A 136,045-nucleotide genomic window follows, 5' to 3' on the forward strand; every position below is an offset into this window, starting at 1 on the left:
AGCAATAGCCTGTAACATTTTGAGAATCCCTTGTAGAACCCCGACCAACAACTCAAAAGAAGGTTGGTTGATCATCTGACTGGAGTTGGGGTTTATGTTAGATAGTCTATGACTCTTGGGACAGCATCACAAGCCCAGATGGCAGATTTCATTTAGACAGTATATTCATGTTTATACACCAATTTATGTGCATTATAGGTATTTTTAGGTAAATAGTTAATAGTATGACTTTCCAAACATCTTTACTCTTACTTTACCCTCCTTCTTCTGTCTTTATTTCCCTCCACCTTCCTAAGGAAGAGAGAGCTCTCTGTTTTCCCCATTTCCCACTCCTTTGAATTTTGAGTTCTTTGTGTATTCTGAATATTAATCCTCGATCAGATTTTAGATTACAAGGATTCTCCTCCACTCTGTAGACTTTCTCTTCACTCCATTGAATATTGTCTTTGATATATAGATTTATTCTAGATTTATGAAGTTTCATTTTTTCACTTGTTGGCCTTAATTTCCAAATGACTGGAGTCCTTTTCTGCGCCTGTCTTTTGTAGGGCGCTGCCTATGTTTTCCTCTAGCAGTTTCCGTGATCTAGTTTTCCCTCATCGAGGTCTTTGATACATTTGGAGATGAATTTTGTGCAGGGTGCTAGATATGGGTCTAATCCATTCTTCTACATGAGGACAGCTGGTTTTCCCAGCACTCTTTGTTGTAGGAGCTGTCTTTCCTCCAGGATTCATTTTTGGCAGCTTTGACAAATATCAGACGCACTCACGTCTGGGCCTTCTGTTCTGTTCATCGGTTATGTGCTGACTTTTGTGACAGTGCCACCCTGTTTGTTCTGTCACAGCTCCGTAATCGAACTTGAGGTTTGGAGTTGGAACCCTTCCGGCATTGTTCTTTTTACTGAGGATTCCTTTGGCTACCTGGTGGCTTTTGTGCTTCCATATGAATTTCAGGATTTCTTATTCTGTTTCTGGGAAGAATGTCATCTGTGAATTGCTTCTGATAAAACAGCCCTTTTCACAATATTAATTCTTGCAATCCATGAGCTTGGAAAGTCTTTTCATCTTCTAGTGTCTTCCTCCATCTGTATTTTTCAGTGATTTAAAGCTTCCATTGTAGAGGTCTTTCACGTCCTTGTTAAATTTTATTCACACATGACACACACACACACACAGACACACACAGACACACACACACACACACACACACACACACACACACAACACACACACACTACTCTGTTATTGTGAATGGTATTGTTTCCACGATGTTTTCAATTTGCTTGCTTTTGATACATAGAAAGGCTACTACGTTTTATAAGTTCATTTTTTTTTTTAATCTTGCCACTTTGCTGAAGGTCTTGATCACTTCTACAAGTTTTCTGGTTTGAACTTTTTTGGATCTCTTATCTATAACATATTATCTGAAAAAATAAATTATTTTACTTCTTTCCTGCTTGGATCCCTTTAATTTCCTTCTCTTGTCTGACTGCTGTAGCCAAAGCCCACCGAGTACATTGAAAGGGAGTGGACTAGTGGATAGCCCATTCACTCCTGACTTTAACGGAATTGCTCTGAGCTTTTTAACACTTAGCATGATGCTGGCTGTGGTTTTGTCATGTACTTTTATGTTGAGGTGTGTTGTCTCCATCCTATTCACTCTAGGAATTTTATCATGGAGGAATGTTGCATGTATTGAGATGATCATGTGCTTTTTTTAATTAACTATTTTATTTTTTATTGCTTTTATTGAACTATACATTTTTCTCTGCTCCCCTCTCTCCTTCTACTCTCTCCTATGACTCCCACACTCTCAATTTACTCAGGAGATCTTGTATTTTTCTCCTTCCTATGTAAATTTATGTATGTCTCCCTTAGGGTCTTCTTTATTGACTAAGTTTTCCGGGGTTGTGGACTGTAGGCTGATTGATTATGTGATTTTTTTATCTTTAAATTTGCTTTTATTATTTATTACATCAATTGACTTATATATTTTGAACTATCTCTGCAGCTCCAGGAACAAGCCAACTCAATTGTGGTGGATGATCTTTCTCATATATGCCCATATTCAGTTTGTAAGCATTTTACAAAGAACTTCGCATGTGTTTATCAGGGATATTGGCCGGTAGTTTTCTTTGTTGTTGTTGTATTTTTCTCCAGTTTGATATTAAAGTACTACGGACTTTGTAGAAGGAGTTTAGAAGTGTTCATTCTGATTCTATGCCATTTGTATAATTTAAAGAGTATTGTTATAATTCTCCTTTGGAGGTTTGGAAGAATTTTTATATGAGTCCATCAGGCCTGGGCTTTTTTTTTTTTTATGTTTGTCACTGTTTCTATCTCCTTATTGAATGAAAATGAGGTCATGACTGCTCCTAGGTATAGTTAAAGGGAAGGGTTTCATTGTAGATGTAAAGGAAGAGTACAGCTAGGGGTGTCTGGGAAAGTTCAGATTGAACTGGACCATGATAGGAGGGGTGTGTGTGTGTGTGTGTGTGTGTGTGTGTGTGTGTGTGTGTGTGAAGGGAGGGGGGAATCAGAAGTGGGTGGGTTGGGTAAGAGATGAAGAGGAGAGAGAGAGAAGGAGAGAGGGCAAGATGGAGCCATGAACCAAGATGCCAAGAGAAAAACCAGAAGCCAAGAGAAGTAGACCAAGAAAATTCTCAGCCAAAATGGCTGAGTCACATAGAAACAGAAGTTGGGGGAAGGGAAGCCCAGTCCCTGGGCTGAAGAGGTTTGGGGGAGGGATGGGGTAAGAAGTTCTGGAAGGAGCCACAGGTACTGAGAGAGACTTGCTCCTTTGAGCCCCAACACTTAACTGTTGTAAGTCTGTTTAAGTTGTTCATCTCTTCTTGGTTTAACTTTGTGTTTTGGGGGAATCTAGAAATTTGTGCATTTCTTTTAGGCTTTCTAACTTAATGGAAGATAGATTTGTAACAATATCTTCCTATACTGTTCTGAAATTTTTTGGTGTCTGCTGTAATGTCTCCTGGTGTATCTCTGATTGGTTTTTTGTTTGTTTGTTTGTATTTTGTTTTTTTATATTCCTCTTAGTTTGGGTGTACTGGGCTAAGAGTTATCAGTGTTGTTTATGTTTTTAGAGAGCCAGCTCTTAGATTGGTTGATTCTTTGTTTTTATTTGATTAATTTCTGTTCTGATTTTATTATTTATTTTCATCTACTGGATTTAGAAATGGTTTGCTTTGTTTTTCCAAATCCTTGAGTTTCATCATCAAGTAATTTATTTGTGCTCTTTCTGATTTTTTAATGTAGGCTCTAGAGGTATAAACTTCCCTCTTGAAACTGCTTTTAACGTGTACCAGATCTTGTATTCCTTTAATTTTTGTAGGAAATTCTTATTTCTTATTTATAGTTTCTAAGGATCTTGAAAACTTTTAAATAATTAAATAAAATTTTTAAAAGAATCATTTTAATTTTCTAAGTGTGTGTGTGTGTGTGTGTGTGTGTGTGTGTGAGAGAGAGAGAGAGAGAGAGAGAGAGAGAGAGAGAGAGAGAGAGAGAGAGAGAGGAGGTATGTGCATGTATGTTAGGGTGTATGCAGAAGCCAGAAGCAGGTATTAGGTCCTTTGGAGTGGGAGTTACAGGTGATGGACTGCCTGATTTGGGTGCTGGGCTATGAACTCTGACCCCCGGTAAGAGTAGGAAGTCCTCTCAAGACGGAGTCTTTCCCAGCCACCCCTTAAAAATGACTTGTCAATTTATTTTTTAACATACACAAAAACATAGAAGTCATACATTTTGGGGGCATACTGTGTGACTTCTTTTTGTATATGCGTCACTTTTTCATGGTGGAAACACTGAATGTCCTTTCTTCCTGTTATTTGGGAAGATGGACCACATCGTCAGGGTGCAGTCACCTGCGGTGCAGCGGCATATCGGAACCTCCTCCTAACTGCAGCTCAGGACCCATGGAGCTCCCTCTCTCCAGTCTCTTCTCTCTGGCACTTCTGAGCTTCGAACACACACCATTTCCACTGAGCTCCCACCGCCTCCTCCTCCTCCTCCTCCTCATCTTCTTCTGTCTTTGAGACAGGATCTCGCCATGTAGCCCAGGCTGCCCTCAAAGTCCTGATGATTTTCCTGACCCAGTGCTGGGACTATAGCCAAGTGTCATTACATTTGGCTAGGAGTTTGTGTTCTTTCCGTATTTGTGTAGTAATTCTCTGTCAGAGGAATAGCTGGCAGAGATTTTCTCCCATTCCTCAGGAGCGCTTCCTTTGCTGTGTACAAGCTTTTTCCTTTAATGCATTCTTGCTTGTCAAATTTTGTATTTATTTTCTGAACTATTGAACCCTAATACAGAAAAAAATCTATGTATGCCTATGTCTTAGAGCTCATTCCATGTGTTTCCTTCCAGAAATTTCTAAATTTCAATCAAGTCTTTTTTTTTTTTGACAAGATTTTTCTGTAGCTTTGGACAGCTTTGGACCCTGTCCTGGAACTAGCTCTTGTAAACCAGGCTGGCCTCGAATTCAGAGATCCACCGGCCTCTGCCTCCCATGTGCTGGAATTAAAGGCGTGTGCCACCACTTCCCGGCTAAATTTCAACTCTTAATTAAGACCTTTGATTCATTTTCAGTTTGTTTGTTTCTTTTTTCAGTATGAGATGCAGAAATCTCATTTCACTAGTTTCTACATGTGAATATCTGGTTTTATTCTTTCCTTTTTTAAAAATATAGTTCACAGTATTCTAGTCTCCTTCTGAGGATTTCTAGAGTCATTATTTCCATTTTGGACTGAGGTAGAAGTGTATGTGGGGATACATATTTTGGGAAGGAAACTGTGCAATGGAAGATCACAGAAAATAAAGGCCAGTTAATAATGACAGACGGGATCAGGTCCGAGCCAGCAACTTCTGCAGGACCAGGACCAAGCCAGAAACCTCCATGGGAGCAGGCCTAACCCAGCAAACTCCGTGAGCAGACCTGAACCAGGGACAGCCACAGGAGCAGGCCCAACCTCCATTGGAGCAGGACCAAGCCAGCAACCTCTACCATATACTAAGAAACAAAGCAAACCTCAGTAGACACACACAGAGACACAAAAAATTGATATAACCCCCTGTATCTTATTGGATCACAATGGCTTAAAATTAGAATTCAACACCAACACAAATTTCAGAAAACCCACAGACACATGGAAATTCAACAATACTCCCCTGAATCACCAATGGGTCAAAGAAGAAATAAATAAACAAATTAAAGACTTCCTAAAATTCAATGAAAATGACCACATGACATACCCAAATTTATGGAACACAATGAAAGCACTGTTAAGAGGAAAGTTCATATCACTTAATGCCTATATAAACAAGCTGGAAAAAAAATCCCACACTGATGAGTTAACAGAACACATGAAAACTCTAAAACGAAAAGAAGCAAACTCACCCAGGAAGACTAGCCGGCAGGAAATAAACAAATTGAGAGCTGAAATCAACAAAAGAGAAACAAAGAAATAGTACAAAGAATCAACTAGACAAAGAGTTGATTCTTTGAGAAAATCAACAAACTAGACAAAGCTTTATCTAAACTAAACCAAAAGCCAGAGAGAGAATATCCAAATGAACAAAATAAGAAACTCAAAGGGGGACATAACAACATAAATGGAGGAAATCCAGAGAATCATTAGGTCATACTTTGAAAACCTGTACCCCACAAAATTGGAAAATTTAAAGGAAATGGACATTTTTCTGTATAAATATCATGTACTAAAATTAAATCAAGGCCAGATGAGTAAATTAAACAGACATAATGTTATTCTTTGCTGTCACTTTAAGAGCTAACCACGCCCACTTCCAGCCACTTCTGACCTCGTTGCCATCTTGGCTCTCTCTTTCCTGTCCATCTCTTGCCGTGTGTACACATGTTTTCCCTCTCTCTCTATGTTTGTCTATGTCTCCCTTTCTTTAAGTAATAAATGTTTAGTTTTATGTATAGCCTTATGTTCATTTACTCTGCCATCCACTGCATCCAGCTGCCTGACTCTGCCGCTCGCCCGGGGACCCTGACTCCCCCAGCTGCATGGCGCTGCCACCCTGGAGATCTTGCAGGGACCCACAGCCACTAGCAGCTGCTCCGCGAGCCGCCCAGGACATCCCATCAGCATAATATTTTTAAAAAGAACAATACATATAAACTAAAGAAAGCAGCTAAGGAAACAGTCATCAAACGTCTACCAACCATAAAAACCCCAGGAACAAATGGTTTTAGCGCAGAATTCTACATGATTTTCAAAGAAGAACTGATACCAATACTCCTCAAATTGTTCCACACAATAGAAAGAGGAGGAACATTGACAAACTTTTTTTTTTTTTTTTTTTTTTTTTTTTTTTTTTTTTTTTTTTTACGAAACTACAATTACCATGATACCCAAACCACACAAAGACATTACTAAGACAGTGAATTGCAGACCAATCTCCCTCATGGACACTGATGCAAAAAATACTCAATAAAATACTGGAAACCAAATCCAAGAACACATCAGAAAAAGCATCCACATAACCAAGTTGGCTTCATCCCAGAGCTTGCAGGGATGGTTTAACATATGAAAATCTGTCCATGCACTCTACCATATAAGCAAACTGGAAAAAAAAAAAACCCACATTATCATCCCATTAGTTGCTGAAAAACCTTTGACAAAATCCAACACCCCTTCATGATAAAGGTCTCGGAGAGAGCAGGGATACAAGGGATATGCCTCTGAAACCTTTGTTTTGCTTGATAAAAATAATTCTTTACTGGGGAATGTGTATCTCGGTATGGTTTTGCTTTGCATCTTCTGGGTGCTCAGTGATCCTGTGTGTTTCTCATGCATCTGCAGGTCGCATATATAAATGACTGGGAGTTGTCCAGCTTTGCAGAGTCCTGCAGGCCATCTGGGAGCACAGACAATGCCTCGGGTTGGAGGCATCTTGTTATGTTCTGGCTCAACAACCAGGATTCAGGCAGAGCCAAAGCAGGGAGGGGCTGATGGTGAAGCTTAAGCAATGCCAGGAAGGTAAGGAGTAGTGTTGCCCTTTGCCCGTCTCCAGCTGCACATCTGTGTCTCCTTGGACACAGCACACCAGGGTGAGATCAGGGAGCTGCGGAACCAGGTGCTAGCCTGGGCCTGCCTTTTGCTTAGCCTTGTTTCCTGAATCAGTCTGAGAGGAGGCTAGGTTTCTTTTGCCCTGCCCCTGGATCTCTGACTCCTTCCCCCAGCACTCCCTGCCCAGGAATGTCTGCAACTTGAGACTCTGTAAGCCTATAGTCCAATAGGAGAGCAGAACCGAGTCCCACCTCCTCTGGCCTAGCCTAGGAAGGTTCAGAAAACTTAAACTACCAAGACCCAGGCTGCTCTGGAGACCACCCAGCACCATGCCTGCTACACTGGGTTACTGGGACATCCGTGGGGTGAGTGCAAGAGCTACTTCTGGGTGGGACACAGACTTGGGGTGGGAAGCAGCTAGGGCTGACTTCTAGGAGATCGAGGGGGCTCAGAACTTGCTAGGAAGCTTTGCATATCAGGGGAAACACAGGAGAGCTTGTGCTTATGAGGCCTGTGTGTGAGCTTGTGGGGAGACTGAAGGTGTATGGGGGAGGCTCACCAAGGTGGCTAAAGAAGATTGTCAGAGTTCCCCTGTCTGTGACCTGTCATATGTCACCTTTCCAGCTGGCTCACGCCATCCGCCTGCTCTTGGAGTACACAGACACAAGCTATGAGGAGAAGAGATACACCATGGGAGACGGTGATTATATGCTGGTGCTCACATCGGGGCTCCCCTGCTCATTGGTGTCCAGCAACACTATTCTGACTCCCTGTGGCTCAGCTCTACAGGGTTTCTCAAGTTGGATTTAAGGCCTGTCCCTTCTAGAAACCTCCTTGAATTTGGTGTTTCAGTGGAGGGCTGGGTTACCCTCTACAGCAATTGGATGACGTTCTCCTCTAGGGCTTGTTTAAGCGTTTTGTAAATCTCAGTGTTTTTGTAAACCCACAGTCCTTACAAGCATCCTATACCCTTGGGGTGTGCAAAAGTGGGTCAGACTGCAGATCTCCTTCTTGCGGTGGTGTGGGTGGGTGGGTGGTCTCATGTCTGACTCCTTGGAATGGTCCCAAGAGAAGGACTCTGGGTCACTGGGGTGCTTCCTTTTCATATATTGTCACTGCAGCTCCCGACTTTGACCGAAGCCAGTGGCTGAATGAGAAGTTCAAGCTGGGCCTGGACTTTCCCAATGTAGGTGCAGGGAAGGGAGGTTTGGGGAAGGTGTGGCATCCTCACCTCTTTTCCTTGCCTGGCTGAGGGGGTTTGGGGTCAGAGCTTCAGCTCTCCTGCTCCCATTCCTGGTGGCTGCGCAGTGTGTCTGTGATGGGCTGTGTCCCCGCTCTTCCACTCAGTGTGCACTGTGTTCATTGGTGGCTTCCTGTGCCAGGCACCCTGAGTGCCAGGCTCCTATCTCAGGGAAGTGATGATAAGACCCCGTATCCCATCTGACTGCCCCTGCTTGTCTTTACAGCTGCCCTACTTATTTGATGGATCCCATAAGATCACCCAGAGCAATGCCATCCTGCGCTACCTTGCCCGCAAGCACAACCTGTGTGAGTGGGGCTGGTTGAAGGGAGGGGACAGAAGCCATCCTCTTGGCTTGCCTGGGGCGGGATGCTGAGGGTGACTCTGTGCTGCGTGTGCTGCAGGTGGGGAGACAGAAGAGGAGAGGATTCGGATGGACATTTTGGAGAACCAGGCTATGGATACCCGCATACAGTTGGCTATGGTTTGCTACAGCCCAGACTTTGTGAGTTCCACCGTGTCTGAGTCAGAACTCACCCTGTACTTTTGCGCTGGAATCCACTCTGGTCCAGTTAGCACCCAGAGCCTCTCAGTGCAACTCACTGTCTGGTGTTTGAAACTGCCGACAGAGGAACCCCACCACTGCCAAGTGAAAACCCCCCTTAAGATCCAGACCAGCCCCTGACAGTACAGACAGAGCTCAGACTGCTCCAGTTTCAGCTACTGGTTCTGTCAGGAGCCTTGTCCTGCAGTTACCTTAAAGCGTTGCTACTTCTACAGCACAGACCCTCACAGTATGAGACTAGGAAACGGGCTGGTAGGGACCACTCTTCCTGAATGGCCTCCCTGAGCTGTGTTCTTGATACCCGCAGAGATAAACAGGTCTTCCCAGTAGACAACTCAGTAGGCCAAAGGCCTTTGATCCTTTTCCTGCTTCCTTTTGTCCTCTCAAATACATCTCATCTCTTTGGAAACGGTACCAAAGTATTCCCTCAACCCACACCCGAGCAGGTGTGACTTGTTTGTTTCTGCCTCCTGTGAGTTCCAAACCAAGTGCCCACAGCTGTCTTGGGTCTGATGCACAGTGGTTCTGACAAGGGTGGTAGAGATGAGGGTGGGGGGTGGAGTGGGGGCAGAGTTTTGTGTCCTGTTTGGCTGTTACCTAGCAGCAGGACTCTAATCATCCGGATGCTGTAAGTAAATGCCTGGACATCAACCCAGACTGAATCTCATGAAAGTCACGGCTCCTCTGCCTGCCGGGGACTGCACAGCCCTGGGAGGCCCGTCACGGCCAGGGAGCTTGTCTCTGGGGTGGTGACAGTTGTTTTCTGTTTCAGGAGAAACAGAAGCCAGAGTACTTAAAGGGTCTCCCTGAGAAGATGAAGCTCTACTCTGAGTTCCTGGGCAAGCGACTTTGGTTTGCAGGGGACAAGGTAAAGGGAAGAAGTGGGGAAGGAGGAGTTGCTGTTCTTCCCAGGCATCAAATTACAGCACACTCACCCTTGGCTTCCTGCAGATTACCTATGTGGATTTCCTTGTTTATGATATCCTGGACCAGCACCGTATATTTGAGCCCAAATGTCTGGATGCCTTCCCAAACCTGAAGGACTTCATGGCCCGCTTTGAGGTGATGCTCTGATCCTTCATCCCATTGGATGTCCTGTTTTCCTGCTCCCTTTCCAGGATGCCTTTTGTCTTGGTTAGGGTTTCTATTGCACTGTGACCATGGCAACTCTAATAAGGAAATCATTTCATTTGGTGGTGACTTATACTTTTAGAGGTTTAGTCCATTCTCATCATGGCGGGGGTCGTAGTGGTTGGGAGTATGGCGGCCTTCAGACAGACATAGTGTTGGAGAAGTCGCTGAGATCTCTACATCTTGATCTGACACACTGCCTCCCACAACACCACCCCTACTTCAAAACGCCACATCTCCCAATAGTGCCACTCCCTTTCGGGGCCTTTTTTCCCCCCAAACCACTACTTTCCGATCCCTGGCCTGCAAAGGCTAGTAGCCATATCATAATGCAAAAATGCATTCAGTCCAACTTGAAAAGCCCCCATAGTCTATCACAGTCTCAAACTTATTTAAAAGTCTAAAGTTCAAAGTCTCTTCTGAGATTCATACAATCTCTTAACTACAGCCCCCAGGAAAATCAAAACCAGAAAGCAAATCACACTTCCAGTGTATAATAAAGCAAGAGTGTTTGTGTAATCAGAGGGTGACAAGGGATTTCCTGCTTAGGGAGCGAGCCACGAGAGCTGGAATGGAAGGTGCAGGGAAGATGCAGAGGTCCTCCTGTTCAGACAGGGTTACAGACCGCTGTCTTTCCAGCCCTGTGAGCTGGAGGGAAGCACTTGGCCTCTGTGTGTGTCGGCCTCCCTGCTGTTGAAGGCAGAGCAGCCGCTGTTCTGCAGGATTTTGTGGAGCTCCCTCTATTCCTACCCCACAATTGCAGATGGAAGCACAGCTGACAGCGGTGTTCTGTGCTCCGTTTCTCCTTCATGGCTGGAAGTCAAAGCTTTCCCTTACCAGCGCTAGGCACCTGGGCAGCTCGTGCTATGTTTGGGTTTTTAGAGTAAAACCTGTGCACCCAGTGGGGCCACAGATTCTGAATTTCTGCCTTCTCCTCCCCTATAGGGCCTGAAGAAGATATCTGACTACATGAAAAGCAGCCGTTTCCTCTCCAAACCAATCTTTGCAAAGATGGCCTTTTGGAACCCATAGGACAACAAAGCCCAGAACTGGGGACCTGCTGGCTCTGGCTGCGTGTTCCTGCCAAGTGTTGTTTTCTTCTTCCTTCTCCCGATTCCTCCATTTTTTCTTACAAGCCTGTCCTTCAGTCAAGCCTCTGAATCCTTCTACTTCCCATTTCTTCATCGGTCTCCTGCTCCTATTTCTTTGCCCTACCCTGCATCCAGCCCTTCCTCCTTGCTGCTTGGAGGAATGTTACCAGACCCTAGAATCCCCAGTAAGGCCTGAGAGATCAGATCTTCCTGTGTGCTGGCCCTGGTCCTCAGAGTGAGCAACTGAGCCCTGTCTCATCCCCAGTAAAGTCTGAATGACATTTGTTCTGTGTCTTGTTTTGCTGGCTGTGACTCTCATAATCAACTGTGTTGGCATTTTGGGTGGTCTCTGCTTTGTTGCCTTTAGGAGGGCCTGGAGAAAGAAATATAGGGACTCTGGGAAATTTAAAGTCCTTGAAGTTCCATTTCCCCTTGTTCCCCAATCTGGTACTCCCGTGGAAGAAACCTTCGTTTCCAGTTCACTCCTCGGAGTGCAGTGCCTCAGTCGTCCATGCATAGCTTGTGTCTGCTTCAGAGAGACTCTGCTGATGGGAGGGGCTGAGCAGGCCAGCCCTGGCTCATTAGCTTCTGATGTGCTCATCAGTTCTTCTAAGCTGAACACACAAACCTCGTTTGTGTTCTCAACATTCCTGTCCATAAGCATCCCCTACTGCCTGCAACTGTTGTAGGAGTCTTTCCCTCAACCCAAGCCGAAGGGAACTGAAGAATTACTCTTTTTCTCCCTCTCCATCTCTTTTTCATTGTTTTTTTCAAGATGTATTTATTTGTATTTTATGTGTATGAACACCACATGGGTACCCGGTGCCTGCAGATGCCGGAAGAGGCCTTCGGACTCCTGGAGCTGGACTTACAGATGTGCACGTGGTCGCTGGGGCAGAACCGCTCAATGAGCAGTGTACTCTTAACCTCTGACCCATGTCTCCAGCCTCTGGCTGTCCAGGGTTGTGGTCCAGGATCTCATGTCACCCACACTGACTGGGTTCTCACTCACTGTGTGGCTGAGATGCCTCATAATTCTCCATTTTCTACCTCCTAAATACTGGGATTACAGGTGTGTACCACAATGCCAACTTTTGATTGTTCATCTTTGATATGCATGGCCAGGCTTGGCACATGGTTGATGAATGGAAAATTTGGAATTTGAATCAATTATCTCCAGAGAAGTTGGCCTGGCCATGCAACCAGCGGAAGGGCTTAGAGCTCTGGACAGAAACACCTTACCCAGAGGCATCACAGCAGCATGGCCCTGCAATGGTGCTGGAGTCCCCGTCAGAGCTCTCTCGGCTCAGCAGGCTCATTAAGAGGCTGCAGCGGCCCGTGGAAGAGCTCGGCTGGGGAGGGGCCAGACTAAGGTGCTGGGCCCCAGTGCCACAGCAGACGGTCAGAAAGCTGTGGGCAATCTGCATCAAGTCACCCATGAAGGACTTGGGCACATTGCAGGAGCACGTCCTGAGCAGGTTCCTATGCCAGTGGCTGCATCATAGGTCCTGGTCTTTGTCAGGCAGTACCCATGACCTCCCTGTACCAGGTAGCACCTCTGGATGAGAGCCCTGGGGGGGTGGTGCCTTCATACACACTGCCTGCTGCAGTTAAGAGACCAGTAAGCACAGGATTGCAGGAAGAAAGGAGGAATCAAAAGATAAAGGTCGTAAGATAAAAGTTGATAGAAGTGAAATGTTTGTGAGGCTGCTGGCCAATATTACTTGAGTCAGCATTTGTTAAATTATAACTAAAAGACAAAGAAGATAAACCAGAAAGGACGGAATGAGGTCAGGAGTGGCTCTGATAATGTTAAGTAGAGAGAGTAAAATTACTACACTGCACTAAAGTGTTCACGGACCTAGAACAGAGGTGGGCAAACGCTCCGCAAGGGGGGCCAGTATGTAGGCCCTGCAGGCCATATTCTCTCCATGGTAACACATGGAAGTCTGAGTTATGGAGTCCTTGCAGACCAAGAGAAGTCCAAATCATGATGAAGACATGGCTAACAAAGAGAATTGCAAATGAAAGCAGTTTTTTGAATATTAAGATCAAAATTAGGAAATTAAAGCCTCAGGTATAAGTACTGTCAGGCATGGCCTTGAAACTCAGCAAAAAAAAAAAAAAAGTCAATGACTTTGGGCAGTGGAGGCACAGGCCTTTAATTCCAGTGCTTGGGAGGTGGAGAGTTTGAGGCCAACCTGGTCTATAAAGTGAGTTCCGGAGCTGTTACACAGAGAAACTCTGTTTTAAAAAAACAAAACAAAACAAACAAACAAACAAAAAACCCCAATGATTTGACATGACCAGAGTCCATCTGAAGTCCTAACACTTTGGAATATTTGTAGCATTCAGTGTCTACGGGTCATGCAGGAAAGACTGGCAGTCCTTGGATTCCCCCTGAGTCGGGCTGCAACCACATGCTGTTCTTACCCTGCCATGGCTCCTGCTCCTCGCTCCTATGTGCTAGTGGAGAAGGACTCAGCTGAAACAGACCCCAGTCTGCAAAAACCAGTTAATTTTCCGTATGCCAGTTCTGTGGGAAACATCCAGAAGGCCGAACGGCCCAGCTCCATAACATTACTCAGTTATTAAACTCTTTCGGACTATAGCCTGGCTACCTCACAGGATGGCGGCCACCCGTATAAGCTTAGCTGGGGTGAAGTGCTGAGGGTGTGTCACTGTGTAGCTTGTATATGGGCGAAAGAACAGATACATTTGGGCATTGGAAAATCAACTACAGCCAACTGCACTCAGGTGGCCAGAACCTGCTACCCAGCCTTTCTGAATCACCATGATCCTGACCTGGGGTGAACCAGGTTGGATCAGGGCCAGGACTCTTGGGTCCCTATGAACCCAGACCTGTTTCCCTTTTGATCTCATGTAGGTACTTGCAATCCAGGTCATTCCCCATGTTGGTGCCACTGTCCTTCCAAACCCCAACTGTATCAAGTGAACACTCTTATCAGGGCCCACCCACCTCAAGACAGTGTCTGTTCTTCCCGAGTGGACCTTCAGTTCCCAGAGCGCTAAGTCTGTCCTGAACCCTCTCTACCTCTGACCTTGGCCTGTGCCAAGGGCTCTCTTGTTGAGTGGGTTCACACTCTCTGAATTTCCAAATTGGACCGGATCAGTCATTGAAAACAAGAATTCTAGAATGGACGTCACGGAATCCTGGATTATAAAGATTATGTAAGCATTTCTGAATCCTGTGAGAATGTTTCCTGGTTTAGTAGAGTCAGCAAATTATCCTAAGAAGCAGTTCTGCCTTGCAGTCTAGTATGCGGGTGCAATGCCTGTCTCAGGGTGGAGAGGAACACTGTTGATCTCCTTCCATCTTTTAAGCCTCAGTTACTCCTCAGTTTTATAGAAATCTCCCCAGATACTTATTCCACCCTTCTGAAATCTTACTCGGTAAGGCTCTTGACCTTTTTTGTAAATTGATTTTTATTGAGCTCTACATTTTTATCTGCTTTCTTCCCTGCCTCTGCCCTCCCCTTCAACCCTCCTCCAAGGTTCCCATGCTGTCATATCTGTCTTTCTCTACCTCCCATGTAGATTATATCCATGTGTGTCTCTCTTAGGGTCCTCACTGTTGTCTAGGTTTTCTGGGATTGTGATTTGTAGGCTGATTTTCTTTGCTTTATGTTTAAAAACCACTTATGAGTGAGTGCATACGATAATTGTCTTTTGGAGTCTGGGTTACCTCACACAAAAGGATGTTTTCTAGCTCCATCCATTTTGCCTGAAAATTTCAAGATGTTGTTATTTTTTTCTGCTGTGTAGTGCTCCATTGTGTAAATGTAACATTTACATTTTCCTTATCCATTCTTCAGTCGAGGGGCATTTAAGTTGTTTCCAGGTTCTGGTTATGATGAACAATGCTGCTATGAACATAGTTGAGCACATGTCCTTATGGCACGGTTGAGCATCCTTTGGATGTATACCTAAAAGGTATTACTGGGTCTTGAGGAAGGTTGTTTCCTAATTTTCTGAGAAATTGCCACACTGATATCCACAGGGGTTGTACCAGTTTGCACTCCCATCAGCGATGCAGAAGTGTTCCCTTTTCCCCACAACCCCTCCAGAATAAGTTGTCATCAGTGTTCTTGATCTTGGCCATTCTTACAGGTGTAAGATGGAATCTCAGAGTTGTTTTGATTTGCATCTCTCTGATGACTAAGGATGTTGAGCATTTCCTTAAGTGTCTTTCAGTCATTATAGATTCCTCTGTTGAGAGTTTTCTGTTTAGGTCTGTACCCCATTTTTTTTATTGGATTCTTTTGATGACCGATTTCTTGAGTTCTTTGTATATTTTGGAGACCAGACCTCTGTCTGATGTGGGGTTGGTGAAGATTTTTTTTTTCCCATTCTGTAGTCTGTCGTTTGTCTTGTTGACCATGTCCTTTGCTTTACAGAAGCTTTTCAGTTTCAGGAAGTGCCATTTATTAATTGTTTCTCTCAGTGTCTGTGCTACTGGTCATCTATTTAGAAAGTGGTCTCCTGTAAGGCTCTTGATCTTTGAGGAGCAATTTTAGTTCCTTGCTTTTTAAGTCTGTCCCTGGCTGGATGCAGTCATGTGTTCACAGCCTCGTGAGTTCAACCCTCAGGAGAGAGTTTGTATCAGTGGGAACACACTCAGGAGCCATAGGTTGTTGATATTGTTCCTGCTCTTTTCCTGTCTTCAGATTTAAAAATTAAACCAAATGATTTTTTAATGTATGTTTATGTGTTTCTTTGCATGCGTGCGTACATACATGAGGACGGGTTGTCCTCATCCTCAGTGGCCAGATCTCCTGGAGCTGGAGTTACAGGTGCTTGAAAGCCATCCCATGTGAGCAATGGGAACCAAACTCTGGTCCTCTGCAAGAGCAGAGGGTGACTTAACTGCTGAGCCCTCTTTTCAGCCATGTTCTTGTTGAGACTACGTATCATAGCGTATTCCACATGATCTGATTGAAAGAGGCCAGAGAAAAGCCCCAAGTCACATCAGAATGACAGCAGACTCTTCAGCTGAAACTTTGAAAAGCAGGAGGTCTGGCAGACACATGACAGGTTCTGGAACACAGCAAATGAGTGTTGGCGTTACAGATGCACCGCCAGGGCAGGCTGTCAGAGCTGTATTCCTGACGGATTTCCCATCACTTCTGTAGGCATGAGCTTCATTAGGAGTCCAATCAATGCTAATACATTATCTTGTAGCCTCTCCTGTAACCCAAGCCCAGTTTCAGGAAGATGGTTGCCCATCTAGCCAACTTGGGGACGCCACAGCCCCGAAAGGACATCCTCTCTGCTGGGGAGCTTGTGAATGAGAATGACAGCTGTGTTTCAGCCTCAGGAGAAACAGAGACCAGAGTACCTGAAGGCTCTCACAGAAAATTGAAGATGTTACAGATCCTGGGGATTGGCCATGGTGTCCCAGGCACAAGGCAAAAGGACGGGAGCTGCTTCTGCTGCCATGCCTTCCCTGAAAAGATGCATGAACCAAAATAATCTTCAAGTCTTCCGCAATGTGATTCAGTGGACAAAGGCACTTGCTGGCAACCTGATGACCTGAGGCCAATCCCCAGGACTCCTGCAAGTCTTTTCTGACTGCCATGACACACCAGGCATGTCCTCCTCCTACAAATAAACAGACAAAGTAATGCAACATGTTTTCAAAACCCTCTCCTCTCATGCATTCTCTGTATCAGGTGTTTTTGTCACAATGATTAGGGAATTGACTAATACATGTTCTTGGACACAGATGGTCTTCAGAGAGCCCTATCCAGTCAGAGTTCCACTGGGAATCACTGGCCTCCCACACTGTGGTTGGTGCTGGGTCTGAGCACTACCCAGGTGTCCTTTCTCACGGAATCCATCTTGAACATTCTGTGGAGTAGTAGTTTTTTTTTCTCTCTCTCATCCTGTTAGAGTGTGAATTTGAATTGTCGTTCAAGGGCTCATATACTGAATAAAGGCATGGCCCTCGATGTAATAGTGTTCAGGGTGGGGCCTTCGGGAATTGATTGTAATATGAATCTAGGACCCATCAATGAAGTCATATAGTTGTGGAATTACTATAAGACTATTGAGAGGAAAACCCAAGGGGGGCCCTAACAGAAGGGAGTAGGTATGAAGGGTGGGTAGGCCTGAGAGGTATATTACAACCTTCCCCTCTCGTTGCTTTTTGGTACAATCTGGTGAGTAGCTTTTCTCCAGCACCTACTCTTTGCCGTAAATGTTGTTCCCCATCAGGAAGCCAAAAGCTTATGGACTGAAACCTCTGAGACCATGAAGTAGAATAAATATTAATTCACTAAGGCTGATTTTTTTTTGCTACTTTGTCTCTGTTAGAAGTATAACAGACACGTGCTAACATGGACATTCTCTTGTACAGTGATTCTCTGGACAATCTCTGTTGAGATGTCCTCATCCAGGCAGGCGGTGGTGGTGCACACCTTTCATCCCAACACTCTGGAGGTAAAGGCAAGCGTATCTCTATGAGTTCGAGGCCAGTCTGATTTACAAAACTAGTTGTAAGACAGCTAGGGCTGTTACACAGAGAAACCCTGACTCGAAAGAAAAAAAAATATGTCTTCATAATGGGACTGAGGTAAGTAGAGAAAGAGAGAGAGAGAGAGAGACAGAGAGACAGAGAGACAGGGAGATCACAGACTCTGATGTACATCTAGTACCTACTGGGTGCTGGGAGCCTAGCCTGGTTCTCACTCACAGACAACCATGGGTCACTAAGAATCTACTTTCAGATACCCACACAATCTACTTTAGTAGCGATTTTGGAGGTGTTAGGAAAACAAGTATTTCAGCCTGGAGTCTGTTTTCCTGCCGTACGCACTTCAAGTTACATACTTTCTCAGCTTGTTCTCACCTGTGCTGGTTCTGATCCAGGCCTTGGGGATCGTGCAGGAGCTGGCATGGCTGTGGTGAGAGAAAGAGGAGCGAGGCGGGAGTGGCAGGTGAGGGTTGCTTCTGGATTTTTGAGGACAGGTGGTGTGGGATTTCCCTCTCCATGCTGTGAATGTGTTTTATTACCATTGGTTAATAAAGAATTTTTTTGGCCTATGGCAGGGCAGAATATAGTCAGGATGGAAAAGATAGAGAGAGAGTAGACAGAGTCAAGGAGATGCCCTGTAGCTGCCGAAGCACACAGATGCCAGAACCTTACTGGTAAACTATGAGTCTTGTGGTAATACACAGAATAATAGAAGTGGGTTAATTTAAGATGTAAGAGTTAGTTCATAAGAAGCTTATGCTATTGGCCAAACAGTTTTTCAATTAATTTAGTTTCTGTGTGATTATTTTGGGTCTGGGCAGTCAGGAAATGAACAAGCAACCTCCACCTCCAAATTGATGCACTAACATGGACAACTACATCCACATAAAACCTGAGAGAGCTTGGGAAGTAATTCTAGATATAAAAGAACAGAGTTAAGCTTGGCTTTTTGGCAGGAGTATTTTCTTGGGTGGGCTCCAATTGAAAAAGAAAAAAAAAAAGCAGAAGCATGATTTTTTTTAGAGAAGGCTTCCTGACTCAGCGGTAGCAAAAAAAGCTGCGGGTTTGTGTTAGGTGCAAAAACAGCTCTGGCTTCTTCAGGAGGCCAAGCCCTTAAATGGGGTCTGTGAGCAGTGTGTTACAAATTGTTTAGTGGTGACACAGACCCACTGCAACCATGGAGCTGGGGCAATGTGCATGGTTCTCAGAGGCAGAGAACACTTCTCCTCCATGTTGGGCTGGGCGTAGCCAACAGGGAGGGTCACAGAGTTAGTCCTAGTCGAAGTGCTCCTGGACAGAAAAGGATCACAGATCAGCAACAGGAGAGATTCAGACATAAAAGACCCCTAAAGGAGACACAGTGCATTCAAAAACTGTATGTAGGTTTGGGAGAGAGAGAAAAAGAATATAAACAGTTATTTTTTAAAAAAGTAAATGGTTTTAAAAATAAAACAAAGACTTTAAAGAGACAGAGTACAGACAATCATAGATTAAAAGATTAAAGAAAAATAAGCCACGTAAAGATGGAATATACACAGAGAGTCTGGATTATGTATACTATTGTGTTTTCTTTAACCTTTTTGATTTTGAATGAGCTAAGTACAGAGAGACATTTCACTGTACAAGTTGCTAAGCTAAACCAACACATGTATTTTAAAGGTATCTTGACTTCAAAATTTGAGTCTAAGGATATGTTGCTTTGGAAAAGAGGTTCTGCTTTTGTTTCCACAGAGGATGAGAACCTGTGGATTCCTTCCAGATTAATGTGGTTTGATGGATCAAGACTACCTGAAAGGTCACTGTGAACACCCCAAAATACTTTGTCCAACAAAAATCAGGAAGCAGTTTGGAGAAAACTATGCCCAAATTCCCCAAATGATTGTTTATAAATTCTTGTTTACATTTAAAGGGGGATATGCTATAGAGATGAATACTTTACATTGGTATGGATCTTGGTTTATTGATAAAAATTTAAGGTCACTTTTTAATATGCATATTTTGGCTCTTTATTATGGTATTGTGTTTGTGCAGCTCATTAAAAATGTAATGTATAATTAAGAAATATAAGTTAATAGATAGCAATCCATAATTGTCAAATTTGTAGTCATGTTAGTTAGGTTTTCACGATGTACAAAGATATATTTCAGATGGATAGGTATATTTCAGACCCTTCAGAGACTTACAGAATATGCCATTTAAAATGTTTTAAGAACTTAGGACTTTTTATGACAATGAGACACATCTACTCCTGGCAGCACCAATCTACTTCAAGAGGGTGATGGGCTTCAAAGAGACTCCTTATGGAATTGGTTAGCCGTTTGGGCAAGAAACTGTTCTTGCCTGGACTGCTTGATGGTATGCTGTATGAACTGAACATTCAGGACCCACAGAGAAATGACTGCTGAACTTGCCTAAAGGTGAGACGGTCCTTTAGGGTTCCTGCTTCATGAAAGAGTCTGTAGACATTCTGCAGGACACAGATGAAAGTGACTGACAAACTGCCAATATATGTGGAACTATCTTTGAAATTTTCTGTTCCATGATACTATGGGCCTGTAGGCTAAAGATGGATGCCCCAATGTTACAGAAGAACTTTGGGTGGCTATTCAGGTGACAGGATGTCTCTGTCAATTCTAGAGTTTTGGAAGTTGCTTACAATGCAATTCCTGTTAACTTGGGTAATTTTATCCTTCTGGAGTCTTTGATGGAGTTGAAGAATAGATAGTTATAGTTTTCCTTAGTTATGATGAAAGATAAAGTAGATATAAATATTATAACTGTAATTTTTGCTTGATACCTGTCTTGTTATATATTATTTTACTATGTTAAAGTTAAAACTTCATTTGTATTTAGACAGAAAAGGGGAAGTGATGTGGGATTCCCCTCTGCATGCTATGAATGTGTTTTATTATCATTGGTTTTAAAGAAGCTTCTTTGGCTTATAGCAGGACAGAATATAGCCAGGCTGAAAAAAATATATAGAGAGAGTAGGCAGAGTCAAGGAGACTCCATGGAGCTGCCTAAGAAGACAGATGCCAGAAAATTACAAGTAAACCACGAGCCTTGTGGTAATTCACAGAATAATAGAAATGGGTTAATTTAAGATGTAAGAGTTAGTTCATAAGAAGCTATTGGCCAAGCAGTATTTCAATTAATATAGTTTCTGTGTGATTATTTCAGGTATGGGTGGCCAGGAGACGAACAAGCAGCCTCCGCCTACAGGTATAAAGTCATGGATAGCTTTGAACTTTTGAAAGTATATGACCCTTTCTGTCCTTTAGAAGGTCAGTGGCATGTGTGGGTGTTGTCCAACCTGGTCCCTTATCAGGCCTAGAGATGAGGTCAGTTTTGGCACTGTGAGAATGACGTAACCCACCAAGGGGAGGAATTTGGACTTTTTCTGCTCTCAGGGGCTTGATTACAACCTTAACGAGGCTTTCTTTCTGGACCCTTTTCCCAGTGTTTTATTTCATCCTGAATTTAGTGGGTCTTTGAGTAAGACCTCTTCCATTCTGCACTGAGCTATCAGACTCCTTTGTCCTGCTGGGAATTTAGTTTGTGTGCAAACCTAGGCTAAGAGCCTAGCTGGGAAGCAGGACCATGTCTATGAACATAGAGAGGGGTGGAGTCCCCTGCAGCAGGGCGGGAGGCATGGGTTCAGGAACCTCACAGAAGCCAACCACAAGACCAGTCTGACCTAGGGCCTGCCCTAGTGACTAGCTATATGAAGAGGAGGTTGCTTAAGCATTTTCAATCTCAGGTTCCCTCTGAACAAGTATCATGGTTGAACAAATTGGTCAGGATTGCTGAGTGTATGTCCAAGTCTGTGTTGTGATACTTGGAGTGTACAAAGCACCATGCACAGGGTCCAATCTCCCTTTTGCAGCTCAGCTGTTTGGTCCATATGCTGTTCTCTTCCCTCATCCCCCATCTTTGTCTGTGTCATATATGCCATGTATGAGCACGGAAGCAATTATGGCCAAGGCACCGTATTCTTTCTCTGTGATGCTTGGGTGGGAATTCAGACTCCAAAGGAACAGTCATTTACAGGCATCATCACTGTACTGCCTTCCAGGTGTACACTTATGCCAGACCTGAGCGCAGTTCATGACAATTGGTGGAACTTCCTAGCTTTGGGAGGTTTTGAAATTCCATCCAACTAGTTCCTGAAAGCCAAATATCTTCCGATCCACTAATTACTGTGCATTATCAATTCATTTGGGTCTTAATATTTCAATTCACTCTTTGTGGTATTTGCATAAGACCTGGTTCATTATGGCATAATGTGTATATGTGGAAAAAATGGATTCCTAGTTTTAAAATCATTTATACAGATTTGCAAGTCTCTGTTCTTTCTCTCAACTCTTATGAGCTTAAAATTTCCATCTCCTCCCATTTGAAACAGGGCCTCATGTCTCAGGGCCTTAAACTCATTCCATAGCTCACTTTGGACTATTGGTCTTCCAGTCTCCCTTCTGAGAGCTGAGATTAGGTGAGCTCACATACGCTTGGTGTAGGGGGTGTTGGAATGGATCCCAGGGTTCTGTGTGTGCAAGGCCACGCTCTCCCAAGTGAGCCACGTTGCTAGGGCCTCTGGAATTTCCTGAGTTTATCAAGTCAGAGGCTGTCAGAAAGTTTCCATGAGGCAGAGACCACTTCATTTGTTTCTTGGTACTCAATTCCCCTGTAGTCTTTAAAAATTCTGAAGCTAGTGTATGTAGAATTCTGTGAGTTTGCGTTGACAATGTTAGCATGCCACCTATTAGGGCTCGAAGGAATTATGGGCTTCATTTCAGATGTCACTCTACAGGTTACAAGGCAAATTCTCTCCAATATATTTAGCTTTTTCATGCACAGTGTCCTTTAAGTCACCTGAACTGGCTGAGCTGTGAACTTGTGACTGAGCTCAGAGACAACCAGAGGACCAGTGGTCAACACCAGGATTAAACTCTGCAGCACAGTACTGGCTTCAGACATGTTTCCATGTCCCTCATCTCCACTGCTCCCTGTGGCCCCTCAGAGCCCTCTCTCATCCAATGGGTCACGTGATGATCTTAACTTAGGACCCTGCACTGAGGGCTTCCTGTCCCAGCCCCGTCCTTCTTCCACAGAGCTGTTCTGTCCTCTGAAGGGCTCTAGGGCTCTGACCTCCCTTCCATTTCCTCTGAGCTCTTGTCCTGGCCAGCAAGGGTTTCTTCTCCTATCATCCACCCACCTCTCCAGCCACCTTAGTGTATGGAAATATGCTGACGCGCCTCACACTTGCGAAATACTTCCCTGCAATTCCCACTGAACTTGTGGTCTTTGGTAGCTAAGTTACAGTCCACATGAAGGACCTTCTTACCCATGGGGCCTCTGTGGTAGAGACTCAATTTTAATAATGGAGGAATAATGCTTAATAAAGGAGGAAGCAAGCTGGATGTGCACAATGGCACAATTTCTGCTCCATGTAAAATTGTTTTAATGCTCATTGAATGTTTTTAATGGCTTTTAAAGTAATCATTTTAGTCGACCTCAGCACTTAAAACTCATTTTTCTTCCAGATAAATCCAAAAAGTTAAATTTTCTAAGCTCAATGCGCACAATAACATTTAAAATAGCAAATCATTAAAGATCTAATCCATAGGAGCTCAGGAAGCAGGCAGTCACGTGCGTGTGTGAATAGTACTGTCTTTCTCTGGACAGTCTTGACACTGGGCATTGTCCTTACAGCCTCAGGTTATTTTCTGAGCCTGGGTATCGCAGGAACCTGAAGTGGGCAGCTGGACATGTTCTAATGTTAAAGCAGCATTTGCCACAGGCACTGCCAGCTCCAGGGACGTGGTCTCTGAGCCTGCATCCTCACTGAGACCCGCAAAGCCTGTGACTCCTCTAATTTCACAGACTGAAGCCAGCCTCTGCCTGTCCCCTGTGCCTTCACTGCACACCCACCCTCCCGAGGGCAAACCTTTGTGGATGTGTTGGCTTCAGATCCTGGACCTAGTAAAGGGTGACTTAATCCCAAAATGCACTTTGTGCAGAGCAATGGCCTTGTCCTTTGACTTGCAAACCCATTTTAATCTCCACTTCCGTCATTTGTTTTTCATTGTTTCTGATAAGTTTCTGTAAACAAGATGATGTCACCCTCTGGTCCACTAAAAGCAAGCCTCTTGATTTTGAAAGAGTCTCTCGCCTTCAAGGGAGAAAGCAGACAGGTGGAACCCTGCTGTTGGTCGGACATTGCCCTTATGAAGGTTACCCCAGGACCCTTACTTACCCCAGGGTAACTTGAAAGGCCATTTGAGCTACCCTGTCCTATCCAGACACTCATGTGTCAGGAGCCTGGGCAAGGTCCAGAATCTGGGATCCGCACAGATGAGGGTCTAGCTTTGAACTTCTAGTGTCCTGTGCAGAGTGTTCCAGGCTCCTGAGTGGACAGCATTCTGTTGTCCCTTGAAAGCAAGTTTCTTGGAACACATGCTCTCCCACTCCATCACCCCCACCCGTGAGCTCTTTGCTCCCTTGCACTGTGATAATCGCCCGGAAATTGTCAGCCAGCGACCCTGCAGCATGATGGGATTATCTCAGAGTTCTTGTGCCGTCAGTGTCTGGTTCCTGGATTTACTCACAAATAAGACCAAAGATACTATTTTTTTATGGTCACTAACTTGCTGAGCATATGACTGAGTCCCCATTTTTCTTAAAGAAAATACTGAGACTAGCTGTTTTCTGATTGTCCCTGCCCTGGGGTCCTTCCTATGTTGTGGGCTGTCTTACGACTTTAGGTGGATCATAGAGCTGTGGTGGATGGAAAGTCTGGCCGCTGACAAACCCCCTGTTCTGGGCGCAGCAAACGGGGCGGGTGCTGGATTGAACTTTGAAGTTAGGGGCTACTCGCTTTATCTCTTATTGAGAGTTGAACCTTCCTGAATGACAGATTTCCACAGTCTAGGAGTGAAAGCCAAGTTCTTCAAGGAAAGAAAGCACTGTTAGCTTTTGGGGCACCAGGGGTCGGTGGCAGAGAAGGCACTAAAAGAGATTGGAGGACCTTCCCCTCCCCATCAGAATTCTGGGCCTGAGACAGCGTGGTCTCTTTCTCCTGCCTCTCCCAGGGTGGGGGTGTGGCCCTTTGGCTTCGGGTTCAGAGTCCCTGCGGAAGCTTAGAGTTAAAGGGTTAAAGGCTGGGCCTGAGTGGGGTTAGGGCATGGAGGGCGGGACCGTTTACAAGGCCCCTCCCACCTTTCCCTTAGTCCTTTAAAGTTCCCTGCTCAACGTTTCTGTAGCCAGTCTGAGAAGACCAGGGCCACAGCACCATGCCTATGACACTGGGTTACTGGAATGTCCGCGGAGTGAGAGCGGGATCCTCCTGAGGGGTGGGACTAGGACTTGGGCGGGAAGTTCAGAGACACCAGGGCTGTTTTCTTAGCAGAGGGATACTCCACTTGGCTCTCTGGAGCTCACAGACTGGCGAAGCTGCACATGCGAGGCTGTGCAGGTGTGAGTGTGTGTGTGTGTGTGTGTGTGTGTGTGTGTGTGTGTATACACACCGCGGGGTGCCTGTGTTTGCGGAGTGTGGGAGGACTCATTTGAGAAGATGGAGTCACACAGCAAGGTCCCCATTATTTCTCACCTCTGTCTCTGGTCTCTTCCAGCTGACACACCCCATCCGCCTGCTCCTGGAATACACAGACTCAAGCTATGAGGAGAAGAGATACGTCATGGGGGACGGTAATGACATCTTCCTGGACAGTCACCTGCTTTCTTCCCTCTTGCCCAGTGATGCTCAGCAGTCCATGCCTAGCCCCTTATTCCACAGGCCTGCAGCCCTCCTACATATAGTTGCAGCTACAGCCTGCTTTTTCCAGAAGCCTCTTGAGGGTGCAACTTGGTTTTTTAAACATTGGGAATGGCCTGGTGTGTTGAAACTCGCCTTTAGTTTCAGCACTAGGGAGGCAGAAGCAGGTGGATCTCTGTGTGGTCGAGGTCGGTCAGGCCTACAGAGTGAGTTCCAGGACAGGCAGAGTTACATAGTTGATAGACCTTGTCTCAAACAACAACAAGAAGGAGAACAAAGACACTGGGAATGAAGTTCCTGATCCACTGGGTTCACTGCTGGGGTTCTTTTGGGTCCAGGCTCCCTTATTACCAATTGTTTATACCTCTGTCCTCCGACTTGGATGGTGACTTAGTGTTGAGAGGTTACAGACCCCTCAGAGTCTCTTACTCCTGACTCCTTGGTGGGTAGTCCCAGAGGAAGAGTTAGATCCTGGGCTGACTTCTTGTTACATCCTCTTGTTTACAGCTCCCAACTTTGACAGAAGCCAGTGGCTGAGTGAGAAATTCAATCTGGGACTGGACATTCCCAATGTAGGTGCAGGGAAGGGGAGGTTTGGGGAAGCCGCGATGTCCCTGCCTCAGCTCCTTGGCTGCCTGAGGACATTTGGGTTCCGTGTGTCAGCTCTCCTGTTCCCATTCCAGGGTTCCACAGAGTTTCTGTGATGTTCTGTGTCCTGGCTCTTCCATTCAGCGTGCATTGTGCTCTCACGGAGGGTTTCCCATGGCAGACACACTGAGTGCCAGGCTCCATGTCTGTCCTCACCCAGGGAGGGGTTTAGGGTTCCCATATCCCATCTGACCATCCCTGGTTACTCCTTCAGCTGCCCTACTTAATTGACGGGTCCCACAAGATCACCCAGAGCAACGCCATCCTGCGCTACCTTGGCCGCAAGCACAACCTGTGTGAGTGGGGCTGGCTGCAGGGTGGGGCATGGGGGACAATCTCCTTGTCTTGGCTGGTGCGAGATGCTGAGGGTGAGTCTGTGCTGTGTGTGCTGCAGGTGGGGAGACAGAGCAGGAGAGGATTCGTGTGGACACTTTGGAGAACCAGGTCATGGACACCCGCATCCATCTCATGATAGTCTGCTGCAACCCTGACTTTGTGAGTTGCCCGTGGTGGAGCAGACAGGGTTGGCAGCAGGACTTAAAGGCTTGCATTCAGATCTGCAGCCTCCTCCTTCAGTGAACGAACTGTTACTGATTCTCCAAGCTCTCCTCTCTTACCAGCAGAATGACCCTCATAACCCAGCGAGATAGCACACCGACACTGTGAAACTATCACTACTAGAGTAACCTGTAAGATATGGTTGAGAGTCTATAGCGTGAACTTTCTGACCCTCGACATTTCCTGTGTCGTTAAAATCCCTGATATTTCTGTCGTTTGAGCACTTCCACGTGCCATCTAACCTAGTGTTCCCAGTAACAAGTCCTCTTAAAACACAGACTCAGAGGATAAAAATAAGGGCCTGGGAGGTGGCTCGGAGGGTCAAAGTCTTCGATGTGTAAGCCTGAGGACTTGATAATGGATCTCCAGTACCCACATTAAAATCAAATAGACCCTGACCGGGCAGTGGTGGCGCACGCCTTTAATCCCAGCACTCAGGAGGCAGAGGCCGGCAGATCTTTGTGAGTTCAAGGCCAGCCTGGTCTACAAGAGCTAGTTCCAGGACAGGCTCCAAAGCCGCAGAAGGAACCCTGTCTCGAAAAACCAAACCAAACCAAACCAAAACAAACCAAAACAAAACAAAAAAACCCACAAATAGACCTGAGCACGACAGCACGGTCTTATAATTATAGCACCTTGAGAAAGGAAACAGGAGGATTTCTGGGTTTGCTGGCCAATGAACACAGCCCGTCTGTGAGTTCCAGGTTCAGTGAATAACAGTCCTGTAGGCAGAGACCATTTGTTTGTCTTCTTCCCTACACTGTCCCCAAAGCATAATGTGGAGAGTGATTGAGACAGACACTGGAGAAGAACCTTTAGCTTCCACAGATGCACAAACACACACACACACACACACACACACACACACACACACACACACACCCCTCCTACAAACACATTGTGAAGACAGGGTGCACAAACTTGGAAGTGTGACATGTGCAATGGTTTCCCACTAGTCTTTCCAAGAGTCCTGTCTTTGGCATCAGTCATGGTCAGGACATCCTCCTAGGAGGCAGCTCAGGGCCAGTCCGAGGACCTTTGCTGTTCTTCTTGCCAATATTAGTGACTGCTCAAATCTGGTGCATGCTCTGCCAATGTATGATCTGCTCTCGTGCGCCCCCACAAATCCGAGTATAACCGTCTTCTCCTGGGATCTATAAATCCTTTGTTCCCGTGACTCCACTGGATCTCTCGGGCCAGAGCATCCACGATACTTAGGAAGTCCCGGATGTGACTCCCAGCACCTGGGTACCAGTGGGGACAGATTGAGGGACAGCGTAGCATTCCTGCCTATTATCCCATCACCTCTAACAAATGACCTCTGCTACTAATAAAATGGGAATGATACTCGTAAGCCTAGGTCTTCAAAGCCAGCAGCTTCTCTGCTGGGAGCCTGTGGCTAAGGGTGGTCACAGATATTCTCTGCCTCAGGAGAAGCAGAAGCCAGAGTTCTTGAAGGCCATCCCCGACAAGATGAAAATCTACTCTGAGTTCCTGGGCAAGCGGCCATGGTTTGCAGGGGACAAGGTAAAGAGAGGGAGGTGGAAAGAGGAACTGCTGTTCTTCCCAGATTGTCAGATGCCAGCCACTCACCCTCAGCTTCCTGCAGATCACCTATGTGGATTTCCTCGCCTATGATATTCTTGACCAGTACCGTTTATTTGAGCCCACATGCCTGGATGCCTTCCCCAACCTGAAGGACTTCTTGGCCCGCTTTGAGGTGATGCCCTTTCCTGCTTCCTTCGAGTGGCCTCCTTCCTCTCTTTCTCAATACTTTTTTTAACCCAAGACTAAAGGAAAGCAAGTAGGAGGGTTTTTTTGGGAGGGGGCTTTCTTTACAGACCTAGATGGGGCAAAATTTACCATTTCAAAATCCCCAAAGGTGTTGGTGGGGAGGACATACAAATGTCACAACCCCGGGACAGAATCAGTAGAGAATTGTAGAAACCCAGACTGTGAGATGAGTGTGATACTCCCCATAGCTGCTGATCCCGGTCTGGAGTGAGTGTACCAGACTTCAGTCTTGAGTCGTCTACAATGGGGAGTCTGAGGTCTTGATCCAAGGATTTTTCTCCCTGCAATCTGTTGACCTTGTTCATTTCCCACCAAGGAAGGATACACTTTCCCATTTAATTCTCATCAGCTTTGTGCTGGCCCAGGTTGGGTGCCCTAGGGAAATGTCCAACTGCTGGCACAGCTCTAGGGTGGGTGTGTGGAGAAACACAGCGCCCCTTAGCCCAGCCTGTGCCTAGTTGGCTGTGGATCTCTTTACACCCTCTGCAATTGCTCCAGCTTGGTCGGGATGACTTATATAGCACAACATACAGTCACATGAAGTAGTTCCTGTGTTGCGGGTACAGATGAGGGCAGCCAGGGTGCAGGGAGATTGTCCTTAGGAACCAGCTGAAGAATTGTCAGTTCTGCTCTCAGGAAATCATTTAGAATGACACGCAGCCTTTCTTTGCTGGTTGTTCTCTTGATGTCCCCTTTCATTCAGGATTTGTCAAGTCCCTGGGTTCCACCTGTCTTCCTGGTTCTTTTCTTCCTGTTGCATCCCTCCTGTGTGTGTAAATAGTGCAAGCTAGAAAGTGCTTTCCAGTGGAATGTCTGTTGGGGGAAGGGGGAGGTCGTGCGGGAGACTGGCAGCCACAGAGTCAGGCTAACTCTAGCCCTGTCTTGGGGAGCCCTGTCTTAGTGAGAAGGGCAAGTTGGTTAACCTCGCTGGACCTCTGATTGCTTGTCACGGTGTTTCCTGAGCCTGTATTGTAACCTTTAGTGGGTATAAAGCACCTTCATAGGGTCTAGTCTTTCTTGTACTATAGGAATTGAAGAGTTCTCTTGCCAGGTCTAGGAGTTAAACTGACTGTGCTGTGTGTGCTCCAGGGCTTGAGCTTTTGAGAAATGCTCTTCCTGCTGGGGCTGCTCAGCCCAGTGAGGCTGCAGATCCGAGCTCCTGCTGTGCTTTCTTCCCATTCTGCAGGGCCTGAAGAACATCTCTGCCTACATGAAGAGTAGCCGCTTCCTCCCAAGACCTGTGTTTACTAAGATGGCCCAGTGGGGTACCGATTAGATCCCTGCCAGCCCCTGCCATGCTGGCACACACAAGGAGGATCTGTCCATACTGGGATCCTCCAGGTCCTGGGACAGCTGGCCTTCTGCACCGTGCCTCGCTGTTCCCGTTTCTTTCTCCTCTCCACAAGGCTTTGTCAGCCCCTGCTTCCTAATCAGGCCTGTCCTAGTCAAGTCCCTGTGATGTCATTCTCTCTGCTTCCTTTCACCAAGGCCCCTTCTTCATTTGTGCCCCAATAAACCACACAGTTCTCGTCTGTGGTTTGATGTCTCCGCTTAACACAGTTCCCTAGAATTACCTTACAGATCACTACTGTTTCAGGTTCCCCAGTGGTGGGGCTCCTCCAGGTCTGTCTCATCTCCAATAAAGTCTGAAACACACTTGCTCTGTGTTGTGTCTTTTTCTTTTCTTTTTTCTTTTTTCTTTCTTTTTGGACTTGCCAAGTGTCACAGCTGCTTCCAAGAGTCTGAGCTCTGAGCCTGTAGTGCCCGCCTCTGAGGAGTCTAATGAGACTGGAGGAAATTTGAACCATCTTGCTTCTAATCCAAGACCCTCACAGCGGGGCCAAAGCGCTCTAGAGGATAGAGTATGTTTGTCTGGACTCTCATTCGCTGCAACGAGTACTGGGATTCTGAACTGTGAAAATGAGTGAATGGGGCTTAATGAATGATGATGTGGCAGGTGGGAGTGGCCAGGAGGGACTTTGGATGGTCTCCCTACCTCCACATCCGTGGCTGTGTCAATAGTAGGTTTTTTTCTTTTACTGGGTCTTTGATATCCTCTCTCCACGAGGCAGAGATCCCTTAATTGGTCTACTGGTACCCATTTCTCCTTTGTCTTTAAAAATCCAGAAGCTAGTGTAGCAAGAATTTTGTGAATTTGCGTTGACAATGTTAGAATGTCACCCATGTGGCTGGCTTCCCTAATTTCACAGACTGAAGCCAGCCTCTGCCTGTCCCCTGCGCCCTCACTACACTCTGCACCCTCCAGAGGGCAAACCTTCATGGATGTGTTGGCTTCATATCCTGTGGACCTAGTAAAGGGTGACCTTAATCCCAAAATGCACTTTCTTTGGAGCAATGGCCTTGTCCTTTGTCTTGCAAACCCATTTTAATCTCCACTTCTGTCATTTGTTTTTTATTGTTTCTGATAAGTTTCTGTAAATAAGGTGATGTCACCCTCTGGTCCACTAAAAGCAAGCCTCTTGATTTTGAAAGAGTCTCTCGCCTTCAAGGGAGAAAGCAGACAGGTGGGACCCTGCTGTTGGTAGGACATTGTCCTTATGAAGGTTACCCCAGGACCCTTACTTACCCCAGGGTAACTTGAAAGGTCATTTGAGCTACCCTGTCATATCTCATGTATCAGGAGCCTGGTCAAGGTCCAGAATCCAGGGATCTGCACAGATGAGGGTCTAGCTTTGAACTTCTAGTGTCCTGTGCAGAGTGTTCCAGGCTCCTGTGTGGAGAGCATCCTGTTGTCCCTTGACAGCAAGCTTCTTGGAACACATGCTCTCCCATTCCATCACCCCCCCCGCCTGTGAGCTCTTTGCTCCTTTGCACTGGGCTGGTTCTGTTAACTGGTTACTGTCCATGGCTGTGACTCCCCTCAGATTTCTGACTCTCTGTGTTTGGTTCTTGAATTTGGATTCATAAACACAGTCAAAACACTGGTTAATGTTGATGACCAGGAGGGCTGGATTCCCAAATCTCCTAAAGGAAGACAGAGAGACGTTTACTCTTCTTTTGTCCCTGCCCTGGGGTGGTTTCCAGGTCACTAACCGTTCCTGTCACTGGAGTCTGTGTGCACAATTGGGAGCGGTGCAACCAACCGGCAGAGCCCTTTCTTCAAGGATACGTGTTAGATTAAGGTTTCAAGTTGGGGGCGCGTCTTTTTCTCCTTAAGCTGAGAGTCGAACCTCCCAGAATGATAGATTCCCACAGTCTGAGTTAGAAAATCTAGCTCTGCGAAGCAAAGGAAAACATCCTTGTTTTTTAGCTATCTGGCCAGTTTCCAGGGAAAGTGCCAGTTTTCCGAGCATCCAGCAGGTGGCGATGGCGGCAGTTGCTAAGAGGGTTTGGAGAGGAACAGATTTTGCTTTCAGGGTGCACAGGACAGAATCTTGGGGCAGAGGCTGCTGAGGCTCTCAATCCCTCCTCTCTCAGAGAGGGTGTGGCCCTCTTGCCTTCTGAGTCTAGATCTGTAGCTCTGATTACGCAAGGGAAGAAGGGGAGTGCCTAACTGGGATTGGTGCAGAGTGGGGCGGGACCCGGTGATTTGTCGTCCTCAGTCTCCCTGTGAGTCTGCATAAAGTCACAGCTTGTCCGAAGACCCACGTCTACCATACTGAAGACAGTTTGAGAAGGCTACCACCAGCACTATGCCTATGATCCTGGGATACTGGAATGTCCGCGGTGTAAGAGAGGAGACTGGGATGTGAAGCAGGAAGTTCATAACAGCGGGGTCTTTCTAGCAGAGAGGTGCTCCTCGGTACTCTCCTCCTCCCCTAGAATCTTCTGCCAGTAGCTCTTGGCGCTCAGGAGTTTATGGGAGTCTGTGTGTGTGTGGCGGCGGTGGTGGTGGTGGTGCAGGCACGCGTAGGTATGCACGTTGCATGGTGGCTGTATTTGTGCAATGTGTGGTCTCAATTAGAGAAGACGAAGTCATACAGCAAGGTCCCCACTATTTCTCACCTCTGTTTCTGATCTCTCTCAGCTGACACACCCCATCCGCCTGCTCCTGGAATACACAGACTCAAGCTATGAGGAGAAGAGATACACCATGGGGGACGGTAATGACACCTTCCTGGTCAGTCACCTGCTTCCCTTTGCCCAGTGATGCCCATTAGCTCATGCCTTATTCCTCAGACCTGCAGCCCTCCTACCGTTGAAGCTAGAGACTGCTGCTTACAGGAACTTATTTGGGGATGCAGTTTGGTTTTCCAGTACAGAACCCTGAGAATGGAACTCCTGGTCCATCTGTTTTCATATTTAGGCCGGGTGCAGTATTGGGGTCCTATTAGGTCCAGGCTCCTCTTATTACCAGTTGTTTGTTTCCCTCTCCTCCATCTTGGGCAGTGACTCTGTGGGGGGTTGCGGATTCCCCTGCCTCAGGGGTTCTTGCTCCTGGTCCAATACCAGGAGTAGGGTGGGCACTGGGCTGACTGCTTTTCTCATCCTCTTGTCTACAGCTCCCGACTTTGACCGAAGCCAGTGGCTGAATGAGAAGTTCAAGCTGGGCCTGGACTTTCCCAATGTAGGTGCAGGGAAGGGGAGGTTTGGGGAAGGCGTGGCGTCCTCACCTCTTCTCCTTGTCTGGCTGAGGGGGTTTGGGGTCAGAGCTTCAGCTCTCCTGCTCCGGTTCCTGGTGGCTGCGCAGTGTGTCTGTGATGGGCTGTGTCCCGGCTGTTCCATTCAGTATGCACTGTGCTCGTGGAGGGTTTCCCATGTCAGACACACTGAGTGCCAAGCCCCCTGTCTGTCCTCACCCAGAGAAGGAATGCAGGGTCCTCATATCCCATCTGACTGTCCCTGCTTGTCTTTCTAGCTGCCCTACTTAATTGACGGGCCCCACAAGATCACTCAGAGCAACGCCATCCTGCGCTACATTGCCCGCAAGCACAACCTGTGTGAGTGGGGCTGGCTACAGGGTGGGGCATGGGGGACAATCTCCTTGTCTGGACTGGGGTGAGAGGCTAAGGGTGACTCTGTACTGTGTGTGCTGCAGGCGGGGAGACAGAGCAGGAGAGAATTCGTGCCGACATTGTGGAGAACCAGGTCATGGACACCCGCATGCAGCTCGTCATGCTTTGTTACAGCCCTGACTTTGTGAGTTGCCCGTGGTGGAGCAGACAGGGTTGGCAGCAGGACTTAAAGGCTTGCATTCAGATCTGCAGCCTCCTCCTTCAGTGAATGAACTGTTACTGATTCTCCAAGCTCTCCTCTCTTACCAGCAGAATGACCCTCATAACCCAGCGAGAGAGCACACCGACACTGTGAAACTATCACTACTAGAGTAACCTGTAAGATATGGTTGAGATTCTGCAGGTGAACAGTGGATCTAAGTCCATTATGTAGTTGTAAATCTCTGCCGTGTCTGTCCTTCTGCCGATTCCATGTGTCATCTTACCCAGTGTTCGTAAGAGTCTTCAGGATAAAGTTGGAGGATATGAGGATGCCCTGGTGGTTAAAAGTACTTGCTGTGAGGGCTTTAGTATAGATCCTTAGCACCACAAAAAGTCTGTGTTTGACAGCATATTCTTATAATCATAGTGTTCTGGGAGAGAAACAGGAGGGGCCTGCTGGCCAATGAATCCAGCCAGTCTGTGAGTTCTAGATTCAATGAGAGGCCCTGTCTCAAAAAAAGAAGGTGGATAGTGATTGGGAAAGACCCTTAACATCAATAAGTCCCCTGCCCCCAACAAGCAGCAGTGATTCACCAAATGATGCAAGTAGGTCATATATGCACAGTGGTCTCACACATCTCCCCATCGTTGTGCCTTAGGTATCAATAGAAGTCAGGACATCTTCCTAATAGGCCACTCAGGGTCAGCCAGAGGACCGCTTAGCCTTCTTCCTTTCAGTATTGGTCACTCCTCGACACCGATGCAAGCTCCTCACACGTGTGAGCTGTTCTCATGGCCTCCCAAACCCCAACCTAGTATAACTGCCTCCTCTTTATGGCCTTTGTATCTGTGGTTCCACTGGATCTCTGAGCCAGGACATGCAAGATCGTCAGGATGCCCTGGGTGTCACTCACAGCACCTGGTTTGGTCTTCAGATTTCAGGGACAGTGAAATTCCTGTCTGACTCCCCATCACCTCTGACGTGAATTCTGCCCCCAATAAAATAGTGGTGTGTTAACTGGAAGCCCAGGCACAGACCCGACCCTTTGTTGGGAAGGTGGCTCTTCTCTTGCACAGTTCTGGGAGCCCAAGCTCCCTGCTGGGAGCCTAAGCCTAAAGGTGGTGATGGTTGTTTTCTGTCTCAGGAGAAGCAGAAGCCAGAGTTCTTGAAGACCATCCCCGAGAAGATGAAGCTCTACTCGGAGTTTCTAGGCAAGCGGCCGTGGTTTGCAGGGGACAAGGTAAAGAGAAGGAGATGGGGGTAAGGAGTCACCATCCTTCCCAGGCTACCAGATCCTATCTCACTGACCCTCAATTCCTGCAGATCACCTATGTGGATTTCCTCGCTTATGATATTCTTGACCAGTACCGCTTATTTGAGCCCAAATGTCTGGATGCCTTCCCCAACCTGAAGGACTTCTTGGCCCGTTTTGAGGTGATGTCCTGATCATGCTTCCTTTGAGCAGTCTTCTTCCTCTCTTCCACAATGCTTTTCTATTTCTGAGGCAAAAGGACAATAACTAGGGCTTTTTTGAGCTTTCTTTACAGACCTATTTGGGGCAACATTTATCACTTCAAAATCCCCAAATGCTGATGAGATTCTGAGTCCCACCGGACAGATGAGGGATCTGACTCTGTAGAGGGTATTCATTTGTTCATGGTCTCAGTACCAGCAGACACTGTACTGGGCTCCATATCTCTTTCTGGGTCAGCATTCGGTCACTATCCCTGTTCTGTGTCAAAAGAAAAAGCTTCAGCCCTGCTCACTCCCACCCATGCAGACTCAGTTTCCTGTTTAGGATCCTTGGCAGGGCAGAGCATGTCAATAGTACGTGGTTCTTGGCATTAGGAAAGTGAGACATGCAGGACTGAGGTGACACACCACCTGTGAGAGAGTTCAGACCTCATCTGCAGACCACTGAGAGCCCAGGGTCGCAGTTGGTGCCTCACTGAGTGGACACGTGTGTGCCCACCCTGTTGGGGACATTTATCGTGAGGGTGAGCTACTGCTGCTGCATTCTGGTTTCCTCCCTTCCAATCTCCTTCACATCACAGGTCCTGTCTGAAATGGGGTCAAATTCTTTCTCTCCACTGTTATTCTCTGACAGCCTCCTCCATATGAGGTTCATGCTGGGCCTCAGAGGGCATGCAAAATACCTCCATCTGGGGACCGAGTAGGCAGAGAGCTGTAGGAAGCCAGGCTGTGAGATGCTCGCGATACTCCCCAGGGCTGCTGAACCCAGCTTGAACCACACCTACGTCAGACTTGAGTCGTTCAGACATCTGGGAATTGGAGACATTGATCCAAGGATTTTGTTTAACCTGCAATCTGTTGACCTTGCCCGTTCCTTATCAAGGGATGTACTTTCTCAGTTAACTTTTTCTCCTTCCCCTGAGCAGAGGGCTGAACGCAGGGCCTTGCTAGGCAAATGCCCTACCACTGAGCTAAATCTCCAATCTCTCTCAGCCAGCTCTCATAAGCTTTGGTTCTGGTCCAGGCTGGGTACCCTTGGGAACTGTGCAATAGTTGGCATGGCTCTAGGGCGGGCGAGTGGAAAAACACAAGGCCCCTTGGCCCAGCTTGTGTCTATTTGGTTGTGGATCTCTTTACACCCCCTGGAATTGTCTGTGTATTCTCCAGCTTGGAGTATGGTTTACAGCACATTATACAGTCACACGGGGTGGTCCCTGTATTAGCAGGGGAGATGAGGACATTCAGGGTGCAGTAACACTGTACTGGGCACCAGATAGAGAGCTGTTAATTCTGCTCTCAGGACGCTGATTAGAATGCAGTTCAGCTTTCTCTGTGGGCTGTCATCTTGATGTTCCTTTTCTTGCATGATTTGCTGAAATCACTGGGTGCTTGGCTGTCTTCCTAAATACATACAGTCAAGTTTTTCAGTTCTTTTATCCTGTAGATCCCTCCCCCGTGTGCAAATAGAGGTTAAAAAGAGTGACCACAGGAGTAGGATCATGTTCATGCAGAGATTGGGACAGGGTCTCCTCTGGAGGGCAGCTGAGTAGAGAGGGGAGAGAGAGGGAGGAGGGAGGGAAGGAGGGAAGTAGAGGATGAGGAGGAGGAGAGAGAGAGAGACAAAGAGAGAGAGACACAGAGACCAACAGAGACAGAGCAAGGGAGAAAGCAAGCAAGAGAGCAAGAGAGAGCACATAGGAGAGTTTTGTGGGGCAGCTTGAATCCAGCCCTGTTTCACTAGCTGTGTGAGCTAAGAAGCTGCTCACCCTCTCTGGACCTCAGGTTCCTCCCTGATAACTGATCTTGCAGGATTGATGGGTGGGTTTTCTGAACCTACACTGTAATTTTTAGTGGTTATAAAACAGCTTACACAGGATCCAGTCTCCCCTTTAATAGGGGCTATGAAAGAGCCCTTTTGCCAGGGCTGGGAGCTAAGCAGTCTGCAGGGTGTTGCAGCCTGAGGCCAAAACAAAGGTTGCTCCTGGCTTGGGACTGCTCCTCTCAGTGGGCTGCAGACTGAGCTCCTGCTGTGTCCTTCCCATTCTGCAGGGCCTGAAGAAGATCTCTGCCTACATGAAGACCAGTCGCTTCCTCCCAACACCTATATTCTCAAAAATGGCGCACTGGTGTAACAAGTAGACCCCCGCTATGCTGACTGTTATAAGGGGGACCTGTCTATGCTAGGGGTCCTCCAGGCCCCGGAGACAGCTGTCCTTCTGCACTGCTGCCTCCCTGTTCCCACTTCCTTCTCCTTCCCAAACCCTTCTCCGGCTTTGTCTCCTCAGTTCTTAACCTAGTCAAGCCCATGCAGTCTTCATCTCCCTGCTTCCTTTAGTCAACGCCCCGTCTTCATTTGTGCCCCAACCAACCACACAGTCCTCTTCTGTGATTTGATGTCTGCCCTGCGCTCTGCTCCCTAGAATTACCCTACAGGTCAATACTGTTTCAAGTTCCCGGTGGCGGGGCTTGTCTCATCTCCAATAAAGTCTGAAACACACTTGCTCTGTGTTGTATTTTTTTTCTTTTTTTCTTTTTGGACTTGCCAAGTGTCACAGCTGCTTCCAAGAGTCTGAGCTCTGTGCCTGTAGTGCCCGCCTCTGAGGAGTCTAATGAGACTGGAGGAAATTTAAACCATCTTGCTTCTAATCCAAGACTCTCACAGCGGGGCCAAAGCGCTCTAGAGGATAGAGTATGTTTGTCTGGACTCTCATTCGCTGCAACGTATACTGGGACTCTGAACTGTGAAAATGAGTGAATGGGGCTTAATGAATGATGATGTGGCAGGTGAGAGTGGCCAGGAGGGACTTTGGATGGTCTCCCTACCTCCACATCCGTGGCTGTGTCAATATTAGGTTTCTAGGATATTGCTTTTACTGGGTCTTTGATATCCTCTTCTGTCTTGCAGCTCCACTGGCATGGGGACCTTCATTCTTGTTTACCCCTTTCTGTTTGTGGAAAGGGGATTGAATTTACCCTTATTCTCTGTAAATTTACTGCCAGTGAATCTCCTGGGCAGTGCGGTTTCCTGTGTCTCTATTTAACATTGTGCTATTCAGACAGTTCTTGGAGAGCTGTGATGAGTCTGTGACCATCAAACCCTAGTTTTCTGCGGACACAATACAGTTGGCTACTATTGCGTCCAGGGTTTTACTACAATGGAATGGTTGATTCCTAAGGCCTGCATGGCTCTGGGATAGACCTGACTGGGGCAACTGGAAATGAAGAAAGACTGGAACAAGTCCAGAAAGAATCGGGATCGGTAGCCATGTACTCCGATGGAAATGCAATAGCCACCCAGAAATTCAGCATGTACGGCTGAACAAGAAGGTGGGTTTATCATTTACAGATGAACTAGGACTCATGCCAGCTTATCTCTTTAATGTCTGGAGAGGAGCAGTCTCCATCCAACATAGTCACCATGGAGGAAGAAGCTGTAGTTGGTACTTCTGCACATACTGGCAGCATCTGTCCTTGGGCCACCAGAAGGCCTTGTCTTTCTTCTGAGCCTGACCTGGTGAAGGCCTTGTCATTCTCATGGGTCTGAGGCATTGTGGTTCTTGATATAGATATGTCCATATCAGCAATATACATTCACTCAGACTTCATCTGCTCTTCAAAGTTGATATTTTATGTGTCAAATGAACTGCGCTGAGAGCTCCCAGGAAGTGTGTAAAATGTATGCTGGTGTGGCCTTGGTGATATTTCTAGGAGTGATGCACTTTTGACACAGTAGACTGAGTAAGGAGGATCACTCTCATCGCTGTGGTTAGGTAGCACTCATGGGCACAGGGCTTAGGTGGAATCAAAGCTAGGGGATGTGTGAGTTCATTCTGTCACACTCAGGCATCCCTGGCCTAGTCATGTGCATTCTTTTCTCAGGCTCTACCTGGTGCTTTCCCAGTGCTTCCTGTCCAGTCAAGACCAATTCCACCATGGGCTTTGCGGGGTCTCCTGCAGTCATCGGAAGCTGGGATGCAAACTTGTTTTTTGAAGGCATCTCCCATCTCATACAGCTGTTTCCAAACCTTCATTGCTGTGCCTGCCTGCTTCCTTGTACACTAACTCAAAGAGTATCACTCACTCCCCATTTTCCATTCTTCCCTCCTGGAAGCTGCTGACATCTACTGCTTTCCTGACCTGCTATTTTTCTCTCTAATTATTATTAATTAAGGTTCCTTTCGAGTCCATTTTCATTTATTTGCTTATTTTAGTTTTCAGACCTATAATTCAGGCTGGCCTCAAATTGTTATAACAATTGATCTCCTGATCCTCCTGCTTCTACCTTCCAAGAACCATTATTACAGAGTTACACAATTATTCCCTGATGTGGGATTCCCCTCTGTCTGCTGTGAATACCATTGGTGCAGTATTGTAAATAATATCGTTTCTGTGTGATTATTTTGGGTCAGGGATGTTGGGAAACAAACAAGCAGCCTCCATCTACATATTGGCACACCAGTGTGGGGCTGACTACATCCACATAAAACCTGAGAAAGCTTAGAAAGGAATTCTAGACACAAAAGAACAGAATTAATCATGGTTTCTTGGTAGCCGACATTTTTGTTTTATTCAGATGGACTCTCATGGCTGGCAGTGAGCAGGGGTGCTGCAGCTCCTTTAAGAGAGTTCTTCCTGATTCAGCATTAGCAGAAAAAAAAACCCATGCAGCGTCCACACAGCAAATTCCTGGTTCATGCTAGTTGCATGAACAGTTCTGGCTCTTTCAGGAGGCTCAGCACCTAAATGGGGTTTGTGAGCAGCATGGTACTAGTTGCTTAATAGTGACATAGACCTGCTGCAACCCTGGAGCTGTGGCAGCATGCATGGCTTTCAGAGGCAGTGAATATGCCTCTACCATGCTGGACTGGGCAGAGCCAACAGGCAGGATCATGGAGTTGGTCCTAGCCATGACCACTTAGCATTTAAAAATAAAAAAGTGCTCCTGGTAAAAAAAATAAAGATATGCAATAAAGACTGATTCGGACAGAAATAAACCTCAAAATGGGTCATGTAGGTTTAGGAAAGAGAAGAAAAAGAGTATATAGAGTTATAAAAAGAAGTAAATGGTTTAAAAAAATAAAACAAAGACTTTAAAGAGACAGAGTAGACAGTCATAGATTAAAGGCGCAAATAAAAAATAAGCTACATAAAGATGGAATATGCACAGAGAGTCTGGTTATGTATACTATTGTGTTTTCTTTAAAGTTTTTGGCTGTGAAGGAGCTAAGTACAGAGAGACAGTTCATTGTACAGGCTGCTAAGCTAAACCAACTTATACATTTTAAAGGTATCTTGACTTCAAAATTTGGGTCTAAGGCTATGTTGCTTTGGAAAAGAGGTTCTACTTTTATTTTCACAGATGATGAGAACCTGTGGATTTCTTCCAGACTAATGTGGTTTGATGGGACAAGACCACCCAAAAGATCACCATGAACACCCAAAATTACTTTGCCTACCAAAAAGCAGGAAGCAGTTTCAATTCCCCAAATGATTGTTTATAAATTCTTGTTTACATTTAAAGGGTGATATGCTATAGAGATGAATACTTTGCATTGGTATGGATCTTGGTCTTGGATACAAATTTAAGGTCAATTTTGTTATTTCTGTTCTTGATTAAGGTGTTATGGTTGTGCAACTCATCTAAAAGTATAATGTATAATTAAGAAAAACAAGTTAACAGATAATTATCTATAGTAGTTAAGCTTATAACCATAATAGTTAGGTTTTCTAGATATATAGAGATATATTTCAGTTGGCTAGGTATTCTTCAAACCTTTCAAAGACTCACAGAATATGGCATTTAAAATGTTTTAAGAACTTAGGATTTTTCATGACAGTGAGACACATTTGCTCCTGGAAACACAATTACAAGAGGATGATGGGCTTCAAAGAAGCTCCTTATGGAGTTTGCTAGCCATTTGTGCAAGAAACTGCTTTTGCCTGAACTGCTTGATGTATGAACTGGACATGAAGGACCCACAGAGAAATGACTTCTGAACTTGCCTAAAGGTGAGATAATCCTTTGGGGTTCCTGCTTCATGAAAGAGTCTGCAAACATTCTATAGGGCATAGATGAAAGTGACTGACAAACTGCCAATACAGGTGGAACTATCTTTGAAATTTTCTGCTTCATGGAAAAGTTTGCTGGATACTATGGGCCTGTAGGCTGAAGATGGGTGCCCCAATGTTACAGAAGAACTTTGGGTGACTGTCCAGGCAGTAAGATGTCTCTGTCAATTCTAAAGTTTTGGAAGTTGTTTACAATGCAATTCCTGTTAACTTAGGTAATAGTATATACTTCTGGAGTCTTTGGTAGTTGAAGAATAGACAGATAAAATTGTAGTTTTCCTTATGTAGTTTTGATAAAAGATAAAGTAGATATAAATATTATAACTATAATTGTTGCTTGATACCTGTCTTGTTATATGTAATTTTACTATGTTAAAGTTAAAACCTTCATTTATATTTAGACAGAAAAAGGGGAAGTGATGTGGGAGTCCCCTCTGTATGCTGGTGAATACCACTGGTTAATAAAGAAGCTGCTTTGGGTCTATTGCAGCTCAGAATAGGGAAAGGTGGGAATTCCAAGTAGATAGAGGAGAGCGTAGGATAGAGGAGAGGAAAACGAATGAGCAGCCCCGTCCACAATTTCCTCACTGACTCTTGTGTACATACATGCATGTGTGTTTGTATGTGTATGTACGTGTGTTCACATGTGTTTAAAGACAAGAGGGTGATATCTGGTATTTTCCCCAATTACTCTCCACCTTAATTTTAAGACAAGGTCTCTCAAGAATTTGTAGATTACCAATCAACTAGACTGGTCATCCAGAAAGCCTCTGGGAACCTCTTGTCTCTGTTTCACTAGGATTACAGGTGCATCCCATCATGTCTTACCTTTTTATGTGGGTCCTTCAGACTAGAACTCATGTTTGATATTCTGGTTAGTCCCGCCCCCCCACATAATAATTTTATTAATTATTTTGGAATTGCATACAATGCACCCTGATTACACTTTTGTTTCATTTCTTCCAGGTCCACCCTCCCACCTTTGCACCTGTAGTGCAATGCCTGCTCTATGCACTATATGCTATGATATGGTTTGTGGGTTGGGCAAGGGACTGGAGATTGGAACACACAGAGACACACAGAGAGATGGGTAACGCCAAGAATGCCTTTTTATTGTCTTCCAGGGCAGCTATATAGTGCCTTCCCTTGACTAAGGGCTACACCCTAACTCTCAGATGCAAGTCCATCAGAAACCCCTCCCCTGCCAACAGGAACTCCTGAGGGTCTCATTCTCAGAGCAGCTGTGAAACAAATTGTTTGCTCAGAGCAGCTGCAAGCATAGGAAAACAAGTTGTTTACTCTGCCAGGCAGGGGGTCACAAGAGATTCAGGGTCTGGGGTCCACAGTCCCCAACAGTACCCCCCCAAAGGAAACCAAACAACAAACAACAACAACAACAAAACCAGCAACAGCACAAACTCCATCAAGTCCAATTTGTGTTGTTCATTTATCCACTGGGGCCTGGTCAAACTTCCAGTGGTCATCTGAATGAATGAAAAATGAAATTTATGCCCTGGCAATGCTGAAGCATGCATGGGCAGCTTGTATATTGGGGTTCTGTTGAACTTGTTCATGTTGGGTTTCATGGTCTAAGCTGATGAGAACAACTGACCAGGTTTTTCCTCAAGAGGGCACCAGATCTCATTACAGATGGTTGTGAGCCACCATGTGTTTGTTGGGAACTGGACTCAGGACCTTTGGAAGAGGAGGCAGTGCTCTTAACCCCTGACCCATTTCTCCAGCAGAAAATTGAGTCCTCTACTCACCACCCCTGAAAGCCATCAACTGTGAAGAGCATCTTTATCACAAAAAATTTTTGTTTGCTTTCAATTCATCTTGACCATAGTTTCCCTTCTCTCAACCCCTCCCACTCCTCCCTTGCCTCCCCACTTCCCCAGATCCACTCCTCTTCTGTTCCCCTTTAGATAAGAGCAGGCCTCCCAAGAATATCCACTGAACACAGCGTAACAAGTTACAATAAGACTAGGCACAAACCCTCACATCAAGCCTGGACAAGGTAACCCAGCAGGAGGAAAAGTGTCCCAAGAGTAGATGAGAGAGTCGGAGACACCCCAACCCCCACTATTAACAGAATCCACAGAAACACCAAGCTAACAATCATATAGTATATGCAGAGGACCCAGGGCAGATCCATGAATGCTCCCCGAGACCCTGTGAGCCCCTATGAGCCTTCTTAGTAGAAGCCTGTGGGCCATGTTCTCCTGGTGTCCTTGACCCTTCTGACTCCTACATCTCTTCCTTCCCTTCTTCCAGGGGTTCCCTGAGCTTCAAGAGGAGGTAATGAATAGAGTTCTCCAATTTGGGCTCTCTCTCCACCTAATGTTTGGGCGTGGGTCTCTGCATCTGCTCCCATCGACTGCTAGTGGAAGCTTCTATGATGACGAGTGAGCTAGGCACCAACCATGTTTGTTTTTCTGGGTTTGGGTTACCTCACTCAAGATGATTATTTTTCTAGTTCTATCCATTTGTCTGCAATATCATGATGCCATTTTTTTAACAGCTGAGTAAAACTCCATTGTGTAAATGTATCACATCTTCTTCATCCATTCTTTGGCTGAGGGACATCTAGGTTGTTTCCAGTATCTGATTATTATGAATAAAACCACTGTGAACATAGTTGAGCAACCTTGTGGTAGAATGGAGCATCCTTTGGGTATACGTTCACAAGTGGTATAGCTGGATCTTGAGATAGATTGATTTCCAGTTCTCTGGGGGAATTGCCATATTGATTTCCATTCTGGTTAGTGTTTTGTCAACTTGAAACAAGCTAGGCTTACTTGGGAAGAGGAACCTCAGTTGAGAAAATGCCTTCATCAGATTGCCTGTAGACAAGTGTTTATGGTGTTTAATGATCGGTGTGAGAACACTCAGCTCACTGGACAGGAGTGTGGAGAATGTGGGGTGTGGGGAGTGTGGGGTTGGGAGGGTGAAGTGTGTGGTGTGGGGAACCCACCCCTGAGCAGATAATTCCGAGTGATGTAAGAAAACAGACTGAAAAAGCCATAACAAGCAAACCAATAAGCAGTTTTCTCTATGTATGGATGGCTTCTGCTTTAGTTCCTGCCTCTGGGTTCCTGCTTACGGTTTCTCACCTGACTTCTCTCAGTGACGGACTGTGACCTGAGAATTGAAGTAAACCCTTTCTTCCTCCAGTTGCTTTTGGCCATTGTCTTTATCACAGGAATAGGAACCCCAACTAAAATACCTGGCAAGTCTTTACAGACAGAGACATCTCCCCATTCCCCCTGAGTTTGTTTTAAAATTCGTATATCAGTGATACTGTGGTGGTTTGAATAAAAATGGGCTCATAGGCTCATAGATTTGAACAGTTGGTCACCAGGGAGCAGCACTATTTGGAAGGATTAGGAGGTGTGGCCTTGTCAGGCTAGGTGTGGCCTTGTTGGAAGAAGTGTGTCTCTCACTCGGGTAGTCTTTGGAGTTTTAAGAGCCCAAGCCAGATCCAATGGCTCTCTCTTCCTGCTGCCTTTGGACTCAGATGTAGAACTCTCAGCTACTGTGTCTGCCTGTGGGCCACCATGTTCCTTGCCGTGAGGAGAACAGACTAAACCTTTGAAACTGTAAGCAAGCCATATATATATATGAGTTGCCATGGTCATGGTGTTTCTGCACAGCAATAGGACAATGACAAAGACAAATACTAAAAACCCGAGCAAGGGGACTTTGGTTCTTGAGGAACATTGGTAGGATATTGTACTTGAATTTTAACCTCAAGTCTTAGGTCCCACAATGGCATGAAGAGCAATTAAGCCACCCTCTCATTCTTAGACACACAAGAATCAGGAGCCTGAGCTGATGCAGGGGAGCTGGAGAGCTGAGAGCCTGACCTTGAGTCCCTAGATCCTAGGGAGATACTGCAGGGTCTCCTCTGAACAGGAGTCTGTAACACCTTGGAAGTGGGAGAGGTGTCTAGTTCCTTGGGACACATGCTCAACCTCCCTAGCAAACTCCAGCTGTGAGTTCTGTGCTTCCTCCCACTGTGTTGGTGAGTGCGAGGCTCTGCCAGCAGACCCCTGCCAGAGGCGGTGGGAAACCCCGAGTCCCCAGGTCCTCCGGGTCTGGTTCTCCTGACATAGCTCACCCATACGGCCAATGTCCTGATTAATTTATATGCTCAGTAGCTTGATGATCAAAGACCTGCGTCTCCAACTAAATCCCCTAAAGGAAACACAGAGACTCTGGCTGTGCTGTTTGTCACTGCCCTGGGGTCATTCCCATGTCACCTCTTATTCCTGTAACTCTAGACTGTGGGACAACATGTTTTGATAGCTTTCAGAGGAGAGGAGTCCTGGAAACAGTGATAGGTGTTGGATTAAACTCTCAGGTTGGGGCTTGCCTTTTTGGTCCTTATACTGAGGGGTGAGTCTCCTGGGATGACAGATTCCCACAGTCTAGGTGTGAAAATGGAGCCCTGAAAAGAAAGGAGGGGAAGCTGCCTTGTTCTCTGCCCATCTGGCCAGGCTCCAGGGCACTGCCAACTGCCTAAGGACCCAGCAGGGGGAGGGATTGTGGGCAGGGAGCCACTAGAGCAGGCCTGCCAATCATTGCCTTTGGTATCTGAATACTCAGACCTGTCCCTGGAGATTATTGAGTTTGGACTGGATTTCACTACAGTCATGTTAAGTTGGGCTTCAGGCCTTGAGGGTTGGCCCATTTGGGAGTGGAGCAGGAAATGCATGCAAGCAGACACTGCCCCCTGTGCTCTGGTATCTGAAAGAAAAATGCATCCTGACTGAAGCCAGTCTGCTCAGACTCTAAGGCTAGAACAGAAAACACGCCCGTGACTCTAGATTATTGGGATATCCATGGGGTGAGTTAAAAGGTTGGGCTGCTAAGTGAGGAGAGCCCTAGATTGGGACACAGAGAAGAGTTAGGCTTGGTTCCAGGAGGTAGAACCTCTTCAATGCTTTTTAGAATTTTCTACCTGTTCCCTGCCAGGAACAGGAATGCTTGCTCCTGTTCTATTGTTAGGAATAGAGATGGAGGCTTTCTTAGAGGAGGTGAAGGCACACATTTAGAATCTCACTAACTGTGACTTTTGCTACCGGCCATCTCTCTCAGCTGGGCCATGCCCTCTGCCTGCTTTTGGAACACACAGAGACAAGCTGTGGAGAGAAGAGCTACACCTTGGGGGAGAGCATTGATGGTAATGGTCAGATTCCTCTCCAGCTTCTCACCCATTCTAATCCTCCAAGTTTCCTATTCAGCCAACACACTCACCTCCTTAAACCCCAGATCTTATGAATAAACACTGTGTAACAATGCCTAGAAATAGTTAGCATTATTGTGACAGCCATGGCTGGGCACTTGGTTCCTATATAATAAATTCACATGTTCAGAATTCTCTTCAACTTTGAATGTGATCATGGCTGTATGCCATCTTGCCTAACTGGTCACACACCATCTGTCTGCTCCTCGAGGGCACGAATTCAAGCCAGGAGAAAATGAGTCTAATACATGCAGAAATGTACCCGATAATTATTCCAGAGCTGAGTCCCTGATAGAAGCAGTACTCAGGGCCTCTCTCCCCGAAAGGCAGCTCATCGACAGCCTGAGGACCTTGTCCCTCAGCACCAGACATGGTTCAACATTGCTCATGCTACTCAAATATCCCTTAGAAATAATGTGGGCTCTTTTCTTGAGATTGTTAACTACTTTGCTTCTCTGGTTCCACTGTACGTGCAGGTGCAGAACCTAACAGGTACCCTAATATCCTAGGTGTGATACACCATGCATGGCTTGCATGTCAGTCGTGACAGATTCAGGGACAGTGTGGCATTCCCATCTAACTTAGACATGAATGTATCATTTCCATGTTAACCTCTGAGTGAATTCTGCTACCAAGAAGGAGTCTGATTAAAGAAACAGCAAAGCATTACATAGAAACTGCACACTGCCCAGGCCCAATCTACACTTCTGCCCAGCCCTGTGAGGTCAGCCTTTCTCCAGAGCTCTGGTGTCTGAGGGTGTGACAGCTGTTTTCTGCTTCAGGAGAAACGGAAGCCAGAGTTCTTGAAGGGCCTCCCAGGTCAGTTGAAACTCTACTCTGAGTTCCTGGGCAAGTGGCCATGGTTTGCAGGGGATAAGGTAAAGAGGGTAACTGGTGAGGAGAAGGAGGAAGGGAAGAGGAGGAGGAGAAGGAGGAGCTGCTATTCTTCCCAGGCTACCAGGTCCCATCCCACTGACCCCACCTCCTGCAGATCACCTTTGCGGATTTCCTTGTCTATGATGTCCTGGACCAGCACCGTATGTTTGAGCCCACGTGCCTGGATGCCTTCCCCAACCTGAAGGACTTTGTGGCCCACTTTGAGGTGATGTCCTGATCCTCTTTCTTCTTAGATGTCCTTAGATCCCCTTTCCAGGATACTTCCCTGGTCCTGAGGGTTAAAAGAATAAGAAAGATCTATTGAGCCCTGGCTTTCTGCCAGGACCCATGTTCAGCCTCTTATCCAACAACCTGGATAGAATTAGATGTCCCCTGGACTGATAAGGGATCTGAGGCTGTGGAGGGCTGTTTGCTCAAGGTCCTAGCTCCGGCAGAGACTGTTCTGAGCTCCTGTCTGCCTTTGGCTTCTAAAGGCAGTATTCAGCGTCTCTCTGATTTGTGCAAAAGGGAAAGTCAGGGGCCTTTGTACAGCATGAATTTCCTGCCCAGGACTTGTGGTATGCAGAACATGTGAAGAATGTGTTTGTTCCTGCAACCATTGGGCAGAGACCAAAGTAGACTGATGTGCAGAACCAACACATACTCAGTGGCCACACCTGGCCTGCCGAATGATGCAATCAGCCATCTTCCTGTACCTCAGTGGTGATGATGGGCCTGATTTTGAAGGGTAGTTAGGTGTATTTTCTACATCTGTATTGTAGGAGGCTGCTCAGTCCTGAAATAACCACACAGAAACTGTATTAATTAAATAATTCTATTATAAAGCAGGAACCCCGAAGGATGGTCTCACCTTTCAGTCATTTTTCTGTGGGCCCTGCATGTCCAGTTCATACAGCATAACATCAAGCAGTCCAAGCAAGAGCAGTAAGGGTCACTGTGCAATAAGTGATTAATTAAAAGGTAAAACTTGTAAGATAAGAGAGGAGATTATTTTCTTTATTCATTAAAGACAAGGATTGATCAATCTGATAAGATTCAAATCCTTTAAGTCAGTCTTTATTAAACATTGACTCACATAAACAGACCAAAGGGTAAACTGTGCCTCAGCCACACCACAATTTCCATGACAAGAGTCTTCTTTTTTGGTTTGTTTTTGTTTGGTTTGTTTTTTTGTTTTTCTTTTAAATTTGTTTTTGATTTTTGGGGGAGGTTGCAAGGGCAGAGGGCTGATTCTAGGACTTGGGGAGATAAGTGGGATGGAATGCATGAGTATTAAATCCATAAAGAATCAATAAAAGTTCAAACAACCAAGCAAACACACAAACAAACAAACAAACAAAAAGTTAACTCAAACACAAATGAAATAACAGGAAAAAGAGGAAGCTAAAGGAAATAGGATAAAAGTTAAGTGGGTAGACACAAATATCAAATGAGAGTAAGTGTGTGAGTGTGTGGTGTGTGTGCTTGGGCATAGGTGATCAGAGGTTGACAATATCAGATGTCCTTTTCAACCATTTTCTGCCTTTTTTTTTTTTTTTTTGAGATTTTTGTCTTACACTGAACCCGAAGCTCACTGATTTGACTAAAGTGTCTGGCTAGCGCCCTGCCTCCAGCTGGCACTGAAATCAACAGGCTGGCACTTCCTAGCCTGGCTTTTCCACGGGTACTGAGGACTGGACTCAGGCGGTTGAGCCTGTACTCTGCAAATACTCCACAGACTGGGCCATCCCTCCAGCCCCTCCTGTCTTTTCTGATTCCTCTGCTGGATGCCGTTCTGTAGAAGTCACACACGACATACAGTGAGTGGTTCTGGCCACGTCCCATGAACGTATTCCACCCACAATGACTGTGAAAAAGAGAAGACCAGACAACTCCAGCTTGGGCAAAGGACTTAAATGGCCTTGTCTTTTTCTTGAAAAGATATGCAAGTGTCTATAAACACATGAAAAATTGTTCAAAAATCACTTACCATTAGAGAAATATAGAACAAAGCTACATTCGATATCTGCCTGACACACATCTGATTCTTCACTGTCACTGTAGATGGTAATTATGTGAAGAAAGTAGAACATTTTTGCTTTGTCTTTGGGAATGTAAAATGCTACAGCTACTACTTTTCTCATAAAATAAAAGATAGAATTTCTTATGATGTACCAATTCCTTTTCTAGATATATACTCAAAAATTTAAGGTGTATATATATATGTGTGTGTATGTATATATAGTATGTGTGTAATGTATATGCACATATAATATATGATAAATATGCACCATATATAGTGGGTTAAAATCATAATTTTGACTTTTTTAGACAAAATTTCTCTATTTAGCTCTCAAACCAGCCTAGAATTATTTGTGTAGCCCAGGCTGGCCAAGACTTGTAATCTTCTTGCCTAAGCTTCCTGAGTCCTTAGGATTATAGGTATGTGGTAGCATGGCCAGTTCAAATAAGCATTTGTATGTTCATGTTCAAAGAAGCATTATTCCAATGAATAAAATATGAATGCAACCCGTGAACCCTTTTGCAATTGAATGCAAAAAGAAAATGCAGTATAGAATTACTGAAGAATAGTTTTCAGTGTTAAAGAGGAGGGCTATTTTGACACGTGATAAAACTTAGATGAAACTTGAGACATTAAAACTGGTTTAAAAAACAAAAGAAAACAAACAAAACCACCACCACAAACATTTTACAGTTCTGGTTATACTGCTTACTTTCCTTATCATTCTGACAAAATACTGGGCAGTGAACGACTTAAGCGCAAAAGGAGTTACTTAGGTTGACATTTCAGAAAGTTCAGCCCACAGTCCCTTGGCTCCATGTGCTAAGGCAGAATATTATGGTGGCCAGAGCATACGGAAGAGGCTGTTTTTCTCTTCTTGGTGGATAAAGCGGAGGGTGTGACAGAAAGGTTCACAGACTGAACATCTGCAGGGAACTGTTCCCAGGCATCTCCTCTTGCAGCTTCGGGTCACAGTCTAAATTTTCCACCACCTCAAAAGAGAGTGCCACCTCCTACTCAACTGTTCGCAATATGATCCGTATTGGAGCTGTAGCATATGAGGAAGTATATGCTCATAATATACTATTATGACTAGCATAATAGTCACCGGGATGGTGGCTTCTGGGGACAGGGAGCGCTGACAGCATCTCCAGCTTACCCTAGAGCCACAGCGTGAGGACAACTGCCAACATGAATGCACGTGGAGATACTGAACCGACACCATGGCAAATATGGTGCTATAGAATTGACCACAGTGAGAGAAAACAAAGAACCATAGGCTCCCAGCGGTACCCACTCCCAAATTCAGATGTTCCCATGAAAAAGGCAAGCCGCTCTAAGCCAGAGGCTGCGTTAGATTTGAAATTTTAAGTGTGATTATTAAAAGAATCAAGAGTAACTTTGTTCTCGTTCCCAAGGATAAAATAAATGAGGCGGTTGCAAACGAAAAAGCTCTCCGAACACTGTGTTCACAGTTAGGAGAGATAAAAATATCCACTTGAAGGTCTCTGCTGAAAGCCGCATAAGACGGATGCTACAGATTGAGGCAACAACACATGATTTGTGTGGCTGCACTCCGTGGGCTCCCTCCATTCTGTAAGCCTCTGTCTCTCTAGGATGGGGGAGGGGGGACAGGCTTTCTTAAAAACAAACAAACCAAAGGGGTGGGAGAACCGGCTCAGAGTTGGCTTGGTTAGTCTGGTCTCACTGTTTGCTACCCTTCTTTGCCTATTTTCCCCTATTCCATGGTATCAGTGGAGGAGGATTCAGTCCAGCAATCTGCCAGGGAGAGTCCAGGAGACTGAGCCTCTCTACTCTGTGGAGTCTTTCAGGATCTCAGCTTCCTTCTTTAGGGTACTTTCTCCTTGTTAGGTTTTCAGGTTCAAGAGGAGAAGGGGGCACTGACCCTTAAGCAAGAGTTTTGCTAACCACTGGCAGGCAGGCAGGCAGGCAGGCAGCAAAACACAGTAGGGGTCTGAAGAAGTTTCAGGCTCCTCCCTCTAGGCAGGCAGAGCCTGTTCCTTTAAGATCCCTGGAGAGGGGAGTAAAGAGGAAGGGCTGTAACTCAAGAAACCAGGTCCAAGGTCGGTTGGTAAATAGACTAAGATACATGATTATTTTCTGGTGCAAACAAGTGCTTGAAAGTCCCAAGGACATTTCTGGACAAGGGCTTCTCAAAGAACAAAGGGACCTAGTAAGAACACAATAGGACAATGGTCCTGTCTTGCTTGAAGTCCTCCATTTAGGGCCTTGCTACCTGAGGGTCCCTTTACCAGGGAAGGGAAGACTTGTGCCCTGCCCATGTGCCCTGACACTCCTGTTCTTAGAAGAAGCTGTATCTCAATTTGAGAGAGAGAGAGAGAGAGAGAGAGAGAGAGAGAGAGAGAGAGAGAGAACACAGGCAAAGGTAGAAGTTCCCAACATGTAGAGGGGACGAGGAGCAACTTATTGGCAATATGCCATAACCAGGCACAGGGTCACCTAGAATGATGTCATCTTGTATGAGAGGGGCTGGCTGCCAATTGCAGGGGTGGGGGACGGGGGAAGTCAGAGGCTGTCGCTTAAACATACCAGAGGAGAAATACTGGGCGTCAGTCGTGTTGGCTACACGTGGACAGACAGACATTTTGAAGAACCACGCTGAGATTATCTCCAGTCAGACGGCAGGAACCTGTTTACCCCAGACTTTCCGCAGCATCTCACGCCCCCTGCTGGACAGGGCCAGGCAGGGTTTGGATCCTGCACACAGGCCCTATGTCACCTCTGACCTTGTTGAAGTTACTTACAGCCCAGTTCATTCCACATGCTGTTCACCGCACTGTGATTCGTCACTGTCAGACAGAGTGGATTCTCCACAGACTGAATCTTCGGCTCCCAGAGAGCAGAGTATGCGTCTAGAACTCTCTAGAACTTCTTCTGCCTGTGGCCTGTACCACAGCCTTGTTCCAGCTGGTTCAGATATTCTCTGTACTTACGGAATTAACAGGTTCAGTCAAGGAGAGCAGTTCATGATGAAGGCTGGACATGGAGCCCTTGACTTCCTCTGCTCACCTGTTACCTGGGGCTGCCTGTTCAGATCTATCAGTGAGTTTTCTAATACACAGCCCACGGGCAGTCAGAGGACATCTCTCTCTTTCTCTCTCTCTCTCTCTCTCTCTCTCTCTCTCTCTCTCTCTCTCTCTTCCCTCTCAGCCTCAGTTATTCCCCAACTTCACAGAAATGGTCAAGTATTTACTGCGTCTCTGCCTCCCCACTGAGTTAATTTTTAACTTCATGACCCCGAGCCCCCTGAGCTGTATATATGTGTTCCTGTGTGTGCACATGCATACACATGTACGTGGCAGTTAGAAGTTGACATCTAGTGTCTTCATCAATCCCTTTATGTGTGGTGTTTGAGATGGCTCTCTCCCAGATCCCGGAGTCTGCTGAGTCAGCTGGACTGGCAGCAAGAGCCTGCTAGAGCCTCATGCCACTGCCTCCCTAGCACTGGCTCTTATAAAAACCTTCACGTAAGGGTTAGCATTGAGATCCTAATGTTACTCTAGAAGATACTTATTAAGTGAACCATCCCTCCTGCCATCTTGTGTCTGTTTTAAACATTCATTTATCACTGATGCTAAGAACCTAGAAAAGGAAGCCTTGGCTCTCAGGTAACGTTGGTAGGGTTTTGTCTTTGAGGTTTTACCACGATGCTACAATGACTTGGAAGACATTTGAGCCACCCTCTTGTACCAAAACACACACGAGTCATGGGCTGGGCCAGGGCTGAAACCAGTGAACTGGGCAGCTGAGCGTTTGACTCTGAGGTCCTTGGGTCCTCTGCAGAGTCCGTCAAGGGCCTCTCTGGACAGAATCCTGTTGTCCCTTAGAATCAGAAGAGGTGTCTGGTCCCTCCTGGTGACTGTGCTGTTGAGTTCAGGGTTCTGTCCATGATGGTAGAACCCTTTCAATATCACAAGCCCTCTGTATCTGATTCTTGAATTCTTAGAACTAATTCACAAATAAGACCAAAGTACTCATTATTTTATATAGTAACTAACTTGTTGATCAAGGGGCTGGGTCCCAGTGGTGATTTGAATGAGAATGGCCCCATAGGCTCATATGTTTGGGTGCTTGGCCCCCAGTTAGTGGAACTGTTTGGGAAGGATTAGGAGGTGTGACCTTGCCGGAGAAGGTGTGTCACTGGGGGGGTCTGCTTAGAGATTTCAAAAGCTCATGCTGTTTCTAGTTAGCTCTCTTTCTGCCTCCTGCTTGTAGATCAGATGTAAGCTCTCAGCTACTGCCCCAGCACCATGCCTGCCTGTCTGGTTATCTGCTGCAATGTCCCTCGCCATGATGATCACAGGCTCCCCCTCTGAAACTGTAATCCTTCATTCAAGGTTCTCTTCTGTAAGTTGCTGCGAAGTTGTTGTAAAGAGACACCATGCCCAAGGCAACTATTATAAAGGAAACATATAATGGGGCGGGGGGGGAGGCTCTTTTACAGTTTCAGAGGTTCAGTCCATTATCATCATGACGGGGAACATGACGGCATGCAGGCAGACATGATACTGGAATGGAGAGTGCTACATCTTGATTCAGGGGCAACAGGAAGTCGACTGACTGTCACACTTAGTGAAGCTTGAGAAAAGAGACTTCAAAGTCCACCCTCACAATGACACACTTCCTCCAACAAGGCCACACCTCCTAATAGTGTCACTCCCTTTGGGGGCCACTTTTGTTCAAACCACCACAGTTGCCTTGGTCTTGGTGTTTGTCACAGCAATAGGGAAGTAGCTACGAAAGCCTCCCATGTCCCCCAAAAGAAACACAGAGACTGTCTGGGCCTGTCCCAGGGCGGTTCCACTTCTTTGCTCCCGTGCCTCCAGGCTGTGCGGACAATAAAGCCTGGAGTTTGTTACCCTGGCAGAGTTCTTTCTTCCAGTGATCGGGACAACAATAGACTCTCAGGTTGAGAGAGTGCCTTTTTATCCCTACGTTGAGATCTGAGCCTCACTGAATGACTGATTCCCACAGTCTAGGTGTGAAAACCCATCCACAAGGGAAAGAGAGGGGCAGAACGGGTCCTAGCTAGCTCATCTCCAGGGATGCTGCCAACTTCCTGAGGATCCAGCAGAGGGCAGAGGGAGGCCTGCCAATCATTTGTCTTTGGTATCTGAAAACCCAGACCCGCCTCCGGATTAGAGCTCCTGAGCTTGGATTGGCTTTCATTTCCACGGTCATGGTGGGCTGGGCTTTATGGTTGGGTGGTTGTCCCGTTTAGGGGCGGGGCAGAGCTGCTCTGGAAGCGCTCTCAGACACTTGATGCTGGGCACCGCTATCTGAAAGAGGAGTCTTTTCCGACCGTGGCCTGACTGCACAGTCTCCAAGGCTGGACTAGAAATCATGCCCGTGACTCTGGGCTATTGGGATATCCGTGGTGTGAGTGAAAGGTTGGGTCGCTAGGTGGGAAGAACCCAGGGTAGAACACAAAGGAAGATTCCCATGAGCCCTTTACCTGCCTCTGTCAGAAGCACCCTGCCCAGTCGCTCCTCTCCCCTAGCTTCCCTCCCTCTCTCCCACCTCTCTATTTAGTAAAAGGTAGGAAGGACGGCTTTCCTAGAGGAGGTGAAGGCACACATTTAGGATCTCACTAACTGTGTCTTTTGTTACCGGCCATCTCTCTCAGCTGGGTCACGCCATTCGCCTGCTCCTGGAATACACAGAGACAAGCTACGAAGAGAAGAGATATGCCATGGGGGACGGTAATGACACTCTTCTGGCCTGGTTCTTCCCCTGGCTCTGTCCATTGGTGCCCAGTGGCCTCTGCCTAGTTCCCTGATTCTCAGCTCCGTAGCTCTCCTACAGATGAACCCAGAGCATATCCCTTTTAGAAACCTCTTTGAGGGTGCAGTTTTGCTTTTCAATACAGGATCTTGGTTGTGGGATGTTGGCCCTTTTCTGCCTGTAATTGAGTGAGGTTTGCCCAGCACTGGCCTAGTGCTTTTGTAAGCCTTGGTGATATAAGGCCTCCAGCCCTTAAGGCCCTATTCAAACGCACAGCTCTGGGATGAAAGGGTTACTGGGTCAGACTGCATATCTCCTGCACCAGGGGAGCTGCCTTCCTTGGGACAGTTTTGGGAAAGGAGGCTTAGATGCAGGTGATCTTTTCTCACATCCTCTTGTCTACAGCTCCCGATTACGACCGAAGCCAGTGGCTGAATGACAAATTCAAGCTGGGCCTGGATTTTCCCAATGTAGGTGAAGGGAAGGAGAGGTTTGGAGAAGGTGTGGCGTCCTCACCTCATCTCCTTGCCTGGCTGAGGGGGTTTGGGGTCAGAGCTTCAGTTCTCCTGCTCCAGTTCCTGGTGGCTGCACAGTGTGTCTGTGATGGGCTGTGTCCCAGCTCTCTTCCGTTCAGTGTGTAGTGTGTTCATAGAAGGCACACTGAATGTCAGATCCCATGTCTGTCTCCACCCAGGGAAGGGATGATGGACCCCTCATCACATTTAACTATCCCTGCTTGTCCATCCAGCTGCCCTACTTAATTGACGGGCCCCACAAGATCACTCAGAGCAATGCCATCCTGCGCTACCTTGGCCGCAAGCACAACCTGTGTAAGTGGGGCTGGCTGCAGGGTGGGGCATGGAGGTCATCCCCCTGGGCTTGTCTGGGGCGGGGTGCTGAGGCTGAGTGTGCTGTGTGCTGCAGGTGGGGAGACAGAGGAGGAGAGAGTTCGTGTGGACATTGTGGAGAAACAGGTCATGGACACCCGCATTCAGATGGGCATGCTCTGCTACAGCCCTGACTTTGTGAGTTCCCACTCTATGGCATATGCTGGGTTTGCAGGAGCAGTTGAGGGCTTGTGTTCACATCCACACTTTTCCTCTGGAATTTGAACCCACCCATACTGATTTCCCAGGCTTTCCTATCCTACCAACGTGTTGAGCTACCAACTCACCCCATTTTGTCAATGAACACTGCGTATCAATTGCGAGAAGTTGCGAGGCATTGTCATGACACCCACGGTTGGAAACTCATTTCCTACATAGTGGATTCCTGGTTTCAGTTCTCTTCAACTTTGAGCTTGTTCCTCCTTGTCCAGTTCACACACCAACTACCACTCCTGGAGTTCAAAGATGAAAGTCAGAGTGAAAGAAGTCATGGGCATTCAGAAACAAACCCAACAGTTTTCCCACAGCTGAGTCCTCAGTAGTAGCAAAAATGAGGGCCATAGCTAAAAGACAGCTATGGTCAGCCGGAGAACCACTGTCCCTTTTGACATCTGACCCTATTCAATTGTATTTGCCCTACTCAATGTTTAAGGATTTTTCCTATTACCATGTCTTAGAATTCACTTCTTCTCTTCATTTGAAATGGTTAAATTTCTACTGGCCCTCTCAATCAAGAACACGAGATACCCATGAAGTCCTAGGTTAGATGTCAGTCGTGACAGATTCAGGGACAGTGTGGCATTGCCATCTAACTTCTGATCACCCCTGAGAGATGAGGCCTGTTAGCAGACAGGAGCCTAACCATGAAAACAGTGACACATCAGTGGGTGCAAGCCTGGTCTTAGGAAGGCGCCTGCTCCTTTGTAGAGACCCCTGAGGGCATTCTTCCTCCCTTGGGGCCTGAACGAGGGTGTGACAGCTGTTTTCTGCTTCAGGAGAAACGGAAGCCAGAGTTCTTGAAGGGCCTCCCAGGTCAGTTGAAGCTCTACTCTGAGTTCCTGGGTAAGAGGCCATGGTTTGCAGGGGACAAGGTAAAGAGGGTAAATGGGGAGGAGGAGGAGGAACCGCTATTCTTCCCCGTCTACCTGGTCCCATCCCACTGACCCCACCTCCTGCAGATCACCTTTGCGGATTTCCTAGTCTATGATGTCCTGGACCAGCACCGTGTGTTTGAGCCCACGTGTCTGGATGCCTTCCCCAACCTGAAGGACTTTGTGACTCGCTTTGAGGTGAAGTCCTGATCCTCCTTCTTCTTAGATGCCCTTTCCTTCCCCCTTTCTAGGATACTTCCCTAGTCCTGAGGGTTAAAAGAATAAGAAAGATCTATTGAGCCCTGGCTTTTTGCCAGGATGCATGTTCAGCCTCTTAGGTCTTTGGAGTCAATTTACCATTGCAACAACAACCTGGATAGAATTAGATGTCCCCTGGACTGATAAGGGATCTGAGACTGTAGAGGGCTGTTTGCTCAAGGTCCTAGGAGAAGCTGTTCTGGGCTCCTGGCTGCCTTTGACTTCTAAATATAACATTCAGTGCATCTCTGATTTGTGCAAAAGGGAAAGTCAGTCCTTTGTCCAGTCTGGGTTTCCTGCCCGGGACCTGTGTCATGCAGAATATGTAAAGAATGTGTTTGTTCCTGCAACCATTGGGCAGAGACCAAGGCAGATTGATGTGTAGAACCAAAGCATACTCAGTGGTCACACCTGGCCTGCAGAATGATATAATCAGTCTTGTTTCTGACTAGGGAAGCAGGGTAATCGCTTCCAGGGATGATTTTATCTTGAATTCTCTCGGTGGGTGTACTCTTTACTCTTGCCTCCCCATTTCTTTCATATCTTATGTTCCTCTATGAAACGAGGTCATACTTTTATTTCTATTCAGTTTCTTTGATTATCCTCTGTGTGTGGCCCAACAGGACATGCAAAAATGTTCCTCCATCCTGGGACTGGGAACAGCTGAAGCAGTAAGCATGGCAGAGATGCATGGGTGTGGCTTCTTGGGGGCTGGTAGCTCCGGCTCTCTGTTGGTCCTTAAAAATGATCTGTGCATTCTTTGCTGAGGTGCCCTGTAACACACTCTACTGAATCAGAGCTAGAGATGAGGTTAGCTGGGGCTCAGGGAGAGTTTGCTCAGGGCTCAAATGGAGAAGCTTCAGGTGAGCAGTTAGAGCTGGCCACTCCTTGCAGCCCACTTACCCCTCTCCGTTCACACTCGGGGTTTGCTGAATCCCTGGGTGGGATCTGGACTCTCTTCTAAGCCATATGTGCAAGTACTCAGGTCTTTGGGTTTTCTGGATCTTTGCTTCTTTTCATTATAGACATGACAATCTAGCTAGGAGTGACAGTGCCCTCTATGGGACGCAGGGGGAAGTGAAGAGAGTAGAGTGGCAGCCATAGAGCTGGACTGACCCTCTTAGCATTGGGAGAGTGAGGAAGTTTCTTAACCTCTGGGTACCTCTGCTTCCCTGCCTAATGGAGATGGTGGGGCTGATTTTGCAGGGTGGTTGGATGGATTTTCTGCATCTGGATTATAAACTCTCTTGGATGTTCCTAGAGTGAGTTTGCCCACCTGAGAGCCTGCTTTCTCCTTCCCACTCGTAGGGCCTGAAGAAGATCTCTGCCTATATGAAGAGCAACCGCTTCCTCCCGAGCCCTTTGTACTTAAAACAGGCCATGTGGGGTAACAAGTAGGACCTACACTGCTGGTGCTGGCAGGGAAGATCTGTCAGTGCCCCCGGTACCCTGGACATCAACGGGGCCGTAGCTAGCTTCCAGCAACTTCTGTGCCCCCGTCCTGCATTTCTTTCTCTGTCTTTTTGTTACCTCTCTTTTACACAGATCCTTGCCTCCCCTTTTGCACAGCCTCTTTTCACTCAAGCCTTAAAATTTCAGCCCCCGTCCTTGGCAAAGACCCTTCCTTCTCTTACTTCTTTCTGTCATGTTTCTTACTAGACAGACAACCATTGTCTGTGCTTGGGGAAGCTGAGTTGTTGCCTAAAGATCCATATGGCCTGGTGTATAGGTTCAGTCCTCAGAGTGGGATGGCTGACCTTGTTTGATCTCTAGTAAAGTATGAGCCACTCTCGCTTCGTGTCCTGTCTTAGTTCCTGCAGTTCACATTGATGTGCAGCCTTTGTTCTGTTTTTCATAAGAACAGGTAGGTGATGGAAACATGGGGGGAGTTTGGCTTTCAGGCAGGCAAGAGGTAAGATCGTACACAGTGGTGGAAAATAAGGCTAATCTGTTAAGGGCACTTTTTGTTCTTGCACAAAACCTGGGTTTGGTTCCCACCACCCAAGCCATGAATGACCTGTAAGCCCGGTTCTAGGGAATCTGATGCTGTCTGTTGCCTCCTTAGACTCTCGAATACACTTAGTGCAGACACACATACATAAATAAATCTTTAAAAGAGAGAGATCACAATGTCCTCTGACGGTGTTCACCTGGGTTTCTTATAGGAGTCCCTCATCCATCATCCTGCAGTGTGCAATACCTCTATTGGCCATGTGCACCTCTAGGCCTGTGTCAGAAAGGTGCCGGGCTGATGGCCAGAGGGTGAGCAGGCTCCATGTTCAACATCTGGCCTCTCCTGGAAGTCATCTCTCTCTACAAGACATTTTGCCATTAATATTTCCTATTGTTGGTGATTGTGTTGTGGGATCTTCAACAAATCCAATCATCGCTCATTTAGGGTGGATCCTGGCCTTGTTGAAATGTATGACGGTGTCTGGCACATTGTTAATGTTCAGGAAATTGTGAAGGTTTCCTTTTAGAGATGTTTGTACCAGTGTTTGGAGGAAGAGCTCTGGAAATGCCAATGGTTCTGGAGAAGGCATAGAATGAGGTACAGCAGATTTTTTCCATGTGGAGGTGCTGTGGTCTGATCCAGAGACCCAGTTGAAGAACTTAAGAGGCTACAATTAAGCCGGGTGGTGGCAGCACACACCTTTAATCCCAGCACTCAGGAGGCAGAGGCTGGTGGATCTCTCTGGATATGAGACCAGCCTGGTCTCAAGTGCTAGGTCCAAGACAAGCTCCAAGCTACAGAGAAACCCTGTTTCAAAACAACAAACAGGGAAAAAAGGAGGCTTCAGTTTCCTTGGGCAACTGGAGATGGGCAGGTCTGTTTCCCAGGCCTTGGAGCAACCGTGGGTCACTAGAGGTACTGTTGGGTCACCTAAAGGGGTTGTCAGGTCACCCACAGCTGTAGTCAGGTACCCACAAAGGCACTGGGTTCACTGAAGAAGCATCCGATGAGCAGAATCCTTGAGGGTCGCCGGATTCCTGGATTCTGGCCTTTGGCAAGCCTTCCAGTCTATTATTAGGAACAGGTTGTAGGACAGATTCCTGGGCATTGTCCTTATGCCCAGTTCCAGCTGCTGCCTCCTACAGCAGTTGAGAAATAAGCACTCATAGACAGGATGTAAGGGTCACTGTGAAATAAGCGATTAATTAAAGGTAGAGCCTGTACGATCAGAGAAGAGATTATTCCCTTTACTCATTGAAGAGATCAGACCCCTTCTAAGCCAACCTTCATTAAACACACACTGAAGCCCAGATGCAACAACAGCAGGAAAACGAGAAGTTAATGGGCGTATATAAAAGTGAAGAAGACAGAAATATTAAACGAGATTAATATTGTTTTTGTCTATAGCACAAGCTAAAAAACACTTTTCGTGAATAGCCCTGGCCACGTGTGCATGTGCGCATGTGCACATGTGCCTGGACATGCAGGACAGCGGTTGACATCAGGAATCTTCTTCAGGCTCTCTTAAGATCTCTCACTGAACCTGGCACTCACTGGTTTGAGTAAGTCTACAGAGTCAGTCCAGAGAGTCTCCATCTACCCAGCTTGGGGAGTCGAAATTCTTATCACAGCAACGCTAGGCTTAACAACTCAGGTCCTTGTACTTGCATGACATACGAGTGCTTTGTAGACGGAGTCACCTCCCGCTCCTTTCCTGGGTCATTTTTAGTATCATGTAATGAATCGATCTGGCTGTGCTCTGATGAACATACCTGCAGACACAGGCTACTGGAGCAAACAAAAGACCAAATAACTCAAACCAGGGCAAAAGACTTGAACAAACATTTTTTTAGAGGAGATGTACAATTGACAATAAACACATAAAAGTTGCTCAAAATCACTAATCACTGAGCAAACAAAACTACATTGAAGATTTGCCTCACACACCAAATTCGCCATTGTCAAGCAGTCTTTGTCAAGATGGCAGACCTGGTGATTACGTGGGGTAATTGGAAGGGTTTTGCCTTGCCCCTAAGAATGAAAATGTTACAGCTACTGTGGAAATTAGACTGTTAGTTATTATTTCCTTTTAAAAAAAGAATTACTATATGATACACTCATTCCTTTTCAGGATGCATATGCAAAGTAATTTGAAGTTCACAAATACACACATATACATACATGTTATGCACGTGTGTATATATGTATGTGTGGCCCCATGTGCTTAGCAGAATATTATGACTGTCAGAGCACATGGTAGAGACTATCTTCACTTCTGGGTAGATGTGAGGCAGACAGTGTGACAGGAAGGGGCCTGGGTCCTCTGCAAGAACTGTCCTCAGTTTATCTTCTCTATTGGGGAGCCCAGGGGACTGAGCAACTCGACTCCATGGAGTCTTTCAGGGTCTCAGCCTCCTTTCACCCATGCTCCCTCCATTCCCTAGGGTGCTTCCTCTTTGTTGGGGTTTAGGGTTTGAGATGTGAAAGCAGCTCACGAGGGAAGCGTTGAGCCAAACTGGTCTCAGGCCAGACATGCCAGACATTATCAACACCCACAGGAAGGGAGGAAGCACAGCATGGTGGGGTCTGAAGTGTGGAGTTCTGGGCTTTCAAGGATTCTTGTGACGACAAACTGGGAGAGGGAAGTGACGTTATAGGGGAAAACGGGTTTAAGGCCAACTGATACCCCCTAGCCAAACTAAGAGAGATTGTGTGTTCTTGTATTTCTTGTTGAAACGTCCCTAGGACATTTCTGGATAAGGGTTTCTGGAAGAACAAAGGGCCTCGTCAATTTGTGAGAGGACACTGGTCACTTGTAATCCTTCTCCATTCAGGGCTATGCTATCTGGAAGGGCCCTTGGGGAGGGAGAGACACGCTCCATGCCTGGGTGCTCGGACTGGCACTCCTGTCCTTAGATGAAGTGATATCTAAAGTACAGGAAGGAGAGAGCAAAAACAAGTTCAAACCAAGACAAGAGATTCCCCTTCTACAAGTGAGGCAGAGATCAGACACATCCCGTGGTTGAGGTCGTGTGCTATGGCCAGTCACAAGATCACCTAAAATGGTGCCATCTTCTGCTCTATGGAACAAGGCACAGTGTGTTGTGAATAGGACAGGCTGCGAGTTGTGGGGGACAAGCTAGGCATAGGTTCACAGAAAGACTTCACGCTTTCTAAGATCTATTTGGCTCTGGTTCTGATACAGGAAAAGCCTTGGTGATTGTGCAGACGCTGGCACGGCTATGGGAGGATGGACTGGAGACCTGAGGGCTACATACAGCCTGAGGCCTGCAGCTCTAGAGCTCTGAACGCTGTAGGGATTATCTGAGCCGGCTCTCCTGGTGAGATGGAACAAAACGCATCCAGTGCCCACGGTCCTCTGTAGCAGGGCTGGGTATGGGGCAGCTTGGGGCACAGTGAGATTGGCCTGAGGTTCCACATAGAGCAGGTTGAACCTCTACTTTCAGGAGTGATTAGAACTGGCTCAACCCTCCTGGCTGCCCCTCCTCCCCTTGTGCATGTCATCCAGGGTTTATGAGATCAGTTGTTGAGGTCTTTGCCCTCTGGTGTGCTGCACTGGCCTGTTCTGGACCTCTTTGTCTTGTTACAGGTATTTTCTGTGTCAACCACCCAGGAGGATGTTCCCTGTGGAAAAGGAGCATGTCTGTGAAGACAGGGGGTGACGAGGTGTCCTGAAGGAGAAGAGGGGGGACTGGGCAGAGATGACACAGAATGGGAGCCCTAGAGCCAGGCTGACTCAGTTCCTGTCCCAGGGACCAGCTGCGTGAGCAGGAGAAAGCCACCTAACACCTCTGGACCTCAGCTTTTGCTGATAGCTAGTCACGGTCTGATAGAGCCTGCAGGATTATTAAGTGAGTTTTCTGACTCTCTATGTATTTACAACCCCTCCCACCGGCCAGGTCTCCCATTCTTTACAGGAAATTGGAGATTTCACTTCCCAGAGAGGCTGTATTAGCACCACAGGGAAAGGCTCCTCCTAGAGTGGAGTCCCACAGGCTTGAGCTCCTGCTAGCTCCTCACTCACAGGGCCTGGAGCAGACCCCACCTGCATGAAGACCAGTTGCTTCTCCCAGACCCATGCTCACAAAGATGGCCACTAAATACGGATGCTTGGGGCAACTCTTGGGGCCTCGGCAGAATTCGAGGTGGGGGTTAGACCCTCATTCTCCTTGTGAAGCTGGGTCCTCAGCTGCAGCCACTCCCCTCCAGCCCTGCACTGCCTTCTCTTTCACTTTTTCTTTCCTCTTCCTGACCTCAAGGTATCACCTGCCCTTCTTTTTGTCTCTGATCCCTGTCCCATTCTTGCCCTTTAAAGCCTAGGCTCCTTCTTTTCCTTCAACAAAGTGGCCTCCTGAAGTGACTGTCCTTGAGGCTGGCCTGACAGTCCTGTGTGGCACTGGCTGTGCAGTGCTGAGGAGCTTGGTATGCCCACCCCATCCTCGCTTGTGGTTACCTGCAGTGTTCCCCAGTGATGCCCCTGTATGGCTTTGTATGATTCCCATAAAGTTTGGGTCACACTTGCTATGGATGTCACACCAGCTTTCGCCATTGCCTCGAAGGATTGCCTGGTGACCTAATAGTGCCTGGTTCACAAGGATTTGAGAGGACTAAGAAGGGTACCCCTAGAGCAGGTGGCCTTCGCAAGGTGTCTAGAACATGAAGAGCACCTTCTGTGGCTGGAATCTTTTTCATGCCGTTGTGTTATTGAGATTTGCAAGTTATTAAATAAGGCCAAAAACATATATATCAGTGGGCTGGAGAGATGGCTCAGAGGTTATAACATTGTCTGCTCTTCCAAAGGTCCTGAGTTCAATTCCCAGCAACCACATGGTGGCTCACAACCATCTGTAATGGGGTCTGGTGCCCTCTTCTGGCCTGCAGGCATACACACAGCAGAATATTGTATACATAATAAATAAATAAATAAATATTAAAAATATTTCAGTACAACGATTTTGCAAATTAGGGAAGGTTTATTCTTCTTTAACTACATTTTTAACACAACGAAATAAAACCAACATAAACATAAAACCCGTTTTTAAAAAACTCATGATTGGAGTGAGTTGATGGCACATTCTAAGAGAGATAGGCATGGTGCTGTATGCTCTTAATCTCAGCACTTGGGAGTTGAGGCAGGAGAACTGAAGTTAATTCATGGCCACCCTGGGTTACCTAGAGTTCCAAGGCCAGCCTCTGAAGCCATCACAAACGAAGAAGAAGAAAAAGGAGAGGAAGAGGAAGAGGAGGAGGAGGAAGAGGAAGAGGAGGAGGAGGAGGAGGAGGAGGAGGAAGAAGAAGAAGAAGAAGAAGAAGAAGAAGAAGAAGAAGAAGAAGAAGAAGAAGAAGAAGAAGAAGAAGAAACATAAGACAAAGAAAACTTGTTCCTCAGGAATTTGGGGAATCAAGCCTTGCCGAGAGAAACATGTTCCATCAATTGTCATAAATTACAGGTCCACATGAATGGCCTGGCTGGGAGTTGGTGCAACAGAAATGAATATAAACCACAGCTCCTTCCGGGTCTTACTCACCCCCAGAATGGTGCTGGAGAGAAACAAAATGCGATCTTGGTTATAAGCTTTTATAGTCATTCTGGGAGGGGTCAGAGGTGGGGGTGGCCAGGGAGAACAAGTTTGGGGGAGAGCACCTGAACAAGGGAGCAGCTAGGGGGTCATAGGAGAAGAGTGTGTCTTTTTCTTTTATGAATTCTCTCAAAGGCTAGTATTATATCAAAATAAAAAAAACTAAAAAAAAATAGATAAATTTACCACACGATCCAGGGGACACACACACTCACCTAGTTGATGCAAATTTAATTAGAAAGATTTATCTTGCATGCATGACTATATTTACATTATCATGTTTTCCTGTTTTTCCTTTTTCATGTATTCACAATACAAGAGATAATTTTGTCCTCAGAGCACATTTGTCAAGGTTCCAGGCCTCCTGAACTGTCACCACTATGCAGTGCGGCTGACAGCTAGACAGGAGCCCAGCAGACCCATTGATCAATATCTGAGCTCAAGCTCCATTGGCTTTTACCTGGGGTGGGACTGTCCCGCCCCCCTGGACTCTGGTATTGATCAAAAATGGGGGTGGGAACTGGCGGTCTGAAAAACTGACAGAGGTAAGCCCAGATCTCTCCATTTCTGGCAGCTTTCAGAACGTCGAGGCTAGTCTGACACTGACCCTGTCCTTTCGGACCACAGCACCATGCCCATGACACTGGGTTACTGGGACATCCGCGGGGTAAGTGAGGGTCCTAAGACAGAGTAAGACTTGGAGGAGGCGTAAGGACACACGGGCAGTAGATGGGTTTGCCGGGGAAGATTGTCTTCCAGAAGGCAATCTGTGGAGGCATGCCATTTCAGTTGTGAGTGTGTGTGTGTGTGTGTGTGTGTGTGTGTGTGTGTGTGTGTGTGAGAGAGAGAGAGAGAGAGAGAGAGAGAGAGAGAGAAGAGAGAGAGACACACACAGAGATAGAGCGAGAAAGAGAGAGAGCGCATAGAAATGGTAAAATTAGGATAGAGAGGTGGGGACTCATCTGGAGGGGGTAAAGAATCTCACTATCTCTGATTGTCTGTCACAGCTGGCCCATGCCATCCGCCTGCTCCTGGAATACACAGATTCAAGCTATGAGGAGAAGAGATACACGATGGGCGATGGTGATTGCACTTTCCTAGTCCGATCCCTGCCCAACTCCTGCCCATTGCTGCCCAGTGGCCCATGCCTAGGCCCCTTGTTTCTCAGCTCTGCCTCTTCTTGTTGGAACTAGACTATACCCCCTTATAGAACCTTAACCGTGTAGTTTGCTCTACTAATGGAAGATGCTAAGAAAAGATTAGTGGGTCATCTGTAAATATAACTAGGTTCCATTCCCTTCAGCACTCGGCTAAAGATTTTGTAAGCTTTAGCGATGAAGGAGCCCACAGCCTTTATAGACTTATTTATCCTTGAAAACGTGCAGTGTGAGACTGCGTGAGTCAGCTTGCAGGTCTGCTGTCTCAGAGAGTCTTCAATTCCTTGGGAGGGTCTTGGGAAAGGGATCTGAACACATGGGTCCTTTGATTTCATGTTCCCTTGTCCACCACAGCTCCTGACTATGACCGAAGTCAATGGCTGAACGAGAAATACAAGCTGGGCCTCGACTTTCCCAATGTAGGTGCAGGGAAGGGAGGATTGAGGAAGGTTATTTTGTTCCTATTTTGCACAGATCAGGAGTTCCAGGCTTGGATTTCTCATCCGCCCGCCCCTGGTTGTCCACATCACTTTTTTGGTATGGGCTGTATCCCAGCTCTTCCACTCGTGTGCACTGTGTTCATGGAAAGTTTCCCATGCCAGGCACAGTGAGTGCCAGGCCCTGTGCCTGTCCTCACCCAAGGATGGTATGCTGGGACTGCATATAACCATCTGACCATCCCTGCTTGTCCATCCAGCTGCCCTACTTAATTGACGGGCCCCACAAGATCACTCAGAGCAACGCCATTTTGCGCTACCTTGGCCGCAAGCACAACCTGTGTAAGTGGGGCTGGCAGCAGGGTGGGGCATGGAGGTCATCCGCCTGGGCTTGTCTGGGGTGGGGTGCTGAGGCTGAGTGTGCTGTGTGCTGCAGGTGGGGAGACAGAGGAAGAGAGGATGCGTGTGGATATTGTGGAGAACCAGGTCATGGACACCCGCATTCAGATAGTCATGCTCTCCTACAGACCTGACTTTGTGAGTTCCCACTCTTTGGAATAGACTGGGTTTGCAGGAGGAGTTAAGGGCTTGTGTTCACATCCACACTTTTCGTCTGGAATTTGAACCCACCCATACTGATTTCCCAGGCTTTCCTATTCTACCAACATGTTGAGCTACCAACTCACCCTCATTTTGTCAATGAACACTGTATCAATTGCAAGAAGTTGCGAGGCATTGTCATGACACCCACGGTTGGAAACTCATTTCCTACATAGTGGATTCCTGGTTTCAGTTCTCTTCAACTTTGAGCTTGTACCTCCTTGTTCAGTTCACACACTAACTACCACTCCTGGAGTTCACAGATGAAAGTCAGAGCGAAAGAAGTCATGGGTGTTCAGAAACAAACCCAACAGTTTTTCCACAACTGAGTCCTCAGTAGTAGCAAAAATGAGGGCCTCTTGCTAAAAGGTAGCTTATGGTCAGCAGGAGGACCACTATCCCTTTTGAATCATACCCTGTTCAACTGTATTTGCCCTACTCAATGTTTGAGAATTTGTCTTTGTACCATCTCCTAGAACACACTTCTTCTCTTCTCTTGAAATGGTTAAGTACTTTGCTTTTCTGCTTCTACTGGCCCTCTCGATCAAGAAGCATGAGATACCCACGAAGTCCTAGGTTAGATGCCAGTTGTGACAGATTCAGGAGCAATGTGGCATTCCTACCTAACTTCTGATCACTGCCAAGAGATTAAGCCTGTTAGCAGACAGGAGCCTAACCGTGAAAACAGTGAGACATCAGATGGTGCAAGCCTGGTCTTAGGAAGGAGCCTGCTCCTTTGAAGAGCCCCGTGAGGCTATTCTTCCTCCCTTGGGGCCTGAACGAGGATGTGACAGCTGTTTTCTGCTTCAGGAGAAACAGAAACCAGAGTTCTTGAAGGGTCTCCCTGAGAAGATGAAGCTCTACTCTGAGTTCCTGGGCAAGCGGCCATGGTTTGCAGGGGACAAGGTAAAGAGGGCAATTGGTGAGGAGGAAGAGAATGAGGAGGAGGAGGAGGAGGAGGAGGAGAAGGAGGAAGGAAAGAGGAGGAGGTGAAGGAGGAGCTGCTATTCTTCCCAGGCTACCAGGTCCCATCCCACTGACCCCACCTCCTGCAGATCACCATTGCGGATTTCCTTGTCTATGATATCCTGGACCAGCACCGTATATTTGAGACCACGTGCCTGGATGCCTTCCCCAACCTGAAGAACTTTATGGCCCGCTTTGAGGTGAAGTCCTGATCCTCCTTGCCTTGGATGTCCTTTCCTTTCCCCTTTCTAGGATATTTCTCTAGTCCTGATAATTAAAAGAAGAATAAGAAGGATCTATTGATTCCTGGCTTTCTGCCAGGATGCATGTTCAGCCTCTTAGGTCTTTGGAGTCCGTTTATCATTGCAATAGTAATCTGGATAGAATTAGATGTCCCACTGGACTGATAAGGGATCTGAGACTGTGGAGGGCAGTTTGCTCATGATCCTGGCTCCAAGAGAGGCTGTTCTCAGCTCCTGGCTGCCTTTGACTTCTAAAGGCAGCATTCAGTGCATCTCTCTGATTTGTGCAAAAGGGAAAGTCAGGCCTTTGTACAGTCTGGGTTTCCTGCCCAGGACCTGTGGCATGCAGAATATGTGAAGAATGTGTTTGTTCCTGCAACCATTGGGCAGAGACCAAGGAAGACTGATGTGCAGAACCAAAGCATACTCAGTTGTCACACACGGCCTGCAGAATCTATAGTCAGTCATGTTTCAAACTAGGAATGCATGGTGATACCAGTCCACTCCCGGGGATGATTTTTTCTTGAGTTCTGTCGGTGGGTGTACTCTTTAAACTTGCCTGCCTGTCTTCTTTCATATCTTATGTTCCTCTATGAAACGAGGTCATATTTTTATTTTTATTCAGTTTCTTTGATTATCCTCTATGTGTGACCCAACAGGACATGCAAAAATGTCCCTCCATCCTGGGACTGGGAACAGCTGAAGCAGTAAGCATGGCAGAGATGCATGGGTGTGGCTTCTTGGGGGCTGGTAGCTCCGGCTCTCTGTTGGTCCTTAAAAATGATCTGTGCATTCTTTGCTGAGGTGCCCTGTAACACACTCTACTGAATCAGAGCTAGAGATGAGGTTAGCTGGGGCTCAGGGAGAGTTTGCTCAGGGCTCAAATGGAGAAGCTTCAGGTGAGCAGTTAGAGCTGGCCACTCCTTGCAGCCCACTTACCCCTCTCCGTTCACACTCGGGGTTTGCTGAATCCCTGGGTGGGATCTGGACTCTCTTCTAAGCCATATGTGCAAGTACTCAGGTCTTTGGGTTTTCTGGATCTTTGCTTCTTTTCATTAGAGGCATGACAATCTAGCTAGGAGTGACAGTGCCCTCTATGGGACACAGGGGGTAGTGCAGAGAGCAGAATGGCAGCCATAGAGGTGGACTGACCCTCTTAGCCATCAGAGAGTGAGGAAGTTTCTTAACCTCTGGGTACCTCTGCTTCCCTGCCTAATGGAGATGGTGGGGCTGATTTTGCAGGGTGGTTGGATGGATTTTCTGCATCTGGATTATAAACTCTCTTGGATGTTCCTAGAGTGAGTTTGCCCACCTGAGAGCCTGCTTTCTCTTTTCCATGCGTAGGGCCTGAAGAGGATCTCTGCCTATATGAAGAGCAACCGCTTCCTCCCGAGTCCTTTGTACTTAAAACTGGCCATATGGGGTAACAAGTAGGACCTACACTGCTGGTGCTGGCAGGGAAGATCTGTCAGTGCCCCCAGTACCCTGGACATCAACGGGGCCGCAGCTAGCTTCCAGAAACTTCTGTGCCCACGTCCTGCATTTCTTTCTCTGTCTTTTTGTTACCTCCCTTCTACACAAATCCTTGCCTCCCCTTTTGCACAGCCTCTTTTCACTCAAGCCTTAAAATTTCAGCCCCCGTCCTTGGCAAAGACCCTTTCTTCTCTTACTTGTTTCTGTCGTGTTTCTTATTAGACACACAACCATTGTCTGTGCTTGGGGAAGCTGAGTTGTTGCCTAAAGATCCATACTGCCTGGTGTATAGGTTCTGTCTTCAGAGTGGGATCACCCAACCCTTTTTGATCTCTAGTAAAGTATGAGCCATGCTTTCTTTGTGTCCTGTCTTATTTCCTGGCGTTCGCAAGAGGGGCTGCATTGATGTGCAGCCTTTGTTCTGTTTTTCATAAGAACAGGTAGGTGATGGAAACATGGGGGGAGCTGGGCTTTCAGGCAGGCAGGAGGTAAGATTATGCACAGGGTGGGAAGTATGGCTAATCTGTTAAGGGCACTTCCTGTTTTTGTATAAAACCTTGGTTTGGGTTCCCACCACTCTCGTGATGGTAAGCAATGACCTATAAGCCCAGTTCCGGGAATTTGATGCTGTCTGTTGCCTCCTTGAACTCTCAAATACACTTAGTGCAGACACACATACATAAATAAATCTTTAAAAGAGAGAGACCACAATGTCCCCTGATGGTGTTCACCTGGGTTTCTTATAGGAGTCCCTCATCCATCATCCTGCAGTGTGCAATACCTCTATTGGCCATGTGCACCTCTAGGCCTGTGTCAGAAAGGTGCCGGGCTGATGGCCAGAGGGTGAGCAGGCTCCAGGTTCAACATCTGGCCTTTCCTGGAAGTCATCTCTCTCTACAAGATGTTTTGCTATAAATATTCCTCATTGTTGGTGATTGTGTTGTGAGATCTTCAACAAATCCAATCATCGCTCATTGAGGGTGGATCCTGGCCTTGTTGAAATGTATGGCAGTGTCTGGCTCATTGTTAATGTTCAGGAAATTGTGAAGGTTTGCTTTTAGAGATGCTTGTACCAGTGTTTGGAGGAAGAGCTCTGGAAATGCCAATGGTTCTGGAGAAGGCATAGAATGAGGTACAGAAGAATTTTTCCATGTGGAGGTGCTGTGGTCTGACCCAGAGACCCAGTTGAAGAACTTAAGAGGCTACAATTAAGCCGCGTGATGGCAGCACACACCTTTAATACCAGCACTCAGGAGGCAGAGGCTGGCGGATCTCTGTGAATTTAGGCCAGCCTGGTCTACAAGAGCTAGGTCCAGGACAGGCTGCAATTTACAGAGAAACCCTATCTCAAAACAACAAACAGGGGAAAAAAATAAAAGAGGCTTCAGTTTCCTTGGGCAACTGGAGATGGGGGGTCTGCTTTTCCAGGCCCTGGAGCAGCTGTGGGTCACTAGAGATACTGTAAGGTCACCCACAGGGGCCATGAGGTCACCCACAGGGGCCGTGAGGTCACCCACAGGGGCTGTCAGGTCACCCACAGGTGCTGTCAGGTCACTTACAGGGGCCATGACGTCACCACAGGGGCCGTCTGGTCACCCACAGCTGTAGTCAGATCACCCACAGGGGCTGTCAGGTAACCCACAGAGGCCGTGACGTCACCACAGGGGCCGTGAGGTCACCCACAGGGGCTGTCAGGTCACCCACAGGTGCTGTCAGGTCACCCACAGGGGCCATGACGTCACCACAGGGGCCGTCAGATCACCCACAGCTGTAGTCAGGTCACCCACAAAGGCACTGGGTTCACTGAAGAAACATCCGATGAGCAGGATCCTTGAGGGCAGTCACTCCTGGATCCTGGCCTTTGTCAAGCCTTCCTGTTTATTATTAGGAACAGGTTGTAGGACAGATTCCTGGGCATTGTCCTTATGCCCAGTTCCAGCTGCTGCCTCCTACAGCAGTTGAGAAATAAGCACTCATAGACAGGATGTAAGGATCCCTGTGAAATAAGTGATTAATTAAAGGTAGAGCCTATAAGATGAGAGAAGAGATTATTTCCTTTACTCATTGAATAGATCAGAACCCTTCTAAGCCAACCTTCACTAAACACACACTGAAGCCCAGATGCAACAACAGCAGGAAAAAGAGAAGTTAATGGGCATATATAAAAGTGAAGAAGACAGAAATATTAAACCAGACTAATATTGTTATCATTCTATAGCAGAGGCTAGAAAACACTTCCCGTGAATAGCCCTGGCCTCGAGTGCACACACGCATGTGCACACGTGCCTGGACATGCAGGCCAGCAGTTGATATCGGGTATCTTCCTCAGGCTCTCTTAAGATCTTTCACTGAACCTGGCACTCACTGCTTTGAGTAAGCCGTCTACAGAGTCAGTCCAGAGAGTCTCCATCTACCCAGCTTGGGGAGTCGAAGTTTTTATCACAGGAACACTAACCTTGCCAACCAAGATCCTTGTACTTGTATGGCATACAGTGCTTTGTAGACTGAGTCACCTGCCGCTCCTTTCCTGGGTCATTTTTAGTATCATGTAATGAATCGATCTGGCTGTGCTCTGATGAACATACCTGTAGACACAGGTAACTTCAGCAAAGAGAAGACCGAATAACTCAAACCTGGGCAAAAGACTTGAACAGACATTTTTTTAGAGGAGATGTACAATTGACAATAAACACATAAAAGTTGCTCAAAATCACTAATCACTGAGCAAACAAAACTACATTGTAGATTTGCCTTACACATCAAATTAGCCATGGTCAAGCAGTCGTGGTCAAGATGGCAGATCTGGTGATTACGTGGGGTAATTAGAAGGGTTTTGCCTTGCCCCTAAGAATAGAAAATGTTACAGCTACTCTGGAAATTAGACTGTTAGAAATTATTTCCTTTAAAAAAAAAAGACTTACTAGATGATACACTAATTCCTTTTTCTGGATACATATGCAAAGTAATTTGAAGTTCAAAAATACACACATATACATACATGTTATGCACGTGTGTACATATGTATGTGTGGCCCCATGTGCTTAGCAGAATATTATGATTTTCAGAGCACATGGTAGAGACTGTCTTCACTTCTGGGTAGATGTGAGGCAGCCAGTGTGACAGTTAGGTGCCTGGGACCTCTGTAAGGTCTGTCCTCAGTTTATCTTCTCTTATGGTGAGCCCAGGAAACTGAGCAACTTGGCTCCATGGAGTCTTTCAGGGTCTCAGCCTCCTTTCACCCATGCTCCCTCCATTCCCTAGGGTGCTTCCTCTTTGTTGGGGTTTAGGGTTGGAGAAGTGAAAGCAGCTCACGAGGGAAGCATGGAGCCAAACTGCTCCCAGGACAGACCTTTTCAATACCCACAGGAAGGGAGGAAGCACAGCATGGTGGAGTCTGAAGTGTGGAGTTCTGGACTTTGAAGGTCTCTTGTGATGACAAACTGGGAGGGGGGAGTGGTGTTATAGGGGAAAACGGGTTCAAGGCCAGCTGATACCCCCTAGCCAAACTAAGAGAGATTGTGTGTTCTTGTATTTCTTGTTGAAACGTCCCAAGGACATTTCTGGATAAGGGTTTCTGGAAGAACAAAGGGCCTCGTCAATTTGTGAGAGGACACTGGTCACTTGTAATATTCGGTCTGGCACTCCTGTCCTTAGATGATGTGATATCTAAAGTACAGGAAGGAGAGAGCAAAAACAAGTCCAAAGCAAGGCAAGAGATTCCCCTTCTACAAGTGAGGCAGAGATCAGACACATCCTGTGGTTGAGGTAGTGTGCTATGGCCAGTCACAAGATCACCTAAAATGGTGCCATCTTGTGCTCTATGGTACAAAGCACAGTGTGTGTGAATAGGACAGGCTGCGAGTTGTAGGGGACAAGCTAGGCAGAGGTTCACAGACAGACAGACTTCATGCCCCATCTATAGAATATCATACTGACCTATAGCCCCAACTGGAGAAATACTGAGACCCAAGAGATATAGTTGGTGCTAGATTTGAGTAGACATGCAGGAGTCAAGTTGGAAGAATTTGTGTGTGTGTGTGTTTTGCAAGCATGCACAGGGACATGGGAGGACATCAGGGCTCCTCTAGCTCTTTCCACCTTTTTGTTTGAGGCATCTTCTCTATCTGAACCGAGTAGTTCAGCTCATGGTTTTCAGATGGGCTGTTAGTCAACAAACTCCAGCTAGGCTTCTATCCCACTCCTTAATGCTCGGCATGGACCTATGCCTAGCTTGTTACATGGATGCTGGGATCAGAACTCAGGTCTTTATGGTTGCGTAACCATCACTGGTAATCACTGAACCATCTCTCCAGCTCCCTGGTTGGAAGCTGAAATCAAATGGAACAGTTTCCTTCATTCTCAAGTTTTTCTCCCTTCATCCTCTGGGTGTCTTGTTTCATATCTGTGAGATGGGGTTATGTATGTATTTTCACTGATACTCAATTATCTTAATGTTAATTATCTTATCTTGATATTAGATATCAATTAAGATATTAATTGATATATTAAGATATTAATAATATCCTATTAATATTATTAATTAATTAATTATTAATTAATTAAGATATGAATTAATATCAATTTAAGATATTAAATTATCTTAATATGAAGCAGAGCGAGCCATGCAAAGATGAACCGCCATTCTGTGACTAAGTACAGCAGAGAGCAAGAGGCATAGGAGTCATCTGGCTACTGGGAGTCACAGTAGCCTTCACCACTTCACAGCCAATCAGGGGTCCTCGAGTCCATTTGGTATGTACTCGGGTACTGGAGGCAACAGCACAACAGGTTTGTGGTCCGAAGTGTCTCTCCATCTAATGTTCTGCTTTTTCAGATCCTAGTTGGCTCTGGTTCTGATACAGGAATAGCCTTGGTGATTGTGCAGTCGTTGGCACGGCTATGGGAGGATGGACTGGAGACCTGAGGGCTACAGCCTGAGGCCAGCGGCTCTAGAGCGCTGAACGCTGTAGGGATTATCTGAGCTCTCCTGGTGAGATGGAACAAAACACATCCAGTGCCCACGGTCCTCTGTAGCAGGGCTGGGTATGAGGCAGCTTGGGGCACAGTGAGATTGGCCTGAGGTTCCACATAGAACAGGTTGGACCTCTACTTTCAGGAGTTATTAGAACTGGCTCAACCCTCCAGGCTGCCCCTCCTCTCCTTGCGCACTCATCCAGGGTTTATGAGATCAGTTGCTGAGATCTGGGCTCTCTGGTCTGCTGCCCTTGCCTGCTCTGGACCTCTTTGTCCTGTTCCAGGTATTTTCTGTGTGAACCACCCAGGAGGATGTTCCCTGTGGGAAAGGAGCATGTCTGTGAAGACAGGGGGTGATGGGGTGTCCTGAAGGAAGAGAGGAGGGGACTGGGCAGAGAGGACACAGAATGGGAGCCCTAGAGCCAGGCTGACTCAGTTCCTGTCCCAGGGACCAGCTGCATGAGCAGGAGAAAGCCGCCTAACACCTTTGGACCTCAGCTTTTTCTGATAGCTAGTCATGGTGTGATAGAGCCTGCAGGATTATTAAGTGAGCTTTCTGATTCTCTACGTATGAGCCACCCCACCCCCCGCCCCTGGCCAGGTCTCCTGTTCTTTACAGGAAATTGGAGATTTCACTTCCCAGAGAGGCTGTATTAGCACCACAGGGAAAGGCTCCTCCTAGAGTGGAGTCCCACAGGCTTGAGCTCCTGCTAGCTCCTCACTCACAGGGCCTGGAGCAGACCTCACCTGCATGAAGACCAGTTGCTTCTCCCAGACCCATGCTCACAAAGATGGCCACTAAAGTGTTGCTTGGGGCAACACTTGGGGCCTCAACAGAACACAAGTTGAGGTGAGATCCTCATTCACTCCTTGTGAAGCTGGGGCCTCAGCAGCAGCCACTCCCCTCCAGCCCTGCACTGCCTTCTCTTTCACTTTTTCTTTCCTCTTCCTGACCTCAAGGTATCACCTGCCCTTCTTTTTGTCTCTGATCCCTGTCCCATTCTTGCCCTTTAAAGCCTAGGCTCCTTCTTTTCCTTCAACAAAGTGGCCTCCTGAAGTGACTGTCCTTGAGGCTGGCCTGACAGTCCTGTGTGGCACTGGCTGTGCAGTGCTGAGGAGCCTGGTATGCCCACCCCATGCTTGCTTGTGGTTACCTGCAGTGGTCCCCAGCAAGGCCCCTGTATGGCTTTGTACGATTCCCATAAAGTTTGGTTCACACTTGCTTTGGATGTCACACCAGCTTTCGCCATTGCCTCGAAGGACTGCCTGGAGACCCTAATAGTGCCTGGTTCACAAGGATTTGAGAGGACTAAGAAGGGTACCCCTAGGCAGGTGGCCTTCACAAGGTCTCTAGAACATGAAGGGCACCTTCTGTGGCTGGAATCTTTTTCACACTGCTGTGTTATTGAGATTTGCAAGTTAGTAAAAATCAGGCCTAAAAAAAAATATATCAGTGGGCTGGAGAGATGACTCAGAGGTTAAGAACATTGCCTGCTCTTCCAAATGTCCTGAGTTCAATTCTCAGCAACCACATGGTGGCTCACAACCATCTGTAATGGGGTCTGGTGCCCTCTTCTGGCCTGCAGGCATACACACAGCAGAATATTGTATACATAATAAATAAATAAATATTAAAAAAATATTTCAGTACAACGATTTTGCAAATTAGGGAAGGTTTCCTCTTCTTCAACGACATTTTTAACACAATGAAATAAAACCAACACAAACATAAAACCCGTTTTTAAAAACTCAGGATTGGAGTGAGTTGATGGTACATTCTAAGAGAGATAGGCATGGTGCTGTATGCTCTTAATCTCAGCACTTGGGAGTTGAGGCAGGAGAACTGAAGTTAATTCATGGCCGCCCTGGGTTACCTAGAGTTCCAAGGCCAGTCTCTGAAGCCATCACAAACGAAGAAGAAGAAAAAGAAGAAACAAAAAAAAAAAGAAGAGGGAGAAGAAGAAGAAGAAGAGGAAGAGGAAGAGGAAGAGGAAGAGGAAGAAGAGGAAGAGGCAGAAGCAGAAGCAGGAGAAGAGGAAGAAGAAGAAGAAGAAGAAGAAGAAGAAGAAGAAGAAGAAGAAGAAGAAGAAGAAGAAGAAGAAGAAGAAGAAGAAGAAACATAAGACAAAGAAAACTTGTTCCTTAGGAATTTGGGGAATCAACCCTTGCAGAGAGAAACATGCTCCATCAATTTTCATAAATTACAGGTCCATATGAATGGCCTGGCTGGGAGTTGGTGCAACAGAAATGATTATAAACCACAGCTCCTTCCGGGTCTTACTCATCCCCAGGATGGTGCTGGAGAGAAACAAAATGCGATCTTGGTTATAAGCTTTTGTACTCACGCTGAGAGGGGTCAGAAGTGGGGAGACTAGGGAGGACAAGTTTGTGGGAGAGCACCTGAACAAGGGAGGAGCTAGGGGTCATAGGAGATGAGTGTGTGCTTTTTCTTTTATGAATTCTTTCAAAGGCTAGTATTATATCAAAATAAAAAAAACTGAAAAAATAAATAAATTTATTACATTCTCCAGGACACACACACACACACACACACACACACACACACACACACACACCCCTAGTTGAAGCAAATTTAATTAGAAAGATTTATCTTGCATGCATGACTATATTTACATTATCATGTTTTCCAGTTTTTCCTTTTTCATGTATTCACAATACAAGAGATAATTTTGTCCTCAGAGCACATTTGTCAAGGTTCCAGGCCTCCTGAACTGTCACCACTAGGCAGTGCAGCTGACAGCTAGACAGAGGGGCAGAGAACAGCAGCCCCACAAGGAAGGAGAGATGAGCCACTAATGAGGAGCAGGCAAGTCCAGCCCCGCCTTTTGCTTTAGGGGCCCAGCCAACCCACTGCTCAATATCTGAGCTCAAGCTCCATTGGCTCTCACCTTGGACCTGGCCCGCCCCCACTGGACTCCGGTATTGGTCGAATCTGGGGGCGGAGGCGGGAGGACTGAAGAACTGACAGAGCTAAGCCCCCCTCCATTTCTGGCAGCTTTCAGAACGTCGAAGCTAGTCTGACACTGACTCTGTCCTTTCGGACCACAGCACCATGCCCATGACACTGGGTTACTGGGACATCCGCGGGGTAAGTGAGGTTCCGAATGCAGAGTAAGACTTGGAGGAGGCTTAAGGACACATGCAGTAGATGGGTTTGCCGAGGAGGATTGTCTTTCGGAAGGCAATCTGTGGAGGCATGCCATTGCAGGTGTGTGTGTGTGTGTGTGTGTGTGTGTGTGTGAGAGAGAGAGAGAGAGAGAGAGAGAGAGAGAGAGAGAGAGAGAGAGAGAGCGAGAGAGCGCATAGAGATGCTAAAATTAGGACAGGGAGGTGCGGACTCATCTGGAGGGGGTAAAGAATCTCACTATCTCTGGCCTTCTGTCACAGCTGGCCCATGCCATCCGCCTACTCCTGGAATACACAGATTCAAGCTATGAGGAGAAGAGATACACGATGGGCGATGGTGATTGCACTTTCCTAGTCCGATCCCTGCCCAACTCCTGCCCGTTGGTGGCCCATGCCTAGGCCCCTTGTTGCTCAGCTCTGTCTCTTCTTGTTGTAACTAGACTATACTCCCTTACAGAACCCTAACTGTGTAGTTTGCTCTACTAATGGAAGATGCTAAGGAAAGATTAGAGGGTCATGTGTATGTATATATAAATATATACATACATATACATATACACACATGTATATATATGCATATATATATATATATAGGTTCCTTTCCCTTCAGCACTCGGCTAAAGATTTTGTAAGCTTTAGTGATGACAGAGCCCACAGCCCTTATAGACTTCTTTATCCTTGAAAACGTGCAGTGTGAGACTGCGTGAGTCAGCTTGCAGGTCTGCTGTCTCAGAGAGTCTTCAATTCCTTGGGAGGGTCTTGGGAAAGGGATCTGAACACTTGGGTCCTTTGATTTCATGTTCCCTTGTCCACCACAGCTCCTGACTATGATCGAAGCCAATGGCTCAACGAGAAATTCAAGCTGGGCCTGGACTTTCCCAATGTAGGTGCAGGGAAGGGAGATTTGGGGAAGGTTATGGTGTCCCTATTTTGCACAGATCAGAAGGTCTGGGTTGGATTTCTCATCCGCCCGCCCCTGGTTGTCCACATCATATTTTTAGTATGGGCTGTATCCCAGCTCTCCCACTCTTGTGCATTGCGTTCATAGAAAGTTTCTATGCCAGGCACAGTGAGTGCCAGGCCCCATGTCTGTCCTTACCCAAGAAAGGGATGCTGGGACCCCATCTGACCATCCCTGCTTGTCTCTCCAGCTGCCCTACTTAATTGACGGGCCCCACAAGATCACTCAGAGCAACGCCATCCTGCGCTACCTTGGCCGCAAGCACAACCTGTGTGAGTGGGGCTGGCTGCAAGTCGGGGGATAGTGGCCATCTTCCTGGGCTTGGTCTGGTGGGATATTGAGAGTGAGTCTGTGCTGTGTGTGCCGCAGGTGGGGAGACGGAGGAGGAGAGAATCCTTGTGGATATTTTGGAGAATCAGCTTATGGACAACCGCATGATGCTAGCCCGGCTTTGTTATAACCCTGACTTTGTGAGTCCTACTCCGGGCTGGGTGAAGTGGGGGAACAGGAGCTTGTACCTTTGCCTTCTCACCTCCTCCGTGTGTTTAGCATCTAATCTTCTTAGCCCTGTTCACCTAGAAATGGTGCTCTGGATGGCAGCAGTCCTGTGGTACAGCCTGGAGCTAAGATGGGGCTGTCTAAGGCCTTCCTGATTACAAAGCAAGATGTCTCCAAGTCAAAGCTACCAAAACAAAACCAACCCCTCCAAGCACTTGTGCACACATTCACCCCCACCACACACACACCCGCCCACAGAGTGACCCTCAACCTCAGAGTCTTGTCAAACGAAACTCTCAGTGAACTTCACTACCTTTAGCAAGCAGTGCAAACCTCCACAGTCATGCATCAATACCTGGGCAGGAAAGACTATGTTTAGAATCCTCAGCTCTGATTTCCCCTTTCTGCCCTGGGTTATGGCTTCCACTTGGCTTAAATCATTGGTGTTCCTATAGTTCACTCTCAAACAATGAGAAAAACTGGTGCCACCTGGAAATGGAAGGGCGACACTACCTGGTGACTCTTCCCAAGCAGATTCCCAGAGCCAGTCCCAGGAAGCCCATGGTGGTAAGCAGATGTTTCTCATAGGCAATCCACAGCCAATCAACTCTCTCTTTGGTTTCTTTCACCCTCTCAAATTGATCTCATCATTTTTGAAGCTACACTCAAGTCCTGCCCTTCTCCTGCCACTGTACTGTGTAGAACATTCAACTTCTTTTCCAGAGTGCTTTAGTTGTTTGCTTCTTTGACTCTGCATAACACCTGAGTTATGCAGAGCCTGCCCACGTAGTCCTGAATATGACCCACAAGAGTGGTTCTGGACATCAGTGGTGAGTCTCAGGGACAGGGTATTCCCGCGTGGCTTCTCATCACCTCTGATACTGCATCTGGTACCTGTGAGATCTAATCAGTGATGACATAACAGAATAGAGTCTGGATTAACCCGGGCCTGATCTCTGGAAGGCAGCCGCACCTCTGCTCAGATGGGGCCTTCACAGCCCTGTGAGCTCAGCCCGTGCCCAGAATCTTGTGACTGAGGGTGGTCACTGTGTTTTCTGCTGTAGGAGAAGCTGAAGCCAGGGTACCTGGAGCAACTCCCGGGAATGATGAAGCTTTACTCTGAGTTCCTGGGCAAGCGGCCATGGTTTGCAGGAGACAAGGTAAAAGGAGTGGGGTGGACAGGAAGGAGGAGGAGCTACCATTCTTTCCAGGTTACCAGATTCCAGTCCACTCACTAGCGGCTTCCTGCAGATCACCTTCGTGGACTTCATCGCTTATGATGTCCTGGAGAGGAACCAAGTATTTGAACCCAAGTGCCTGGAAGCATTCCCCAACCTGAAGGACTTCATCTCCCGCTTTGAGGTGATGTCCTAATCCTCTTTCTTCTTGAATTTCCTTCCTTGCTCTGATAAATCCTTAGTCCTGGAACTAAGTTAAAAACAGCAAAACAGTGGCATTTAGTGCGTCTGGCAGGACCTGTGCTTAGCATCTTTTTTTTATTGGGTGAACTTTTTCATTATGATCAACAGGGCAGATTGAATTGTGAGTCCCATTGGATAGACAAGAAAACAGACTATAGAGGGTGAGTCCCTTACTAGCAGAGATGATACCCAGCTCCCCTTGGTATCTGGCCTCTAAGGTCAGCAGGCAGTAGCTATGTTCTATTTTCTGTCAAAAAAAAAATAAAAAAAAGAGCCTTGGGCCCTTGTGTCTGGGTTATATAGCCCAGGATGCTGTGGAGAAGGCAGAACATGGCAGGACTGTGTAAGCCACGGGCATTCTGAGAGGGAGGCTTGGTAGGATTTGTGTGAAATAGCCGTGTGTAGACAATACTCACGCCTGATCTTCAGGACGCTTCCCTTGATTTGATCCCAATCTGAGTACATGCCAAACCCAGGGCTGGTTTTTTCTTTTCCTTTTCTTTTTTTTTTTTGTGTGTGTGCTAGATTTGAGAGTGTGTGGGGGCCCTATTCAGAGTTTTATCCTAAAGTGTGGCACGGTGTGGGGCTTTTCTTCCCTTTTACCATGTCTCGATGAAGCCATTTTGTATTCATATTCTTAATTTCTCTCCTATTACTGACCTTCTCCTCTATATGAGATTCAGTGTCAGGCCCACTGAAACATGGAAAGAACTCCACTCAGAGACTGAGTATGGCAGAGAGATGGGGACCTAACAGACATGGTGTCAGCTGGGTGCTGGGGATCGAAGCTTGGGCCTCACTGCATGAGTCCCCCGGACTCTCCTTAACACCCACATAATCTCTCCTTTCCGAGACTTGGCAACTGCAGGCGGTGGGACAGTGGGTTTCTAGTCTGGCATCTCCTTAAATCAAGCGATACAGCATCTCAGCTAGTTTTTACCAGCTCTGACTCTGGTCCTGATGCAGTGGCCTTGGAGCTGCTGTGGCCACGGCAGCGGTAGCGAGGGCTGCAGCTCCCACCCCCTTGATAACAGTCAGCTGTAGGTCTCTGAACACTGTAGGGATTATCTGTGCTGGCCCTACCGATAAGATGGAACAAAACACACCCAGCATCCCTTTGCACAGTCTCTGTATATAGCAGGGCTGATTATGAGGCAGCTTGGGGCACAGTGAGATTGGCCTGAGGTTCCACATAGAACAGGTTGGACCTCTACTTTCAGGAGTGATTAGAACTGACTCAACATTCCAGGCTGCCCCTCCTCCCCTTGGGCACTTCATCCAGAGTTTGCCAGGTCAGTTGTTGAGATCTGGGCTCTCTGGTGTGCTGCACTGGCCTGTTCTGGACCTCCTTGTACTGTTCCAGGTATTTTCTGTGTAAACCAGCCAGGAGGATGTTCCCTGTGGAAAAGGAGCATGTCTGTGAAGACAGGGGGTGATGGGGTGTCCTGCGAGAGTACACAGAATGGGAGCCCTAGAGCCAAGCTGACTCAGGTCCTGTACCAGGGATCAGCTGTGTGAGCAGGAGAGAGCCACCTAACACCTCTGGACCTCAACTTTTGTTAACATGTAGGCACAGTGAGACTGATCTTGGATTATCAAGTGGGTGATCTGAGCATATATGTAACAATACATAGACAGAATAGCATATACATAATCTCTATGGGTACGAAGCTTGTGATAGAGTCTTTATAGGAAACTGACGAGTTCCCCATTCAGAACTCTAATACTAGAGCCTACGGGGACAGCTGTTCCTGGCGTGGGGCTGCTTATCCCAGTGGGGCCGCTGACCTGAGCTCCTGCTCCATCCTTCTCGCTCACAGGGCCTGAAGAAGATCTCAGAATACATGAAGACTAGCCGCTTCCTCCCAAGACCTGTCTTCACAAAGATGGCCACGTGGGGCAGCAAGTAGGGCCTTGGCTGGGTGGGATGTATGATTAAGTTGCCAGATTTCTTTGGATTGCAAGGAGCCCCCCGGGAGCAGCCAGGACCCCTGCAGCCCCAAAGCCACCTTTTCCTTCTTCTTTCTTTCTTTCCCTTTCCCAAGTCTCACAGTTATCTTCTTTTTCTCATCCAATTCCTGCTCCACATAGGCTCTTTAAACCATCGCTACTCCTTTCCGTGATCAAAGTACCCTAAAGCTAAAGTGCCCTTTACAGGCTCATGTGTTTGGATACTTGGTTCCCAACTGATGACCACTTTGGACAACTGTGGGCTCTCTGGCAGGTGTTGGGGGGGGGGGGAGTCTATCTGAGGTAGGTTGCTAGGAGCATAGGCTTTGACCATTGTAGCCGAGCCCCTGTTCTGCGTGCTGTCTGTATCTCTGAGCAAGCTGTGCACTTATCACTGCGTCTGTGACTCAGCCCTATTGCCCGCCTTCCCTGTCCCTTTGAACTGTAGCTCCTGAACCATGAACTGGAATAAATCATTCCCCCCCTTGGGTCGTTTTTGTTTGGTATTTTGTCATGGCAACAGACAGCTGACGAGAAGCCTGATTCCAACAGATTCAAAACCCCTTGTAGACGATCTTCAATACTAAAGGCCGTCTCTTTGGTCTTCCGAGGTCTCTAAGTCAACTGCCAGTTTGGCTTTTGTGTTGCTTCATGTGGCCGTGGGACATTCTTTTATACACATTGTTAGTGTGAAGCTTTGTCTCCTCTGAATGTTTTCCTCACCAGTTCTTCATTTGCATCACACACTCCCAAAGCGATTTAAAACCACACCAAAGAGCGAGTCCCCAGGAGATTTTCTTCAGGGTCTCAGCGATTCCCATGTATGGCACCAGAATGAGCTTCTTTATGGGTAGGCATTCAGTCCAGGCTCAGTTGGGAGAATGTGGCTACTCAACAAAGACCTCTTATCCAAAAAACAATACAACCAGAAAAACAACTTGCAAAACAGACCAAGGCTTGAACAGGCATTTCCTAAAAGTGAACATCCAAGTGGTCTAATTAGCCCGTAAAATCACAACAAACACCAGTGACTGTAAACACTGTAACATCCTAGCATAGACCCACTAGGATGACCAGGATCCAACAGGCTGGCAATCACTGGCAATTTATGAAGTAATGGAACTTGTGTATATTTGTGTATAACCACTTTGGAATGTTGACAGTGGTAAAGAGTTGAGCAGTAGTGACCTTTCACCCAAGACTGTCTCCCTGGGCTTTGGTCTTCCAGAAGCTGTGAAACACTTATGCAAGAATGTGGGAAACAGCTTAGTTTTAAATTTCTTAAGTAGAAAATTAATAAATCAAGTGTAGTGTATTAATATAAAGTCATTAACATGTAATGAAATAGAATATCATAATTTAAGAAAATGTGGCAATGTTCTACACCACAGCACGCATGCATCTCGGTGACATAATGTTGACTAATGCTAACAATGACTTGATGATGACCCACATACATAGAAAGTGCATTCTTTATCATTCCACTTTGATAGGAAGTGTGATTGGGTCAAATGCATGTTGACTTTGGCAGGGTTGTTTATTGACAGGAACTTGTGGAGAGCTAGAAATGCTCCTTATCTAGATCTGACTGGTAATTACACAAAGAATACAGATAGCAAAGTCACACAGGCATACACTTAAGAGCCGTACATGTATTTCGTGGGAGTTACACATTAGTGGAAAATATGCACATTGTATATCTTACCGTTCGCGTTTCTTGTGTGCTTCTGTCCGTGGATGAAAATGGCAAAATGGCATGTATTTTGGTTGCTTGTTCACTAGTATTTTAAGTGTTAACCACCTAGAAAATACCTTGAACATAGTAGGGACTTGATGAATGGCTATTTAGTGATGTCACTTCATTGTGACATCACACAATCATTCTTGCCTTTTAGTAATGCCTGCTTTAATCATGTACACATATGTTCTTGCCAGGATTAGTGTGGCTTGGGCCCAGGACCCTGACTAGAGGCAGCGAGGGAGTGAAGAAAGAACAGACACACATATAGTGAAGCTAGGCTCTGGTCAGGGTCTGCCACCACCACAACCTGGGTAATCAGCTTGTTTATTAGATAGAGCACAGGAGTGGGGATAGGGTTAGCTAATCTAGATAGGAGGTCCCTATAATCATGCAGTCTTAGGCTGTGAACGTCCAGGAAGAAGAAGCTGCAGTTGCTAGTCTTTGCACGCACTGATCAATTGCTCATAAATACTCCGACTCCCAAGAAAAGCTTTGTCATTCTTCTTGAGCCTGGGCCATATGGGCAGTGGTTCTGCCAATAGTCCCATGGGTCCAAGGTCTTGTAGTCCTCTATGTAGCTGTGCCTGTGCCAAAATAACATTCGCTCGGGACTTTGTTCACTCCGGGCTTCCTCTGCTCCCTATAGGTTCTGCTCATTCTTTCTTTAACCTTGTACTTAAAACATATTGGGGTTGGCTGTGTTGCTCATTGGTAGAGTATCTGCCCAGCACACACAGAGTCCTGTCTTGAACCCCTTGCCCAAGCAAGAAAAGAAAGATCATAAGCTTCTCTCTCTCTCTCTCTCTCTCTCTCTCTCTCTCTCTCTCTCTCTCTCTCTCTCTGTGATGTATGTGCACACATGTGTGTTTAGTTGCAAGTGTCTGTACGTGAATATGTGGAGACCAGAGATCAACAATGGGCGCCTTTCTCTATTGCTCTGCACCTTAAGTTTTGAGACAGGGTCATTGCCTGAATCTGAAGCCCTGTTTGGCTAGAATGGCTGGTGAGTGAACTTCTAGGACCCTCTTGCCTCTGTCTCCCAGCACTGGGATTCCAAGTACCCAGGCCAAGCCTGGTTTATTAAAGTGTGTACTAGAATCTGAACTCAGGTCCTCCTGCTTGTATACCCAGCACTTTAATAAGCCGTTCTCTAGCCCCTGTCCCCACACCCGTGGTGTATATTTTTTAAAAGTGGAACATATCAGCATTCTGCTTACATGTTTTTTCAGGAGACTTAGCTGTTATCTAGTATTTGTTCCTATAGATAAAGTACTATTTTCCTAATCCTTTTCATGCTACTGGGCACCTCTAACATTTTAGTTTTCCTTACACCAGTATGGCGCTCTTTAAATGTATCATCTTCCTTTTTTTGGTTCCTGTATTTTCGATGGTCTCTAAAGGATACAGTCTGAGGTATAGGGAAAGACCAGCTGTGTGGTGTTATAAGAGATTGTGTGCCTGTTCTACGAATACTTTTACACACGTCACCAGGAAGACATGTGGCCCCTTTCATGTGTCAACAAAGCCCTTGGAGTCCATCGTTCCACTTCACGGAACCTTTGAAGTTTATAGTGACTCTTTGATGCTTTCCCCCTTCATTCTTGGCTAATTGTTACTGCGCGTACCGTTTCCACTTGATGGATCAAGGCCTGTGAGTCTCCCTGTGTAAAACTCTGCTTATCCAACAGCTGCCTGGGCTTAGGCAACAGTTCAAAGATGAGCTGCTCGCAGTTCAGATCTACTCTTCCCCTATAGCTCAGTGTTATTAGTTGATATTCAGGGTCAGGTTTTCTATCACAAATAAGATGCTTAATTTTTTTTTTTTTTGTCTTACCTGACTGGACAAACGGGTGGCCGCATAGTTGTGAAGTATTCTTCTGCTGTGTATGTGAGGCTGTTTGCAGAAGTGATTAGCCCGAAGGAGGAGACGGAGTAGCGAGGAAACATCCTGACCATCGAGGCGGGTAGATGGATGCATCGGAACTTAGATCTGATGGGAGGTGGGGAGTGTGAAACTGCGATCTTTGTTCATGGAGGACATCCATTTCTGGCGCGGGGGAAATCTGAGCTCCTGGTTCCCTGGTCTGGCTTAGCGGAGACTTAGACCACCATCTCCCTGCCGCGCCCTCCCCTGTCGTGTCTACCTGTTCAGATACATTTAACAGCCTGGGCAGTTTTGCTTTCTTCTCTTGCAGACTAAAGATGGTGGGACTTCCTCCATCTCCACAGTCACTTGAGGAGGTGCCTGGACCTGGGGCAGCCTGCCGAAGACTGCACAGAGGCAATTTTCTGACTAAAGAGTTACTCCTCCCTACCCTGTATCCTAGAGGACCAGGCTGCCTCGCCTTTCCCCCATGCCCAACTCTCCATCTCTCCTTCCATATGTGCAGCCTGACAAGACAGTTTTCAGGGCCTCCCTTCAGGTAACTCCTCTTTCCAGGGTAGTGTCTAGTCTGGTCCCCTACATGCTGGCCACCAGTTCTCAAGTAGTTAAAATTCAGTTGAAGATTCATGAATCATAGACTAAGTCCCCTCCATCTTAACTATAAAAAGTTAGTGGAAATAGGGAATTTCCATAACTTAATTTTAAGGTAAGTTTTAAAAAAGAACTCTTTCTGCTTAAGAATTAAACAAACAAAAACAAAAACAAAAAAACCCCCACACAGATCATTTTATTTTACTGCAGTGGGTGAACAAACACTGATCATCTAGATTTCAGTATTGGAGTTTAAATTCATAACATATTTAACATATGTTTTCTGTCAGGAGAAAAATACATTTTATCTTCCCAAAGATAAGAGGTTATTAGTTAGTGCTGTTACCTTTGACTAAAACCTAATAAAGAGGAACATGGGTGATGCCCATTTCTGTAAACAGCAGATAAAAACGTGTTTGGTTTGTAAGATGAAATGAAATAGTCATACTCTTCATAATAAAGAACAAGGAACTATTACTACTAGATCATATCATACTAAACAAACTGTTTTATCTATAAAGTAAGCCATGCCATATAGATAGCAGAAAAAGGAAACATGTCCAAGGGTTTCAGCCTTCTTATTCCATAGCTTTTCTTTCTTTCTTTCTTTCTTTCTTTCTTTCTTTCTTTCTTTCTTTCTTTCTTTCTTTCTTTCTTTCTTCCTTTCTTCCTTTCTTCCTTTCTTCCTTTCTTCCTTCCTTCTTTCCTTCCTCTCTCTCTATCTCCCTCCCTCCTTCCCTCCTTTCTTTCTTTCTTCTTGTTTTTTTGAGACAGGATTTCTCTGTGTAGCCTTGGCTATCCTGGAACTGCTCTGTAGACCAGGCTGGCCTAGAGATTTGCCTGCCTCTCCCAGTTCAGGAATTAAAGATGTGTGGCGCTACCCAGGTCTTTTTTTTTTTTTATGATTTTTCTTTTTATGGGATCTTTTTTTCTTGAAAGCTAAATTGTATGCTTTGGTGTTTGTAAACATCACACTTTCAAGCCCTTCTCAGGAAGGCTCATCCCTTGGCTTTGCATGCACACCTGACCTGGAGGAGGGCTAGCTCAAATCATTTCCTCTAGAACAAGCTCAGCCGCCCTGAGCGCTCGGGGACTCAGAGCTGAGATTTTCACTCCAATGCCAGCAGTGTGAGACAGGATTATCTCCCGGGATCCCTGCCACTCTCTGCGTGCTCTCTAGTGTCCTCTCCTCAAATAATATTAGCTTCTGGTAATTACAATTCCTACGCTTTGTAAAAAATGTATTCCAAGGCACTGGGCAGTGATGTGTTTATGAAGAAACGAATTAGAGCTCCCAGGTTTTAGCACTTAACGTCAACCCCCTCAGCCATCTGAGAAGCCCCAAAGCCCTTCGATGCTTCCATAGTTTCTTTACAGTGTCTTCTAGGCATCATATGCCTTCCTGGGTCCTCTTATTTGGAACTGCATCCCAAGCTCTATGTGCTGGCTGTTTTAATATTATTGACGTCAGGATCAATCAATGACAGAAACCCCAGGCCACTCTAGAGGCTAAAGGCGTGAGAGGTGAGAGACGGTTACGTTCAGTCAACAATTCACCACAGCCACATGAAAAATCTTCATCTAAGATCAAAAAAAAAAAAAAAAAAAATTTTCCTAGCTGGTGATGTACAGTGCGTGAAGAAAGAAGGGCATTTAACATTTAACACCATGTCCTCCATTGAAAGTGGGCCAAGACCAGGATGTTCAGATAAGGACTATCTAGGAGGTCATTGACTCCCGCTCAGACCTCCTGGGAACTGGAACAAATTGGTTTTATCTGCATGAGAACCGGCCTCCTGTGCGCCTCTGACATCAGTGTTCTTTGGGATGCTCGTCACACAAGGACAGAGCAAGCTAACAATGCCACCTTGAAAACTCCTCTCCCTGTGGAAATCCTTACTACCAGCCTGGAAGAAATGAGTGAATTCTAATGAGACACTGTGTCCCTCAGTCTGGCTTTCAGACTATTGAAATGATGAACTCCAAGAAGCTAGAATTTTCTCCAGGAATCTCCTACTGGGAGAAGGAAAAGGCTGAAGCCTGGCACCAGACAGTGGGAAGAAATCTCTTCCTAGAAAAGAGATTTTCTCACAGGTTTTATAACACAGTTCCAATAGCTTGTCAGACCACCTTTCAGGACGACTGATTCCAGACATGGAGTCACTAGCAGCTGGGACATCTTGACAGGCACTGTTTAGACAACCACATCCCTGACCTTCTATTTAGGCTTTAATCTCATTTATACAATTTTAAGGACAGGGCAAAGCAGACTTAGTGGCACAGTGGGCGTGTGGAATCAGAGGGTAACCCACTGGGCTAGGCTCTCTCCCTCCACCGTGTGGATTACCAGGGATTAAACTCAGGTCATTAATCTTGGTAGCAAATACACTTAGCCATCTTACGGCTCCTTTTATTTATTTTTTTAAATTTTAATAGTACCTGAAAGTACTATTCTGAAAAGAGGGTAAGTGTTTAGAGGTATATTTCTGTCTTTGTAGTGAACCAATTTGTAGGACAAAGACCTTTGATTCCCCCACCCCAAGGTTTGGTCATTTATTTGTTACTCTTAAAGATTTGGTTTGGACTGGACCGGACTCAGACGCGGAAGTTCACCAAAGCCCACGTCGTTTGACAATCTGTTCCTGGCATTTTTAAGAATTATTTTTATTTGACTTGTGTTAAAAGTTTAGCATATTCCTCAGGCTCCTCGCTTTTCTTAGCGTGTGTTTCTTCAGATCAGTACGTCAGCATGTGTGTTGCAGGACATGTGGAGTAAAAAGATTTTAACTCTTGGGTAAATTGGTCTTGGGCTTTTTACTTTCTTAGTTTGAGGGTTTTCTCACAGCATTTTGTTGGACATCATCTTCTTTAGAAAGATTGAAAGTGTTTTGGATTCTGCTCGATCCTGTAGGCCTCAACTGTCAAGGCACAGTGGCAGTATCTGTAAGTTCAGGAATCAAACTCTATTTCTCTCTCTCTCTCTTTCTCTCTCTCTCTCTCTCTCTCTCTCTCTCTCTCTGTGTGTGTGTGTGTGTGTGTGTTTGCATGCTACATTTTCTTTATCTATTCAGCTATTTTTGGACTCTATCTTTTTTGTATTTTTTTTAACTGTTTTTATTGAGCAATACATTTTTCCTACTCCTCTTCCTTCCTATCTTCCCCTTCTACCCTCCCCCTGCCCACTATGCTCCCAATTTACTCAGGAGATCTTGTCTTTCTCTCCTTCCTAAGTGGATCCCTGTATGTCTCTCTTCGGATCTTCTTTGTTGTCTAGGTTTTCTGGGGTTGTGGACTGTAGGCCGGTTATCCTTCGCTTTATGCTTAATAAAAGTTTATGAGTGAATGAATACTATATTTGTCTTTCTGGGATTGGGTTACATAAGTATGTTTTTTTTTTCTAGTTCTGTCCATTTGTTTACAAATTTCAAGTTGTCATTTTTTTTAACCACTGAGTAGTATTCCATTGTGTAAATGTACCACATTTTCTTTATCCATTCTTTGGTTGAGGGGCATCTAGGTTGTTTCCAGGTTCTGACTATTATGAATATTGCTGCTATGAACATAGTTGAGCAAATGTCCTTGTGCTATAATTGAATATTCTTTGGGTATATGCTCCAAAGTGGTATTGCTGGGTCTTGAGGTAGATTGATTCCTAAATTTCTGGGGAAAAAAAAAGTTATACTGATTTCTAAAGTGGCTGTACAAGTTTACACTCCCACCTGCAATGAAGGAGTGTTCCCTTTATTCTACATCCTCTCCAGCACAAGCTGTTATCAATGTTTTTGATCATGGCCATTTTGACAGGTGTAAGATAGAATCTCAGAGTCATGTTGATTTGCATTACTCTGATTGCTAAAGATGTTGAGCATTTCTTTAAGTGTCTTTTGGTCATTTGAGATTTGTCTGTTGAGAGTTCTCTGTTTAGGTCTGTACCCCATTTTTTTAATTGTATTATTTAGGATTTGGGTGTCCAGTTTCTTAAGTTCTTTGTATATTTTGGAGATCAGACCTCTGTCTGATGTGGGGTTGGTGAAGATCTTTTCCCATTATGTAGGCTGTTGTTTTGTCTTATTGACCTTGTTCTTTGCTTTGCAGAAGCTTCTCAGTTTTAGAAGGTCCCAGTTATTAATTGTTTCTCTCAGTGTCTGTGCTACTGGGGTTATTTATATTTAGGAGTGGTCTCCTGTGACAATGCGTTCAAGTTTACTTCCCACTTTTTCTTCTGTGAGATTCAGTATTGTTGGCTTTATGTTGAGGTCTTTGATCCATTTGTACTTGAGTTTTGTGCATGGCGATAGGTATGGATCTTTTTATATTCTTCTATATGTCGCCCTCCAGGTATGCCAGCACCATTTGCTAAAGATACTTCCTTTTTTCCATTTTATAGTTTTAGCTTCTTTGTCAAAAATCAGGTATTCATAGGTATATGGACTGATATCCTGTTCACCGATTTGATTCCAATGGTCCTCCTGTCTGTTTTTATGCCAATACCAAGCTGCTCTCATTACTGTAGCTCTGTAGTAGAGTTTGAAGTCAGGGATTTGTGATGCCACCAGATGTTTCTTTATTGTACGGGATTGTTTTGACTATCCTGGGTCTTTTGTTTTTCCATATGAAGTCTAGTATTGTTCTTTTGAGGTCTGTGAAGAATTTTGCTGGGATTTTGCTGGAGATTGCATTAAATCTTTAGATTGCTTTTGGTAAGATTTTTTTTTTTACTATGTTAATTCTACTTACCCAAGAACATGGGAGATCTTTCCATTTTCTGGTGTCTTTTTCAATTTCTTTCCTCAAAGATTTAAAGTTCTTGTCATACAGATCTTTCACTTGTTTGGTTAGAGTTATACCAAGATATTTTATATTATGTGAGTTTAAGATCAGCTTGGGGTGTGTGTGTGTGTGAGATCCCATTTCAATAAAACAAGACAAAAAAGTTCTTTGGTTTAAATTTAGAGTGGTTCTATAGTTTTGATTTGGAATGTTCTCCAAAGGTCCACATATTAAGGGTGTGGTTCTTGGCTTGGCGTGACTGAGGACTGGTGGAAAATTCAAGAGGTAGAATATAGTGGGAGGTCTTAGGAAATAGCAAGATGGCCTCAAAAGGGACTGTGGGACTCCGTTCCTTCCCCCTCCCCCATTTTCAGCCTTAAGGCGAAGGAGCTTCCTCTGTCACATGCTCATACTGTAATAGACTGCCTTGCTGCACGGTCCCAAAGCGGTGGGCTGTGGACCATGAGCAAAGACATCCCAAACTGAACCAAAAATGCACCTTTCAATCGTTTCAAGTTGATTACTTCAGGTGTCTTGCTAAAGCATCAGAAAACTGACTGCTACACCTGCACAAATGGTTTGTCTTTTAAATGTCCTGACAAGAGGGTTTGAGGTGGGCTTGCTAGAGACTGAACCCAGGAACTCATCCATGTTGGTGTGTTCTCTGTCGTGGAGATACATCCCCAGACCCTAAATGGTTTCTCTCTTGAGTCTATAGCTCATTTCATCCCCAGACGAAAAGAATGAAACAAAAGTTGCGGTCATATTCTAAGAATGAAGCTAACTTTAAGACCAGAGGTGTGTTTAAACTTTAACTGCTATCTACATGTGAGACCCAAACAAGCAAGAATGGGATGGGATTGGAATTCTGTCAGGTAGAACACTTGCCTAGTATGTGCCGGGCCCTGAGTTTAATCTTGAAAAAGGAAAACAATTTTTCAAAGAAGAAATATTTTAAAAGATCAAAAGAATCAAGCTCTCCAATGAGAAAACAATGCTTTCAGTCAAAACTCAAATGACTAACACAAGGCGAGAGACTAAATGATTTCCTCATCTCACACAAGTGCAATTTGGTAACAACAAACTGCAGCTCATTGAGCTGACCAGGTCCCTTTCCCCATGGGGGCCTGGCATGCAATGACTACAGCAGCCCCCTTGGTAGTATATGTAACTTATTACCTATATGGATAGCCCTACGGGACTGCAATTTTCTGGCAGTTATTCAAGTCTCTGATCTCAATTCTGTCCCCAATTTGGTTCCAGACAGGTATGTGTGGTAACTTTAGTAAGACCCAGGGCACAATGACCACAGTTCACATTGGCCAGGTCATCATGTTCATCCACACCAAGCTACAGAATAAGGAACATGTGATTGAGGCTCTTCATCGAGCCAAGTTCAAGTTTCCTGACTACCAGAAGATTCCCATCTCAAAGAAGTGGGGCATCACCAAGTTTAATGCAGATGAATTTGAAGACATGGTTGCTGAGAAACTGCTAATTTCTGATAGCTGTGAGGTCAAATATGTCCCCAGGCATTGTCCCCTGGACAAGTGGTGAGCCTGGCATTCCAGAGGGCTTTGATGGTACTCTTCTGTATGCTGTGGGATAGTGCTATTGTACCCTGTAATTATTTGTCACTTGTATCCGTTTAATAAAATGCTGATTGAAGAGTAGCCAGGCAGGAAGTATAGGTAGGGCAACCAGACTAAGAGAATTCTGGGAAGAGAAAAGGCTCAGTCTGCAGTTGCCACCTAGATACAGAGAAAGCAAGGTGAAAATGCTACACTGAGAAAAGGTACCAAGCCAAGTGGCTAAACATAAATAAAAATTATTGGTTAATTTAAGTTGTAAGAGCTAGTAATAATAAGCCTGAGCTAATAGGCCAACCAGTTAATAATTAATATAAGCCTCTGTGTGTTTTGTTGGGACTGAATGGCTGCAGAATAGAGCAGGACAGAAACTTCCATCTACACCTGTACCTACTAAATCAGTAGTTCAGTAATAAATCTTACATCTGTCTGAAAACAAACATAAAAAAGAGTTGTAATCGGAGGTTCCTGAATAACCACATAGAAGCTTAATATTACTTGTAAATGCTTAGTCAGTGACTCAGACTTGTTATTATCTGGCTCTTACATCTTAAGTTAACCCATTTCTATTAGTCTGTGTATTGCTAAGTGGTCCATGGTTTACCAGTAGTGCTTTGGCATATTGCTCCTTGGGTGGCTGCTGATATGTCCCAAACTCTGTCCTTCTTTTCCTGTATCTCTGCTTAGATTTTCTGCCTGACTCAATCCTGCCTTGCCACAGGCCAAAGCAGCTTTATTTATCAACCTAAGAGAAGCACATATTCACAGTGTACAGAAAGACATACCATATCAAGTTGCTACTCATATTTTTTTTCCCAGCCATATTTTGGGGCCTCGTTCATTCAATCAGATCCTCTGTACACAAAGTCTCAACACACTGTGTATCCCCTCAGAGAAGGAAAGTCAAAATAGCAAGATATGCAGGAATTCAAAAGATGTCCATAGAAAAAGAGACCAATTATGCCCCAAATTCAAGAGCACAAACAATTTGAAAGTCAAAACATTTTTTTTCTCTCTTGTGCCTAAGAGAGATCCATTGAGAAAAGAGTTTATAATGTGTTTTTATGAGACAGAAATACTAAGAAGGCATTATAAGATGTATTTTTAAAATGCATTTTTTAAAATATGGTAAGATTTGTTTGAGAAAACCGCCCAGAGATCCCTCCCTCATCCCTTCTCAGTGCAAAGGGCAGGGAGAGCAGAGTCAGCCCTCTGTGTCACACTGTGAAATATTTTTCTGATAAAATTTTATTACATTTGAAACATCTGCAACAGGTCAAGAGCAGTCATTAAATACAAAGAAAAATTGACAACGTGTAACAGAATCCAAGATCAATCTAGCAGAAGCCTGCTGTAAACAGGGCTGTGTCAGCAGAGACTGATTAGGCCAATGTTCACTCTCAGGGACTGACAGAAACAGTAGAAGACCCTTGTTGCCACAGGAGATGAAAGACGGTGTTTGGCCAAATAAGAGAATAGGCCTTGTTAGTTAGCCTTAGGAAGGCAATCTAATGATTTTAGCAAGACAGAGAGAATCAGGGAGAAGGGAAAGGCCTGCCAGAGCCATGCCTGTCACGCTTGAGTTGGCCAGAGTCCCTTCAAAGAGCACTGACTGCTTTTTCAGAAGATCTGGGTTCAATTCCCAGCATTCACCTTGCGGCTCATAGTCATTTGTAGCTTCACTTCCAGAAGATCCAACATCCTCTTCTGGCCTCTGAGGGTACTGCATACATGTGGGGCACAGACATTCATGCAGGCAAAGCACCTATGCACATAAAATAAAAATAAATAAAAACTAACATTTTTTAAAAAAAAAGTTTCCCTGTTTTCCTTCTTGAACTATTTCTTGTTTTCTATCATGTTTTGTTGCTTTTTTTGCTTTCTGAAAAACTTTGTTTTGCCTTATTCTTAATATCTGAAGCATGTGGGAAATTTCTTTTACTGAATTCCAGATTGACAATATCTTATGATTCACATACTATTTTCTTATTCTTAAATTTAAGAAAATGTTGTTTTGCAACTCTGATATACCATCTCACACCTGTCAGAATGGCCAAGATCAAAAACACTAATGACAGTTTATGCTGGAGAGGATGTAGAGTAAGGGGAGCACTTCTCCATTGCTGGTGGGAATACAAATTTGTACAACTGCTTTGGAAATCAGTATAGCAGTTTCTCAAAAAATTAGAAATCAATCTATCTCAAGACCCAGCAATATTACTTTGGGCATATACTCAAAGGATACTCAATCATACCACAAAGACATTTGCTTAACTATATTTACAGCAGCATTATTCATAACTGCCTGAATCTGGAAACAATCTAGATGCCCTTCAACTGAAGAATGTATAAAGAAAAGGTGGTACATTTACACAATGAAGTACCACTCAGTGGTAAAAAATAATGACATCTTGAAATTTGCAAGCAAATGACCAGAACTAGAAAAAAAAAAGCATACTGAATGAGGCAACCCAGAACCAGAAAGATTAATATAATATGTACTCACTCATAAGTGGATATTAGACATAAAGCAATGAATAACCAGCCTAAAGTCCACAACCCAAGAAAACCTAGACAACAAAGAGGACCCAAAGAGAGATATACATGGATCCACTTTGGAAAGAGAAAAAGACAAGATCTGAGAAAATTGTGAACATGAGGGGCAGGGAGAGGGTAGAAGGGGAGAGGAGAGGAAGGAAAGGGAGTGAGAGAAATGTATAAATGTCAATAAAAATGAGAGAAAAAAGATCACAGACAACAGAGGTTGTTTGTTTTTTTTTAAAAAAAGAAAATGTTGATTTGGATTTTGGATTTTCTAAGTTTAGATGAGTGATATTTCAGAGACTGCAAAGAAATTTCCAGAGGAGACCTTGGCCACTGTAGCTCCTCCTCTTGTGTTGCCCTTGCCTTCCTCTCCATTCTTCTGAGAGTATGGAAACAGAATGGTGTGCCTCACATTTCCTGAATCACTGCAGTCTACAGAAGGGCCATGCTGCACACGGGGCCCACTCTGTGGGAAGACATCAACAACTGCTTTTTTTTCAATGTAGTAAGGAAGGGCGAAGTGGATAAATACCAGTATTTGTTCAATATATTTTAAATTTATTTTAGATATATGGATGTTTTGCCTGTGGAGGTAAGAAGAGGGTGTTGTAACTCCTGGAACTGGAGTTACAGACAGTTGTGGGCTGCCTTGTGGGCGTCCAGAATTGAACCTGGATCCTCTGGAAGATCAGCAAGTACTCTTAACTATTGAGTCACCCCTCCAGACCGTTGGTTTGTATTTTTAAGATTTGTATTTTATTTCATGTTAGAGTTTTTCTTAAGAACTATTTCCTCAATTAGATCCAGGAATTTTATATCTCCTTCTCATAATTATGAAGGCAGTGCCTGCCCTGTCTTAGTTAGGGTTTCTGCTCCTGTGAGGAAGCATCAAGACCAAAAGCAGCTTCAGAAAGGAAGGGTTCATTTCAGCTTACAGTTCTACATCACAGTCCATCGCCGAGGGAAACGAGGGCAGGAACCTGGAGGCAGGAGCTGATGCAGAGGCCATGAAGGGGTGCAGTTTTCCGGCTTTTTCTCCATGGCTTGCTCGATCTGCTTTCTTATAGCACCCAAGACCATCAGCCCAGAGCCTGCACTTCTTACTCTCGTGGAGTGGGCTTCCCGTATCAATCATTAATCAAGATAAGTCCCCACAGTCTTGCCTATAGGGCCAGTCTTATGGAGGCATTCTTCCCCCCAGTTGTGGATCCCTCTTCTCGGACAACCCTAACTTTTCAAGTTGGTATAAACTATCCAGCACATGAATAGTTAACAATGATCTGGAGACCCATGCATATATGTGTGTTGCAAAAGAGCAGTGGGTTGTGTTCCCACTGGGATCCCGGCTCCCTGGCTAGTTTATACCCGAAATAATTACATGGAAACTGTATTCTTTTTAACACTGCCTGGCCCATTATCTCCAGCCTCTTACTGGCTAACTCTCACATCTTGACTTCAACCCATTTCTAATAATCTGTATGTCACCATGAGCTCGTGGCTTACCATGAAAGATTCAGCATGTCTGACCTGGCAGCTTCATGGCGGCGGCTCTCTCTGACCCTACTTTCTTCCTCCCAGAACCAGTTCTGTCTTCCCTGCCTACCTATGTTCAGGCCAAGCAGTTTCTTTATTAATTAACCAATGAAAGCAACAGACAGATAGAAGACCCACCTACATCATATGTGTGTGCACATGTACTTGTGTCTTATAGTAGGCAGTGACCTGGGGAAAGCCATGTGAGAATTTACTTTGGGGTGGTAGGCTCCTCCTATAGCTTAGTGACCTGAGTGGGGAGGATTTGCCACAGGACTGCATTTCACTAGTCCCATGACATGGTTTCTGAGCTCTAGGCTTCACAAAGACCCACAGGGTATGTGGTTTCTTTGCCCATAGTGCTGAGATAGCTTCTACCTGTTCCAGGAATGCTTACACCCTACCCTGAAGTCCTAACTGCTGTTAATTCTCCAAAAGATACTTTCTGCAGAGCAATAGCTTTGCCCTTCGATTTGTAAGGTCTGGGTCATCTTTCCTCGTTATTCATTTTGTCTCGCCATTTCCTTTAATCCGGACAAAGTCACCTAAAGTTCAATTATCACACACCTCTTGATTTTGAAACAATCTTACCTTCAAGGAAGTAGACTGGCCCTTGATAGAACGTTATCCTTTTGAAATGTTACTTGAGCCTTTTTCCTCTTACACCCAGACACACGTAAGTCAGGGACCCTGACAGCTGAAAATCTGGCCTTGGGTTCTCTGGGTCCTGTGCAAAGTTCTCCAAGGATCCCCCCTGGACAGCATTCTGCTGTCCCTTGGAAGCAGGAGAGGTGCCTGTTCCCTTGGAACACATGCTCTACCATCGGAGCATACTTCAACTTGTGAGCTCTGTCCTTCCAGTTGGCCTCTTGGTGGTAAGGGTGAAGCAATGGCAGTCTACTGCCTTCTGTGGCTGTGAAGGTGGCAGCGGAGTGGGGTTGGGAGTGTCTCTCAGATTTGCAGTGCCCTCAGTGTCCAGAGTTGCAAACACAACCGAGATACCAAACACCGAAACCACTTGATAATCTGCCTGCCCTTTGTCCTTGGGTAGGTCCATTTTATTGTTCCTACTGAAAGGAGCGATATCATTCCTTTTAAGTTTGTTTTTCAAATTGGCCAAAGTCCTGCCATTCCAGGGATAGGACTAAACTCTTCGTTGGGGGTGTCCTGTTTTGGACTAGCAACAGGCTTAGTGATAAGGGTAGAGGACAGAAGGAGAGATCATTGCGTTTTTCAACATATGGCCTCTCTCTGGGAGCACTGACAGCTTGAGGAATGGGGAGAGAAGGAGGCCGCGGCGCGGCGCAGGCAGGGACGGGGCCTGCAGAGCCATCGACAGGCTTTACGGGTCGTCTCCAAACCTTATGAAAGAGGTCATACTGATGAAGCTACTTTAGATTTGACTCCGCCTTGTTGTACTTGGGTTTAGGGTTGGAAGCTGAGAGAAGACCTTGGCGAGAGCCTCTTAACCGGAGCAGGGCGGAGCAGGGCGGGGCAGGGCGGGGCGGGGCGGAGAAAGAGGGGGCGGGACCTAAAGGAGAGGGCTCTTTACCAGTGCCGCTGCTTCTCTCCTGGCGCACTAGCGTGCTGTCACTGTTTACACAGCTCCGCTGAAGCCAGAAAGCACCAGCACCATGCCCATGACACTGGGTTACTGGGATATCCGTGGGGTGAGAGCGGGGTCTGACAGCCGAGTGCGATGGGAACGTCGGGCGGGCGGGAATGTGCTGAGTAGTTGGCAGCCAGTGCAGGAAATGGATCCCCCTTTGTAAGGTCTTGCTGGATTCCACAACCTGTACTTCTCAGAACTCTAGATGTTTGAGATTAGTCTCTCTCCCTCTTCCCGTCCCCACCACGTGTGCGGACTGTTAGATCAAGGGTAGGGATTAAAATATAGAGGCATAGTCAGGGGTGTGCCTCTCTGATCAGCCATATCTTCTAGTTGTGCCATGCCATCCGCCTGTTCTTGGAATACACTGATTCAAGCTATGAGGAGAAGAGATACACCACGGGGAATGGTAATGACACCCTCTTAGACTCTTGCCTAACTTCCGATTGGTGGCCCTCAGGAGTCCCTGGGCCTGCGGGCTTCTTTCAGTTAGAACTAGAGTTCAACTAGACCTTCAAAAAACCCTGAGAAGGCAGTCTGGTCTTAAAATGAAGGGCTATGACTTTTTCTCTATTTGTGAATTAGCATTTGTCTAAACTTCTTGTAAACCTTAGGCCTGCAGGGCCCACAGTTCCAGACACTCCTCCCTCCTGTTACGTTGGAATACACACTCAGTGTGAGGTTGCAGATTCCCAGCCTGGGAGGGGGCGGGGGCTTGCCTGACTCCTGTAGGAGGGTGGGATTTCTTTTTCAACTCCTGCCACTACAGCAGCCGACTTTGACCGAAGCCAGTGGCTGAATGACAAATTCAAGCTGGGCCTGGACTTTCCCAATGTAGGTGCAGGGAAGGGGAGGTTTGGGGAAGGTGTGGCGTCCTCACCTCTTCTCCTTGCCTGACTGAGGGGGGTTGGGGTCAGAGCTTCAGCTCTCCTGCTCCCATTCCTGGAGGCTGCGCAGTGTGTCTGTGATGGGCTGTGTCCCAGCTCTTCCATTCAGTGTGCACTGTGCTCGTGGAGGGTTTCCTGTGCCAGGCACACTGAGTGACAGGCCCCCTGTCTGTCCTCACGCAGAGAAGGAATGCAGGGTCCTCAAATCCCATCTGACTGTCCCTGCTTGTCTCTTCAGCTGCCCTACTTAATTGATGGATCGACCAAGATCACTCAGAGCAACGCCATCCTGCGCTACCTTGGCCGCAAGCACAACCTGTGTGAGTGGGGCAGGCTGCAGGGTGGGGCATCGTGGTCACCTCCCTGGGCTTGTCTGGCGCGTGCGCGCGCGCGCGCGCGTGTGTGTGTGTGTGTGTGTGTGTGTTGGTGTGTGTGATGAGATTCTGCTGTGTGTGCTGCAGGTGGGGAGACAGAGGAGGAGAGGATTCGTATTGACATTTTGGAGAAACAGGTCATGGACACTCGCTTCCAGCTTGTGATGGTCTGCTACAGCCCTGAGTTTGTGAGTCCACCGGTGGATGGGGAAGACAGGGTTTGGAGTTAAAGTCCTATGTTCACATCTGTATTGGTCACATCTGCATTTGAGTCTAGCCATGCTGATTCTCCAAGCCCCTACTTATCCCAGCAAAAAGTGGCCTCTATGACTCCAGAATCTTGCCAAATAACCACTGTGAGTCAGTTTCTACCACTTCTAGGATACAGCTTGGATTCCACAAGCTAGAAGTTTCAGTTTTTAAACATTCGAGCATGTAGTGTTTTGCTTCTTTGATGGCACTGGCCATCTGAGTCCAGAGTGTGACAGGTGTGTGGGCACCTCCTAAGCACCTCTGAGTCTGACCCCCAGGAATTCCACGAAAGTGTTGTATTTGTTATTCTTTTTAAAGCCGCGGTGTCCCAAGGCGGGGCAGCGGCGGGTGGGAGACCAAGGTGGGCCAGAGGCCTTGGCTGGTCAGTGGGTGACCCCCGAGCCTCGGCGGGTCCCCTTGGTGGGTGGGAGACTATGGCGAGTAAGAGACAGACAGATACACCATGCAGAGAGAGTTTGGGTATAGAATTTATTTAGTGGATTATGGAAAGAAATGGGAGGGGGAGAGAAAAAAAGGTGGGGGAGGAGAGAGAGGGGGTGAGGGGCAGCTGCCACCTCTTCAGAAGAGAAATGGAAAGGGGGAGTGGGCGGGGCTTATCTCTTAAGGGGACAGGGTAACCAAGTGATAGGACAGGTCATAACAACATTCCTATCTGACTTCTCATCCTCCAACACGTGGGGACCTGGTGCCTGGAGGGCTCTGATCAGCAGTGATGAGCTCATTGAAAATCAGAAAGCTGCCTCAGGGCCAGTCTTGAGGGGGTGCATGCTCTCCCCTCCATTCCTGTGAAGTCAAACTCTTTGCCAGGGAGCCTGTATTGGAGGGTGGTGACGGGTTTTTATTCCCCCTACTTCAGGAGAAACAGAGGCTAGAGTACTTAAAGGGTCTCCCTGAGAAGATGAAGCTCTACTCTGAGTTCCTGGGCAAGCGGCCATGGTTTGCAGGGGACAGGTAAAGAGAAGGAGGTGGGGGGAAGGAGCCACCTTTCTTCCCAGACTACCAGATCCTATCTCACTGACCCTCAATTCCTACAGATCACCTATGTGGATTTCCTCGCTTATGATATTCTTGACCAGCAACGACTGTTTGAGCCCAAATGCTTGGATGCCTTCCCCAACCTGAAGGACTTTGTGGCCCGCTTTGAGGTGATGCCCTGATCCTCTTCCTTCTTAGATGCCTTTCCCTTCCCCCTTCCCAGGATGATTTCCTAATCTTTTAATTTAAAAGAATAATTAGCATTTCCTGAGCACTGGTGTTCTGTGAGGATCTGTGCTCAACACTTGATAGTTAAAGGGTCAAATGTATTACTCTAAGATTCCTACAAGGTGGATAGAACTATCAGACTCCTAAGAGGAACTGAGACTGGAGGGTAACTCACTTGCTCAGGGTCTCAACTCTGATCCCTGGAGGCCTGCGTTCCATGTGGGCCCCTGACTTCTAAGGGCAACACTGGCAACTCTTCCTGTCTTGTGAAGCTGAAAAGAAAAACTTCAGGCCTTTGTTCACCCAGGGTTTCCTGTCCAGGACCCTTTTGAGGAGTAGAAGGTGGCAACAGTGTTCAAACAACTGACTTTAGGCATTTAAGAAGGCAAAGGACAGCGGGATTTATGTGAAATCTCGCGAAACAGAGTCTTCACAGAACAAAGCAGAACACTTTGCTTCTCCCATCCCCATTGTGGAGACATGGAGAGCTCAGACTGTAGACGGTGCTTGGATTGGGTAGACAGGCGGGCCCTTGTAAGAGGGTGACATCCGGGCCCCTGTGTTTGACACCCCCCAATCTACTTTATTAGACAATTGGAAGCATTAACTTAGTGAGTGTGTGTGTTAATTTGGTCTTTCTTTTCCTTCTCTTTCTTATTTTCCTCTCTCTCTCTCTCTCTCTCTCTCTCTCTCTCTCTCTCTCTCTCTCTCTCCCTTTAGGCCTGGGATCTGTTTTCATTCCCCACTTTGTATCAAGTGATGTGTTTTCTCAGCTAGTTCCCATTAGCTCTGTTTCTGGTCCAAGTTGAATAGCTTTGGGGATTATGTAAGAGCTGGCATCACCGTGGGGAGAAGGGGAAGGGAGAGTTAACAGCTGCCCCCTCAGGCCTGGTGCTCTGGCTCATAATAAACAGGCAGTCCTGGGCTTTAGAAATCCTCAGCAGTGAGTTATCTGGGAACTGATTCTTGGTAAAATTCGTGCAAGGTGACTGAAATTTGACACGGTCCCTGTATTAGAACTATAGATATATTTGATTGGGGTATAGTAATATTGGGCCCAGGTACCAGGTGGAGAAGTTTAGACTGTCTTCTCTCTGGGAATGGATTAGACCCCTACCCTGCTTTTCCTGGTGGGCCTCCCTCCATCTGAAAATACTTCCATTCGGGCTTTTCTGTGTCATGGGGTGTGATCTGGGCACTTTTTCAAGCTACTTGGGCATGCTCTATGAACGCCTTTTTTCTCTGCCAGCTCCTTCCTTGGTGTGCAAATGCAGGCAGTAGCTTCCCTGTGAAAAAAGAACGGGCCTGTGCAGACCATGATAGGGCTGGGTGTATAGGAGGAAGCTGCTAACCTCTCTGGACTTCAGGTTCCCTCCGATCAATGGTCAGTTAGGGCTGATCTTGCAGGGTCATTGAGTGGTTTTTCCAAACCTCTGATGTACTTTCTAGAGGACACCAAGCCTTCAGGATAGCGCTATTTCTCCACGCGATGCCCCTCTTGAAGTGGGACACCAGGGAAAGGAATTCGAAGAGATTCTTCTCCAGAGCTGAGGTTGACTGCTGTGCTCCAGATCTCAGGCCCACGTGGAGTTCATGGGGTGGAGCTGGTCAGTCCAGCGGGCCTACAGGCCTAAGCTTTGCTTCTCCTTCCCACTCATAGGCCCTGAAGAAGGTCTCTGCCTACATGAAGTCGAGCCGCTTCCTTGCAAGCCCCATGTATTTGAAGATAGCTATGTGGGGTAACAAGTAGGGCCCCTTACTACCAAGCCTGGGAAGAGATCTATAACTGTGCTTGCTGACCCTTTAACACGGGTCACATATGGGCCCCTGCACCTCTGGGTCAGTCTTCCCATTCCTTCCCTTCTTTCTTCTCTTCTCCTCTGAAAGGCCCTAGCGACTCTTCTTTTCCACTCAGCGGCTCCCAAGTCAAGCTTCTGTTAACTCCACCTCCCTGTTCCTTCACACTCCCTTCCTCCCCTTCCTTTCCTTTGTCCTAGATCCAAGTGGCCCTCAGCTTGGCTGTGGGGGTGCACTTGGCTCTGTGGCTCCCTACCACTGCCAAAGAAACCAGTCCTGCCTGTGTTCAAGTACCCATCCTCAGTGTGAGGCTGCCCAGCATCGCCAGAAAGACCAGTCCCCTAATTTGTAAACCCTTGTCCCTCGATATGGGACTGTCCAGCCCTGGTTGATCTCTAGTAAAGTCTAAGCCACATTTGCTCTGTGTCTTGTTGCCTGTGTCTCTCAGGACTGCGTTGACTTGCTTGGGTAGTCATTGTTCTGTAGAAGGGACAGGGGTGTGTGTGTGTACGTGTGTGTGTGTGTGTGTGTGTGTGTGTGTGTGTGTGTGTGTGTGTGATCTTGATGATCACACAAGGTATAAGATCGTTTACAGTTCTCGATGTTCCGGTCATCAATTCTGTGTTGCCCACTCTGGGATGCCTTGGGGGGTGCTGCTTCTTCGCTGGGGTTCCTTCACAGCGGCTTCTCCACAGAAATGTGCAGAGAGATGCTGGGCTCTTGGGAGGGGGCGGGAAATCCCTTTTGTCTCTCTCTCTCCCAGAAGCTGTCCCTAAACTAGACACTTCTCCTCCTAGTCTCAGGATGCTTCCCCATACACACTCCCCACTGTTTGCAGTCTACATGTTGGCTATATTTATCGAACTTCATCCTAAGTTGATCAAAGGGAAGATGTGGGGCCTGTTGGACTTTGCATCTCTTTGCATAATGTGTGTGAGAGAGCCTGGCCCACTGTCACTGCTCTTGCAGTTCGGAAACTAAAGCACTGTGCTCAGCAATCCTTGTGCCAAACTCTACAGCCAGCAGCACTTGGCACTCCGGGAATTTTTCTCTTAGCCTGAGGAGGTGCGGAATGAGATGTAGAAGGTTTACATATTCAGGCCTTACAGTCTAAACCAGAGTCTCTCCTCATCCCGGAATTCAAGAGGCTCCCCAGCCGCCCTTGGAGAGCACGGTCTGAGATGAGGCAGCCCAACTTGCTGGAACCCAGTGCCGCAGTATATGAGCAGTCATGTCAGGGGTATTTTGTATCAGATCATCCACAAAGGAGCTGGACTCGTTGGAGAAGAATCTGCTGAACAGGTTCCCATGGCAGCCGCTAGACCATGGATTCTGACCTTGGTCGGCACTGCCTGTAATGGAGAGTAGCTCTGGAGGAGGTCCCTTCTGGGCATCGTTCACATGGCAGCTGCCAGCGGTTAGTTACCTGCTGCCACAAGAAACCAGGGACTGTCGGCAACTTGTGACGGTTATTGTGAAATAAATGAGTCATTAATATGGAACTCTCCAACTAAGGGGGTGCACACACACCTTCAATCCTAGAGCTCACAATGACAGAGGCAGGGCAATCTGTGTGAGTTTAAGAACAGTTTTGTCTACCTAGTGAATTTTAAGCTGGTTGGGCTGCATAGAGTGATTTGGTCTCTTGTATCAAAAATAAATAAATAAATAAATAAATAAATAAATAAATAAATAAGAACAGCTAGTAATATCAATGCCCAGAGATGCTCAAAACTTGTGAAACTTGTAAGATCAAAATTAATTAGGCTAAGAGTCCATTATTCTTCAGAGATGAATGAAATTTAAAAAGGAAACAGGATTAGGGCATAAGGCAGTAGTAGAACATTTACTTAGCATGCACAAGGTAGATTCAAAGTACACAGTTTCAAAAAATAAAATAAAATGGAAAAACGCAATGGAAGTTAGGATGACGGTATAATAAAAGCTAAGTAGAAAGAATACAATATTAATCCAGACTGCAACTCGGAATCAACAGTTAGGGAGCCTGCATGGGACCAACCTAAGCCCTCGCACATGTGTGGCAGTTTTGTAGCTTGGTCTGTTTGTAGGGCTCCTAGCAGTGAGGTCAGGACTTGTCCCTGGTGATTAGCTGGCTTTTGGGAACCTGTCTCCTGTGCTGAATTATCTCACCCAGCCTTGATGCAGGAACTCGGTCCTGCTTCAACTTGATGTGCCATGCTTTGTTCAAGTCCATGGGAGGCCTGCCCCTCTCTGAACTGAGATGGAGGAAGAGTTGATGGAGAAAGAGGAAAATGGGAGGTGGGGGAATGGATGGGAAGGGAAGGAGGGAGGGAAAACTGTGGTTGGTATGTAAAATAAATGTGAAAAAAGTTAATGAAATAAAAAGAAAATATTCAAATGCCAGGAAGCACTCAGAAAATCATGACTTGTTTATTATTGGAGAAAGGGACAGCTAAACAGTAATGAGGTTCTACTTCATGTACATTAGGATGGCTACTATGAAAATTCAAACATTAAAATATTTCGTGAGAGTATGGAGGCATTAATGCCTTTCCCATCATTGGTGGGTATGTATATATATATATATATATATGTATATATATATATATTATATATACATTTAAAAGTAAAAAAAATGTAAAACAAGGTGCCTACCTAGTGTGACCCCCCCAGCAGCCATCTTTCCGAAGACATATCTGTTGACAGGATGACACTGTTCACAGAGCTAAGAAAGCCAGGTGAGCCATGGCTATGTCTATAATCTCAACACTTGGGAAGCTGAGGCAGGAATAGCCTAAGTTCCAAGCCAGACTAAACTATATAACAAGACCCTGTCTGCCTCCTCACTCCCAGTCCCTGCCAAACAACAACAAACAAACAAACCAAACCCCCCAAACAAACCAGAGTCAAGTGAGATGTCATAGTGACTGGTTTTATTAAATGAAAAAAGAAAAGACGTATTGAAAAAGATGGTAAAGATAGGGTTGCCTGCCTTTTCTCAGCTGACGCACCTACCCCTGCCCCAAGGTCAGTATCTGCAGACTGAGCCACTGGAACTCTATTAGCTAGGATTCAAAGGGACTAACTGCCTTTGCCATATTCCTTCAACTCGAGCAGAAAGGGAAGCAATGCTCCATTCTCTGGGGAACAGGGCATATAAAGTTCTATATGACTTTGTCTTAGACCTCGGTGATGGACCTGCTCTGATGAGCCCTAGCAGTAGGCAAAAGCTGTAGGCCCCTAGCCCAGGCCATAGCTCCCAGACAGATTTTTCTGTGTCTACTCCCAGCAGAAAACTGTGTGCTGGTGGATTAGGTAGTCTGGGCCTGTGTCATTGGTGGTCTCAGAGAGGCCCTAGGGCAACCCCTTCCCTAAGAGTGTACAGATCACTGATCAGGTTAGACTGTCGTGGGGACCAGTTTAATGTCACCCTTGGAGGTCAAGGGACTTGTCTTCACCCACATTACGCCTACTCTATGATGTGGAGCAAGACTCCAGTCTCTAGGGCTAGAATGGGATAGGAAGCATAGGACTTCATCTTGGAATGCAGTGCCAGGCTGGTGAAAGCTAGTATTGAACAGGTCCTAGTGTCCCCCATTTCAGGATAGAGTTCATGGATAGAATTTCTGGAACAGCCTTGGTGTCGGGCATCACTCTTTGGACTTCTATCCTGGCCAGCATCATCTGTGGTTGTGGGGATCTTTAGCCATTAGCTGACTTCAGCAATAGTCAGTTCAAAGTTGTGCAGACCTTTGTCCTTTCCCAGGGTTGTGTTCTGCCAGGTCTCAGCAGGTTGTGATCTCACAGGGACACCGCATTGTGGCTTTGGTGGTGGCGTATGGTATATGTGCCAGAGCATATACCATCTAGACCATCTGTGGTGATTCTACCCAGACCCATGCAGAATCTTAGTGTCTGACTATAGGCGGTTGGCTCTGAACGAGGCATCTGGTGGACCCTGTTCTCAAACAGAGGCTCACGGGGAAGGGCTGTTCATTCCAGGCACTACGCTAACTCACGATGAACACGCAAACTACAGATTTGGGGACAGCCTGAACTTTGATCTTCCTCCAGTGGTCTACCAACAACAACACATCAGTGGTGACCTCATAAAAAACCTTGAACTCTATCACCACTTATTGCTGAAATAACGGGAGTGTCTAACAGCTCAGAGGGGCCAGGGAGAAACAGCCTACTTAGAATTTCTGGAAAGATTGATGCAAACAAAGCCAGGTTTCAAACTCTAGAGTTAATACCTTTAGCGTCCAGAGGCTGCCGCAGAGCAGCAAGCATCAAGAACTTTAGGAAGCCATGACTGCACGAAACATTCAAGGTAAGAGTCTCGAAACCAACCACATAGCAACTAGTATAAGGGAACTCTTGGATGGGAAGTGGAAAACAGCCACTTTAAGGTCACAAAATAAGCTCAAAGAGAACAAAGAGAAATGATACTCTAAAAGAGAAATTTAAGAAATGGAAGCAATAAGTTCTACAAAGGTAATCTTTGACCTTAAAAAGAAGAGTCAATTTTTACATGCAGCAAAAGGCATCAATATCAGAACAGAGCAAAGAGAAGAAAGTATTAGTGAGCCTCAGAGGACAAGGACGAGAGAAGATGTATGGGGTCTTTGAGACAGCATTACAGGAGTACTTGAATTGTTGTGTTTCAAGAAGGGCTTAACAATTGCAAAGGTTTAGAAAGTTTATTGAAAGAAACAATGGTATAAAATTTCCCAGACCTGAAGAAGAACGCACATATCCTGTAAGACAAGGTCAGAGAGCACATGTTGGAGCCACTGAGATAGCTCAGGGGGTCAGGGCACTTGCTGCTGAAACTGACAACCTGAGTTAGGTCCCTCAGGTCCCACATGGTGGAAGAAAACAGACTCAAGCACACTCACCCTCTGTTTGAGCCTTGTTCCCAGACAAGCATACTCGAGAGAATACATTCCTCAGATTTGACCAGACTTGTCTAGCCAGAAATAAAAGAGGGAGTTTTCCAAATTAAAAGGAAGACGTATTTATGAGCAAAAAGAAAACACTAGGAGATTGTGCTAGTTTTACGTTAACTTGACACAAGCTAGAGTCATCCGAGAAGGGAGCCTCATTGAGAAAAATGCCTCCACAAGATTGGGCTATAGACAAGCCTGAAGGTCATTTTCTTAATTAGTGATTGATGTGGGAGAACCCAGCCCATTGTGCGTGGTGCCATCCCCGCGCTGGTGGTCCTGGGTTGTATAAAAAAGTGGGCTGAGCAAGCCATGAGGTGCACGCCAGTAAGCAGCCCCCTTCATAACCTCTGCATCAGCTCCTGCCTCCAGGTTCCTTCCCTGCTTGAGTTCCTGACCTCACTGCTTTTGATGATGAACTGTTATATGGAACTGTGAGTGGAATAAACTCTCCTTTCCCTCAAGTTGCTTTTGGTCAACGTGTTTAATCACAGACATAGTTACCCTAACTAAGACACAGATGAAAACAAACAAACAAAACTCCCTCCCTGATAATAAGAACTACAAGGTGATTAGAGAGATGGCTCAGTGGTTAAACACACTTGTTCCTCTTGCACAGGACTTGGATTCAGTTCCCAGCACTCACATGACTGCTCACAACTGCCTGTGACTCAATTTCAGAGGATCTGATGACCTAGTCTGGATTCTATGGGCATCAGGCATGTACATGGTACACACACATATATGCACTCATGCACATGAAATAAAAATAAATCTTCAACAACAACAACAACAACAATCAATTTAAAAAGAATAACTATACAAACTGACCATAAATCTGGTATATCTTCATATGAAATACCTAGTATATCTTTAATATGAAATGTAAAAAAGCAAGACAATAATAATTAGATTACAATCCTATGCTAATACATGGGAAATATAAAAAGGTACAGAATGAGACATCAAAAATTCAAAGTGTGGATGAATGGAATGTAAGTGTCTAACTTTTAAAAATCCTCCATTTCCTTTTGAGGTCTCTTTCCTTGTCTTTATGATCATGCTATGTTGGTATCATTTCAAAATAGGTATAATTTTTTAAAGGTGGTTTTGTAAGCCTCATAGTAGTCACAGACAAAAATCTACAATAGACAAACTCAAAAGAATATTCAAAGAATCAAAGCATAGTACTAAAGTAAATCACTTAACTACAAAGGGTGTGTGTGTGTGTGTGTGTGTGTGTGTGTGAGAGAGAGAGAGAGAGAGAGAGAGAGGGAGGGAGGGAGAGAGAGAGAGAGAGAGAGAGAGAAGGGAGTGAGAACTACAATGAAAATGGAAATAAAAATTTTAAATTACTATGGTAAGACTTAAACTTATTTATTTGTGTGTGGGGTGTGTGTGTGTGTGTGTGCCCCCATACATATATACACAGCAGAGGCTAGAAAAGAACATTGGGTACTTTCTTCCATCTCTCTCTGCCTTATTTCCTTAAGATAGGGTCTTTCACTGAACCTGAAGCTCACAGTTTCATTTAGCCTGGCTGGGCAGCAATCTCCAGGGGTCTGCCTACCATTGAACCTCATCACTGGGATGACAGGCACATGAATCTCCAGGGGTCTGCCCACCCTTACACCTCATCACTGGGGTGACAGGCACATGAATCTCCAGGGGTCTGCCCACCTTCACACCTCATCACCAGCTGATAGGCACATGAATCCATGCACAGCTTTTATCTTGATGCTGGCTGTTAGAACTCATGCTTGCACAGAAAGCACTCTTACCCAGGAAACCATCTTCTCAGCTGTTTATCTATGTATAATTATCTTAACCATATGAATAAAATTCTCCAGGTAAATGACAGAGAAACTGCCCGCGGTCCTGCTGCAGTCTGGACTCAGGTCTGGAGATGGGGAAGGGGCAACAGTGTAAAGAAATGAAGTGTCCAATCACCAGATGAGTTTCACACAAGTGGCCAACCCTGAATAGATTCAGCTGTTTTTATTTATACATCAGAAACAAGCATGTTTTCCCATACTATCAAACAAGTTTTTCCCATCCTCCAACGTTAACCTCCTGCAAAAACAAATGTGTTAAATACGATTTTCTCAACTTTTACATCAAAATATCTTCAAACAAACAAACAAACAAAAAACTTTATCATTTTGCTAGCTTGGCCAAATATTGAGCCAGGTACATCCTGTCTTCACAAAATTATAAGGTGATTGACATAGGCACACATCAAGTACAACAATCTTGTTCAGAACATATTTACAGAAATAGGGGCGATCTGCCCCCAGTCCTGTCAGCGCTGAATCAGAACAGCTCCTCAGGTCTGAAGTGATAGCTGGCATCCCCAGACAAGAAACCTGAGAAGGTTCAGCTTGCAAAGAATTTTAGGGGAAAATATGTGAGAAAACACGGGGTTTCTGGGAATGAGCACATCTTTCCCATGTATGACTGTCAAAATGGCACTAGAAACTGCCAAGAGACTCATCAGTGTTATGAGAGAGAAGAGGGGGTGCAGGCCGCGTGATCCCAGCAGTATTCTGCACTGTCCCGACGTCCACTGGTCCCCCCTGAGTGGGACTTTCCCCTTGGGCTTTTGCCTCATCTGGAGACCCATTGAACAAGCACTCATAACTCCAAACTGGTCCAAAACTAGGCCACAAGGCTCCCAACAAGTAACCAGTGCAGGGGAGAAATCTCCATCAGTAAAATAGTTGTCTTACAAACAAACATGAGGGCTTGGATCTAACCCCCTAGAAGCCACGTTAAACAAACTTAAAGCTTCTTTCCGATCCGCCATCTGTGGTGGCAGCGCTGCCAGGATGCAGATTTTCATGAAGACCCTTATGGGGAAAGGTTGAACCCTCAGACACTATAGAAAATGTCAAGGCCAAGATCCAGGATAAGGATGGAATTCCTCCTGATCAACAGAGGCTGATCTTCGCTGGCAAGCCGCTGGAAGATGGCCGTACTTTGTCTGACTACAACATCCAAAAAGAGTCCACCTTTATCTGGTGTTGAGACTTCGTGGGGGTGTTAAGAAAAGGAAGAAGAAGTCTTACACCACTCCCAAAAAGAATAAGCATAAGAGAAAGAAGGTGAAGTTGGCTGTACTGAAGTACTATAAAGTGGATGAAAATGACAAAATTAGTTGTCTTCATCAAGAGTGTCCTTCTGATGAATGTGGTGCTGGAGCTTTCATGGCTAGCCACTTTGACAGACATTACTGTGGCAAGTGCTGTCTGACTTACTGTTTCAGTAAGCCAGAAGACAATAGTTGTATATGAATAAATAAAAAGACAGGAATTTTAAAAAAAAACCCTAAATGTTTACATAGGATGGAAACACAAGGATGGGCAACTAAAACTAAGTATTGTAAAAAGGCCTTCTAAAATTCTGCTAGTTTGTACGGTAGTTAATTTTTTTTTTTTTAAGAAATGAAGTTTAAACAGAAGTACCCCATATGATTGGACAGTGCAGGTCCCAGAAGAAATGGGTTATATAATGAAGTCCACATTACTTCTCTATGAATTATTGATAGCGAGACCTACAGGTACCCCCAAACAATACAAACTACTGCCATTGCTCCTGGTTGCTTACCTTCACGAGACTGTAAGACCCTGTGCTGCAAATACCGCAGGTGTTGGTTTTAGTGCACAGAGGAAGCAGTCTTGACCTGAGCAGAAACTCCCCTGGGTAGCTGGATATCACAGAGAGGGAAGGCGCTATAAAGACAGACGGAGGGAAAACGGCAACAACCGTCTTATCTGGATCATGCACGCTATGGTACCTACCTGCCAGAGAAGATGTGCGCACGGATACAATAGTTGGCAAGACTGTTGGTGGGGTAACCAAACACTCTCTTATCGGATCTGAGCCTGCTCCACAGGAGGGAATCAATGCCAGGTGCTAGAAACATGGTCAAAATACATGGCTAGGGAAGTGACAGGCCCTGCAGGAAGATTTATTGATGTGAGTTTTCTAAATGATCATGTTGTCAGACTGTCTTCTAAATATTCATATTTATACCCATAGATTTGTGCTGCTCCTAACCTTGGTCAGAAAAGCTTCTTTGTGTAGTGAGTAGAGGCAAATGGAGAGATGGATGATGGACAGTCAAAGCACTGAGGACTAAGCAACCACGAGTGGTCAGCCGTAGACAGGACAGCTGCATTAAACTTCCCCCCACCCCGGCCCCCTGTCAAGCCTCAGGGGAAGATTTCACAAGGGGGCAGGGGACAAATGCTGGGAAACATTGTGTTCTGTACGTGAGCCCACAGCAGCCGCGGCTACCTATGTACACAGCCGCGGTTACCTACACACGGCCTGAACAAGATGATGTAGATGAAAAGTTTCAGAAAGGGACTCTGGAGGACCTCAACAAAATACACGCTGAATCCAACCGCATGTTGAAAAGATTATTCTCCCAGAGCCAGTGGGATCTGTCTGAGGGGTGCAAGCATGATCAAGATCTGGAACAAGATAAAAACAAAAAAAAAGTCCATTTTCACCTTTTATTTCCCCTGCCGTGTGCTCCCTCTGCTCTATTCAGCGACTGCTCTAGTAGTCAGCTTTGCCCAGGGAGAGGGAGGAGCCACTCCTGGGGGGTGTAATCTTCTACCCCCCTCACACATACGGAATGGCTCTGGCTATGGGGCCTTCTGGAGGAGTTTCCCTAGGACAGAGGCACCCCTGGTGGACCCAATACCCAGTTTCCTTTCCTCTCTCATTCATGGATAATGTTACCTTTTCCACCAATGATCTATATAATTGGAAAGCTCAGAACCCACCAAGCTCTGAAAAGTCTGAGGCTCTTTTTAGCTTTCTGGAAACAGTCTTTTATACCCACCAGCTGACCTGGTGGTAACTCCTGGCTACTCTCTTCATGGCTGAGGAGCCAAACAGAATCTAGCTTAAGAGTAGAAATACCACCTTGGGGTCTGGTGGGGGATGGGTGCCTGACACCCTATTGCTTTCCACCTTATTTTTTGAGAGAGGGGATCTCTTTGAACTTGAAACATACTGTCTAGACTGGCTGGCAGCAAGTTCCAGGGACTTACCTGGCTCTATGCCCCACAATGTCCTGCTGTGTGTGTGGGGGTGCGTTTCCATGGGTGCTGGGAATTTGAACCCAGGTCCTCATGCTTGTATGCAATTACTTTACCAGCTGAGCCACAGATTGCTATTATTACACTTCAAAACAGAACAGGCTTTTCACAAACAAGTTACATTGTGAGATAGTTCCACAGTCTCCCCTAAAGCATGATCCACCTGGGAGGCCTTAGGGTCTCTCGTTACCTATACCCCATAGATCTCTCATGTGAACTGTGCTTTAGGAAGGAAGCAGAGGCGATTTCAATCTCATTTTAAAAAGCATATCAGGTTTCCAGACACCTGCAGTCTGGAGAGGGTGAGGCAGCAGAATCACCATGAATTTGAGGTGACTTGGCTATATATGAGACCTAATCTGAAACAACCAAAGAGAATATTTGGTAATATAATTGGAAATAGTATACCTTAATAAATATAGATATATCTAATAATTCTAATTCATTTCAAACTTGCAACACTATGAACATTATCCTGTTTGTGTTAGTCCTATTTCATTGAAGATACTTCCTTTTAATAACACAGCAATATCGACTTAAGAGTCAAATACACATACCTATTTAATCTTTTCTTCCGGATTTAAGTCTCATGTAATAAGTCACCTATAATTATTCCCATTGAAAATCTCATAGGCACATTATAAGCCCATCCTTGTCTGTTTTCAAAAGTATTTCATTCCATTTGGCCTATGGTCAGGCCATGGTATCAAATAACCTATTCCCAGGCCCCAGAGCTTGTCTGTCCTCATGGACCTCCCCGAAGTTGAACTTCTGTCCGAACGCTAAGCATTTCTGTCTGAATTACTTGCATTTATTTTAGGAACAAGCAGTCCTGGTACTCTGTGTTCTGCCTTCAGGCAGAACGGGGAGAGCTCCACAGAGCATGGGCCAATGTGGGAACTTGGGCACTGGCTCTTCAAGTGACTCCTTGGGAAATACGTAGAATTTCTATTGTGTGACGAGTCCACATTTAGGATTGAGAGGCTCATGGAGCTTTCTCAAGGGGAAGCAGTGGTTTCCACAGGTCTCAGCAGGTGTCAGTTCTAGGCTTGGAGGAGATGGTGAACGGCATTGGGCTAGACAACGGGGCTGCAGAGAAAGAGAAGGACAACCGGCTACGTCGGAAGCACAGACAGACAGACAGACAGACAGACAGACAGACAGACAACATGGTGCTTCATGGAATTTGTAAGTCTGTATAATATTTATAATATTGATCTCCCAGTGTTCTAGAAATACTGACTTAATGCTCAGAACAATTTGGGTAGCAGTTCACTTATTAGAGAGACCTGTGCACAGGAGGCTGCCATTGGTGGGGGCCTGGAAGAGTCCGTGTGGGTACCCAGGCTGCGGTTAGCTAGAGTCCAACCTGTGCTCCACAGGGAGTTCAGCAGCAAAGTGACGGGGCGGGGGGGGGGGGGGCTGTCGGCCCATCAGAAAAAAAAGCACTGACTACATACATTCCAACCCTTTCTCCTCTCCTTCGCCATCCAGCTCAGTCATTCTTCCTCAGCATGGTCATTTAAGGATCTGTCCTGCAGTGGAGAAACAGGAATGTGTAATTTCCATATAGAGGCCAGGTGTTCTCCTAAGCCCTCTTAAGCTGGCTTTCCAGGCAGATCCAAACCTAGGGTATCAGTGTCCCTGCTCCGCCCACTGCAACAGGAAACAGCTCTACCATGAATTGTCTTTTAATCGCATAAGCTGTTTTCCATTTGATTGGGAAATGCTTTAAGCTAGATGCTAAAGCTTCAACAACAAAACCAGCCAACTTCCCTAATACTTTCGGGGAACTGCTCCACCAAACTGAATGCATTGATAAGGCCTTTTTACCTATTGAGGTGGCTCATACAAACTCATCACTAGTTTATCAGTATTTGCACCCCTCTGTCTTTCTGAGATGATAGGCTATCTTCACTAGAACCAACCAAAAGGGGGCCGTTGGTACAGCATTATTTTCTTGGACTGTGTAAGAATTAAGAGTTCAAGACTGACCGGGGACTGGAGAGCCACCTCTCTTCCTTTGGAGGTGCTCACTGCATTTTGAACCACATAAATGACCATCAATATAATGCCCAGAAAAAGAATAGATGTGATTTATTCATAATCTGAATATCTGGAATTCTGTAGATGAATTGTGTTGTATGCTTTCTTATGTCTCCTTAGAATTTATACTAGAAGATGGAAGGCTAATTTTTCTATTTCCTTGCCTTCTGCCTTGCAGTGAGTAAACCCTGAGATGGTTTCTACATCCCCAATTTTTGTCTCTTGTGTATTGCCCTCCTCTTGAGTGGCTGATTTCCCCCCAATTGCATGTGAATTTTCTGCCACTATGACAAATACCCAGGATAAATCGGCTTTATAGGGGGAAGGATTTATTCTGACTCAGAATGTCAGAAACTGCAATGTCTGGCCCTGTTGCTTTGGATCTGCAGTAGCACAGTTCCTCGTGATGAGAGCATGTGACTGCCTCTTAACCTGTGGCAGTCAGGAAACAAGAGACAAGAGGCTGGGAGGGGAAAGAGACGGGAAGGAAGCAAGGCAGGTTGGGAGAGACAGAAGGAACCAGAATCCCTCTTTTCCCCACGGACCCCTTTTCTTAAAGGGTCTCCACCTCCACCACTGCCCCCAGAAGCACCAACCAGCTGAAGGACAAGTCTTTAACATTGGCTTTCGGAGGGCATTCGGTGTTCAAACTGTAACAGGACAGAAACACGGGGTGTAAGTCCCATGGTTGTGTTACACACGATTACATCTCTCTTCCCAGGAGACTCTTTTACTGACTTTGGTAGCCACGTCCCTCTATGCTCTTAGGCATTCACTTAAATGTGTCTGTGGGAAAATGGATGCTTTTAAATCATTAAAGAGATGTGCTGTACTTCTTATTTGTAAACTAGTTTGGGGACTCAAGTACCTTGGGGATCTTTCCATGTTGATTCCTATAGTCCCTTCTGTGTCTCCACTGTACATGTATGCTCACATGTGGAAGCTGGACCTCAGGAAGCTATCCATCTTTCTTTCTCCCTGGTCAAGAACCCATTACTTGGCTAGACTTTGGGCAGGACTCTGCTTGTCTCTGCCTCCCTAACATCGGCATTACGAGTGAATGCCACCACACCCACCGTTCATTCTCCTTTACGCTGTATGTTACTCCCTAGCACTGCTGGGCATTTATGTGGCATCTACTTGTTCTTATGTGATACAATTTACCTCTTGGGGTACACACATTTTCAGTGGCGCTCATAGGGGGAAGAACGGTTGGGCCACGGGATAGGATTTGAATTTAAGACGGACGGATGATTTCCTCAGGTGCCTGTATCAGTCTTCAGGTTCACCAGCTGTGTCCGTCACCTAGCATGAGGTTTAGGGCTAATTTTTAATTAGTAGCCAACTGTTCCAATTCTATTGACAAGCCCGCAGTTTAAAACGCCACCTTTATCACATTAAACGCTCTCCCGTGCCCAACGTAGGTCGTTTGTGAGTTCCAGTTCTGTTGAGTCTATCAGCACCACACAGTTTTACTTGATTATCTTCGTGGCTCCATAAGCGCTCCATGTCTGTTTAAAGCAGCTTCTGCCTGGCACGGGGCAAAGCCTCAATTTCCAGTGTCCACTTCGGCTTGGGGAAAATGTCTTGCCCTTGAACTCAGCTGGGAAGTAAGGGAATGTCATTCTTATCATCCCCTCACTCCTCCTCCTTTGGTCTTTAGCCCTACAAGAAATCCACCCAGACACCAGCTAATGTAACTGCTGTTTATTAGAAAGAGCAGAAGCAGGCCCTCGGGATGGAACGGAACCAAGCGAGCAGCAGCAGCAGCAGCAGTGTCCCTGGCTCAGCATATGCACTTGTTGCCCCACTTGGCCATTTTGTTGTTGATTGGAATCTTGAAGAAGCGGTCACACTGCAGGAACGCAGCAATTTTCTCCAAAGCCTGAAGGAACAGCATACCGGGCCTCATTAGGACTCCAGTCCCGCCCAGCAGACCCACACGGATACAGTGGCATTCACATGCTGCCTGCCTTCCACCCAGCTCTTTCAGCTGTTGCCTAGCAGCCTAGAGGTGTCTACTGATTCCTTTAGGCAGAAGTACAATGGGGCCTGCAGGGTGTAGGGAGCCTGTGCTTTTTTCTGTGAGAAAGGGACACGGAAATCACCTCAAAACGGCACATGAAAGCCTTCAGATTTGGGAACTCATCCAGGCACTTGGGCTCAAACATCCGGTTCTGGTCCAGGACATCATAGGTGAGGAAGTCCACAAAGGTGAGCTAGAAGGAGGACAATGAGATGTCAGGCATGAGGAATGAACCAGGACCTGCAGAGACAGGCGGGCTCCTCTCCTGCGCCTCCTTCCTACCTTTTCCCCTGCAAACCATGAGAACTTCCCCAGGAAGAGTGAGAATTGCTTCAGCTGTGCAGGGAGCTGTTCCAAGTACTGAGGCTTCAGGTTTTCCTAGGAGGGGAAAGAACGATGCTGTTCTTGGATTGATACGATGGTTCGACGGGAGTGACCAGAATTTGGTTACCAGGTCCACATTAATGCTGTCTTTGGACTCTGCACACATTGTGTTCTCTTGTTTGTCTCTCTCTCTCTCTCTCTCTCTCTCTCTCTCTCTCTCTCACACACACACACACACACACACACACACACACACAATAGCTGACAGCTATAGTCAGGGCCTGGCCCAGTGATGGACACAGCAGGCCCTTCTCTAGGCAGCTTCTTACTGCCTTCACTTGGAGGAGGCAGGATGGGGAGCTGGCTTTGGAAAGGAAGAGACACTCATGCCGGAATTACACAACAGAACAAACAAAAAATAAAATCTGTTTCCAATCCTTACAGGTTGGGTCGATGAAAAGATGGCAACCACAGAAGGGAGCAGAGCAATTCTTAGCACGTTTGCCTGAGACCCAGCACGGCTGATTCCCCGCAACGCAACTCACGTGGTCGGAATTGTAGCAGAGCCGAACCAGCTGCATGCGGAAGTCCATTATCTGGTTCTCCATGATGTCCACTCTTATCTTCTCTTCTTCAGTGTCCCCACCTGAAGGTCAGACAGCAATAAGTCACCCTGGGGCTTACCCACCCTGGACCTCGTCTCTCTCACATCAGCGCTGGGCCACTCACACATGTTGTGCTTGCGGGCGATGTACCGCAAGATGGCGTTACTCTGGGTGATCTTGTTCTTCCCATCCACAAGGTAGGGCAGCTGGAAGGAAACCGGGACATAGTAAACCTTGGTCTTGCCTCTTCCACTCTTCTGGAACAGAGACTTGCAAGGCAGTAAACAGGAGATAACAGAAGCTAGGAGAAAGAAAATCCCCACCTGACTCTAGACAAGCGCGCTTAATTCTGTGTGTCAGTGTGAATGTATGCACGGCATGTCGACTTTCTCAGAATACTTTTTATATACAAACTGTAAATATTTTATATTTTAAAGTAAAACTAAGAGTAGTGTGTTTATGGATACATTAGAGAGCATTTAACAACCATGACACTTAAGATACTGGGACACATTGAGGAGATTTTTATCAGTGACAAAGCCACATATCTAGGTTAGTAACGAATGTCTCTTATAGCCTGTCTTTTTGAGAGAGAAAAATGTTAGTGTTTGATAGTCGTTAGTGGGAGTTAAAATGTTGCTCTCCCCCTGTTTAATGGCCTTTGAATTCTATCCATTCTCTCCATGTGAAGAGCCTCTATTCTAGATTCTCCCAAACCAGAGACGAAGTAAAAGACATAGCTAGAAGGCCTTCAAAGCCACCTACGTTAGGAAAATCCAGATCTAGCTTGAATTTCACGTCCAGCCATTGGCTCCTATCATAGTCAGGCGCTGTAAGAGAAAAGTGGAACCCGACTCCCTTACCAGCCTAGCCGAGAAATGACAGTCCTGATACCTCAAGTTCCCAATCCCCCAAACCTAACGCTTGGGTTTCTGTAGCCTACGTATTAAGATTTGATTGGACAGCAAGAGGGAATCCCATGACTGAGCTTCTCTTGGCACAGTTCCCAGTTGACTGGAGCAGGGGACCCATACAACCTCGGTGTAGTGTTCCTCCCTGGGTGAAAGACAACTGGAGGGTCACTCTGGCCCAGTGCAGGGGGCCACCGGCACCCACAAACGTTACCTTCCCCACACGTGTACCGTTTCTCCTCATAGCAGGTATCAGTATACTCCAGGAGCATGCGGATGGCATGAGCCAGCTAAAGGTGGGGGGGGGGGGGATGGAGAGGGACCCAGGTCAGCGCGCCTGCGCGGTTCCCACTCGCTCCCAAACCCCGCCCGTCAACGTCCCCAGCCCAACGCTGCCAAGTTCCTGTATCGTGTCGTGGGGGAAGGTTGTCGTTAAGCAGCCCCTTCGTTCTGGCCCCGAAATGTTCTGTCTCCTCCTCTCCCCACGGGCCTGGGGACCCCACAGGCTGGCCGGAGGTAGGCCTCGGAGGGCAGCTCAGCTGACCCTGGTCACAGCTGGGAGGCCCCCTCCGGACTGGCTGCAACCCACCGACCCCGCCTGCATTTCTGTCCCAGCAGCTGGGCTGGCGAGGAGCTACTCACCCCGCGGATATCCCAGTAACCCAGAACCATAGACGACTTGGACGACATGTTGGAAAATCTGAGCCCCTGCGAGGACGTACGAAGGCTTGTGGGCGCCCAACTTTATACTGGACGCTGTGGGCGGGGCCAATGTGATCGGACTGGCTCCTCCTTCCTCGCCCCGTGCTCCACCCGCCTTTCGCGTGGTCGCGGGGCCACGGGCGCGCACGCGCAGCTGCGGGGCCTGAAAGCTTGTGGTGCGAACTTCCTCCCCGGCTGCTGATGCATCCACACCCCTAGTTACCTGGACCCTAGTTACCCGGGGAGCGTGAGAGTCATGCCGCATAATGAGCTGGCGTTGGTCAGCGGGAGTCGGAATTCTGACCACAAGGGGACCGCTGTCTTTGGCTCCTTTGGAGGGACATGTGAAGGGCTAAGAAGGAAAACACGACAACAAGAAGAACTAATAAATCACGTAGACACATAAAACTGTGAGGTAGGAAATGATTTGAATATAAAGCAATACCTAAAGTACTTTGGGGGTAGAAATATCCACTACCCAAGATACACAGTGGCTTTGTCAGTTCTGGGCAGACAAGAGGATTTCTGGGCTATTGTGGAGGCGGGGTTTAGGGGGGAGTCCAGAGTTGTTCTGCTCACCCTCCACAGCACAGCAATGCAGGGCTCCCAACATTTACTCCTCGAGCCTGGGTGGTGAGAAATCATACTTCCCCATAGTTTAGCTGAATCAAGCTTCAGACTTTGTAAAAAAAAAAATGTTGTACTAAAAAAGAAGAAATTAGTATAGAGACACGCGACGTTATAATCCCCACAAGAAAACAAAAGCCATTGACAAACTAACCTGAAGCACTAGACTAAATTCACAGCGTGCCAGGCAATGGTCTGGGTGTTTCCCTTGTAGTTAATATAGTCCAATTCAGGCTTTGTTCAGGCGGTGTTCTGCCTGTTTTCTAGAAAAAGGAGTGGAGGCCTCGAGAAGATGGGTAAGCCAATCAAGTTCCCCAGGTGATCCAGGATTCAGATTGAGGATGATCTAATACTTTTACTGGTTCCACTGTGCTCGGCTAGTCGTATAGCCTCTTACCTCGCCATCGTCTTTAATATGAAGTCAGGGGAACACTCTAGGTTTTCCCTGGATTTTAGCTCTTAGAAGCCAAGGCCAATGGGTTAGTATCTCCTTCCATTTTTCCTTTTTTTTTTGAAAAAAGTTTTGCTTTCTTAGTTTGTGTTCCTAACTACAAAAGATGATCTCATGAGGCCAGGGAAAGTTGAGGGAACTGATAGAGACCATCTGAAAATAAGGTACTCTGCTCTGGATGATGTTGCGGGCTTGGATAAATTCAGCCAAAAAAGATTTCCTGGACCATCTTAAGACCCTGCAAGGGGATCTTAAATCCACAAGAACATTGAACCTTACCCACAGAGAATATCAACGAAAGCATAGCTTCTCTTCTGTGGAGAAGAGTTCATTTCATGAATTTTGAGACCGAAGTAAACTACTTACACTGAAAGACAAGAGATGCCACACACAACCTAAACGCACACTTAACCTGAGGACAGAGGTCCAGGGGACGGACCGACTTGCCTGAGTTTGCACAGTGGACCTGAGGACTTTCCGCTCCCAGGTAACATGCCTGTGTTGTCCCAGTAAAGAAACAGGCGGGAGGAAGCTCATGATTGACCCACCTAACAAACAGTAGTTGAAGTTCCCAGGAGGAGCTGGTGGTAGGTACCTCACCTCTTCATGCTCCTCTGGATGCACCACTCAGCGTGAGCAGAGCCCACAGCTGCCAGCTGCAGCTTCTCTGCTGCCGGGAGTGCCGTGCCTTCAGCTGTACCAGGAGCTTTGGATTAGACTGGGAGCCATGTTCATAGGAGGAGAGCATTGCCTCATTTGGGAGTTTGTTTAGAGAGGAGGAAGGAGAATGGACCACAGTCCCCGGAGGCTGATGCTCAGCTCCAGATTGCAGTAAGTTCTCTCTTTAGCTCAGTCTGACCAGTCGAGGTTGTAGGGTTGTGGTTGTTTTATACCCAGTATCCTGGCTCCCTGTTTCCTCCCCTTGGCTCCCATCAGGCCCAGAACAAACGGCAAGGGAGAGGCATATAACAGGCTTAAAGATGCTTTTTTATTGGAAAGGAGTAAGAACAAGAGATTAGGAATAAGTATGCCAAGCTCAGGATAGGGATAAAATAAATAGTAACCGGAGAAGAGTTCCAACCCAACAAGGGTACCATTTGCCTCAAAGTCTGGGCCTGTTCATCTTCTTTGCTGTGTGATCTGGGATGTGTGGTTTGCCACAAACTGAAAGAGGACTTCTGAGGGCTCTAACTGGGTACCAAATACTCCGTCTTGGATATGAGAGGTCTTTGATCTTGGAGGTATTTGAGCTGGTATCTAATGACTCATCTAAAGGAAGAAAATAATTCAGATGCAGCTGGCGCCAAGTGAGGGATCCCCAGAGATCATACCATCAATATGATTAGAGCTCCCAGACACCTGAGTGGAGAAGCTGAGTCCCCAGAGGAATATCCCACACCTAGTGTTCCCAGTTCTCCCTTTCTCAGCCTGAGAGGATATAGAACCTCTGGGCGGGAGTCAGGGCCTCACCCCCAGCATCCTTCTAACAGCATCCAGCCGGGCCTGGATCCGTGACGCCTCCTGTGGGCACAGCATCTGCAGCTCCCCAGGTCTCATGTGGAGCAGCTGGTTCCCCATCAGGGACCCCAGGGTCCTTACGGTGCTGTAAATAACAACGGTGGAATCCATCAGAGGTGGGGTGGAAGAATGCTCAGCCTCAGGATTTGTGTAGAGAAGGCAAGTTGGGGGTGACAGGAATTAGGTATCTGCAGGTGCAGGAATAAGTCAGTCACAGAACTCCTAGGTTTGAGAGCACAGCACTTTAGAAGAGCATGTTCTGGAAGGGAGGGGTGGTGAAAGTGACAGGCCGGGTTCTTCCAGAATTCACTGCCCTTGACTCTTGCGCTCTCACGACATGTGGTGCCCTACCCTGGGCTCAGACAGGCAGCCTTCTCCTGTCCTCTTTCGCTGAGCCAAGAAAGCCTAAGATGGAATCATCACGCACAGTGGAAGCTAGGCTGCGTGTTAAGGGGCCTGCGGTTCTCACTTGAGCCCTTTACAAGGCTCTCCCCTCACCCCCCGCCCCCATGAGGCTGGGCACTCACATGGTGGAGAAGTTCTCTGCTTGTAGCCAGGCTGTGACTTCATCAGGCTTTGAGCTAAGACGAAGCATTGGAGCCTAGAATCAAGGATCCTTGAAGTCAGAGGTCATCCCTCCCACAGCCGTGCCCAGCTTCCCACATTGCACCCGTCTTCTACTGAGACCCACCAAGCTGCTTATCTTACTTCCTGGTTCTCTGGTTTGGCAGGGACCCTGACTTCATTTCTGTTCAGACCCTCCCATGAGCTTGCATGAACCCAGGAAGCATGCAGTGGTAGCGATGAAACTGAACTATGACCATCTCCGTTTGCCACCTCATCCTCCCTTCAGGACTCAGGGCTTCCTAGGCTGAGTGGTACCCTAAAGGATGGTTGTCTGTGGTCTCTAGGGCCTCCAGCAGGCAGGGGCTCCAGGATGTTGCTGGGAATGTAACCGGTCCGTCCTGCTTCATTTTTCACCAGCCACCAACGCTTGCTCTGGTCCAGGACCTACCGAGAATCACCCACGTCAGCCACCAGAACCTCTGTCCCCAAGGCTTCGTCCTTCCCTGGTCTTTCCCACTTTTCTTTTCCCTCTGGAAGCCGCCCACTCCAGGCGAACTTGACCTCCCACCAACCACCTCTTTTTCTGGCTTCAAGCATAGGCCTCACCTCCAGAATCTCCCCCTCGGCCACAGTCAGTTCGCGTGGATTCCTTGCTTCAAACTCATACAGGACTTGCATTTTCAGGATGGAGTCGGCAGGTATGGGACTGGAGCGTGGGAGGTTTGAGTCCTCGCTATGGTTGTATGGCTCATCCTGAGGGAAGTGTAGGCTGCTCCTCATCCTAGACCCTCTGAGTCGAGGTGAGAGGCAGAGTCAGGATGGCTGGACAGAAGGGAACTGTGCCCCTGCCCCAGCCACCTGAGCTCCAGATAGCTCCCAGTTACGGCCTGTTGGTGGCTTTGGGAGGTTTGATGGCACTAGTGTTAGGTGGGGATTCAGGTACAAGGTTTTGCCGACAGGGGTCAGGGAGGGCTCTGAAATGTCATTTATCTCTGAGAACATTTCTAGAAGTGGGGTGTTCTGGATCTTGATTCTGCTCTGAGCACTTTATACCTGAGCTTCGGGGACTCAGAGGCTACAAGAAGAATTCAGAGACTAGGTGGTAAGAAACTGCTTTTTCACCCAAGGTAGAAGAGAGACATCATCGCACATGTCCGTATCCAACTAAGAGTTAAGTACAAATGGTCTCTGGTATGTAATGATCCACGGGTATGAAGGCTCTGCTCTCTACCTCCCTCCTTGTGACTGTGAGCATCCACTAAACCTGTGACATACCGGAAGGAAATAGAGTTCTGGTTTCTTAGGGGTTCCTATAAGAAACAAAACCAGAGTGGGTTAGAACAGGAGGTACCCAGTACATTGGTGATTAGGGCTGCCCAACCATCACAGGCCTGCAACTCCTGCCTCTTGTCCATTGTCTGTCTCCCCATCAGGTGCCCATACCACCCACCCCTTAGTTGTTGTGTGGTTTTGATCTGGACTGGAAGAGCTTTGTGTAGGTCTCCGTGCTAAGCGACCCTTACCATGAAGTAGGGCTCTGGAATCTCCCAGCCGTCAGAGAATGTGGGTCGGTAGGGTGATGGTTCATCTCCTGTCCAGTCAGCCCTGAGGGGAGAACAAAGCTGGGTCTAGGACCACTGTGTGCCAGGCTGTGGGATGTGGGGAGGGGGTAGATGAGAAGGCCTAGCCTCAGGGATCTGTGGCTAATGGGGACATGGTGAATGTATGCTTATGACAGGTTACAGAGAACCCACAAAGGAGCAAATGGCTAAGCAAGAACAAGATTAACAGTGTTAAGTATCTGGGGGCAGCTTCACCTTGGTCCCAAAGGTATAGCTGTGTCACCTCCCTAGGGACACAGGGGACACTCAGTCACCCTCATTAAAGTTTAGAATTAAAGTGGTATAATCTAGAGTATTGGGGCTGGAAGACCCCTTTGGGGACTTTAAAGAGCAACCCTACCCCCTTTTATTTATTTATATTTAAAATAGATTTTTTTCATAAAATGCATTCTGATTATGATTTCTTCTCCCCCAACCCCTCCTAGATCCTTCCCTACTCCCCAAGCAACCAAATCCACACCCTTTCTTTTTCTCTCTCACTGGAATACAAACAAGCATCTAAAAAATGAAATAAAATGAGATAAAACAAATAAACCAGAGTAGGAGATAAACAAGCAAATGGAAGAAAAAGAGCCAAAGAAAAGGCTCCGGAAGCACATATAGATGTAGTGACACCCATGTGCACACATAGAGACAACCCATAAAAACACAAAACTGGGCATAACACCTGCAAGGTAAGAGAAGAGGAGGAGGAGAAGAGAAAAGAAGGAGGAGGAGAAAGGAGAAGGAGGAGGAAGAAGAGGAGGAAGAGAAGGAAGAAGAAGAGGAGGAGAAGAAGAAGGAGAAGAAGAAGGAGAAGGAGAAGGAAGGAGAAGGAGAAGGAAGGAGAAGGAGAAGAGCCCCTACAAAGCATTATGTGACAAAGAACCTTCAAAAAATGCCTTTGATTTCATTTTGTGTTACCAATACTTGGCCTAGGGCCTGGCTTTTAGAGTAGTTTGTACACCCAATGAGACTCCATTAGAGAAAAAAACAATTTTTCATTTGTGAACAGTTAGGTCACAGATGGAGGCTCATGTACACTTCCCCTCTCAGCACTGGGACCCCATCTGGCCCAGACCTGTGCAGGCCCTGTGCACGCTGCCACTGTCTCCATCCCACCCCCTCTAAAACACTTCTATTTTTGAGGCAGTGTTCACTGAGTTGTGCAAGCCCAGAACTCACTGTGTAGCTAGCTCTTGCTGACCCTGAACTTGCAGTCCTCCTGCCTCAGCTTCTCGGGTAGCTGAGATTACAGGTCTGTGCCCCACGCCTGGCCCGTTCAGTATTTTTCTAACCTGTTCGCCGTGTCCCCACCGCAGCTCTCTGTCCTTCTGGCTAAGCAGCATGAAGAACTTCCATCAAGGGAGACACATCGCAGTGGGGCTGCTCTGCCTGATGCCAGGATGGGCTCCTACATGCCTCTCACCTCCCCCTTGCCCACAGCCCAGGACCACGCCATTTCTAGACTCCAGGTTTATCTGCCCCTGAATGCTCCCTCGCCCCTCGAAGTTCCTCTCCTTGCCTCACTGGGACAGCAAGAAAAAAAACCCTTCAAAGTTAGTACAGCCTCTCTCACTCGTTCTGTTTCTTACTGTGCTGCACTTCCTGGCTGGGGGCGGGGCTGTCTTCCTATCACTATGGCTGCAGCATAGGCAGGAGCTAATACTAATGACAATTCTTATTCAGGAAGAGGAAATTCTTCATCAGTGGTGTTTTCTCTGTGCCCTAGAAACATGCTCGGGTCTTCTGCTGACCAGGTTACAACTTCCTTTAAGCTATGGTCCTGACTGTCTCTTTACCAAGCCTCCTGGGAATGTGCGTTCATGCCCTCCCTATGCTATGCTTCCTTACCTCTGGCTGCAGCCTCTGCCCCCTACTGGACTGAAACCGGTGCACTGAAAGTTCTGATTATCAGGCTGGAGATGTGTTTTCCAGCTGAGTGGGGGAGTGCTTGCCTAACATGCGCAAGGCTCTGTGCTTGGTCTCTACCCGTGGGGATGGGGTGATCCTGATTATCTGTTCTCCAAGTCCAGAGACTGTTCCCCATCTTCCTGGGTCACCCGACCGTTTAGTGTTACTTAAAACTTTGGGTCATTTTGTCTAAAATGTAATTGGACGGAAATTCAGCTCTTTTAAGGACTTTTATGTGTCTTTTATTTTCTGTATTTCTTTCATGTTAATCTATTCACTTCTAGTTATTTTGAGAAATTAGGGATTTTTTAGGGCATATCTGACTTGATGGATTATTCATCAAATCTGTGCCATTTTATTAATACTGGGATTGTTCTGCTTCTTCATGGATATTGCTAAAATTATATCTGCCGACCCAGTCTTCCATGTTGCAAATGTGCGTGCGTGCATGCATGCCTGCATGCTTGCGTGTGTGTATGCATGTGTGTGGTATATCCTACATCCTCATCTTGGTTTGGGGTGTGCACATGTGTGTGCTTGTGCATATGGAGGACAGAGGTTGATGCCATCTCCACCTAACTTTTTAGGACACAGTCTCCAATTTAACCTGGTGTGCTTCTCTTCAGCTAGATTGGCTGTCACTCCAGGACCCTCCTTTGTCTACCCTGACTCTCACACTGGGGTTACAGGCATGCTGCCATGCCTGGCCTTTATATGAGAGCTGGGAATTCAAACTCAGGTCCTCAGACGTGTGCAGCAGGCACGTTACAGACTATTCCTCAAATTTTCTGAGTAATACTGGGTTTAGAAGCATAAAACGACATGCCTAATGTTGTGGAATATTTCTACACTGTGTGAAGATGTGTTACTGCAATTGGTACAATAAAAAGATGAATGGCCAATAGCTAGGCAGGAGAGGATAGGCGGAATTTCCAGGGAGAGAGAGGAAGAGTAGAAGAAATCTAGGCACATAGTCATCAGCTCGACACAGAGGAAGCAGGATGGGCAGTATGGAGACGAGGTAACGCCCCGTGGCAGAACATAGATTCATATAAATGGGTTCATATAAGTTACAAGAGCTAGTTGAGGACAAGCCTAAGCTAGGGCCAAGCTTTCATAATTATTAATAAGTCTCCGTGTCACTACTTGTGGGCTGGCAGGCCTGATGAGAAAGTCCTACTACAACATAGCATGGACATTCCACGTTAAAGGGCCAGAACGAAAGCATTGGAGGCCTTGTCTTGGTCCACCACAGACCCTGCTCTCCTCTCCTGCTAGCACTGCACATCAAAGCTGTCCCCGTGGGTGAGTGAGCCCAGTGCAGCTACAGCATCCAGTGTCTAAGGCATTATAAGAGGTCCAGACTTTATAAATCCCTTCCTCTGAGTGGCTAGACAAACCACATAAAACAGATCCTTTGGGCTTCAGCGATCCAAATGTCCATTGATGAATAAAGGATCAACAAAATACGACTTGTCCATACGAGGGAATGTTAGTCCACCACAAAAGGGAGGAAATTCTGACACATGCAACAACACGGATGAATTTTGAGGACATACTGATAAAATCAGCTGGCCACAAAAGGATGAACCATGTCTTACTTCACTTATGTGAAGTGCCCAGAATAGGCAAACTGATATGAACATAGAGCAAGGGTAGCCAGGGGGAGACGGTGAATTAGTCTTTACCAGATTGGGGTGAGGAAGTTCTAGAGCTAGAGAGTGGTGCCGGGGCACAGTATCAATATATACTTAATGCTACTGAATTATATACTGAAATCTGTACATTATCGTGTTATGTATATTCTACCATCAAAATAAGTACTGAAACTAAGCAAACTGGAGAAAACTTCACATGGGCCTGAATTGAAAAGAACTGCTCTTTAGGCAAATGTGTGGGAGTTTCCTGCCCAAGCCCCAGACTCTCAAATGACTTGTCTCCCTGCTGATGGCTCTGGGCTCTTGGTATTTTCTTCTTATTTTGATTACCTCTGCTCTTTGTGTTCTCTTTTTAGATCTCTCTCTCTCTCTCTCTCTCTTCTTTCTGGACAGGGTTTTTCAGTGTTGCCCTAGCTGTCCTGGAACTCAGTTTGTATACCAGATTAGCCTTAAACTCACAGAGGTCCACCTGCCTCTGCCTCCAGCTTCCCAAGTGCTGGGCTTAAAGGCGTGAGTCACCACACCCAGCAGTTCTGTAATTCCCTTTTGCCTTCTTCCTACTTTTCCTTCTACCTTAGAGCAACAATTTCTTCTGCTACCAACCACACTCGAGGAAGCAAGGTCAGGGGCTCCCAGTGGATCTCTCACAGGCCTCTCATTGTGGCTACCTGACACTCTGAGACTGATCTTTCCCATAATTGGGGTCTCACAGCTGGGGACCCAGATGTGTGGCCTCTGTAGACTACTCCTGTGACATGTTGTCCAGGTTTCCAAGTGAGTTTCCTTCCCAATCCCCAGGTTCTCTAACTGGCCCTATGTCCACCCCTTCAGCTACAGCATCTTTGCTTGCTGGGTCAACTTTTGGATGTCACATCTGTGACATCTCTTTTGTCAGACATTCTTAAATTCTGAGCTGGACTAAGATCAAGTTTTCACTTTGTCCCTGGTGAAAATGAACATACATTTTAGTAGAAGGTTTGCATTTTTCCCCCTCTGAAGTAATGTGTTTCTTCACTGGGTAAAGGCAGTGTTTAGTAAAAAGTTGGGAACTCCGTGTAGAGTCCCCCACATTCTTGATATGTCTCTGGTTTATGATAGCGTACCACCAGGCCGCACGTCCTGCCCTGCTTTGGTTCCTCCACACCCGTTGTCTTCACTTACTGGCTGGTGGTCCAGGCGGTGCCTAGCGACTTCCAGAGAGCATTCTCGGGTGGGCTTAGACAGGACTGTAGCAGGTTTATGGCTTTGGGGGTGAGGAGGGGTGAGATCACTTTAGCTGTAAGGCCATCCTCAGGGCACTGTTCCAGGATCTGGAGGAGCAGTGGAAAGAGGGGTTCAGAAAGGAGTAGGAATTGTCCAGAGATCCCTCAGCTCTGTCTCCTCGCTTACTGCCTGTCCCCCTGCTTCCTGTCTGTCCCCCACTTCCTGCCTGTCCCCTCAAATACTGGTGTCCTTGACTCTGTTGCCAGCCCCTCAGGTCTGCTGGGGGTTTTGTCTTGAGTGGTATCCTGGCATAAAGATGCATGTTGAATAAAGGGCAGCTCCCACAGTTCCCTCTGCCCCTGCTGTGTTCTTTCCTCTGCTCCTCCTTGGCTTTACCTTGTCCCCTTTGCCACCCCATCTGCACTCCACTCACGAATTTCAGGGTTTGGAAGAGGAGGTTCACGAACTCAGGAGCACTTGTTTCCTGCAGCCTTAAGGCCAGCTTCCCCTGAAGACACAGCTCAATGTTGGTTTCCATCCGGCATTTCCCTTCACCAGAACCCTAGCACCCCATAAGTATGTTGCACCCTTCAAAAGTCCCCCGAGAAGGAGAAGCTGGAGCCGGGAAAGGTTTAGGTGGCTCACATCAGAGAGAGAGGAGTTAGGGGAGAAAGGCCCAGAACTGGTCAGAGCCACTAACCAGGAGGTTGAAGCTGAACTTGATCTTTTGGAAACAGTCAATGTACTGTGCTGTTGTTATCTCTGTGGGAGAAGGAATAAAGGTAAGGTTTCCACGTCCTGCCAAGACACCCCTGCTCCTCTCCCTTGGCATGAAGTGCTTACTGTTTTGAGCCTTCTTCTTTTTCCTTCCAAGTTTTCTCTTCTTGCGACTGTCCTTTGCCTTGGCCTCCTTCAGCTTCCCAGTGAACAGCTCAATGTCACTCAGGAGATGGTTCAGCACCTCCTGGACCCCCAACAACACATGGCCTTGAGTGGACAGTCATGAAAACCCAGAAACTCCCCGCCCTAGCCCTGCTGTCATCCCACCAAAACTCCCAGCCTCAATCCCATTCCTGCCCTGTCTATCCTGTGCATCTGGGTTCCTGAGAATTGGTCCTCCCTTCTCCCAAGCCCAGGAAGCGCCAGCAAGCCTCCAACCACCTTCAGTTACCTCATCCATCTCCAGGTCCTCAGGAGATGGAGCACGCCTTGGGGGAGGAGGCAGAGTGAAGTCACTTGGTTCTCGGGCACCTGGGTAGAGTGCCAGGGACCTTGGGGATGGTGGGATGCCTGCAATGGATGGGGAGGGACCATGACCCTAGAACTTCTTTGACTTGATCCAAACCTTTTCCTCCACTCGCTTTCAGACACAAACTTACTTCGTTCTGGGGTCATGTGGTGTGGCTGTTCTGGAGGAAACCTCTGCTCTGGAGGAAACCTTTGCTCTGGAAGGGACCTCCGTTCTGGAGAGTACCTCTGCTCTGGAGGGGACCTCCGTTCTGGAGAGTACCTCTGCTCCAGAGGGGGTGCCTGTTGTATAGGGAACGACCTTTCCGGAGAATACCCCTTCCATCTGTCCTGACCTGGATGAAGGACTCCATATCGAGGTCTGTTGGGGGCATGGGAAAAGATACAACTTTGATAAAGTTCTTGAGAAGGATAGCTAAGCCCACACTTCTGCCCCAGGACCCATGGGCACCACCATCTCTCTCTAGGAACCCCACTCCTGTTCCTTAGTCTCTACTTGAGCCTTCCCACTCCACCATCCTTCACCTGCCTGGTTCCTGGGCCTCCCTGGGTTCTATAACAGCTTCTGGACACAGTATCCAATGCACTCAATACATTCCCAATCCCAACACCCTTCATTGAACTAAGCCTTTATAGTCCTTGGTATGTGTTTGTTAGGTCCCAGGATCATGAGTTTTCCACATATGTAGCCAGGATATGACCCTCAGGTCTGAGTTAGGAGGCCCTGTATGTTGCTGGGCAGAAGCAGCCTACCTTTCTTCTAGTTCTTCCTCCAGGGCCTTCTGCAGGCTTGTCCTCAGTTGCTCTGCCTGGAGGAAGCAGCAGTTATTATGTGTGTGAATGTGCGTGTGTGTGTGTGTGTGTGTGTGTGTGTGTGTGTGTGTGTGTGATGGTCACTAAACTCCACCCTTGACCATTCTACCCAGTCACTCACCCCTACTTCCTGGCATTGGAAGAGCAAAGTGCTGGTACCCGGCAGGCCAGACTCCTGCACGGTGACTGATAGGATGGAGTTGTAGGAGCAGGTGTTGAGCGCTACATCCATGGCCTTGATGTTGTCCAGGCGGTAAGAATCCAGGTTCTCCTAAAGCAGGTGGAAAGGCCAAATGTGGGGAGGTCATGGAGCACCCCGAGACTGTAAAAAGGCCATCCCTGTTCTCTGGTGGGCTGGGTAGAGTCTCTACCCCGATTCTTATGCCTCTTATCCCCAGACTTTGTCCTGCTTCTCCCTGGTTTGGGATGTGTATTGAACATGGAGAGGCACTGAGGGGCAGGTGGAGAGCTCGGATGTTGCTCTTTAGCATCCTGGGTTAGCCAGGGCCCACAGCTGGGTTTGTCGAGAAGGCTGACCTTAGTCTCAATGTCCAGCAGCTGGAGCCAGCCATCTCTGACCTGCAGGAGCAGATCTTGGCTCCACACTCGCCCCTGCGCGTCCATCTCCTGAAGCTTCTGTAGGGCATCCTTCGGTTCCCGGATTCTCTGTGTCCCCAGCTTACATGTCATCAGATGCTAAGGGGACAGGAAGAGACTGGCGTTGGGAGAAGGTTTGGAGAGAGGATCCCAGATGGCAGCAGGCAGGGAAAAGGAAGGGGAGGAGGAAGGTGTGTCCTTGGCTCCCCCTGTGGGGAGGTCATTCTTTTCAATAAAGCAAGAGCCTAAAGAGGTTGTCTTCTTGACGAGGCTAGTCTAGAACTAGGTCTAGGGCTAAGGGCTTCTGGGACTCCAAAGGAAACATCATTAAGGTGACTGGGTGGTCAGGGGCATGAGTCCCAATCATCCAACAGTCATTCGTGTGGGCTACAGGACCTTTCTGGTTCCCTTCGCTGCCTTGAGGAACTATTGTCTTCAGGTTGCCCCCCGCCCTGCTTGCTGACCTCACAAGCCTTTTTCCATACTCTTGCCCACACCCAGATGTCTTTCCAACTGTGCCAACCCAGTGCCTGGGGACTCTCAGGAAGATCCTCTTTCTGAGTCTTGCACAGAGAGAGCTCTAGCCATTGCTGGCTCCCAGGACCTTGCCTTCTGCTGGTCCCATTGTTTGGCAGCTTTTCCCTGGGTGACCTTCCTCTAGGCATCCCTCGCCTCCCTCAGCCACATGTTGCCTTCCTGAGTCATCCACCACTTTCTCCAGTCTTCTGCTGGAGAGAAGCCGTCTACCTCCTGCCCCTGGACCCTCGATCCTCCCTCCTGCCTGGGTGTGGCCCCCTCTCACTGCATTCACACCGCCAGGACCTCAACAGAGCCTACTGGCCAGTCGCCTTGACTGCACCTCCTCTTGCTCTTGCCTGATGGGTCTCAGTGAAGCCGGTTCCCAGCCTCAACTCTCCAGAGACGCTGAACAATGACTGGGGAGCCCCTTCTCTACTGCACTCTAGGTGTCCTACTTGTCTTAGTACCTGAGGCTACCAGGGTGGGGGTGAGTTCTGTGCCCTCTCCCGTGCCACTTCCATGTCCCTAGTTGAGCAAGCTCTCTGACCACATCCTTGAAGTTTAAAAGCCAATTCAAATGACCAGATCTCAGAGTGCCAGCTATCCATTTGGGTGGGGCCAGAGACTCCATTCCGGTGGCTCAGCCTGGCCCGGGAGTACAACTCTCCCCCTCTGCGACACTGTCCCTTACAGCTGCCTCACACCTTCTTCCCCACAGCCATATGCAATCCTGAACGAAGTACAGGAGGTGGGTTGGAAAACGAAAGGGTTGGTAGGATGGCTTTCTATGGGTCTTGACTATTTCCTCTGTCACTTCTGTCTAGGAACCCAATATCCACTCCCACCACCTCCAGCCGGGCCTGCTCTCCTCACCCTCGGCCCGCTCTCTACTCCCCTGAACTTGGCAGGTGTTCAGGCCTCAGGCTTTCTGAGTCTGACTGCACAGAGTTCGGTCAGGTTGATCCGTCGCACCAGGGTCAGGTGTATCTATGTTCTGGCAAGGCAAGACACACCGGGACTCGTAGCTTTACTCAGAAACTGCCTGGGGCCCAGGGGTACTCACCTCCACCCTGTGCTGTAGGAGGGTAGGTTCTGAGGCCACGCTCTGGGAATACTCCTTCCGGTGCACTGTGGGTACAGAGTCAAGGACAGGGGCAGCAGAAGCGAGGTTAGGTTTGGACAATTGCCGGGGCGGCGGAGAAGACGGGGTTTGGGGAGCTTGGCCCAGAGGGGAGCTGAGTAGGGTAGGCGAGGCGGAAAGCTTACAGTAGATGGCTCTGCTGCTGGGCCGTGACATGTTGACACTGATGAGGGCAGCTTCCTAGAATCACAACGAACCAGGGACAGCCGCTGGACAAAGGAACAGAAATATAAGGCCCAGGGGCTGCTGCTCTGACCTGGGGACCCTGTGATCCGATCCGAAGCCCTTAGCTCCAGGGGAGCTACTCAGAATCTTCTGCATCTAATACCCTGCCCAAGAAGCCTGTCTTGTTAGGCTTGGAGGTCATGAACCAGGGGAGACAATGTCTAGGTCAGGGGGACACGACATGAATGGCCTCCCATGATTTGAATCTGGGTTCGGATCTTACTCCAGGACCAGATGTGAAAGATGCCATGAATGAATCGCTTCTGTGGGGAGGGCAGAGGGCTCACTTGCTCTCCCTGCCATAGCAAGCCGCTTGACCAGGCCTGCTTTAATTCTGCAAACAGGGAGGAACATCCCACTAATGACCATGCCAGGAAGAATGTATTTAAGTGTGAGTCTCTCTCTCTCTCTCTCTCTCTCTCCCTCCCTCCCTCCCTCCCTCCCTCCCTCCCTCCCTGCCACCTCTCAGATACAGAGATAGCTAGAAGACAGACAGGCAGACATATATGGGAGGGGGTGCTGTGTGAAACTTGCCGGGACCTACACTCTTCTGGTTCCTGACCACCACTCCTCCCTCTTTTCCCTCTGGTGTTCCAAATTCTCCCCCAAGTACACCCTCTCCAACTCTGTAAATCCAGCTCACAGTCAACTGACTGCTAAAACCTTCTTTAACCACCCCCTGCCCAGAGCGTTCCCAAATGTTGTTTTCAACACTGCCCATTCCTCTCTAACAGCAGGAGTGGTCACGGTAGTCCTGCGACACTCTGAGCCTGCTGCCAAGCCCCTCGGGACCCTACCTCACCTAGTCTCCGCCACTATCCATCCACCGTACCTACACAACACCAAATGGTGAGCACCACTCCAAGGATTTTGCCTTCAGTGACCCAGCTAGTACTCAAAACAATGCCAGAAGCTGGGTGGTAGTGGCACACACCTTTAATCCCATCACTCGGGAGGCAGAGGCAGGCGGATCTCTGTGAGTTCGAGGCCAGCCTGTTCGACAAGAGCTAGTTCCAGGACAGGCTCCAAAGCTACAGAAAAACCCTGTCTTGAAAAACCAATAAATAAATAAATTAATTAAAATTAAAAAAGACCAACAATCAAAAAACAACACCAGAGCCAGAGCCATTACTCTCACTTCTCAGAGGAGGACTCTCATGTTCAAAAAGAACAGCAGGCTAGGAGCTGTTGAATAGGGAAGTGGTGTCTGCCTTACAAATGTGTCCCTGTCACTAGGTGGTGGACCATAGAGGGGGCGCAGAAACATCTTTTGAAATGGAGTGGAGTTAAATGCCATGGATCTGTATGTGTCGGGTGTATGCAGGAGTGAAGGGAATGCGTTGTTTGTACGAATTTGTAGTGATTTTGTGAATCCCCCCCAAGCATCTGCCTGCTTGGTGCATGTCAGTTGCATATCCTGGCCAAAGTGTACGGAAGTGCCCATACCTGTTTATTGGACTGTTATGAAAATGACGGGGATCTGTTACGGTGACTCACAGATGGAAAAAACGATTCGCCAGCGGGCGTCGTGGGAACAGAGGAGGCGGCTGGTCTCCATATCCCCCCCACACACTGGGGCTGGAGAGAACCCCTTTCCTAGATCAGAGCAAGGGCTGGAAGCCTGACCCTTCCCTCTGCCCCTTCACCTCCCTGGCCTGTGGCATTCAATTCCTGCTTCTAAATGAAAGAACAAAGAGCCCTGCTCTGCTCAGCCCTGCCCGCTCTTTCACACATTATGGTTCTTCTAAGTCACCAAGGGTTCCTGTGGGCTGACAGAGGTGGTTCAACAGCTACTGCTAAAGACCCTGCACTGCAGGGCTGAGGTGCTGTTTGCCCTGCCTGGCCCCTTTTAGCGGCCTTTGCTTTCCCTTGTATAGGTGGATAAAACAAGGTAGGGGGATGTACATGGCTGACCCCGGGGGAAGCCTTCGGGAGCCTCTTGCTCTTTCTGGTCTCCAGCCAGCGACGAAGTTCCT

At 46.7% G+C, this 136,045-nt stretch overlaps 10 protein-coding genes, 3 long non-coding RNA genes and 2 pseudogenes across 34 annotated transcripts in view; 12 read left to right on the forward strand and 3 right to left on the reverse strand.

Moving 5' to 3' along the window:
* LOC148119382 (uncharacterized) overlaps positions 1 to 2,191 on the forward strand; it is a 4,589-nt gene extending 2,398 nt beyond the window's left edge. The window contains exon 3 of the long non-coding RNA XR_007233918.3: positions 2,011 to 2,191. This is a non-coding gene — a long non-coding RNA (uncharacterized LOC148119382). The remainder of the gene's footprint in view (positions 1 to 2,010) is intronic.
* A 5,060-nt stretch (positions 2,192 to 7,251) lies between these two features.
* LOC148119383 (glutathione S-transferase Mu 2) lies at positions 7,252 to 11,354 on the forward strand. Its single transcript, XM_087897644.1, has 8 exons — positions 7,252 to 7,411; positions 7,671 to 7,746; positions 8,168 to 8,232; positions 8,513 to 8,594; positions 8,691 to 8,791; positions 9,624 to 9,719; positions 9,803 to 9,913; positions 10,928 to 11,354. Exons 1-8 carry the CDS (start codon positions 7,376 to 7,378, stop codon positions 11,012 to 11,014), a joined length of 654 nt encoding a protein of 217 aa, XP_087753770.1. The 5' UTR covers positions 7,252 to 7,375; the 3' UTR covers positions 11,015 to 11,354.
* A 13,386-nt stretch (positions 11,355 to 24,740) lies between these two features.
* On the forward strand, positions 24,741 to 29,999 carry LOC148119384 (glutathione S-transferase Mu 3). Its single transcript, XM_087897662.1, has 8 exons — positions 24,741 to 24,897; positions 25,201 to 25,276; positions 25,851 to 25,915; positions 26,206 to 26,287; positions 26,386 to 26,486; positions 27,981 to 28,076; positions 28,159 to 28,269; positions 29,530 to 29,999. The coding sequence occupies exons 1-8, from the start codon at positions 24,862 to 24,864 to the stop codon at positions 29,617 to 29,619; spliced, it is 657 nt and encodes a 218-aa protein (XP_087753788.1). The 5' UTR covers positions 24,741 to 24,861; the 3' UTR covers positions 29,620 to 29,999.
* A 1,873-nt stretch (positions 30,000 to 31,872) lies between these two features.
* Positions 31,873 to 37,431, forward strand: LOC148119385 (glutathione S-transferase Mu 1). Of its 4 annotated transcripts, none has more exons than XM_087897658.1 (8): positions 31,873 to 32,032; positions 32,332 to 32,407; positions 32,807 to 32,871; positions 33,163 to 33,244; positions 33,343 to 33,443; positions 34,606 to 34,701; positions 34,785 to 34,895; positions 36,984 to 37,431. In XM_087897658.1, the coding sequence occupies exons 1-8, from the start codon at positions 31,997 to 31,999 to the stop codon at positions 37,071 to 37,073; spliced, it is 657 nt and encodes a 218-aa protein (XP_087753784.1). In that variant the 5' UTR covers positions 31,873 to 31,996; the 3' UTR covers positions 37,074 to 37,431. The 4 variants fall into 4 exon arrangements, with proteins under 4 accessions (XP_087753784.1, XP_087753786.1, XP_087753785.1 ...); XM_087897660.1 differs by having other exon boundaries at positions 31,908 to 32,106; XM_087897659.1 differs by having other exon boundaries at positions 31,908 to 32,096.
* A 9,813-nt stretch (positions 37,432 to 47,244) lies between these two features.
* Positions 47,245 to 58,944, forward strand: LOC146891247 (glutathione S-transferase Mu 6). Of its 6 annotated transcripts, none has more exons than XM_087897649.1 (9): positions 50,636 to 50,746; positions 54,819 to 54,894; positions 55,322 to 55,386; positions 55,611 to 55,746; positions 55,841 to 55,941; positions 56,799 to 56,894; positions 56,982 to 57,092; positions 57,776 to 57,823; positions 58,461 to 58,944. In XM_087897649.1, the coding sequence occupies exons 2-9, from the start codon at positions 54,885 to 54,887 to the stop codon at positions 58,548 to 58,550; spliced, it is 657 nt and encodes a 218-aa protein (XP_087753775.1). In that variant the 5' UTR covers positions 50,636 to 50,746; positions 54,819 to 54,884; the 3' UTR covers positions 58,551 to 58,944. The 6 variants fall into 6 exon arrangements, with proteins under 6 accessions (XP_087753776.1, XP_087753775.1, XP_087753771.1 ...); XM_087897645.1 differs by lacking the exon at positions 50,636 to 50,746 and adding an exon at positions 54,414 to 54,571; XM_087897647.1 differs by lacking the exon at positions 50,636 to 50,746 and adding an exon at positions 54,414 to 54,571 and having other exon boundaries at positions 55,665 to 55,746.
* Positions 58,945 to 65,213: 6,269 nt separating this feature from the next.
* Positions 65,214 to 69,937, forward strand: LOC125406451 (glutathione S-transferase Mu 6). Of its 3 annotated transcripts, none has more exons than XM_087897652.1 (8): positions 65,214 to 65,373; positions 65,714 to 65,789; positions 66,218 to 66,282; positions 66,561 to 66,642; positions 66,737 to 66,837; positions 67,711 to 67,806; positions 67,918 to 68,066; positions 69,453 to 69,937. In XM_087897652.1, the coding sequence occupies exons 1-7, from the start codon at positions 65,338 to 65,340 to the stop codon at positions 68,041 to 68,043; spliced, it is 582 nt and encodes a 193-aa protein (XP_087753778.1). In that variant the 5' UTR covers positions 65,214 to 65,337; the 3' UTR covers positions 68,044 to 68,066; positions 69,453 to 69,937. The 3 variants fall into 3 exon arrangements, with proteins under 3 accessions (XP_087753778.1, XP_087753777.1, XP_087753779.1); XM_087897651.1 differs by having other exon boundaries at positions 67,956 to 68,066; XM_087897653.1 differs by lacking the exon at positions 66,218 to 66,282 and having other exon boundaries at positions 67,956 to 68,066.
* A 7,567-nt stretch (positions 69,938 to 77,504) lies between these two features.
* Positions 77,505 to 83,020, forward strand: LOC125406461 (glutathione S-transferase Mu 7). Of its 2 annotated transcripts, XM_085677834.2 has the most exons (8): positions 77,505 to 77,664; positions 77,964 to 78,039; positions 78,521 to 78,585; positions 78,854 to 78,935; positions 79,033 to 79,133; positions 80,226 to 80,321; positions 80,413 to 80,523; positions 82,403 to 83,020. In XM_085677834.2, the coding sequence occupies exons 1-8, from the start codon at positions 77,629 to 77,631 to the stop codon at positions 82,490 to 82,492; spliced, it is 657 nt and encodes a 218-aa protein (XP_085533960.1). In that variant the 5' UTR covers positions 77,505 to 77,628; the 3' UTR covers positions 82,493 to 83,020. The 2 variants fall into 2 exon arrangements, with proteins under 2 accessions (XP_085533960.1, XP_085533961.1); XM_085677835.2 differs by lacking the exon at positions 78,521 to 78,585.
* Positions 83,021 to 92,603: 9,583 nt separating this feature from the next.
* LOC125406511 (small nucleolar RNA SNORA70) lies at positions 92,604 to 92,728 on the forward strand (annotated as a pseudogene).
* Positions 92,634 to 93,113, forward strand: LOC146891248 (large ribosomal subunit protein uL16-like). The gene has a single exon (XM_085678270.2). It carries the CDS (start codon positions 92,789 to 92,791, stop codon positions 93,074 to 93,076), a length of 288 nt encoding a protein of 95 aa, XP_085534396.2. The 5' UTR covers positions 92,634 to 92,788; the 3' UTR covers positions 93,077 to 93,113.
* Positions 93,114 to 94,338: 1,225 nt separating this feature from the next.
* Positions 94,339 to 98,412, reverse strand: LOC146891249 (uncharacterized). Its single transcript, XR_014997635.2, has 2 exons — positions 97,777 to 98,412; positions 94,339 to 94,873 (listed from the first exon to the last, which is right to left on the reverse strand). It is a non-coding gene; the product is annotated as an uncharacterized LOC146891249 (long non-coding RNA).
* Positions 98,413 to 98,715: 303 nt separating this feature from the next.
* On the forward strand, positions 98,716 to 103,743 carry LOC125406460 (glutathione S-transferase Mu 2-like). 3 transcript variants are annotated; one of them, XM_048443485.3, is made up of 8 exons: positions 98,716 to 98,855; positions 99,128 to 99,203; positions 99,564 to 99,628; positions 99,920 to 100,001; positions 100,143 to 100,243; positions 101,185 to 101,278; positions 101,361 to 101,473; positions 103,192 to 103,743. In XM_048443485.3, the coding sequence occupies exons 1-8, from the start codon at positions 98,820 to 98,822 to the stop codon at positions 103,279 to 103,281; spliced, it is 657 nt and encodes a 218-aa protein (XP_048299442.1). In that variant the 5' UTR covers positions 98,716 to 98,819; the 3' UTR covers positions 103,282 to 103,743. The 3 variants fall into 3 exon arrangements, with proteins under 3 accessions (XP_048299442.1, XP_048299440.1, XP_085533964.1); XM_048443483.3 differs by lacking the exon at positions 103,192 to 103,743 and adding an exon at positions 102,981 to 103,122 and having other exon boundaries at positions 101,185 to 101,279; positions 101,363 to 101,473; XM_085677838.2 differs by lacking the exon at positions 103,192 to 103,743 and adding an exon at positions 102,252 to 102,969 and having other exon boundaries at positions 101,185 to 101,279; positions 101,363 to 101,473.
* Positions 103,744 to 111,087: 7,344 nt separating this feature from the next.
* On the forward strand, positions 111,088 to 111,552 carry LOC125406422 (ubiquitin-ribosomal protein eS31 fusion protein pseudogene; annotated as a pseudogene).
* Positions 111,553 to 114,235: 2,683 nt separating this feature from the next.
* On the forward strand, positions 114,236 to 119,428 carry LOC148119386 (uncharacterized). The gene is made up of 2 exons (XR_015735339.1): positions 114,236 to 114,561; positions 118,214 to 119,428. It is a non-coding gene; the product is annotated as an uncharacterized LOC148119386 (long non-coding RNA).
* On the reverse strand, positions 117,112 to 120,087 carry Gstm3 (glutathione S-transferase mu 3). Its single transcript, XM_048443472.3, has 8 exons — positions 119,928 to 120,087; positions 119,500 to 119,575; positions 119,140 to 119,204; positions 118,499 to 118,580; positions 118,315 to 118,415; positions 117,728 to 117,823; positions 117,528 to 117,638; positions 117,112 to 117,304 (listed from the first exon to the last, which is right to left on the reverse strand). The coding sequence occupies exons 1-8, from the start codon at positions 119,973 to 119,975 to the stop codon at positions 117,206 to 117,208; spliced, it is 678 nt and encodes a 225-aa protein (XP_048299429.1). The 5' UTR covers positions 119,976 to 120,087; the 3' UTR covers positions 117,112 to 117,205.
* A 1,944-nt stretch (positions 120,088 to 122,031) lies between these two features.
* The window catches only part of Eps8l3 (EPS8 signaling adaptor L3), a 14,306-nt gene continuing 292 nt past the window's right edge, over positions 122,032 to 136,045 (reverse strand). For 2 of the 9 annotated variants that reach the window (XM_085677845.2, XM_085677839.2), the window contains 18 exons: positions 135,004 to 135,117; positions 133,970 to 134,024; positions 133,767 to 133,831; positions 132,125 to 132,283; positions 131,709 to 131,858; positions 131,528 to 131,583; positions 130,906 to 131,135; positions 130,698 to 130,816; positions 130,227 to 130,490; positions 129,960 to 130,034; positions 129,485 to 129,633; positions 124,674 to 124,755; positions 124,426 to 124,460; positions 123,757 to 123,940; positions 123,466 to 123,594; positions 123,111 to 123,184; positions 122,536 to 122,668; positions 122,032 to 122,334 (listed from right to left, as the gene is read on the reverse strand). In XM_085677845.2, coding sequence (XP_085533971.2) covers positions 122,323 to 122,334; positions 122,536 to 122,668; positions 123,111 to 123,184; positions 123,466 to 123,594; positions 123,757 to 123,940; positions 124,426 to 124,460; positions 124,674 to 124,755; positions 129,485 to 129,633; positions 129,960 to 130,034; positions 130,227 to 130,490; positions 130,698 to 130,816; positions 130,906 to 131,135; positions 131,528 to 131,583; positions 131,709 to 131,858; positions 132,125 to 132,283; positions 133,767 to 133,831; positions 133,970 to 134,024; positions 135,004 to 135,015 — 1,983 coding nt within the window. In that variant the 5' untranslated portion in view covers positions 135,016 to 135,117 and the 3' untranslated portion in view covers positions 122,032 to 122,322. Of the gene's footprint in view, positions 122,335 to 122,523; positions 122,669 to 123,110; positions 123,185 to 123,465; positions 123,595 to 123,756; positions 123,941 to 124,425; positions 124,461 to 124,673; positions 124,756 to 129,484; positions 129,634 to 129,959; positions 130,035 to 130,226; positions 130,491 to 130,697; positions 130,817 to 130,905; positions 131,136 to 131,527; positions 131,584 to 131,708; positions 131,859 to 132,124; positions 132,284 to 133,766; positions 133,832 to 133,969; positions 134,054 to 135,003; positions 135,118 to 136,045 lie in introns of those variants that run through there. The other 7 variants (XM_048443450.3, XM_085677840.2, XM_085677843.2 and 4 more) reach the window with 7 other exon arrangements.

This window comes from Myodes glareolus, chromosome 17, assembly GCF_982192425.1.
Source record: "Myodes glareolus chromosome 17, mMyoGla1.1, whole genome shotgun sequence".
Classification (NCBI taxonomy): domain Eukaryota; kingdom Metazoa; phylum Chordata; class Mammalia; order Rodentia; family Cricetidae; genus Myodes; species Myodes glareolus.

What these genes read in the sequence shown, in the direction of transcription:
- LOC148119383 (XM_087897644.1), top strand. Translation starts at nt 7,376, where the DNA reads ATGCCTGCTACACTGGGTTACTGGGACATCCGTGGG. An exon ending in TTTGCTACAGCCCAGACTTT is followed by an intron (nt 8,792 to 9,623) that starts GTGAGTTCCACC and finishes TTTCTGTTTCAG; the next exon opens with GAGAAACAGAAGCCAGAGTA. An exon ending in TTTGGTTTGCAGGGGACAAG is followed by an intron (nt 9,720 to 9,802) that starts GTAAAGGGAAGA and finishes GGCTTCCTGCAG; the next exon opens with ATTACCTATGTGGATTTCCT.
- LOC148119384 (XM_087897662.1), top strand. Translation starts at nt 24,862, where the DNA reads ATGCCTATGACACTGGGTTACTGGAATGTCCGCGGA. An exon ending in GAGATACGTCATGGGGGACG is followed by an intron (nt 25,277 to 25,850) that starts GTAATGACATCT and finishes TCTTGTTTACAG; the next exon opens with CTCCCAACTTTGACAGAAGC. An exon ending in CATGGTTTGCAGGGGACAAG is followed by an intron (nt 28,077 to 28,158) that starts GTAAAGAGAGGG and finishes AGCTTCCTGCAG; the next exon opens with ATCACCTATGTGGATTTCCT.
- LOC148119385 (XM_087897658.1), top strand. Translation starts at nt 31,997, where the DNA reads ATGCCTATGATCCTGGGATACTGGAATGTCCGCGGT. An exon ending in TGCCCGCAAGCACAACCTGT is followed by an intron (nt 33,245 to 33,342) that starts GTGAGTGGGGCT and finishes TGTGTGCTGCAG; the next exon opens with GCGGGGAGACAGAGCAGGAG. An exon ending in TTTGTTACAGCCCTGACTTT is followed by an intron (nt 33,444 to 34,605) that starts GTGAGTTGCCCG and finishes TTTCTGTCTCAG; the next exon opens with GAGAAGCAGAAGCCAGAGTT.
- LOC146891247 (XM_087897645.1), top strand. Translation starts at nt 54,536, where the DNA reads ATGCCCGTGACTCTGGGCTATTGGGATATCCGTGGT. An exon ending in GCTATTGGGATATCCGTGGT is followed by an intron (nt 54,572 to 54,818) that starts GTGAGTGAAAGG and finishes CATCTCTCTCAG; the next exon opens with CTGGGTCACGCCATTCGCCT. An exon ending in TGGCCGCAAGCACAACCTGT is followed by an intron (nt 55,747 to 55,840) that starts GTAAGTGGGGCT and finishes TGTGTGCTGCAG; the next exon opens with GTGGGGAGACAGAGGAGGAG.
- LOC125406451 (XM_087897651.1), top strand. Translation starts at nt 65,338, where the DNA reads ATGCCCATGACACTGGGTTACTGGGACATCCGCGGG. An exon ending in CATGGTTTGCAGGGGACAAG is followed by an intron (nt 67,807 to 67,955) that starts GTAAAGAGGGCA and finishes CACCTCCTGCAG; the next exon opens with ATCACCATTGCGGATTTCCT. An exon ending in ACTTTATGGCCCGCTTTGAG is followed by an intron (nt 68,067 to 69,452) that starts GTGAAGTCCTGA and finishes TTCCATGCGTAG; the next exon opens with GGCCTGAAGAGGATCTCTGC.
- LOC125406461 (XM_085677834.2), top strand. Translation starts at nt 77,629, where the DNA reads ATGCCCATGACACTGGGTTACTGGGACATCCGCGGG. An exon ending in GAGATACACGATGGGCGATG is followed by an intron (nt 78,040 to 78,520) that starts GTGATTGCACTT and finishes TGTCCACCACAG; the next exon opens with CTCCTGACTATGATCGAAGC. An exon ending in TGGCCGCAAGCACAACCTGT is followed by an intron (nt 78,936 to 79,032) that starts GTGAGTGGGGCT and finishes TGTGTGCCGCAG; the next exon opens with GTGGGGAGACGGAGGAGGAG.
- LOC146891248 (XM_085678270.2), top strand. Translation starts at nt 92,789, where the DNA reads ATGTGTGGTAACTTTAGTAAGACCCAGGGCACAATGACCACAGTTCAC.
- LOC125406460 (XM_048443485.3), top strand. Translation starts at nt 98,820, where the DNA reads ATGCCCATGACACTGGGTTACTGGGATATCCGTGGG. An exon ending in TCTGCTACAGCCCTGAGTTT is followed by an intron (nt 100,244 to 101,184) that starts GTGAGTCCACCG and finishes CCCCTACTTCAG; the next exon opens with GAGAAACAGAGGCTAGAGTA. An exon ending in ACTTTGTGGCCCGCTTTGAG is followed by an intron (nt 101,474 to 103,191) that starts GTGATGCCCTGA and finishes TCCCACTCATAG; the next exon opens with GCCCTGAAGAAGGTCTCTGC.
- Gstm3 (XM_048443472.3), bottom strand. Translation starts at nt 119,975, where the DNA reads ATGTCGTCCAAGTCGTCTATGGTTCTGGGTTACTGGGATATCCGCGGG. An exon ending in TAGATCTGGATTTTCCTAAC is followed by an intron (nt 118,581 to 119,139) that starts GTAGGTGGCTTT and finishes GTTTCCTTCCAG; the next exon opens with CTGCCCTACCTTGTGGATGG. An exon ending in TCTGCTACAATTCCGACCAC is followed by an intron (nt 117,824 to 118,314) that starts GTGAGTTGCGTT and finishes TTCCCCTCCTAG; the next exon opens with GAAAACCTGAAGCCTCAGTA.